Below are 144,179 nucleotides of genomic sequence, written 5' to 3'. Positions count from 1 at the left end.
AGTTCCAGTCCTTCAAAGTTCAAAGTTCCTGGACTTCAGGGTTCTGTTGTGTCTTTGAGTCTTGGGAAAGGACTTTAGGATGACATAGCACATATCAATACATAAAATAATTTTACAAGAATCAGTCCTTTGTCCCCAAACGTTAATTTTCCTTTTTATTTAGCATAGGACATATCCTAGAAACTTAGTAAAGGGCATGCTACAATATTAAGAATTCTATAATTAATGTTGGCCAGGATTTGAATTTAAATCCTTTACTTTTCAGGGTCTAATTAAACTGAGACATTATTGTGAGTGGAATGAGACATTTTCCTGACCAACCGTATATTAATGGTTTAATGGGTAAGGATTTTATGTTAAAAGTTTAAAACATATTTGGAATAATGCGTTTTCCTTTGAAGTTGAGAAGAGTGAAAAGTTATCTTGCCTTAACATAAAAAGAAACCACCTTTGATATAAGAGACCTTATTAGGGCAAATATTATTTTATTTCTTTACAATTCTCAGTAGCTCTAAAATACACTACAAGATTGTAAATATAATTATAGACACTGAAGCAAGATAACCATTGTAGTTTAGTAGCTTTTGGTTCTAAAATACTAATTCATTTTAGATCACATTTTTAGCTGTTCAGTTGAACTCTTTGTGGAATAATGTTAGTATTTGCAGGTAGCTTAACTGTAAAACTGTTGATACAACACAATTGTGCATCCAAGTGCTAAATTTCAGGTTTTACTTGTGCTATAAAAGGTAGTTTAATATATGTTCTAGAAAGTAAGCTATAAGAAGATAATCATCTGTTGATGTTTATAGTGTACTCTACAAAAGAAATAGTGTTTATTTTCTGGCGATCATTTTTCCCCCAGAATTATAAATTATATGCATTAACAGCATTAACACCTTAGCTGTCTGTAGCAACTTTTTCTGGAATAATTCAAATGCTTTTTACATCTATTATATCATTGAATCTTAACATCAGTATTCAAACTCACAAATCAGTGTTAATTGAAAATAGTATTATAAAACTTAAACCTGAAAAAGCAGTGCATAATCTGAAATTTATAAACAATAAAATTATAAAAAAGACAAACCTCCAAAAATGTTCTGCTCCATAAAGGAATATTCTTCAAATTTTACAAAGACTAAAATATTAGTTAAATTATTTAAAACTCAACTGATATTCAATAAAATTATCGGGCATAAATAAAGCAGCCAGAAATGCTATAAAATAAGCCTTCAATTTTGTGTAAAATAAAAGTGTGTTTTCATGCTCATACAAGCTTATAATCTTCCTCTGCCCTACTTCTCAAATCTCAGGAAGAGAGGATCAAATTCTTTTGCTTTTTTTCAGTTTTGTCGAAATAGAAATCATAGATCTTAGGTGAAGGGGACAAGGAAGTGCAGCAGAGGTCAAAGCTAAGGGCCAAGGGGACTGAAAAGAAAGCTGAATTCATTTTCTTGAACGCGACTGCTCTCTGGAGTTGGCTTATCAACGTCTTGTGTTGTAGTCGTAGTATAACTGTCACTCAGAACTATAATCATCCTGCAAATAGAAAACTAGCCTGTTAATTTTAGGAAGAGTGTAATTGTCGCAAAGCCCTCAGAGTAAGGCCCAGTGACCAAAAGGAATGGAGGAGTGCTCAGAGACATTTAATTGAAGATTGAACTTGGATAAGTTACTTTTGTTGCCACCAGCAAATCCGGGAGTTGGAGCTTTTGAAACTTACTGTGTTTGGTTTCAGTAGCACAGGAGTTAAGTTTTCTTCCAGCTTGCCCTAGGCTCTTCTTAAGAGCTGGGAAAGCAGTTCTGCCAATTCCCAAGTAAGTTTATTCAAGACAACATAAGGCAGAGCTCAAATTCTTCTGTTGAGAACTTATCACTACTCAAACCATAAGGAAATCTAAAGGCTGCCAAAATGCTTCTCTGATGCTCTCCCCCACCAGGAGAGAGATAAAAATGAAAGATTTACAGAGCAAACTACAGTGTATGGAATACCCCCCTCCCCACCACACACACATAAATTTTTAAAAACCCTACCACTTTGTCTTATTTGCATGAACACAAATCGCTTTCAAGTTAATGCCAGAGAAAAAGGCAACATTCCCTGTGATGACTTGCTGAAAAGCTCACTGTATTTGTTTGATAATGGATTTTAGTTCATTGTCATGTACTTCACTCTTCATCAGCAGGAGCACTTCAGGGTAAAGAAACAGGCTTTTACCACACTGGAACAAAAGCTATATAAGAAAAAAAATCCTGAGCAGATGGAATATTATTTGCATTTGCACAAATAGTGCTTTTTAGCACAATTCATATTTCTCCATTGTGAGCTAAAGTAAGCCAGATGTGTCTACAGCATGCCGCAGACACAGAATCGGCTTTTTGTTTGTCAGACTCAGAGGTCCCAACCTTATGATATCTTTGTACTTGTATATCCATTAGTTTTATTTCAGTTACTTATCAGGAGGGAAAAGAAGGAAATGGCACTATGTATTTAAGAGGACCATTGCAGAGATGGCCAGATTAACTATTTTTTATTTTTGTGAATGAAGATCAAATAGGTTTTAGTTATCTGAATGTCCATCTACAGGTCTAGATGATGATGTCAAATTAAAAAGCAGAATGTAAGTTCAATGAAGTTCAGTTCTCTCTGATTACATTAAATAATCCTTTACATATTTTTCTTAAGTGTCTCATGGAATGTAGATCAACAATTATTTGATGTGATAGAATTAAAATAGAATTTTAGGTCTGAAAGGGGTCTTTTACATTATCTTGTGCAATGCCCTCATTTTACAAATCAGGAAACTGAGGCTCTGGAACTGAACTGGCTTACAGGGTGTGGTACCAGCAGGATTGGCACCTGGTCTCCTGCCCTTGAATCCAATCCTCTATATCTGTGTCAGCATTAAAAAAACTTAGGCTCCAAGCTCAAAAAGTTTTGATAATGTAGGCTTGAAAAGTAAGTTAAACTAACAAATGTTTCTTAGCTGTTAGTGTGTGCCATTTGTGTCAGACCTTTCTAAGAGCAGGAAATAATAAAAGCAGCCTCTCCCAAAATTATTTGGGACCCCCTTTTTCCAAAGTACATACCCAGGGTCACTTGTGTAGAATGTCCTTTTGGGCAATGCAGCAGTGGAGCACTACATCTCTACAGGAAAAGACAGTGAACCAATTTAAAAAACAAGAAAAACAGTGGATGACTTCGATTTCTGGTAAAGATAAAGGAATTCTGTTTAATTAAAAACAGTGACATGCATATTTTTTTTAAAGTAGTCTCTATGTCTAATGTGGGGCTTGACCTCACAAACCTGAGATCAAGAGTCACATACTCTACTGACTGAGCCAGCCAGGTGCCCCTAAAACAATGAGTGATTTTTTTTTTTTGACTTTTATTTATTTATTTGAGAGAGAGAGAGCAGGAGAGGAGAGTGAATAGGGAACAAGCTCCTTGCTGACTGCAGAGCCTGACACGGGGCTCAATCCCACAATCATGACCTGAGCTGAAACCAAGAGTCAGATGCTTAATCAGCTGAGCCACCCAGGCATCCCAGTGAGTGATATTAAAGATAGCTAGATACTGTTTTTTTTAAATCAGTTAACAGTCATTTATTTCATTTCTTAAACCTCTGCTTTCCATGTTATTCACATGTTTTATATATAATAGGGTGCTCATCTATCCATGCCAGTAGTGGAATAGTGGCTGCTCTCCATCTATGTTAACCCAGAGACTAGTGGGTAAGCTGAGGGCCATTTTGATTTGGCTTTGAGATGCTCTCATTCATTTGTCCATTTAGTCATTCTATGATATGAAGCCCCTATTCTATATCTATATAGAATCTATATATCTATGCTGGGCATTCAGACTATAGAAGTAAATAAGATAGAGCACTTCTCCTCAAGGAGCTTACAGTCTAGTTAAGGAGAACCAAAAAAAACCCAGCAAACAAATCTAAACAAGTAAACAAATATATCAAGAAAAAAATAGTTATGTAAAATATACATAATATACAATATATAATATATATAATATATATAATATAATATACAATATTCTGTATCAAATCTTATAGCATACTTTCTGATCTCATGATATACAATAAGTGCTTATACTAGGATGCCATGAAAGCAAATGAAAACAAACCAAGAGATCAAGGAAAGCCTTCTGCAGAAAGGTCTCCGTGAAGATCTGCAGAAAAACCACATGTCAGCTATTGCTAGGCACGGTGGGAAAGGGAGAAAGAAAAGGCATTCTAGGGACTAGAATGCATAGAGACCAAGAGGTTGGTGAGAACATGGCATGTTCTGGTGCTATGTTTCCATGTGCTGGGGCATAGAATAGGACAAAGAGATTAGAAGATAGATTAGAAGATTAGAAGATAAAGGGCTGGAGAAGTGAGTAGATACAAAAAGATGAAGTAGATGCACAAACATGAACTGTGTTAAGAATTTGAATCTTTATCCACTTAACAGTGAGTATAAGCAGTCTCTGAAGGATTTTACTTTGTCAGATTTTTTCTTCAGGATAACTCTGCTTATTGTATGGACTGTGGGGCGGGGGGCCAGGGTGAGAGTGCAAAGACAGGTTAAGGGCTGTGAAATCGTTCCGGACAAAGATGGTGGAGAACTGAACACAGTAGTGGTGGTGATGACAAGAGGCAGGCAGTTTGAAGAATATCAGGAGGCAACATATGCTTTTCTTAGTGATGGATGATCAGTGCGGACTGAGAAGAAAGAAGACTCTAGATGACTCACATGGTTGGCACATTCACATTCATAGGCTGTTTTACTTAGTTATATTTGGTTTAGGTTTTCTCTCTAACCATCTGACAGCAAAGGAGAAAAAGTGCCTTTCCTGAGATCTGAAATGATACAGAGTCACAGGGATGTAGAAAAAATATGTGTTTTTTTCCCTTCCTAAAAGCTGAAGTTAAAGAGTTTTGGGATACCTGGGTACCTCAGTTGGTTAAACATCTATCTTTGGCTCAGGTCCTGATCCCAGGGTCCTGTAATGGAGTCCTGTGTATACCTCCTTGCTCAGCAGAGAGCCTGCTTCTCCCTCTGCCCCTCCCTCGCTTTCTCTTCCCCTGCTCATGCTCTCTCTCTGACAAATAAATAAAATCTTAAAAAAAAAAAAGGACAGAATTTTTCTCATTATAAAAATAGAAATATTTGTATCCTACTAACTTTATAACAGAGGCACTTTAATTCAGGAAAGTGCATAATCTACAAAAGTAGAAGAAAATATTCTGTAATCTCTCACTCAGAAATAGTTACTATTTATTTTTATTTTTTAAAGATTTTTATTTTTTAAAAGATTTTATTTATTTATCTGAGGGAGAGAGTGAGAAAGCATGGGAAGGAGGGAACCGTAGAGGGAGAAACCGATTCCCCACTGAGCAGGGAGCCAGATGTGAGATTTGAGCTGAAGGCAGATAGATACTCAATGGACTGAACCACCCAGGCACCCAGTAGTTACTGTTTTAACATCCAGCTGTTTCTAACTATGAGTGCTTATTATCTGAATTCAGGACTGAATTTTGATAGCATGGAATATTTTTGTATCTCCTTCTAATCTTTTTTACATATACATTTTACAGAACTGGTTTCAATAATGTATCTGTAATTGTGTCCTGATTTTTTAAAACATTTCGTTGCATACATTTGCCCTATTTATCATATAATCTTTAAAAATGGGCTTATACTGACTGGACAGTAATCCACTATACTATAAGTTATGGAACCATTTCTCTTTTGAAAAACTTTATTTTTGTTCTTTCACCATACAACTGTAGCAGTGAACATTTTTAAATACAGTATTAGCTTTTGTTTCTGCAGGATCAATTTCTAGAAGTGGAATTACTAAATCCGAAGTTAATTCACATCTTGAGATCCCTTTAATAGATAATGCCAAATTGACCTGATACTTGATATCAATATATTGAGTTTTCCCTGTGTTCCTGGAAAACTGTGTTTGAATGTTTCCAGAAGGCAGAAAAATTTCAGAAAATGTCTTTAAATCAGGAATACATAACAGATATTTGAGTTAAAGGAAAATGTGACCATTTGTTTTGTTACTTATTTGGAAAGGGACAGTAGATATACCTGCCATAATAAACGAGTGCTTAGTGTCTCTCACACCAACTGAACATACAGTATATATCATAGCCCACAAAGGAGGGGACAGTGAAAGCAATCTGGTATGAAATGAAATCATTTTGTTACATAGTCAGTGGAGAATAAATTGGAAAATGCATGATCAAACGTTAGACTTACATACTTCCATCAAGAAAAGAAAGTTCTTTGTCTTCCTCCCCCTTTCGCAGAGATGTTTCATCAAGACCCACTCCTTAACTGATCCCTTTTCCAAAATCTTGTGCAGATAGCTCTCTCTCTTCTCTGCTCTTCCTTCAGTGCCACCATTCCACTGCTAAATTATAATTTTCAAAGTGTTAAAAATACGAGGCTCATACTTTCATACAAATGACTCTCATACAAATAAGTGAACACATAGCAAAAATTTTATTCAGCTCCAGGGCTCCTGAGTGGCTCAGTTGGTTAAGCATCTGCCTTTGGCTCAGGTCATGATCTCAGGGTCCAGGGATAGATACTGCATTGGGCTCCTGGCTCAGTAGAGTCTGCTTCTCCCTCTCACTTTGCCCCTCCCTGCCCCTGCTCACTCTCTCTCTTGCTCTCAAATAAATCAATCTTAAAAAAAATTTTATTCAGCTCACTAATAGAAGGACTGTCATTGACATAATTATGATGATATTGAGGGAGAATTTTAAAAAGCAGAGATATGTACAGTAGTTAGGAATGCCAAAATGAATGTACCAGTAGCTGGAAAGCTGGTTAGTATTCTTTAGGGCAAGAAAATGGTATGTTTGAGATTATCTTTTCTACAGGGCAAAAGTCAGTTATATCTACTGGACAAAATTTATTTGCATTGTTATTAACAAAAATAATTTGCATTACTCTTCATTTTTTTTTTTTAACAAGCAAACTTCCACCTCTACAGAGTTGTGAAACAGTTTATAGAAAGTCAATCAGAGGTACTATGCATTGCTACAAAATCAGATAAATCCTGGAAGGTCCTAGGAAGACATTTAATAATTGCTTATGCCCCTTTCGATGTCTTGGATGTTTTTTCCCAACACAATTAAGGCCTTCCCTTCTGGTTATATACATTTAAATTTTTTTTCCTATTGTTAAAAATAAACCTGTCCTTCTACTTGTTTCACTTTAAAATTTCCTCCACATTTCTTTATTTCCCTTTATCAGTCAACTCTTGGAAAAGTTGTCTGGACTTTCTACCTTCAAAACCCCCATCTCATTTACATAACAGTCACTGTAATCTCCTTTGAAACTCAACATTTCAGTAGAATTGCTATTACAAAGATCATCCAACTCCTATCTGCCCAATCTCATGCCATGGTTTTCTAGAGCATTTGGCACTGTTCACCACTCCATATTTTTGGAAATACTCTGCTCCCTTCTTTCCATGTCCCTGTTCTGTCCTGATTATCCTCTTACTTCTTTGACTTCTTACCTGCTCATGCATGAATTCCACACACATTTCCTGAGTGGCTGTCACGTGCCAGCTACTTTGTCAGAAAACAGAGATACAAAGATGAGTAAGACCCTGGAGAAGTCTGGTAAGTAGAAATAAATTTATAAACAAATACCTACTGTTAGTCTAGTGTTTTCTATGTGCTAGTCCCTGTACCAAAAGCTTTACACATATCTCCTTTATTCTCAAAATAACCTTGCAAGGAAGGTATTTTCCTTTTTTTTTTTTTTTTTAACATAGGAAAAAAATCATGACTTGAAAGAGGTTAGATAATTTGCCAAAGGCTACACAACTAGTGGATCATAGAGTGGAAATTCAACTCCGGTCTTTCTAAATCTGTAGTCTGGGCTCTGGTCCTCAATGCTACAGAATAAAAGTATTATAAGAATTACAATAAGAATATTATTGTACAAAGTCCCAGGGGCTTGGCACAAAGGTTGAAGCATTCAGTTCTATTAGAGGATGAAGAATGGAAGATCCAACAAAACCTTGAAGCAATATTATGATTGTGTCATGTCATTATAGATGAATATACATTCATAAGGTAGACAAAGGGAAAAGAGCACTCCAGAGGGAGGGAGCATGAACAAAGGCCCACTCTTTAAATACTGATGTTTTCACATCTAGCGGGTTCACCTTCTGCCATCTTTTATTTCTCACTTTACCGGCCGTCTGTGAACAATTTCATCTACTTCAGAGGCTGTAAACACTGCTATAGCTTTATTTGTCTCAAGCCTATATATTTATTGTGATCTTCTTATGGATCACCAGAATTATATTGTTACTCACTGGATGGCTCTATTTGGCTATTCAACAAGCACTTTAAATGAAACATGATTTGTTCCCTTCCAGCCAGATTTTCCTCCTATACCTATATTTAGATTAACCTGATTTCATAATCTTAGATTTCTTATGTTTCCTCAACATTTAAAATTCTTTGAAAAAAAAATCACTAAGAACTATTATTTCTCTTCCTTAAATATCTCTTGATTCTATCTTTTCCTCCTATCCAGGCTGCTGTAAGCCTTATTTCAGGCTTTTATTATTTCATTGAGAATATAGCCTTCTAATGGAACAAAAGCAATGTGGCATATATATAGTAAAGTGGAAAAAATAAAGGCTTTGGAGTTGAACAAATCTTTATTTTTTTAAAAAGATTTTATTTATTTATTTGACAAAGACACAGTGAGAGAAGACATAAGCAGGGGGAGTGGAAGAGGGAGAAGCAGGCTGAGTCCCTCTGAGCAGGGAGCCTGATGCGAGGCTCCATCCCAGGACTCTGGGATCATGACCTGAGCTGAAGGCAGACACTTAATGACTAAGCCACCCAGGTGCCCCTGAACAAATCTTTAGAATACAATTTCCAACTCTCAATAACTAAATAAAATTATAGAACTTATTTGAGTCATGATTTTCTCCCTCTATAAAAGTGGGGAATCATAATATCTGCTTTTCAGGGTTATTGTAAAGGTTTAATATGATAATGCCTATAAAGCAACCAGCACCATGTCTGGTACATAATAGCTATTTAGTAAATGGCTGGTATCTTCTGTATTTGGTTGTCGAGTGAAATAAATGCAATTAAAAGACACACACATGAAGAATACTGACACATGTAAGTGGGAATTTCAAGATACTGCCAATCCAGGGATGGCACAACATTGACAGAGGTGTCTTTTTCCTTTTACCTGCATACTTCTAATGTATTGACATCTATTTTACACAGACTCCTTGTAATGGCCAGATGGCTGCTGGGAATGCTCAGTCTATATCCTTAGACTGTATTGACTGGAATCCATGTGTTAAACCTCAATAAAGGACCCAAATTTGGCCCTGCTTGAGTTACATGCTTACCCACAAACCAGTCATGGCCCAGGAAATACAGCATTAACATTGACCCAGCCTTATGGTTCTGTGGGACATGGTGATTGACAGTGCCACAAAGACAAGTGGAGAAGTTCTCCCCAGGAAATGAATGCCTTCAGGCAAAAACATGTCCACCATGCCTCTCCTACCCACTCTCCTTGTCTCCAGCATTTCTATCTAGTATATCCTCTATGATATAAGTGAATTATTTTTCTAAAATGTAGAGTGTATTATGTGACTCTGAAAACCTTAAAAACCCTGTACCTTACTTAGAGAACATAGCACCAGCTTCTTTATAGGGCTTCAAATACGCACACTATCTGACTCCAACCAATCTTCCATTCTTTCCCGCTGTGTACCAACAATACCATCCATTTCCTCAGCATACACTGAATTTTCCCTTTTCTCTTCCTTTTTCCCCCTTGGGCCTTTGCTGAAACTGTTATGCTTAAAATTACCCTTTTCTCCATGTTAGCTTGGAGGTTGGCCAATCTATCTTAATAACTGCAATGGAATTCATTCTTTTGGTTTACCTGAAACTCCTCTTCCTAAAAGAATTTGCTTCTCTCCCATTGCAATGATGTGCTTCTGAAAGACATGCCAAACACAGTAGTGTTTGTGCCCCAATTTTGTAGTAGTGCCCCAATTTTGCCTACATGACCCAGGCCAGGCAAATCATGCTTGTGGCCACAGTGATTGATCCAAGGATAAGCAAGTAACTGAAGCTGGGCCAGGTGGAGTCCTTCTTAGAATGAAAGGTTGGCAAGACAGATATTCTTTCCTTGTGAATCATTAATTTGGAATGATATTTAGCCCAAAGCTGCCAGTGATTATGTCCCCGATGACTCAAGTAAGAGAGGTGGAGAGACTAAAAGTTGTGGTGTTCAAGTCCTTGTTTTAATAGTGCCAGCTCATAGTTGCTTTTTTTTTTTTTTTCTTTCTTTCCCTTAAACTACTTTGACTTGAGAGTCTGTTACTTGAAAGAAGTAGTTTTCTAGGTTTAGCTTAAAAATTTCTTCCTCTGGGGAGTCTGTTTAGACCATACCATTACAGACCTGTCTTATGCAATTACTGTCTGCTTTTAAGAAGATATAGTTCAGTATTTACCTATCCCACTATGGTCTTTCATTCAGTAACATTGACCAAGTGTTACCATGTTTCTGTCTGGGCTAGATTGAGACCTTAACTCCTACCCCACTTAGCACAGGGCCTGGTACACAGCAGAATTAAAACAAATGTTTATTAAATTGAATTGCCAAAGGTTATTGAAAGAAGGGTGTTCTTCCTGCTGTGCCTGATAACATATAGTTCTCTCTCCATTTCAAGCTCTGTAATAGAATTACAAATAATCTAAAATATTTCACTAAAAATGTACTTTTTGAAAAAAATATGTGAACTAGAGAACATGAGCTACACTATAAGCAGAAAAAGGTTAAGTTTTCAAATAACGAACTCAAGCCATTTCAATGTCTTACCTCTAAATAGCAGGTACAAATTGGTTTATTTGCATTTTCTTGGTTAATTACACATTTTCGAATGATCTTTCCATGTGGAAGTCATTGATAACAGGATCTAATTCCAGAGACCAAAGTGCCATTAGTTTCATTGAATTGAAGCATTTTCAGAGGTTGGAGTCAAAGCCTGGGAATTAGAAATCGTGGGTTTTAATTACATCTTGGTCACAGATTGGTTGTTTTCTTGGAAGCACAAAACCTCAAAGAATTCAAGTGTATGTAAAATGAAGATGAGAATCTTTGCCTCCTTCAACATCAGACTTTTATGTCATTTAATGAAATATTACCTAGAAACACCTTTGAATTCCTAGGATGGTATGGATTACTTGAATAGAATGGCTATTTAGCATCATGAATGAATAGGTAAATTAAGGTCTTTGGTCCAGTGGAAAGCAAAGTCTAGTTGTTTGTGAAGGAAGCACAGAAATAGAGAAGGGAAAGATGTTGGCCTGGATTGGGTGCCTGCTATACACTAACTGGATATTGGGGAGGGCTCTTTACTTATCTTTAATCCTTAGAAAATTTTTAGGAGGTAAGCAGAGAATACATTGTACCCATACTGAAACTGAACCTCCTATACCCTAAGTAATTTTCTTTAGGGTCACACAAACAACAACAGGATGATGGTCTGTGTGTTGTTTTTCATAGAATTATGATGTAAAAGGGCTATGCCGTCGGTCTGGCAAACTAAGCTATTTAGCTATAACAATAAAAACTAGGTATCCATTTTGGGTATCTTTTTAAAAGTAGTGCTATACATTTTATTCTAATTGTTGTCAGCAATAATTTGAACTTCAGAGTGTTTTTGTTCTATCAGAGTGATTCATAAATTTAAAAAGTTAGCCCGTGAGTTTGTCTCTGGATAGGACTGTAGGAATGCTGTGGGCAATTATTCTCAAACTCTAGATTAGGCATTATATTGAATTGTGGAGCAGGTAGAAAAAAACAACCCTGGATCTTTTCCATGTGGACTCTGAAGAGAGTGTGTTTGTATGCATGTGTGCATGTGTATGTGTGTGTGTTTATACTCTCCTCTCTGAAATAGGAAGACAGTGAGTGATCCAGGAATGACAGGTTTCCTGTGAGAAGACTAAAACCAATCCTGTGGAGATGCACGAGGGTGGGAAACCCTATGAAATCTAGTTTCTCTTTAGGGTAACCCAGAGTCCCTAAATTCACTTTATAGTTGCAGACATTTCTAACTAGGCTTCAGAACTGACCTGCTCTTCATATAACCCATTTGGCAGAGACATTACCTGGTCCTGACAGGTTCTCTTCTCTCATCTCAGAGAAGGTTGAGTCAAAACAGCTAACGGAGGTGAGGAGACAGCATTCTGGGTAAACATGTGAAGCAGCTAAAGTGAGAATCCTTTGGCAACAAGCCAAAAACCATACCATTAAGGAGGCTGCACCCCTTTCAACCACCAGATAAGGCCGGATAATACCTTCATGTTTCACTTGGCCAGTTCATAATGTGGCACTCGAAAAGAAGCAAGTCTGTCAAGCTTGTGTCTGCATTATCTGATTTTCCCCACACTGCCCTTGCCGTCCCCCATTGTGTCAGAAGTGCATTACTTGTTGGAGCAGTGAGGCTCAACCAACGTGGAGAGTGGGGCTGGGAGGATTAGGGTGAAGAGCAGTGAGGCTCAACTAATGTGGGGAGTGGGGAGAGGCAGGGAGATGTACAACAACACAAGCTCTGCTTTGACTCACACGACCAAATCCAGTTGAGAAGCCGGTTCAGATTTTGGTGTAACAACTCTATTGGCAAAAGACAGCAAGAATTTTCCCAAAGCTGTTTCTTTTGAATTCAGATAAAATGGTGTTAGAAGGATGGGAATGCCACTCCCTTAATTTGTTTTATTCAAAAGAAGTTTAAGTGTGTGTCTGTGTGTGTACCTGTGTGTGCACTCATTCATTATTCCCCACATGGATACATGGAAGAAGTCTCTTTTGGAAAAGGCCCTAGTGTGCTATGAGATAAAGCTATTTTGCTAATATTTTTCTTGTCCGTAAGACACAGAATTTAACCTAATATTCCTTTCCCATAGAAACTGGCAGTAGTCAATATAGCATTGGTGTCAGATGAGGATTATGACCTATGAGGGTCCACATTTTGATTCAAGACTGTATGTATATGTATGCAAAAGCAAACAGTCTGTGGCATAATAAAAATAATCAGGCTGACAATGGATTCTGAATAGTTCATAAAAATGGTTCATTATTAACTAATATAGGCCTAGTAATCACATTGATTTTTAAAACTGGCCTTAGAAAACTACAGGGGTCATTTAAAATATTGACAGTTTTAGTAAGTTTAGATATTTCTCATCATACATGATTCCTTGCTTTTTTTCATCTCCCCACTAAAGAAAAATTTAAATTCTTCAGGTGGGAATACCACTTAGAAAGTACATGGTATCTTTTAGTAGAGAACTTCAAATATACTTTTTAATGACATTAAACAGTACTAAACAGTAATAATAAAAACAGCTACCATTTATTGCATGACGATTATGTGCCTGATAGAGTGGTATTTAACACACATTATCTTAATTAATTCTCCCAAGAGCCCTAGATTCTTCATGCTATAGTATACCCATTTTACTGAGAGGAAAATAAAGCCTGGAGAGTTTAAGGTTACATAGCTAAAATGGGGTGGATTGGGGTGCCTGGGTGACTCAGTGGGTTAAAGCCTCTGCCTTCTGCTCAGGTAATGACCCCAGGGTCCTGGGATCGAGCCCCGCATCGGGCTCTCTGCTCGGTGGGGACCTTGCTTCCTCCTCTCTCTCTGCCTGCCTCTCTGCCTACTTGTGATCTCTGTCTGTCAAATAAATAAATAAAATCTTTAAAAAAAATAAAATAAAATGGGGTGGATTTAGGGATGGAACCTATAGAGGCCTGATCCCTGGAACCTGGTTCTTAACCATTACTCTATCCTAGAATCACAAATACCTTCAGCATAACCGGGGAATATAGCAAGAGGAGTTAAATGGCTTCTCATGTTGAGTGAATTTTTCTAAATTAATAAATTAGGAGTTGTTCGCTAGCTCACATAAAAGCTTCATTAAAGCAAAACAAGTTATCCTCCTTGCTTGCTAGCCAGTAAAGGATGGACTAGGGAGACTAGATTTCCAATTAAAAATTTTTTTAAGCATGGTTGTTCATGTAAACTGTATAATATAAGCACCGTTTTGCTGTTAAAAAAACCCCAGAGATCTATTAGATTCTCTTTAGGATTTATTTATTTATTTACTTATTTATAGTGTGAGAGAGTGAGAGAGAACGAGTGAGTATGCACATGCAAGCAGGGGAGGGGATGCAGGAGGAATTGAGGCTAAGGAGGAGAGAGTCTTAAGCAGGTTCCACATCCAGTGGAGCCCAATGCAGGGCTCCATGTCATGACCCTGAGATCATGACTTGAGCTGAAATTAAGAGTCAGATGCTTAACCCACTGAGCCACCCAGGTGCCCCCAAATTGCTCTCAAATTAAGAATTGCTAATTAGAAAAGAAACATACTTCCATTGTAAAAAAAAAAGAAACAAAGTAAGAAAAATACAAATATATTCAAGAATAAAAATTACCCATTCATGGGGCGCCTGGGTGGCTCAGTGGGTTAAGCCGCTGCCTTCGGCTCAGGTCATGATCCCAGGTCCTGGGTTCTAGCCCCACATCGGGCTTTCTGCTCAGCAGGGAGCCTGCTTCCTCCTCTCTCTCTGCCTGCCTCTCTGCTTACTTGTGATTTCTCTCTGTCAAATAAATAAATAAAATCTTTAAAAAAAAAATTACCCATTCATAACATAGAGGCCACTGTTTATATTTGTTATTCTTATTATATTCTTCTAGTCTGTTTTTTGTGTCCATATATAAATTTAAAAAAATATAAATAGATCTACCATGATGTTATTTTATTACTGTCTTCTCTTCCAACATATTAATATATGATTCTGCAGCCACAGCCCCCTTTACATCTTATAAATTGTGAAACTTTGGAAAACTTGCTTAATATCTGAGTGCCCCAACTTGCTTTTCTGTAAAAAAGAGATATTAGTCCATTATAGTGTTGGCATAAAGGTTCGTTTTTAATATATGGAAAGTGCTTAGAGCAGTACCTGGCACATAGCAAGTACCATATAAGTGATTGCTAAATGAAGAAATAAATACTGGAGCAAAGGATATGCATTTTTCTTTAAGGATTCTGATATGTAGTACCAATTTACCTTCCAGAAGGATTCTACTAATGTATAGTCCTAATAGCAGGATGTAAGTGGAGGACCCATTTTCCTGCCTCCATGGCAGAGTGTTTAAAAGTATGGGAGACCAGGCTACCTTATCTCAAATTCTAGTTTATCACCCAGTAGCTGTGATATCTTGGGATATCTTAGGCCATACTAAGCTTCATTTTCATTTTCTGTAAAATGGAATGATAATTAATATCTACCTCACAGGCATATTGTGAGGCTATGATGAGATAATTTAAATAAAGCGCTTAGTATAGTGCCTAGCATAGAAAAAGAGATCCAGAAATCTATGTATGCAGTCTCTCCATTTATAAGGATGAGAAAAATTAGGACCAGAAACTATATCATCCACAGCTGAGGCACTAAGGTAATAAGTCAAAATGGCACAGAAAATCTAGTGCAAAAGGATGTATCTGGTTCTAGGTGATACATTTTTTGTTCATGGTGGACCAGTATAAATATCTTTTAAGACATATTTTCAGGATGTCTTCCTGTGACTAGTGCTCGGCATTTATTAGTTAGTGACATGGACAGTGAGGCCAGAAAGTATGCTCATTAAACCTGCTAGTGTGAGGGCAGGAGGGAGTGAACTTTATCTTGAGACGAAGAACCAAAAAGACAAGATTCTACTAGGAAAAGTGATAGATGGCTACTTTAAAAGCAAAATCAGTCGCCCGACTACCAAACAGGGAATGAGTGATTATGCTCAAACTAGGCCACAAAAATTGTATTAGCCAGTCTGTGCAAAAATACTTATGATGAATATAATTCTACAGCTTAAATTAACCTGGGATACTTGAGTAGATAAACTGAGGATGGGGTGGTAGCTTGCTCTTTTTGGGCACTGCTGGTCAGCTTTCTATAAATCACAAGGTGGACTGGGTTCCCTAATTAGAGATTGTCTTGCAGAGGATAGGATGTCATCAGAGGAGACCTACAGTACAAATGGCTGGAAAGGTAGAAGAACCTAGCATTATTTACTCTGAGGAATTTAAGTCAGACAATTTTGTTATTCTTTCAAGTACAGGCAAGACTCTCTCAGAGAGGAAAGTGTACAATTAGTTATTTATTTCCAGTGAGCATAGAACTATAGGAAGTGGATTTCAAACTGCAGCATGAAAGATTTAAGTGTGAATGATTGAGAAAAATTTATTAGTAGTATGAATTATAAAACATTGCAAGTGATTACCAACAAAGCTATGTAATCTCTTCAGAATTATTTAAAATAGAACATTTTTTTGGTATTGGTTTTAAATTATTTTAGTGGGTATTAACTGAAGGCAAGAGAATAGGCTGGGTAGACTCTCAAGGTTTCTTTCTATGATTTGATGATAAAAAAGACTTGATCCTATAAAGATTGCTCTGGCTTCTTTTCTATTGCAGCTACCCAAGGAACAGCTGTTGCCTTGACAACAAGGAACATTCTTAGGTTCCTCATATGCTAATAGGAAAACGGCCAATTTTCTTGTTCATAAAAGAAAACTGTTGGTTAATGTGTGCATCTCTCTCTCTGCCTTTTTCTCCTACCATTACTAGCCACCCTTACATGAACCTCAGTGAGAGGTAGAGTTAAAAGAAAGAGTCGGTAGAATAGTTTGTATTTTCAGAAATCCTCACTGAAACTTAAGAAACTCATTCACAAAAGAGTTTGGAATAAGATAACGACATGGGAATGACAAATCAGCATTCAGTGTTCAGAGAGGAAAAACAATGGGTAGCATAAAACTCTTGATCCACAGTAGAGTACAGGCAGATACACTGAACAGATTCCAAGAGGAAAGACTGAGTGTATCTTCACAGCTGTCTCAACACTGATGACATCTGTCAGACAGTTTCAAACAAGCACTTCCAACTATCTAGGTACACGGACTAAACGGAGTAGATTGTATGTGAATACTAATATGGAACATAGCAGAAGAATAGCAATTACTTCCATCTCCAATTCACTAGAGTAATAGGCAACAATTAGTTCTCCCAGGGCAAAAACCTTTGCTACCTGAAATATAGCCAAGTGCAGGCTAAGAAACAAATTGACAGCTGATAAAAAGTATTTTGAGTGAACTTATACATTATATGGAGAGCTATAGCTCATTGAATAAGAGAAAGCCACCTCTCTGCAGTGTCTCTTAAAGACTTAACTATAAAAAAGCCAAGTTTCTTAGCCTAGTGGAGGGGCGCTTTTTCCATATTGCAGCATGGAAGGTGCAAGCTGCAGCCCCATACCGGCTTTGTTTTTAATGCTGTGCTCTCGTGTATGCTGTGTACAGCATCAAGACAAATACACAATTCCCTGTATCTTACCCGACCTTTTTCTATGTAGGAGTTATATGGTAGGTATATATATATTTTTTGTTTGTTTGTTTATTGTTGCCACTACTTCCCTTTACCTCCCAAGGATTTTGGGGGGGAGTATTGTTATTTAAAAGTATTTTTCCTGCTCATTGTAAAGATATTAGAAAGTTTAGAAAAGAACGAAGAAGGAAATGAAAGAATCTTTGTATTATTTTGAAGAGCAATACTGGATGCAAAGAAGCCCATTACCAATCCATCACTAGTATTTCCTCTACTAACTACCAGGACCGTGTACGACACAGGATCTCTACCTCCTGTCTCTGTCTTTCTGTGTCCATCATGGACCCTGGAGAATAAGAACGCGTTGATGATGTACACAAACATGCAGGTACCTGTAGTTGTTACTATGTACTCTGATGACAGGGAGATTGTCAAGCATGTGGGAGGTACCTGTAGTTGTTACTATGTACTCTGATGACAGCGAGATTGTCAAGCACGTGGGAGAATATGTAAGGTTTAGAAATTAGGCGAAAAACATTTACACTTTGATGGAATAATTTTAAGGAGGTTTTGAAAAGTTTGCTATTTGTGGCACAGTACTGCTGGCAGATGCTAGAGCTAGCTTTTCTCATCCCAAGCCCACTGGTCCCTGGTATTTCCGACAGGATGAGAACATTTTCATGGTTAGTCCTACCCCCAAACAGTCACAAAGCCTGACGGTCTGCCTCTTTTCTCTTTTGCTATTTCAGATCCTCATTACTGATCTCTTTTCCATTTATCTCTCCCAAACAAAATTATTTGATGTATCCCTATTATCCACAAGAAAATATTTTTGTGGCCTTGTACCTTTCAACTTTCCCTGCCTCAACTCATGTTCCTCTCTTAGGCAAATGGTACACTACAAAAGTCACTCCAATCCCCGCTCAGCAGTGTTGAACTACTTGTAATTCCTCATTTCCCTTCACCTCCCAGTTTCAAGATTTTCCACAACTTTTTTCCTCATCTTTTCACCAGGAACCTTTGTAGCCACATCTTTGAAGTTACAGGTAAGGCCCTATTCCAGTGGGGGTGACTCATCTGTCCCCAAATCCCTCCCACCTGAAGACATTCTTTCCCTGAAGAGTCCTGATAACTTTGCCAAATTGTGCACACTTGATCTGCTTTAGTTAATTTAATGAAAGTTCTGAAAGGCAACATCCTACTCTGTTCTATTCACTGATACATGTCCCTATCACTTACTACAGGGAGCACGTCACACATTAGGTGCTCAAAGACTATACAATGAATGAATGAATGAATGAATGAATGTTTACTGTGTATCTAATGCTTGGAAACCAGGGTTAAATAAGCTAGATACTCTCTGACTTATATTGTTTACTGTATCATAGGGGATGTGGAGAAGTAAAAAGTTTAAGTGCCACAATAGTGAATAGATAGGCTCAGTCTTTACTTTTTAGAATTAAAAAGTTTAAGTGCCACATAGTGCCCCATGATGGTGGGGAAGCATGAATAGGTCAAGGAAGGTTGACACTAGCTGGACAAATTTGTAAAGAGTGCCCAGGCAGAAGAAACACATGCCAAGTCTTGAAGTGAGGGAGATCTTTTTTTTTTTTTTAAGATTTATTTATTTATTTATTTATTTGACACAGAGAGAGAGAGAGAGATCACAAGTAGGCAGAGAAGCAGGCAGAGAGAGAGAGGAGGAAGCAGGCTCCCTGCTGAGCACCATCTCAGGACCCTGAGATCATGACCCGAGCCTAAGGCAGAGGCTTTAACCCACTGAGCCACCCAGGTGCCCCGAAGTGAGAGAGATCTTGAAGAAAAGTAAACAGATTCATTTGAGCTAGAATTCCCAGTGTGAGGTGAGGGAAAGTGAGAGATCAGACTGGGGAGGAAGCAGGACAAGTTCATGAGGGCCTTATAAACCATGCTAAGGAAGCCACCGAGAGCCAAGGAGGAGTCCTTATTGGGAGGGATGATGTACTGAGATTTGAAGTTTAGAAGAATCATTTTGTCTGTGGTGTGGAGACAGTTTTATAGAGATCAATTATGAAGGCAGTTACCAGTTCAGAGGCAGCTTCTCTATTTAAGGGTTGGTTTCTCTACTTAATGGTAAACTTTTTGAGGGAAAGATAATCCTTTTTCAAATTTGTGACTTGAAGACTAGGTCAGTCTTTTAATAAAAGTGATGTGTCTTTTATGAATGAAGAATTCTCCTTATGTCCATTATCATACCTCAGAAAGGCAAAAAACAAGCCACTTCCTTTAAGAAGTTGTGTCCCTTGTGGCTCATGTAATCATTGAATCAATGTTATTGCTTCCAGGTAAACTAGGTACAAAGGAGATTTTGTGGCACCCCAACCTGACCTTGTTCTCAGTAGGTATGTAAGTTGATTTATATTACCTTACCTTATCAATATTATAATTGACTATTTTTTTCTGTCTTTTTCATTAAGATGTCATTCTTGGATTAAGATCATGGCTTTTTCACATTGTATAGCCTACCTAGGAGTAGCCAATTCAATTTTGCCTCTGTGAGTTTTTTCAAGGACTGGTCAAAAAATTAATGAAAACATGAATGAAAGAAAGCATAAATGACAAAATAGTCATCGGAAAGGTTACTTTTGACTTTTCTGTATTGTATTAGAATCTGGTCCTTAAAGTGATCTAATTCACTGAATAAAACCATTTTATTAAGCCTTTGGTCAGCAGATTATTAATACCTATATTATGTATAGAACTCCTCTAAAATTAGTGACTACAGCTTTCATTTTTCTTTGGATACAATGAAAAGAGTAAAAAAAATTAAAGAATGTAAAAGCACATTATAAAATCACATCACAGTTAACTAAATCAAAATTTAATACAATAAACTAGTACGGTACTGAAAATGTTCTAATTCTTAAATTAGTAGTTGATGTCCCCTTATTCTTGGTTTATAATATAATGATTTCAAAGCATTTTGAATCTGTGAGCGAATAGCATTACAATTTGCATGGTAAAGGAGACAAAAAATAACATACCTTCTGACTCAGATTATATGCCCAGTTTAGTTCTTGTGTTTATAATACATAAATAACATAAATTAACTGTTTGTAGGTTGCTGGCTGATATGGATTATTTGTGTTGATACCTAAACAGAATCTCTACTTTTATAAAGCTTTCAGTTTTTGATGATGCACAAAGAAACAGTTTGTATGGTTAAGCCTAATAGCTGATTTAACGATAAACTTTATCTTTACAAATAAATGAAACAAGATGGGATCAGGAGGGAGGCAAACCATAAGAGACTCTTAATCTCACAAAACAAACTGAGGGTTGGTGAGGGGAGGTGGGTAGGGAGAGGGTGGTCGGGTTATGGACATTGGGGAAGGTATGTGCTATGGTGAGTGCTGTGAAGTGTGTAAACCTGGTGATTCACAGACCTGTACCCCTGGGGCTAATAATACATTATATGTTAATAAAAAAATAAATGAATGAACTTTATCTTTATAAAAATTTATATACCTAAGTTTTTTGCCATGTTATCTTCTTAAATGGTAGATCTATCCATTACATTCTTAATTTAAAATTTCATTATTATTATCATTGTTATGGCTGCTTCATAATAATAGCAACTAGCAATACTTAGAAGAATAGGAGGGATTCTGATTTTGCATCTGGATGTTTTTAATGGGCTGATACAGAATTCTGTGTGACACTAAATATTTTGTCATGTTAGAGTGAGAATGAGCTGAGGAAAAAGAAAAGTGTTATTTGGTCCACTGCTATTTGGGGTGGGGGGAGTGGTGGTTTCTCCTTAAGTACATTTTTAATGCTACACCCAGAGATTTGGCTCAGATGTCAGGAATAATGAGCTTCATTATAATAGTAAACCTTGATGAGAGTTCTGGCTAAAAAAGAAAGAGAAAAGATTTAAAAAAAAAAGAAAGAAAAAAAAGTGCATTTGTGGTACTTTACATATACAGACATGTAGCACCATCTACTGGATTAGAGTAAATGAGTAAAATCTGTAAAATATGGATTTCCACTAGCAAAAGTATGAACCCGTGAATATCAGAGCTTCTTATAGTATTGATTTAGTCAATTCTTTGGTTTTGAGCTTTGTTTTTCTGGTAGATGAGAATACTTTGATATAAAGGACCTTCTTTTCCCCTTTGTCCTTGCAAGTAAGAAATAGTCACAGACAATTGTTAGCAATGATTTAAAGTTACCCATCTACAGCAATTGATTTTACACCTGCACACACACACACACACACACACACACAAATATCCTCTGAGTACCCAACTTAATAATATTATTTTACAAGTTAGAGGTTGCCGTGGGCAAAATAAGTTTTGTGAACATATATTTCCTAGAAAAGGATATTAGAAAGTCTATAATTAGGTCTTTTTTCTACTGTTTGTCTATAGTAGAAAATGTTTTATTTAACTATAGTTATGGGCTCCTGTTACCAGGGGAAGTAAATCCTTAGGAATAATCTATTCATTAATTTTGTAAGTATTAAGTGATTACTGTGACATTACAGAAACAATGATAAAAACATTAAAAAAAAGGAACAATGATTTCAAAAATAGTGCATAATATTGGGAGTGATGTAAATGTTCCTTTGTAAAGACTTATATCCATCTTTTTCATTAACAGGGTCCAACAGAGCATCCAAGTGTCTGATACAGTCCTTGTGAAATGTGTAAGTCTGTAAGATATTATAGATACTGGTCAGTATATTCACCACTAAAAACACATTTTGTATAGGTAAGGAAATTAAAGAACAGGACAGTTTGAGACTCCTCTGACATTTTTCTGATAAGACTGTTATGTCAATATCCAGGTCATTATCTATTTCATAATAAATGGATTTCCTCAGGTGGGAGTGAGTAGCTAAGTAGTAGTATAGAAGCATTGTTGCTTAAGTGCATGTTGTGGCCACAGGCAGTCTTGGAAGTTTATTCTGAGTTTATATGTAAATGCTCTGAATCTGAATCATATGCAATGATTTAAGAATGAATTGCATAAAAGAAAATCTGAGAAAATGGGGACATTTACCATTTTTCTAGATAGGAAGACAATAAAAGTTTCAGTTTTTCTGAAATTATTATGTATATTCAGAGAGATTTCAGTGAAATTCCTAGGATTCTGAGTCCTCCTCTTTTTTTGGAAAGGGAGATGGAGAACTTGACAACTTGATTTGAAGGAAGTTGTTGAGGATAGACAAGAATAATTGTGATAGTGGTGCTAGCTGGTGTGTTTGGCCCTACCATATTAAGAAACTGTGGTACTTTTATAGAGGTAGATAAATACATCATTGAAATACCATATATCCAGGAACATATCTTTGTATATATGAGAATTTGTTTTTAAGAAGGATACATTTCAAATCAGAAAGCAAGATATTTATTAGATAAATGGTGCTGAGAAAATTGCTATTTGTTTTGAAAAAGAACTATGAATCTACTTACTCTGATACACAAACATGAATTTTGTGTGCATTAAATTTTAATATATAATTCTTCTTAAAGATTTCTTTCATTCATTCAATCATTCATTCATTCATTCATTTAGAGAGTGCGAGTAAGGGGGAGGGACAGAGGGAAAGAGAATCCCAGGCAGACTCTACCCTGACCACAGAGCCTGATGCAGAGCTCAATTCCAGGAAGGCAAGATCACGACCTGAGCTGAAATCAAGAGTTGGATGCCCAGCTGACTAGGCCACCCAGGCACCCCTTCATATATAATTCTAAGAATAATAGAAAAACTTGTGTTCATCATTTTTAGGGTCTTCTGGAAAAGGCTCTCCTTAGTGTGGTTTTAAAAAAAAGTTATCGATAAAGACTGATAGATTTAATTACAAACATTTAAACTCCTCTTTTTATTAATATATTGATTCTTTCAGCAGATTTTTATTGAGCACTACCAAGTATAGTTATTTTTCTAGTTTCTGAATATAGGGTGAACAAAATGTATCTGGTTCCTACTGCCATGCATATTGTAATCTAATGGCAAAGATTAAAAATAAAAAAGTAAACAAGCAAATAAAAACATTAACTGCCAATTGTGGTGAGTTGTCTGAATGAAATTACTAAATGTGAAAAGGTTGCTTTAACAAAGAATAACAAGAAAGAGCTATCTTGGGTTAAATGGGCAAGGAAGATCTCTATAAGGAGGTTATATAAAAACTGAAGACTATGGAACCCTGAAGAATACTATAGAACCTAGTCATGGGAGGCAAAATGTTCCAGGCAGAAGGATCAACATATATGGAGCCCCCAAGGCTGGAAGACACCTCCGTTTTACGAGGCTCTAACAAAACAATTTTAAAAAGCCAGAGTAGCTGAAACATAGTGAATGAGAGGAAAGATGGCAAGAAATGAGGTTGGAAAAATAGGCAGGGACAAGATCACATAGGACTTTGTAGATAGGTTAAGGAGTTTGGATTTAATTCTAAGTAAATCGAAAAGGTTGGGCATGTTTTTATAAAACTGAACATATACACCTTACCCTATGGTCAGCAGTTATATCCCTTGGTATTTATCTAGGAGAAATAAAAATACATGTCCTTCAAAAGACTTGTACTGAGAGTATATGTTAATAATTATGGAACTAGTTTAAATGTATATTGAGGTTGAAGAAATAAGTAAATGGGTGATGAATAGTGGGAGCAGGGTTTCTTACTGTCGGAAGGGAAGTTTCAAATAAAGGCAGGCTAGAATGAACTCTGTGGCACTAGATTGGAGGCAGAGACATCGGTAGGTACTAATGTTTAGTTTATATAGGTAGATGGATACAAAGACAATTAAAGATATGTATGAATTCTTGGGTTAATGTACATACATATGTTATCTAATTCTGTCTGCTGAGAGGGCCCAGAAATAATGACAACCCCATAGCAGCAAACATACGTAGAGCCCAGAACTTGGTTTCTAAATACCATTCTCCACCAAAAGGAACCAGGCCTCCTTGGAGAAATGGCTAATTCTTAGGCTGGTTAAGGAAAAATACAAGATGATCCTGGGGTGTTTCTCAGTGCCAGAAAGTAAGGCATTGCTCAAAGAGATGAAGGCATGTCAAAGAGACAGGGGCCAATGGCTAAAGCTGGAGCAAATTGAGCAACAAAACAGCGTAGTTTGGAATCCGAAGTATGAAGTATATATCAGTCCATAGTGCTATAAATTAATAATTGAATAAATAAATGGGGAAGAGATAATCTTACTATGAAAAATTTTCAAATAGTGTATGTAGGTACTCTCCTTTTAGGAGGTAAGGTGTAATCTCCCTCCTTGAAGACAGGCTGAATATTAAATCAGAGTCTGGAAAGGAAAATAGTAGCTTTAAAATGGGGTAAGATAGGGGTACCTGGGTGGCTTAGTAAGTTAAGCATCTGCCTTTGGTTCAAGTCATGATCCTAGGGACCTGGGATTGAGCCCCACAATGGGCTCTCCGCTTGGCGGAAAGCCTGCTCCTCCTTCCTCTGCCTGCCCCTCCCCATGCTTGTGTGCTCTCCATCTCTCTCTCTGTCAAGTGAATAAATAAAATCTTTAAAAAAATAAAGGGTAAGATAAAGGGGACCAAGAGAATGCTTATCTTTTTTATTTTTAAAGATTTATTTATTTGACAGAGATCATAAGCAGGCAGAGAGGCAAACAGAGAGAGAGGGGGAAGCAGGCTCCCCGCCGAGCAGAGAGCCCGATGTGGGGCGAGAATGCTTATCTTGATTAGCACTGAGTAATATATAGAATTGTTGAATCATTACATTGTATACCTGAAACTAATATAACACTGTATGCTAATTATACTTCCATTTAAAAAAAAAAAAGGAAAAAAAATGGAAAAACCTGGCAAATGCTACCTTAACAAAATGATCAAGATTAAAATCACCAGTGATGTGATGAGAACATGTACTCCCTGATATGATGTGATGAGAAGAGCCCTTTGTGGGTTTCTTTCCTAAAACCCATAACTGTGGCCTCATCATGAGAAAACCATCAGATAGAACAAGTCAGTATCATTCTACAAAACACCTGACCAGTACTTCTTAGTTCTGTCCAGGTCATGAAAAACAAGAAAAAACTGAGAACTTGTCACAGACCCGGAGAGACTAAGGAGACATGACAACAAAATGCAATGTGTTATGCTGGATTGGATTCTGAAATAGAAAAAGAACATTGAGGAAAGGACTGGATATGTTAACTACCTATAAATTAAATAAATTTAAATAAAAATTCATAAACTATATAAAAAAAGGACTGGAAAATCTGGACTTTAGTTCATAGTCATGTATCAATATTGGCTTCTCTGTTTTGTGAAATGTACTGCAGTAATGTGTAATAACATTGGAGGAAAGCAACTGGATGAGGAATATATGGGAACTCTCTGTAACTTTTCTGTAAATCAAAAATTAAAAAATAAAAATGGTATTTTAAAAAGGCTTATACAAGTATGTTTATAATAGCTTTATTCATAATTTCCTCAAACTGAAAGCAGTCCAGGTGTTCATTACTAGGAGGATGGCTAAATGAAGTGTGTTATATTATGTAAGGGAATACTACTTAGCAATGAAAAGAAATAAGCCATTGATACCACAGTATGGATGAATATCAAAAAATATTATGCTGAGTGAACAAAAGCCTGACATTGAAAAGTACATACTTGTATGAGTCTGGATCCAATCAGAAGGGAGAAACCACATAGTAATTTAATAGGGAAAGCCTAATATCAAGGATTATTAACTATAACAGAGGATTGAAGTACCAAGGGGTTGGCAGTTAAGAGGTAAACAACTCTAAAGAATATAGAAATAGGACATATAAGGAGCAGTCATCCTTAATGCTGAGAGATTGTCCAAGGAAGAGGCCCTGTCAAGGCTCGCGGAATGGCAAAGAAGTCATTGTGGTGCTGGTTGAACTTGTTGGAAATCTGTTCTCTTGTGGTGCTGGGGAATCTGTTAGTGGGAAGATGTCTCATTAGAGGCACTCTGCTGCAAAACTGCCCAAGTTGGGGTGGGGGAGGTGCCAGGGGAAGCTGCTGTTCGCTGCAGGAGCCTGGAACTGAGGAAGCCCCCCCACCCCCCCCTGCCCCCGCACTGCAGAAACCTGATGGTAGTAGGCAGACTGCCTTGAGGCAGGAACTAGATACTGGAGAAGCTTCGAGAGTCTGCCAGGTGAGAACACTGGAACCAGGAAGAAAAAACTACCTTCTTCCTCCTGCAGTGCTCTTCTGTACCCTGATAAAGCTTGATTTTGTGTCAATGGTCAAAGGAGAAATACTCAAAGAGCCCCTATCTATTTTTAAAAAGCAGGCAAAATGGGTAAATTTGGAGCTGAAAGGCAATAAATTAGAAAATATAGTACCTTTAGCACAATATACTACCTTTTCATTTATTTGAAGTTTTAAAAGAGAGGAAAAAACTTACAGTAGTGAAAACATCAGGATGGTAGTTTGCCTGTGGGGGTTGGAGAAGGTGAGAGCCAGGATTGGCTAGAAAGAGGCAAGTGGGAACTTTTTGGAGAAGTGGTAATGTTCTATGTCTTGAGAGTTTAAGTTAACCAGATGTATGCATATGTTAAAACACAAGTTTTGTTTATTTCTTTGTATATAAATTTTACCTATATGCAAAAGTAAACAAGTGTGGTGAAGTATTTAGGGGGAGAGTATATGGATTCTTGCAGTTTACTTTGAAATGCATCGACACAGATTGATGAATGGATAGGCAAGTGATAACAAGAATAATAAAAAATTAGTGGTAGAATTTAGGAAACATCTAGATCAAGGGGCTCTTGGTGCTCACTGTAAAATTACTTCAACTTTTGTGTATGTGGAAAATATTTCAAATGAGTTGTTCAAAATAAATAACTGTTGAGGGAGAATGGATTTGGGGGGAATAAGAGTGGAAGTGGGGAGATTGTTGAGGACACAGCTGCATTAGTGCAGTGAGAAATGTTGATAGTCCAAATTAGAGTGGTGGTAGGTAGAATGGAGATGGAGAGAGGTAGAATCAATGTAGACTTGGGGGAAGAAGTGATATGGCATAGTGATGTATTGGAAGTGGAAGGTAGAGAAAAGGAAGGAATCAGTAATGACAGCTGGGATTTGATTTTGTACAGCTGGATATATGGCTTTAGTTCTACTGTGCTAGGAAAGACTGAGAAAGAGGTTTGGAGTATGTGTGGGAGGAAAAAGAATTCTGTCTTGCCCCTGTGTATTAGATTTGAGGCAACTCATCTAGGACACATTTCAGTGGAATTGTCACGTAGGCAGTTGGATATATGTTTGGTGTAGAAGAGAGATCTGGGATACAGAAATACTAAGGGGAGTTGTTAAAGAAGTCCATGGTATTTTAGCCATGAAAATGGATATGATCCCCTAGGAAGCAAGTGTAAGAAGAGTAGAGAGGCAAGCTTTGGGTCTTGAGAAATACCGATATAAGAAGCCAAACAGGACAAAATAAAGCAACAAATGAGATTGAGAAAGTTACTGGGAAACTGATAGGCATAAAAAACCATGAGAAAAAAAGAGGGAAGGAATAGCTGAGTTGAATTCAGCCCATGGATCTGGCGAGCTGATGCTAAACTTCCCATGGGAACATGAAGCATACTAATAGCAAGAAGAGCAGTTTCTGATGTGGTATGGCAAAATATACCAAAAACAAAGTTTTAAAAACCCCAAGAAACAGATTGGGAGAAAAATACTGTTCATACACACATGTCACACACAGGCATGCACAAAGAACACTGTCCATAAAATAGAAAGCACTATTATAATTCAGAAAGAAGAGACAACATAATAGTATGGATGGGCAAAGGATATACTATATTAATTTTTATTTTTTTAAATTCCAATTTAATTAATGTACAGTGTTATATTAGTTTCAGGTATACAATATAGTGATTCACCAATTCTGAACATTACTCAGTGCTCATGGTAAGTGTACTCTTCATTCTCTTGACCTCTTTCACCCATCTCCCACCCACTTCCCCTCTGGTAACCACCTGTTTGTTCTCTGTAGTTAAGAGTCTTTTTTTATTTGTTTCTTTTTTCTTTGTTCATTTGTTTCTTAAATTCCACATATGAGTGAAAACATATGGTCTTTGTCTTAGGATATGATAAATTCTTAGGAGAAGAAATATGATGCTCAGTCTCTTAAAATTGTCAATAAACAAGATACCATATTTTTCTCTTGAGGTTGTAAAATAATCACTTCAGGGCGCCTGGGTGGCTCAGTGGGTTAAAGCCTCTGCCTTCAGCTCGGGTCGTGATCCCAGGGTCCTGGGATCGAGTCCCGCATCGGGCTCTCTGCTCAGCAGGGAGCCTGCTTCCTCCTCTCTCTCTGCCTGCCTCTCTGCCTACTTGCGATCTCTGTCAAATAAATAAATAAAATCTTAAAAAAAAATAATCACTTCATAACATACAGAGCATGCAAGGCTACTGCCGTATTCTGTTGGTATGTAAAGACGTTTTCAAAGGATTTAGTAGTAACTATCAAAATAAAATTGCTTTTAGATGTTTTCCATTAATTTTACTTCTAAAAATAAGTCATGCAGAAACACATATGTATGCAAGGTTATCTCTTACTCACCAAATCAAAAACACCACTGATTGAAATATGTATCCCAATTTTAGAGACATTCAGATATGAAAATAAGTATACCCCACACTTAATGAAATACAGTATTATAAAGATGTTCATTGTAGCATTGCTTAAAAAGTTGAAATTGATGGATAATACTGAATTTAAGCTGCCATTAAGAGACCAAAGATCTAATGTACTGATATGGAAACATGGTCACTATTGTCAAGTGATAAAGTAAATCTTCAAAGGAATATTTTTATTGTGATTCTATTTCTATGGGAAAAAATAATATATCTATGTAAATGTAGCTTTACTTAAAAAAATACTGGTAGGACACATGCCAAACAGTGGCAACCTCTTGGGAATGAGATTAGTGTGGAGGTGAAAGATAGCTTTTCCTTTATACGTACATGTATTTTTCTTTTTCTTTTTTTTTTTAACAAATAATCACATTATTTTTGCAAAACCATAAATCTCCTCATATTTTGGCCTGAAAATTTCATGTGGATGAAGTTATCTTCTTGGGAATGAGGTAGCAAAAGGGTAACATCTACCTTAGCATTTTGGGATTAAATTGAGTATTTCATGGTCAGCAACAAGGCTTGTAAAACTTTAGGTTTTGTTTCCAAGTCTAGATCTGAATAAAATCAAGTAGATTATAATAGTGGGATTATAAAAGTGGGAACTGGGTGATAGGGAATGCTGTGGTGATGAAGTAGAGAAGCAGGAATATCGTTTTAAGGCAGAAATGTAGAATTAGGAGAATGTATGGACATTTTGTACAGAATTCAACATTGTATAATTTTCATCCTGAAATTCAAGAAATAGAATCCATGAGGGGGGAAATGGGACTTTTTGCATGGATTTGTCTGTCAGACTTCTTACGTGCTTGGGGCCTACAGAAGAAGTACACAGCAAAGACAGCTGCAGTCATGTACTTGGCAGCTCCTGCTAACACTGAGAGCGGTGGATCAACAGATTGGCACAGGCTAACGCAGCTGCCTCAGTATTCACATTAGTAATGGGGATGAGGAATTAGAAAAGAATGTTTAAAGCATACGTACAGAACAAACTAATTTTAGGAAGCACTATTGCTATGACAAATCTCTAGTATAAATAACTATATGCCATCTTAATATGTGCTGAATACTAACATTTTCATTAGTAGGGATGACTATACTATTATAAAATTAAAGATAATCTTTTATAAGGTTATTTAAACTCTAAATTTCCATTATTCCACACAGGTTGAAATCCCCCCTACTAGCTGCCTTTCTCTTCCACCATCCTGGGAATTTAGGCATTGCAGAAGTGAGAAATAAAATGCTGTGCTAATTCTACTACCTATAGAAGATATTTCTAAGAATGGTGTATATGTGAGTAAGTACAGTGTTGTTTACAGTGAATGATGTTTACCATACTGTGCTGCATTTAATATATTCCATAAGGCACACATATAAAAATTCTTCCTAAAAATGATAGTTGTATATATAGATAAGCACAGTATTTCAGTGAAGGAATGTGTTCATTACACTTTAATGCATGGAATATACTATGTATGGTCAAACGCATAAAAGTTGTTTCTAAGAATAATGAAATTTTATTGCATCCGAGTAATGTCATTCAGTGAAATAATATATGCCCCATATGCTGCATTTAATACATCTGTAAAGTATGCCATGTGTATAAAATGTTTCTAAAGAGAGAAGATAAAAGGTAAATGCTTTTAAAAATACAAAAAGCTAATTCTAGTCTTTTAGACTGGAGAAATAGTCCATATTTAAATATATGGGAAACCATGTAAACATGAGGAAACAAAACTATAAGATTTCAAAAATATAGTAATAAACCAATGGTAAAAAGACACTTGCAGGACAACTGAAGAAATATAAACACGAAATGGTTATTAAATGATATTCAAGAATTTTGATATTGTTAATTTTGATAGATGTGATAATTATACTGTATTTGTTAGAAAACATTGAATGTTAGGGGTGCCTGGGTGGCTCAGTGGGTTAAGCCTCCGCCTTCGGCTCAGGTCATGATCCCAGGGTCCTGGCATCGAGCCCCGCATCGGGCTCTCTGCTCTGTAGGGAGCCTGCTTCCTCCTCTCTCTCTCTCTGCCTGCCTCTCTGCCTACTTGTGATCTCTATCTGTCAAATAAATAAATAAAATCTTTAAAAAAATTTGAATGTTAAACATTAGTGATGCATGGTCAAGTAGTTAGGGATGAAATGTCATGATGTTTGAGATTTTAAAATGCTTCAGCAAAAAATATAAAGTGAATGTGGCAAAATATGTTAAATCAAGATAATGAGTATGTGGGCATTCATTATACCCTGCTCTATTCTTTTTTCCCGCCTGTCGCCCCCCCTTACTTTTTTATATTTAAACATTTTATAATAAGAAGTATAACAACATAATGGTAAAATAAAATTCAAAAGGGCGAAAAAGGCGACAGTTACTTATTGGATAAGCAAAATTAATTTAAGCTCCTGATGCCGTAGTAGAGGTATTTCAGCCAAGAACATCTCTCATTGCAGACAGCATAGTTTGTAGTAGATCTCCATCCTGGTTTAGGTCCTGCTGATTTTAATCGCTTCACCTTAGCCTCAGTTTTTTTAATCTGGAAAATGAAAGGATTAGATTAGTTGATTGTTTTATTCTTTCCATTTCTGAGATGCTGTAGAACAGAGGCTGTAAACTCAAATGTTTACCAGTGCCAAGCTGGTAATTCAAATTACTGAATTGGGGAAGTGCTTGCCAGTCTAATGGGGGCGCCCCTTCAGCGGAATAATGCCTTCATGATAATGTGGGCTCTGTTTCCTTTTTCGAGATTAGGAAGAAATGAAGGGGCACCTGGGTGGCTCAGTCGTTAAGCGTCTGCCTTCAGCTCAGGTCATGATCCTGGAGTACTGGGATCTAGTCCCACGTCCGCTCCCTGCTTGACAGGGAGTCCGCTTCTCCTGCTGACTTCTCTCCTCACATGCTCTCACTCTCTCATTCTCTCTCTCAAATAATAAAGGGGGGAAAAAGAAGAAGAAGAAGTCCGGTTTATTGTTTTCCTCAGCAATTCTCTGCTTGCGATCCGGCAGTTGCGTAGCGCAACGCCATTCCCGTACCCTGTGTAGCCTAGAGACTACAGGCGCCACCGACTTTACACCCTCCGGGAGTGCCTGGGGAGAGGACCCCAGGCCGCAGTTGGAGGGAGAGTTAGGCTGGCGCCTGGTAACCCAGCGAACCTCTGGAGTAAGGTGCTTCGCTTCCCCGGGAGCTCAAAAAGAAAAAGCGGCTCAAGATCTAGGGACCCAGCTCTCCACCGGAAGTTTTGCCTTGTGGTTTGAGCACTTCCTGTTTGGTAACTAAGGGCGCGGGACGGTTGCTAGGGCTGCGGCGGTGATTACCTGGGAGCTTTGCTGGTGTCGGGGACCTCCTGGCGTGCTGCTCCTCGGCTGTACGGGAAGACGGATCTTTCTAACACAGCCTGTCGGAGGTCCCCTATCGGCTTGCCACCATGAGTAGCGAATTCTTGGCGGAGCTGCACTGGGACAATGGGTTTGCTATCCCTGTGGCAAATGAGGAGAACAAGATACTGGAAGATCAGGTAAGGATCAGGTGAAGAAGGCGGGATAAAAGGGGGAAGTTTTCTGGTTGGCAGGAATACCCCAACTCTTTTATTCCTCCCATCTTCTTCCCCAGTTTCATCTTTTCACTGCCTGACTCTCAGCCACATCATCTTTCTCTCTCACCTGCCCGCCCTTTTCGGAACTTGCTAAACTTACAAAATGTAAATTGATAGAATAATTGATATTCAGGACTATAAAGCCTAAGTCGTTACGTTCTCCTCTCCTGCTCCGTGTACGCACTTCCCGCCTCCTGGGCAGGAGAGGAAAGGCTGGTCCCCAAGTCCACTTTTTCCTTCCTCAGAATTAAGCACGTCTTGCAAAGGGACTTCTGAGGTTTTTGCAGCAACAGTTTGTTGACGGATGTTTATAAACAAAACACATTCTGGTTGACATTTCTTTTTGAGTTTCTGCCTATAACGTTGGAAGTTGAAAGTGACTCGGAGAAATGTTTTCAAGAGGAGCGTCTAGTAAGAATGTAAAATGTACAATTTGCAGCTTTTCAAACTGAGAATGTTGTCACAGAGTGATATAAAATATTTTACGTTGTAAGGAATATTTTATGCCAGCTTGCAACCAATGCATAATAATTGTTAAAGATAAATTGCATCCAGGGACACCTGGGTGGCTCAGTCAATTAAGCATCTGCCTTCAGCCCAGGTCATGACCCCCCGGGTCCTGGGATTTTGTCCCCCATGGGGCTCCTTGCTCAAGTGCTCATCGGGGAGCCTGCTTCTCCCTCTACCTGCCATTCCCCCTGCTTGTGTGTTCTCTCTCCCCCTCTCTCTCTGGCAAATAAATAAATAAAATCTTTTTTAAAAAAAATTGCAGCCAGCTCACAAAACTTTTAAAAACCTTTAACAGTCAGCTTAAAGTTCCATCACATGGCAATGTGTTGTGTAGAAGAGGGTCCAAGAAGAACAGATGATGTTTATGTTAGTTTATAGAATGGAAGAGGTTTTTTTTCCTCTGAAAAATGAAAATGAAAATCCTTCACTGTTTTTGAAGATTTTTTTTTCAAAATATTCTGACTTTTTTACTCATGTCTAACTTAGTTGGCTGCAGTTTTTTGTTTGTTTTAATGAAGAACAACATTAGGGAATATAACAGATTTAGCACTGAGTACTGAAGAGTAATAATATAAGAAGTATCCAGCCATGGGTTCAGATCTTAATTACTAGCCTGTTCAGATCTTAATTACTAGCCTTAATTACTAGCCTGTTTCTTCATCTGTAAACTGGAAATAAATGTTTCACAGAATTGTAATACAGTTCTAAGGACATTAATGTACATTAAACTTTCAGATATTAGTTTTTGGTATTATTACCATAATATTTGTCTCATATGATTTTATATACACAGTAATTACATTAGCTATTTTAAAAATATCACAGAGAAATAGAAGAAGAGTGAGGGTCATAATTGCTTCACCTGAATAAACAATGACATTAAAAAAGCAACTCTGGTAAGTTTAAGCCATTCACATATAACAGAAGTGTATAAAATAAAAAATGGAGTATTCCCTCTTTAAAATACCTACTGATGACTATAGAAGTGTCACTATTAAGACATTAAACATTCTAGATATCGCGGTCTATAGATACATGGATTGAAAAGACAAACAGAAGTATTGTAAGAATGGAATCCTACTATGTGTACTGTTTTTAACATAACAATTTTTATTTAATAAAAGTATTAATGTAATTTTACTTGTTTTAAGAGACAAAAATAAAGGGATTGTTGAATTTTAGGTATATATTACTTGATTACAACAAATAGTAATTGGTAAAAAGTTTTCTTAACATTAGGAAAAGCTATATAAGAAAATAAATGAAATGGTTAAATTACTGTTTGAAAAAATGCTTTGCTTCATTTGTTGACAGTAAGGGTTGACTCCCTGATTTTCATTTCTCATTTTTAATATGAGAGTTTTATGAGAAATTTACCATTTCATTTCATTTCTCATTTTTAAAACAAAGAAATTAGCTCTCACACTTCTTTCCATGATCTTTTATCCCATTAAAAAATAGCTGTTTTATTATTTTTATATTATCAAGGTTTATTTTTTCATTCTGCTCAATGTCCTTAATTTACTACAAGTATTTAGTCTTAGTGTAATATGTAAACTGATTTGATGATCCTTAATGCAGCCAGTTTTATTCAGTTTACCTCTTCATGCATTTTTCACTTTAATTCATCTTTTGACTGGTTAGGTTCTATCTTCAAATAGTTGTTTCAAGAAGGGTCTGTAGTACTGTGCTTTTGATTCCTTGCATCCTTGGTTGCCAGTTGATTTCTTGCATTGACTGTTTTAAGTTTATATTCTTTAAATCATAGTATCAGATATTTTTTCTCCCTCTACTCCTTCCTTCTAGAGTACTATGTTTTGTAATATGGACTATTTTTTCATGGGCCTATTTTCCAACTGTTAACTTGAGAATTTCCTGTATTCCTTTACTGGGTTGACGCTCTATTTCCTTCTTTCTTGGGTTATTTCCTTTTTTTTTTTTTTTTTTTTAAATGAAATGCTTTCTTTTATTTCCCTGAGAAGGGTGTATAGGAGGAAAACTCTGAATCTGAAGATGTTTTTTATTTAATCTCACATTTGATGGTTTTGGCTAGATAGAATATTCTAGGTTAAAAATATTTTTTTGCACAGAATTTGGAAAGTGTTATCTTCCAGTAGCGATGTTGGTTGAGTAATCTGATATTAGAATGATTCCCATTCCTTCATAGTTTACAATTTTAATCTCTGGAAACTTTTAGGGTTTTGTTTCATTTTTACATCATAGTTTTTATTTTGGCAACTCTGTCAACCATATTTTTAATTTTCAGGTTATTTACTGGTTGTTTTTTTGTAGTATGTGGTCTTGTTTTCAAAGTACAATATCATTTACAGTCTGGCTGAGTGTGTGTGTGTGTGTGTATGTGTGCATGTTTGTGTGTTTAATTCTTCTTTGTGCCTTGAATTATGTTTCCTCTGGGATCTTTTTGTTTATCTTGATATCCCTCACGTGATATAAGTTTTCAATAAATATCTGGTGGTCCTTGCATGACCTTTTATATTTAGAAACAAAAAATATTGCCTGGGAATTCTGTAGGAAAGTAATTATCAGCTTGTGGAGAGTGAATTGTTATGCTTTCATTTAAAAAGCAGATGCTTTTGCTCTGGGTTCATTATGCAATCATAAAAGTTAAAACTGATGAAGAAAAAAGTCATAAAGCTGTATGCACCAAACAACATAATAACTAAGTACATAAAAGTAAAAGATGTTATAAATACAAGTAGACTTTGACAAAAAAATAGTAGGATACTTCAATATTGACCTCCTCAGAATTGGACAATTCTAATAGGTAAAAATAAGGATATAAAGTTATGAATAATACAATAAAAATGAAAACAGAGAGCATTATATCCCTTAAATAAGCACTTTATTTTTTAAAAAAGATTTTATTCATTTATTTATTTGACAGAGGGAAACACAGCAAGAGAAGGAACACAAGCAGTGGGAGTGGGTGAGGGAGAAGCAGGCTTCCTGTTGAGCAAGGAACCTGATGTGGGGCTCCATCCCAGGACCCTGGGATCATGACCTGAGCTAAAGGCAGACGCTTACTGACTGAGCCACCCAGGCACCCCAAATAAATACTTTAAAGAATATGTCAGTAAAACATTTACAACGGTGGATCATTTACTATACCAGGACAAAATCCTTAATACATTAAAAGTGAATGATAAACCTTAAAGACATTATACGAAGTGAAATAAGGTGGACGTAAAATACTGTGTGGTTCCACTTATGTGACATACCTAGAGTAATCAAATTCAAAAAGATAACAAGTAGAATGACGATTTCCAGGGGTTGGGGGGAGGGGGAATAAAGAGTTAGGGTTTAATGGGCAAAGAGTTTCAGTTTGGGAAGGTGAAAATTTTCAGGTGGGTGGTGGCAGTGTTTGCACAACAAATGAATGTACTTAATGCCACTCTTAAGGCACACTGAAAAACAGTTAAAATGATAAAAAGTAGGTTATGAGTATTTTACCACAATTAAAGAAATGAGTGACAGGAATTTTTTTTAAAGATTTTATTTGAGAGAGAGAGAATGAGAGAGTGAGCATGAGTGGGGGAAGGTTAGAGGGAGAAACAGACTCCCTGCTGAGCAGGGAGCCCAGTGCAATGTGGGACTTGATCTTGGGCCTCCAGGATCAGACCTGAGCTGAAGGCAGTCACATAACCAACTGAGCCACCCAGATGCCTGAGTGGTAGGAATTTTATAGGCCACATCCTCTAATCATAAGCCAGCAGCATTTGTAATAAATAATTTTAAAAATTATCCTCCATTGTTATGGACTGATTCTCCCCCACTTCATATATTGAAGCCCTAATCTCCAATGTAATGTTATTTGGAGTGGGGTCTTTGGGAGGTAATTAGGCTTAGATGAGGTCATAAGAATGTGGCTCCCATGATGCGATTAGTATCTTTATATGAAGCAGAAGAGAGACCAGAACACACTCTGTCTCCACCATTTGAGTATGCAGCTAGAAGGCACTGTCTATAAGTCAGGAAGAGAGATTTCAACAGAACCAAATTGGCTAGCTATCACCTCAGTCCTGGACTTCCCAGCCCCCAGAACTGTGAGAAATAAATTTCTGATCTTTAAGCCACTCAGTCTATGGTATTTTATCATGGCAGCCTGAGCTGACTAAGACACACATCTTAAATCATTAGGCCAATTTCTCAGATATATATTCCTGGATAGCACTTCTATTATAGAGAAATTGATAGGGAAAAGTCAGCTTTTAGAAAACAATAAAAAGAGTGATTAACACCTATGTTCATTAGAAATAGGAAAAATCTTACTGAGAGAAAATTTACAGGATTAAATGACTTTGTTTTTATTTTATTTTTAAAAAAGATTTTATTTATTTATTTGACAGAGAGAGAGAGCGGGCACAAGTAGACAGAGCAGCAAGCAGAGGCAGATGGAGAAGCAGACTCTCCACTGAACAGGGAGCCCGATGTGGGGCTCAATCCCAGGATCGAGCCGATAAATGCCTTCATTTTTAAATCAGTGCCTTAGTTGGCTTGGATTGCTATAACAAAATACCATAGACTGAGTCACTTAAAAAACAGACATTTATTTTTCAAGGTTCTGAAAGACTAGAAGTTGAGATCAGGATCGCAGTGTGGTTGGGGTCTAGTGAGAGCCCTCTTCTTGGTTTGCACATAACTGCCTTTTCACTTTGTTCACATGGCAGAGAGAAAGGAAGCTCTCTGGTCTTTCGCTTCTTATAAGGACATTAATTCCATCATGAGGGTCCTACCTTCAGGTCCTAATTTAAACCTATTTACCTCTCAAAGGCCCACCTCCAGATACCATCACATGTGGGTAAAGACCTCAACATATGAAGTTGTGGGTGACATAAACATTTAGTCCATAGTAATTGATGTGACAAAAAGTAAGTAAATAAAGGACTGCTCTAAATAAATTTTAAAAAGAACAACAGGGTTGCCTGGGTGGTTCAGTGGCTTAAGCCTCTGCCTTCAGCTCAGGTCATAATCTCAGGGACCTGGGATCGAGCCTCACATCAGGCTCTGCTCAATAGGGAGCCTGCTTCCCCCTCTTTCTGCCTACCTCTCTGTGCTACTTGTGATCTCTCTATCTCTGTCAAATAAATAAAATCTTAAAAACAACAACAAAGTAGAATTAAAAGTAAAACAAATTAATGAAATAAAAAATAAAAAATACATTTAATATTACTTAGTATGTTCAATAAAATACAGGATATAACATAGAATACGTTAGTATTTATTTTCTTTCTTCCTTATTTAAAAATTCAAATATTGTCATTTGTACTTTAGTGGGTTTTGTTGTATACCTCCTGGGTTGTAGCCCCAACTTTGGGAACCGCAGATCAAGAGTATAGGAAAGGATATTTTTGTTTTGTTGAGCTTTTATATTGCTTTGAGGGTTGATATATTCTAATTGTCCTGAGAATTTATCTTGTAATTAAAGTTTTTTTTTTGTTGGTTTGTTATGCATTTGCATTGTTTTGTTTCTACTCAGTGTTCTAATTCAATGACACATAAAATACATTAAGAAATAGAGTCTGGGGCGCATGGGGGGCTCAGTGGGTTAAGCCTCTGCCTTAGGCTCAGGACATGGTCTCAGGGTCCTGGGATTGAGCCCCACATTGGGCTCTCTGCTCAGTGGGGAGCCTGGTTCCCCTTCTCTTTCTGCCTGCCTACTTGTGATCTCTCTCTCTGTCAAATAAATAAAATCTTAAAAAAAAAATGAAATAGGGTTTAAGGACATGAGAGTTAATTGTTCTGTTCTATCTGGCTTGCCCTAAATCTGTTGGTTTTGCGTAGGAGTTCAGGAGGAGCTATTATACCTGGTGTCCCACTACTTTTCAAATTTATGGTTCATGTTTTGTGTTATTGTTATGTCTGTTATTATGCTCTTGTTTTTCTAGAGATCTTGCGGTTTAATTACAGAATAAAATCTCATTTTTTTCCTTTAAGTACTGCTGTGTGAAAATTGCATCTTAGCAATGGTCCCTGAGAGATTTCTGAGAAATCTGAGAGATTTCTATTGTCTTAATATAATGCTAATTTTCCCATAGTAATCTCTAAATTACTGCACATATTATTTACAGTTGTCAAAGCTTCAAGAGGAAAGGTCGAGCTTGCAAGACCAGCTACGTGACTATGAAGATCGAATTAATGCTATGACTTCTCACTTGAAAAACGTTAAGCAAGAGTTTTCATTTACACAGGTACAATTATCCCAACATAATGTTGATTGTGCCATGTGTAGTCATGGAACATTTCACGTTGCATTTATACCTGTGATTTTATTTTAGGGATCTAAGAGGAAACTCTAGCATAGCTAAACTGTTGTCAACATAACCTTGAACCTGAAAGTAGGTAGGAAAAAAAGGCATTGAGGAACTCACTGATGCTACCAAGTTCAGGAATAACTAATTTATTTGAAAGAAGAAATCATTCAAACAGTATAATGTAATATTTAGGCACCAGATTATATGAGAAGGGTTTAGTGATCAGTGATTTTAAGCCAAAATAGACCTAATATAACATGTGATAGAATTTCCACCTCCTTTTCACTTTTTCAGTGGAACCCACTGGGCCATTTTGAGTGGAGGCAAATAGTTCACACACTTCAGTAGCCCTTAGGGCACCCCACAGTATTTTAGGATTTTGCGATAATGGAAGAGTTAAGTTGTATTTAGGGTATTATTTAAGATAACCAGCGAAAGTATAATCCATTTTAGAAATATTATTACAATAATAAACTTAAAACTTAAGATGATTAGTTAAGTAAGCTTCTGTTTTATGGATAGTCTGTTCATGTGTAGAACATCATTCCCTGATGATGCCCAGCAAATCAGCTCAGCAAATCAGCACTGATGAGTTTACTAACTTCCATTTCAAGCTATTTTTTAAAAAATGCATTCTACCTTTCTTTGAAAGATATGTAATTCTTTAAATTGAACAAAGATGCTTTTAATACCAATTTATAATTAATACAGATAAGTAACCATTTTATTGTGTATAAGTCTTATTAGGAAACTACAAATTTAATGAACTTTTAAAAACAACACTTCAAATTTTTGAATCCTAATACGATTGAGTAATTAAACTGGAACATCTTTTCTTAAAGTTATTAAATCACTGAGTTGGGGATTTGAAAGTCAGAGACTCTCTGTAGGTATACTTCATTATAGTCAAACCTTAATTAAATCAGATAATAGACACGAAAGACAATAAACTTCCTATAGCACTAACAGCTCTAATAATGAAAAATAATACTGATGGTGATAACTTCAAAGCACTCCAAACTCAACAGTCAACAAATACTATTTTGTTAAGTAAAACAACACAAAGGCATTGATGGTTTATTAATATGTTCTGGGAAATATTTATAACCATCAGTGTTTACATAGTCATTTATAAATTATCTATTAATTAGAATATGTAATCAGTCTATGGAAACATCCCATTTCCCAAGTATTTTTAAGTCTTACCATTATAAACTTTGGTTTTCTTCAATTTCCCTAGACCAACATAATATCTGAAAATTAGTGACAACAATATTTTCTCCTAGGTCATTCCATGAACTGACTTTGTTAGAGCTAGTACACAACACAAACTACATTGAATCATAAAGTCTAACATTATTTAGGTTTCAGAGAAGTGGAATTAATAATACTTAATCTAAGTATTTTGTGTGAACTTTTCTGGGGGGCTAATGGATTATTATAAATATTCTATAATTAAAAATTAAAAATCTTTCTATCTTGCAAATTATTTTGTAGTCTCTTTGTAAAGCTAGGGAGCATGAGATTGAAAGTGAAGAGCATTTTAAGATCATTGCTGAAAGAGAACTGGGACGAGTGAAGGATGAAATCCAACGACTGGAAAATGAAATGGCTTCAATACGGGAAAAGAAAAGTGATAAGGAAGTGTGTATTGTAATGTTACTTAAAATTTTGTGCTATTGTTCTTTCTTCCCTTACCAATCAAACACTGATTTTTTTTTCTGTATGGTAAAGGCATTCTTTAGTTTCCCGACATTTACTTACATTGTTTTTTGGACAATGAAAGGCATGCGGCATTGTCATTTGAATGAAATAATAGAATGTTATATTTATTTTCCCACTATTCATTTACCAAATAGTCATTGAGCCACCATGTGCAGAGTACCATACTGGCTGTCTATTGTGTGATACTAGGCATAATTTATTCATAAGTATCATATGTTACTAGGTATAATTCATTCATATATTTTTAAAAGGCCACATTAAAAATTATTTTTTAATATCGAGTTTCATTTTTCATTTCAAATTTTTACCTTTTATATTAATTTATTAGCCTGTAACTCTAACAATAAACTACTGTAACCTCTTTTTCTCTTTTCCTTTGTTTTAGTTGCCTGATTTGGGAGATCTATCCAAATTCAATTCTCAAAAAACAAAACAAAACAAAACAAATTCAATTACCTTTACATGTGCATATACATGTAGAAATGTACATGTGTATGCATATGTACACATATACATACATATTTTATTATATTAATTTGTATTTATTTGCATATTGATCTCTTTTCTTTTATGACTATAGATTTGTTAAATGAATACATTTCCAGAAATTTTTTTTATTAGTTTTAGAGGTAGAATTTAGTGATTCATCAGTTGCATATAACACCCAGGACTCATTACATCAAGTGCTCTCCTTAATGTCCATCGTCCAATTATCCTTTCCCTCTACCCACCTCCCCTCCAGCAAACTTAGTTTGTTTCCTAGAGTTCAGTGTCTCTTATGGTTTGCCTCACTCTCAGTTTTCATCTTATTTTATTTTTCCTTCCCATCTCCTATGTTCATCTGTTTTGTTTCTTAAATTCCTCGTATGAGTGAAATCATATGGTATTTGTCTTTCTCTGACTGACTGATTCATTTACGGAAATATTTTTATCTTCTTAACAACTATATTTATTTCAATTAGAAGTATCCAAAATTTCCATAGAAAACGTCTCTTAGAGGCAAGAATCTGATTGGAAATGGAACTGAAGGGGACTTGACTTGGGCTTGAGTTAGCATATCAAGCACATTATTTTTACTAAGATCATATATCCACATGGGGTGGATTTGGCGGAGTGACTAATATTAGAGATTGCTCTGGGAGACTTTCCCTAAAGCCTTCTTAAGCCGTCTTTGACTCAACTACTATTCTCAATTTTGTATAATCATTTCCCCTCTATTTTACAACTGAAGAATTAAATACAAGTATGATAGTTATATAATAAGATGTGCATTATGTGTATCTGGAAGTTGGGAAAGGGACAGGATTACTTCTTCCTTTTTAATATATTCTGTAATATATAATATTATGTTTTAGTTTAGTTTGTGTAGTAAATAATATTTTGTAATCTCTCCCTGCCCCCTTTATTTGGAAATTAGAACAACATATTTAAAACTACTCAAAAATTGGATGGTTTGAAATGTCAGATGAACTGGGACCAGCAAGCATTGGAAGCCTGGTTAGAAGAATCAGCTCATAAAGATAGTGATGCCCTCACTCTTCAGAAGTATGCACAACAAGATGATAATAAAATTAGGGTGAGAAATTATAAACTGTAATCTTACGTTTTCTCTAAAACTGTAGTATGTGAACCTTTTTACCTAAATTAGGTTTGTAATTTGAATGCCATAGTTCTTAAACTTTTTTGGGTCAGAGACTCCTTTGACAGTCTCATAAAGCCAAGGATCTTCTCTTTAGAAAAGTGACTATACTCAAATACTCATAAAATTTTGCTGAAAGTTTTATAGATCCTCTGAAATCCTCTACCCATTTAGGGATCCACAGACTCCAGCTTAAGAATACTGATTGAGAAGAGTTTTCAAAAGCATTTTGAAATGAAAACATCTCAGAGAAGAAAGTTTTATATTAGAATTATGGATAAATAATTTAACTTTTTTTGTCTAAATAATAGTTTGAATGTAATATACAGTGTTTGCTGATTTGAGGCTATAGTATTATTTAATATATTATTAAAACATTACTTAAAATCTACTTGTAATTCAATGTGTTATATGTTAATATTATGAAACATGCTATTTTCTAATAGATTTAATACCAAATACATTATTTCAAATAATTTTAAATGGCAAATTATTGTTTATTTTTTCTAACTTTAAAAAGTATTAAAAGTCTTTTTAGAAATAATTGAGTTTTCATTGTGCCCTTTGGGGTGAAAAGACAATGTATAGTTGTTTTAGATAGCAAATAAGTATGTATCTATAATATAATAGTACTTAATGTGAGATATACTAATAGCTTTTAAGTTAAATGATAATTATGAATATTTTTATATGCAACTACATTATAGGCATTGACCCTGCAATTAGAAAAACTGACTTTGGAATGTCATCAGAGAAGAAAGGTACTTGACAACGAACTTACAGAGACTCTAAGTGCACAGGTTAGTTTATTTCTAATTAAGAAACAAGATAATTAAGAAATATTTTATTTCTTAATTGTTGAAGGGATATATGCTAAAGCACTTAAATTCACAAAAATGTTATTTGCTCTCTGACAGTTAGAATTGGATAAAGCGGCACAAGATTTTCGGAAGATTCATAATGAAAGACAAGAACTCATTAAACAGTGGGAGAACACAATAGAGCAGATGCAGAAGAGAGATCGAGACATTGATAACGGTGCCTTGGTAAAATAGTTGTTCGGTCCTTGCAATGTTCAACTGTGTTATTCTCTTTTGTATTTAACTTATTCATTTCAAATGTAACTCACATTATTTAAAAATCACTTTTGTAGTAGGGTTCAATAGTTCTGGTAAATGTTTTTCAAAGCTGACTCCACTTAGATATGTGATTTTATGAAGATTATTTACTTATGGCATTATAATTCTGAAGACTAGATCCTGCCCCTTTGAAATGTGAAACAAGAGAAAGTCAGTGGATAATTTTAGAGCAGTAAATCAATGCTCTGACTTACACATGGTTGTCCAAGTTGCTTTGGATTTAATATATGTGCTATTTGGAGTAATCACTGGTATAGAGAAATGAATCCCATGGTTGGCCAAGAAACAAAAAGGGAGAGTCAGGAAAGAAACGTAGACTGTGATAGAGTTTCACTTTTGAAACTGAGGCACCCATAGTAGGAAAGAAGCTTGGAAGCAAAGGAGTACCACACTGATTAAACACAGACTTAGTGTTATCTTTTGCTAGTTTCAGAGGTAACATCTTAAGTAAGTTAAGTATATATTGTATTATATTATACTTAAGTATATATATATAGAATGTTAATTGTTATAATTGTGTAACATTGTTTAAAATGTGAATGTTGAAGTAGGTATTAAAGTATCTGTTTAAGTGGTAGTAAAGTAAATATAAGGCAGAAAGTTCTAGAATGATCATTTTACATTTATAAACTTAAGATGTTTTGACTTGTCTTTGGTTGAATGAACACTATATGTACAACCAAAGACAGGTCAAAACATCTTAAGTAAGTTAAGTATATATTATAATATATATTATATATATATATATGTGTGTGTATATATATATATATATATATATAATGCTACATTATAATGTGTTGATTTTTTTTAAAGATTTTATTTATTTATTTGACAGAGATCACAAGTAGGCAGAGAGGCAGGCAGAGAGAGAGAGGCGGAAGCAGGCTCCCCACTGAGCAGAGAGCCCGATGCGGGCCTCGATCCCAGGACCCTGAGATCATGACCTGAGCCGAAGGCAGAGGCTTAACCCACTGAGCCACCCAGGTGCCCTAGAGTGTTGATTGTTACAGAGAAAATGTGGAATTAAATAAATTTACAATACCTTTTTTAAACACTATTACACATATTTTTATTTTTTATAGATTGTGTTGTCTAGAAAATTCAGCAGTCTAAATGTTGCTTCTTTTATTTTTTAAATTTAATTTTATTTTTTCAGTGTTCCAAGATTCATTGTTTATGCACTACACCAGTGCTTCATGCAATACGTGCCCTCCTTAATACCCATCACTGGGCTCACTCATTTCCCCCCACCCCCCTCCCTTCCAAAACCCTCAGTTTGTTTCTCAATGCTTTTTTAAATGTAATGCTTTTCAGGGGCGCCTGGGTGGCTCAATCAGTTAAGCTTCTGCCTTCAGTTCAGGTCATGATCTCAGGGGCCTGGGATCAAGCGCCAAGTTGGACTCCCTGCTCAGTGGGGAGCCTGCTTTTCCCTTTCCCTCTGACCTTTGCCCTATTCTACTCCCCCAATGCCATACCCCATTCCCCATTTCTTCTCCCTCTGCCCTACCCCACTCCCCTGCTCATGCTCTCTTTCTACAAATAAATAAAATTTTTTAAAAAATGTAGTACATTACAGACATATATATCCATTTAATATGCCAATATGTACAGTATTACACGCAGCATTTTTTTTTAAAGATTTTATTTATTTATTTGACATAGAGAGAGAGAGCAGCAGCAGCAGAGGGAGAGGGAGAAGTAGACTCCCCACTGAGCAGGGAGCCCTATAGGGAACTCAGTCCCAGGACCCCAGGATCATGACCCCAGCTGAAGGCAGATGCTTAACTGACTGAGCGGCCGCGGTGCCCTACAGGCAGCATTCCTAAAAGTTACTAATTTTAGAACATAACACCCTCCCTCAACCCAATTTTCTGGGATTAAATGTTTGGTAGGACCTCATTTTGGAATTACATTTTAGGGTAAATTTTCCTTCTTCCTCCAATTCCTTTAACATGTTGCCATCAACATCACGTGTAAAAACCATCTGAGCTTTTTATTCTTCAGCTCTAGAATCTTCTTTGTTCTTAAAAATTGAACCTCTTAAACATGGCAATTAAGAAAATTGAATTTTTTCACAATTGGACCCTAATTCTATCTTTCCAGCCTCATTCCTTTCATATGTACCCACCTCTTCCTAATACATCCCCATTCCATCCCTGCCCTCCCTACACTTTAACTACATTATCTATGCATCTCCATTTATCTTTTTAGGCTTAACTTAAAAGAAGCTTCTTAAGTAATGCCTTTTAATAATTCCTCGTTGGTAGACTTCATCATCTCTTTTTCCCATGGTGCTTTGTCCATGTCTCAGTTACTACCTTGTATATTCTATTTATTTTGTATCTCCAGGACCAGCAAAACCCCTCAGTGAAGACATTCTTATTGAAACAAATAACTAAAATATTATTCTCAAAAGATGAAAAAAAAAAAACTGGTCCTGTGAAATATTATTATAATAAAATAATTGAAATTCAACTTTCTATGTAAAACTATTCAACAGTGTTATATTTTTAGAATATCACCTTTTGTTTATGAAAACTTGACATTTTTCTCTTCTCTTTAGCAAAGTACCAGTTAAGAAAACAAGATCTTTAAAAAAAAATGACCTTATAGATACTGATGTGTAACTGTGTAACATATTAATACTTTGTTTTTATTCATATAAAAATAGACTTTTTTTTTTTTTTTTAAGTATGCCAGTGTGGAGCATAATGCAGGACTCAAACTCAAGATCTTGAGCTGAGATCAAGAGTTGCATGCTTAATTAACTGGGCCACCCAGGTGCCCCCAAAGTAGGCTCTCTTTAAAGAAAATACTGTCTTAAGAAGTTTTGATAAAATGCTGAATATAGAAAAATAAAAACTAAATTCCTTTTTGTTTTGTTCATTGTATTAAACATATATTTAACATATTTTTAAACCTTAGGCATTAACGAGGATAAAGCAGGAAATACGAGAAAAAGAAAATTTGGTTAAAGAAAAGATCAAGTTTTTGGAAAGTGAGATTGGGAATAACACAGAATATGAGAAAAGAATTTCTGTTGCTGATCGTAAACTTTTAAAATGTAGAATGGAGTATCAGCGTCATGAAACAAACAGAAGTCAGCTGAAAGATGAGGTATGTCAACTAAAAAGACTGGCTTGTGTATTTATGAAAAATTACTACAAAAATAAGCATAAAAGCTCTCTTTTGATTAAGGAACTGTCTTCTAGTTTCTTTTTCTTATGTCCCTTCATGTTGTGGAATTTTAGGGTACTGAATTTTAGCCCTGCTTGGTGAAGGCAAGAGGGGTGCCAGGCATATCACAGGTGGTGTGAAGGGATTGGAAATTGGAATATTGTAGAGCATTTCATTGTACAAGTTGTTACACTTTTTATTTCTTTTTTTTTTTTTTAAAGATTTTATTTATTTATTTGACAGACAGAGATCACAAGCGGGCAGAGAGAGAGGAAGGGAAGCAGGCTCCCCGATGAGCTGAGAGCCTGATGTGGGGCCTGATCCCAGGACCCTGGGATCATGACCTGAGCTGAAGGCAGAGGCTTTAACCCACTGAGCCACCCAGGCGCCCCTACACTTTTTATTTCTGATAAAGAAGGAAAGATTTTTTTTCTGTCCAAGAAGAGTAATTACATATGATTCTAAAGAAGTAAAATAAGCATATTTCTTGCCTAAATTAAATGTCACTGATAATAGTTTATTCTTAAAATTTTTTAAGTTTAAATCAATTGTATTAAAAAATGTCGGGATTCATTCACTCATAATTTGTTTATTGAGATGTAATTCACATATAATAATTCACCCTTTTAAAGTATATAATTCGGGGGAGGAGTCAAGATGGCGGAGAATTAGCAGGCTGAGACGACATCAGGTAGCAGAGATCAGCTAGATAGCTTAGCAAACCATTCTGAACACCTACAAACCCAACAGGAGATCGAAGAGAAGAAGAGCAGCAATTCTAGAAACAGAAAATCGACCACTTTCTGAAAGATAGGACCAGTGGAGAAGTGAATCCGCGGGGGGAGGGGCTGGCTCCCTGCAAGCAGCGGAGCAACAGAGCACAAAATCAGAACTTTTAAAAGTCTGCTCCACTGAGGGACATCGCTCCAGAGGCTAAACCGGGGTGAAGCCCGTGTGGAGACAGTGTGGCCTCAGGTCCCGCGGGGTCACAGAAGGATTGGGGGTGTCTGAGTGTTGCAGAGCTCACAGGTATTAGAGCGGGGAACCCGGCTACAGAGACTGAGCCGAGGAGTGAGCTCTCAATTTGGGGTTACCTTGAACCATAATCTGTGGTACAGGCCACTGCTCTGTGAGTGGGGTCCCCACAAGATCCAGGGAGACCCCTCCTGGAAGAGCCCAGGGATCTGCAGGGTTCGGAGACTCCAGGCAGAGGTGTGTGCCAGAGATGGAGATGCTTGGTCACAGGCTAGGTGAGCTCGGAGCACAGCTGGAGGCCAGGGGTATGGGAGTGATTGAGCGCTTTTCTCTAAGGGCACACTGAGGAGTGGGGCCCTGAGCTCTTGGCTCCTCTGGGGCGGAGATTGGGAGTTTGCCATTTTCATTCCTGTCCTCCGGAACTGTACGCAAAGCATTCAGGGAACAAAAGTTCCCGAAAGCGAACCTTAGCGGATTACTTAGCCTGGCCCTTGGTAAGGGCGATGCAATTCTGCCTCTGGCAAAGACACTTGAGAATCGCTACAACAGGCCCCTCCCCCAGAAGATCAACAAGAAATTCAACCAAGACCAAGTTCACTTACCAAGGAGAACAGCGGAATTCCAGAGGAGGAGAAAGCAAAGCATGGAATTCATGGCTTTCTCCCTATGATTCTTTAGTCTTGCAAAGTTAATTAATTTTTTTGTTTAATTTTTTTTTCTTCTGCTTAATTTTTTTTAACTTTTATCCTTTCCTCTTTAAACATTTTTTAACTAGTTTATCTTAACAATACTTTTCATAAAAAATGATCTTTTTTGAACCTTCATTATTATAGTCATATTTTATCCTTCATTGTATATAACTTTATTTTTTGTATACACATAGGATTTTTTCTTCTAAAAAATTTGGGATACAACTTCTTCTAATAGATCAAAATACACCCTAAATCTAGCACTGGGCTTGTCTCTAGCCCGAGCAATTTCTCTACACTTTCTTTTTCTTTATTCTCCCAACCAACTTATCTTATCAACTCCTTTGTTAGAAATTAAAAAAATTTTTTTTTCATCTTTATAGTCATATTCCATCCCCTCATTGTGTTTACCCTTATATATGTTTTTCATTTTTTAAAATTTTGAGAGGTAGTTTCTTCTAAGAGACCAAAATACTTCCCAAATTACGTGGGTGACCCTGTTCTAGACCCTGTTCTAAAATTTGGGGAGGTGGTTTCTTTTAAGAGACCAAAATACTCCCGAAGTTAAGTGGGTGACCCTGTTCTAGTCACCAGTCTAATATATATATATATATATATATATATATATATATATATATATATATATACATATATATGTATATATATATATATATTTTTTTAAATTTGTTTTCTTTTTTAAAATTTTTTTTTTTCTGAACTTCTTTTTACCTCCTTTCTTCCCCCCATGATTTGGGGTCTCTTCTGATTTGGTTAAAGCACATTTTCCTGGGGTCTTTGCCACCCTTTTAGTATTTTATTTGCTCCTTCATATATTCTTATCTGGAGAAAATGACAAGGTGGAAAAACTCACCACACACACAAAAAAAAAAAGAGTAAGAGGCAGTACTGAAGGCTAGAGACCTAATCAATATGGACATTGGTAATATGTCAGATCTAGATTTCAGAATGATGATTTTCAAGGTTCTAGCTGGGTTCGAAAAAGGCATGTAAGATATAAGAGAAACCCTGTCTGGAGAAATAAAAGCCCATTCTGGAGAAGTAAAAGAACTAAAATCTAACCAAGTTGAAATAAAAAAAGCTATTAATGAGGTGCAATAAAAAAATGGAGGCTCTTACTGCTAGGATAAATGAGGCAGAACAGAGAATTAGTGATATAGAAGACCAAATAACAGAGAACAAAGAAGCTGAGCAAAAGAGAGACAAACAACTACTGGACCACGAGGGGAGTATTTGAGAGATAAGTGATACCATAATACGAAACAACATTAGAATAATTGGGATACCAGAAGAAGAAAAAAGAGAGAGTGGAGCAGAAGGTATATTGGAAAGAATTATTGCAGAGAATTTCCCTAATATGGCAAAGGGAACAAGCATCAAAATCCAGGAGGTGCAGAGAACCCCCACTCAAAATCAGTAAGAATAGGTCCACACACCATCATCTAATAGTAAAATTTACAAGTCTTAGCGACAAAGAGAAAATCCTGAAAGCAGCCCGGGAAAAGAAGTCTGTAACATACAATGGTAAATATATTAGATTGGCAGCGGAGTTATCCACAGAGACCTGGCAGGCCAAGAAGAACTGGCATGATATATTCAGAGCACTAAACGAGAAAAACATCCAGCCAAGAATACTATATCCAGCTAGGCTGTCATTGAAAATAGAAGGAGAGATAAAACGCTTCCTGGACAAACAAAAACTGAAAGAATTTGCAAACACCAAACAGCTCTCCAGGAAATATTGAAAGGGGTCCTCTAAGCAAAGAGCGACCCTAAAAGTAGTAGATCAGAAAGGAACAGACACAATATACAGTAACAGTCACTTTATAGGCAATACAATGGCACTAAATTCATATCTCTCAATAGTTACCCTGAATGTAAATGGGCTAAATGCCCCAATCAAAAGACACAGAGTATCAGAATGGATTAAAAAAAACAAAACCCATCAATATGCTGCCTACAAGAAACTCATTTTAGACCCAAAGACACCTCCAGATTTAAAGTGAGGGGGTGGAAAACAATTTACCATGCTAATGGACATCAAAAGGAAGATGGGGTGGCAATCCTTATATCAGATCAATTAGATTTTAAGCCAAAGACTATAATAAGAGTGGAGGAAGGACACTATATCATACTCAAAGGGTCTGTCCAACAAGAAGATCTAAAAATTTTAAATATCTATGCCCTTAACGTGGGAGCAGCCAACCATATAAACCAATTAATAACAAAATCAAAGAAACACATCGACAGTAATACAATAATAATAGAGGACTTTAACACTCCCCTCATTGAAATGGACAGATCATCCAAGCAAAAGATCAACAAGGAAATAAAGGCCTTAAATGACACACTGGACCAGATGGATATCACAGATATATTCAGAACATTCCCTCCCAAAGCAACAGAATACACATTCTTCTCTAGTGCACATGGAACATTCTCCAGAATAGATCACATCCTGGGTCACAAATCAGGTCTCAACCGGTATCAAAAGATTGGGATCATTCCCTGCATATTTTCAGACCACAATGCTCTGAAGCTAGAACTCAATCACAAGAGGAAATTTGGAAAGGACCCAGATACATGGAGGCTAAAGAGCATCCTTCGGAAGAATGAATGGGTCAACCAGGAAATTAAAGAAGAATTGAAAAAATTCGTGAAAACAAATGATAATGAAAACGCCAACAGTTCAAAATCTGTGGAACACAGCAAAGGCAGTCCTGAGAGGAATATATATAGCGATAGAATCCTTTCTCAAAAAACAAGAAAGGTCTCAGGTACACAACCTAACCCTACACCTAAAGGAGCTGGAGAACAAACAACAAAGAAAGCCTAAATCCAGCAGAAGAAGAGAAATCATAAAGATCAGAACAGAAATCATTGAAATAGAAACAAACAAAAAAAAAAACAATAGAACAAATCAATGAAACTAGGAGCTGCTTCTTTGAAAGAATTAATAAGATCAATAAACCCCTGGCCAGACTTATCAAAAAGAAAAGAGAAAGACCCAAATAAATAGAATCATGAATGAAAGAGGAGAGATCACAACCAACACCAAAGAAATACAAACAATTACAAGAACACATTATGAGCAACTCTACACCAACAAATTTGACAATCTGGAAGAAATGGATGCATTCCTAGAGACATGTAAACTGCCACAACTGAACCAAGAAGAAATAGAAAACCCGAACAGACCCATAACCAGTAAGGAGATTGAAACAGTCATCAAAAATCTCCAAACAAACAAAAGCCCAGGGCCAGATGGCTTCCCAGGGGAATTCTACCAAACATTTAAAGAAGAATTAATTCCTATTCTGAAACTGTTCCAAAAAAAATAGAAATGGAAGGAAAACTTCCAAACTAATTTTATGAGGCCAGCATCAGCTTGATCCCAAAACCAGACAAGGATCCCATCAAAAAAGAGAATTACAGACCAATAATATCCTGGAACACAGATGCAAAAATTCTCACCAAAATACTAGCCAATAGGATCCAACAGTACATTAAAAGGATTATTCACCATGACCAAGTGGGATTTATTCTAGGGCTGCAAGGTTGGTTCAACATCCGCAAATCAATCAATGTGATACAAGACATTAATAAAAGAAAGAACAAGAACCATATGATATTCTCAATAGATGCTGAAAAAGCATTTGACAAAGTACAGCATCCCTTCCTGATCAAAACTCTTCAAAGTGTAAGGATAGAGGGCACATACCTCAATATTATCAAAGCCATCTATGAAAACCCACTGCAAATATCATTCTCAATGGAGAAAAACTGAGAGCTTTTCCGCTAAGGTCAGGAACACGGCAGGGATGTCCACTATCACCACTGCTATTCAACATTGTATAGAAGTCCTAGCCTCAGCAATCGGACAACAAAAAGAAGCTAAAGACATCCAAAGCGGCAAAGAAGAAGTCAAACTCTCACTCTTTGCGGATGATATGATACTATATATGGAAAACCCAAAAGACTCCACTCCACAACTGCTAGAACTTGTACAGGAATTCAGTAAAGTGTCAGGATATAAAATCAATCTACAGAAATCAGTAGCATTTCTATACACCAGCAGCAAGACAGAAGAAAGAGAAATTTAGGAGTTGATCCCATTTACAATTGCACCCAAAACCATAAGATACCTAGGAATAAACCTAACCAAAGAGACTAAGAATCTATACACAGAAAACTATAAAGTACTCATGAAAGAAATTGAGGAAGACACAAAGAAATGGAAAAATGTTCCATGCTCATGGATTGGAAGAAAAAATATTGTGAAAATGTCTATGCTACCTAAAGCAATCTATACATTTAATACAATCCCTATCAAAATCCTATCCATTTTTTTTCAAAGAAATGGAACAAATAATCCTAAAATATATATGGAACCAGAAAAGACCTCAAATGGCCAGAGGAATGTTGAAAAAGAAACCCAAAGTTGGTGGCATCATAATTCCAGACTTCAAGCTCTATTACAAAGCTGTGATCATCAAGACAGCATGGTACTGGCACAAAAACAGACACATAGATCAGTGGAACAGAATAGAGAGCCCAGAAATCGACCCTCAACTCTATGGTCAACTAATCTTCAACAAAGCAGGAAAGAATGTCCAATGGAAAAAAGACAGCCTCTTCAACAAATTGTATTGGGAAAATTGGACAGCCACATGCAGAAAAATGAAACTGGACCATTTCCTTACACCACACACGAAAATAGACTCAAAATGGATTAAGGACCTCAGTGTGAGACAGGAATCCATCAAAATCCTTGAGGAGAACACAGGCAGCAACCTCTTCAACCTCAGCTGCAGCAACTTCTTCCTAGGAATATTGCCAAAGGCAAGGCAAGCAAGGGCAAAAATGAACTATTGCGACTTCATCAAGATGAAGTCTTGCACAGCAAGGAAACAGTTAACAAAACCAAAAGACAACTGACAGAATGGGAGAAGATATTTGCAAACAACATATCAGATAAAGGGCTAGTATCCAAAATCTATAAAGAGCTTAGCAAACTCAACACCCAAAGGACAAATAATCCAATCAAGAAGTGGGCAGAGGACATGAACAGACATTTCTGCAAAGAAGACATCCAGATGGCCAACAGACACATGAAAAAGTGCTCCACATCACTCGGCATCAGGGAAATACAAATCAAAACCACAATGAGGGGCGCCTGGGTGCCTCAGTGGGTTAAGCCTCTGCCTTCAGCTCAGGTCATGATCCCAGGGTCCTGGAATTGAGCCCCGCATCGGGCTCTCTGCTCCGCAGGAAGCCTGTCTCCACCTCTCTCTCTGCCTGCCTCTCTGCCTACTTGTGATCTGTCTGTCAAATAAATAAATATATAAATCTTAAAAAAAAAAAACCCACAATGAGATATCACCTCACACCAGTCAGAATGGCTAAGATTAACAAGCCAGGAAATGACAGATGCTGGCAAGGATGTGGAGAAAGGGTAAGCCTCCTACACTGTTGGTGGGAAAGCAAGCTGGTGCAACCACTCTGGAAAACAGCATGGAGGTTCCTCAAAAAGTTGAAAACAGGGCTAACCTACGACCCAGCAATTGCACTACTGGATATTTACCCTAAAGATACAAACGTAGTGATCTGAAGGGGCTCGTGCACCTGAATGTTTATAGTAGCAATGTCCACAGTAGCCAAACTATGGAAAGAATCTAGATGTCCATCAACAGATGAATGGATAAAGAAGATGTGGTATATATATACAATGGAATACTATGCAGCCATCAAAAGAAATGAAATCTTGCCATTTTCGATGACATGGATGGAACTAGAGGGTATTATGCTTAGCAAAATAAGTCAATCAGAGAAAGACAACTATCACATGATCTCTCTGATATGATGAAGTGGATGTGCAACGTGGGGGGTTTGGGGGGGTTAGAAAAGAATAAATGAAACAAGATGGGATTGGGAGGGAGACAAACCATCAGAGACTCTTAATGTCACAAAACAAACTGAGGTTGGCCAGGGGGTAGGGAGAGGGTGATGGGGTTATGGCATTGGGGAGGGCATGTGCTATGGTGAGTGCTGTGAAGTGTGTAAACCTGGCTATTCCTAGACCTGTACCTCTGGAGTAGTAATACATTATGTTTATAAAAAAATAAAAAATATTAAAAATTAAAATATATAATTCACTGGTTTTTATTATTACATAGAATATGCAACCATCACCACTATCTAATTTTAGACTATCTTTGTCTTTCCAAAAAAAAAAAAAACACTTACCCATTAAAAATCATTCTACTGGGGCGCCTGGGTGGCTCAGTGGGTTGAGCCGCTGCCTTCGGCTCAGGTCATGATCCCAGGTCCTGGTCAAGCCCTGCGTCGGGCTTTCTGCTCAGCAGGGAGCCTGCTTCCTCCTCTCTCTCTGCCTGCCTCTCTGCCTACTTGTGATTTCTCTCTGTCAAATAAATAAATAAAATCTTAAAAAAAAAAATCATTCTACTTCCCTCCTCCTGCCCAGCCCTGGCAACTGCTAATATACTTTCTGTCTCTATGGATTTGCCTATTTTGGACATTTCATATAAATTCTTCTATTTACATGATGTTTTCAAGGTTTATCCATGTTGTAGCATGCATCAGTACTTCATTTCTTTCCTCTAAATTTTAAAATTGAGATGAAGTAGGGGCAGCTGGGTGGTTCAGTCAGTTAAACGTCTGCCTTCAGCTCAGATCATGATCCCAGAGTATTGGGATCGAACCCTGCATTGAGCTCCCTGCTCAGTGGGGAATCTGCTTCTCCCTTGCCCTTCTGCCTGCTCATGTTCTTTCTTTCTCACTCTGTCTCCCAAATAAATCAATAAAATCTTTTTAAAATTTTGAGATAAAGTACACATAGCATACAGTTTACCATCTGAATCATTTTCAAGCATACAGTTCAGTGGGATTAAATACATTCCTAGTGTTATGCAACCATCACCACCATTAATCTCTGTAACTCTTTTCTTCTTGTAAAACTGAAACCACATACTAATTAAACTGTAACTCCCCATTCTACCCCTTCTCCCAGCTCCTAGTAACTACCATTCTACTTTCTCTATGAGACTACTCTAAGTACTTCATATGAATGAAATCAGACAGTATTTATCTTTTTGACTGGCTTATTTCACTTTTTTCACTTAGCATAATGTTCTCAAGGTTTATCTATGTTGTTGCAGATGTCAAATTTTTGTTACTTTTTAAGGCTGAATACTATTCCATTATATGTATATATAAAATATATATGTATATATATATGTATATATATATACATATATATATATATCACGTTTTGCTTCTCTGTTTATCTGTCAGTGGACACTTGGGTTGCTGCCATGTTTTAGCTATTGTGAATAATGCTGCTATGAACATGGTGTACAATTATCTCAGAATTCCTGGATGATAATTATGGTAATTATGTTTTTAATTTTTTGAGGGACCAACATACTATTTTTTGGAGAGGCTGTACCATTTTATATTTTCACCAAGAGTGCACAAACATTCGTTTCTTCACATTATCACTTTTACTTGTTCTTTTCTTTTTTTGGTAGGAGCCATTCTCATGGAAGGGTGTGAGGTGGTATTTCATTATGGTTTTGATTTGCATTTCCCTAAGGATTGATGCTGTTGAGCATTTTTTTAAATGAGTTTATTGGCTATTAGTATATCTTCTTTGGAGAAATGCTATTTGAGTCCTTTGCTCATTTTTTGGATCAGTTTGGTTTGTTTTTTTTTGTTTTTGTTTTTGTTTTTTGGTGGTGCTGGTGGTGGTGAGTTTTAGAAATTATCTATATATTCTAGATATTAATCCCTTATCAGGTATATGATTTGCAAGTGTTTTCTACATTTTTGTACTGCCTTTTAACTATGTTGATACTGTCTTTTGATGCACAGAAGTTTTAAATTTTGATGAAGTCCAGTGTGTCTTTTTTTCTTTTGTTGCCTATCATATCCAAGAAATCATTGCCAAAATCCAATACTGTGATGCTTTTGCTCTATGTACCTTTAATACATCTATGTAAAGTCTGTAATTTGCCAGTATCATGCAATAAGCCATTCAGAATATAATATCAAATAAAAAAGAAAAGCTGTTAATATGTTTTACAGCAAATGGCCACTGTATTTATGGTTGTGATGTAGGTTAAAAACTAACATGTTCAGGATAGAACTTCTCAAAAATGAAATTAATTTATAAGATGTAGAATAAAAATTTAATTTCTGTCTGTTAACTAATGAATAGCTGGATTCTTTAAAAGCCACTGTGAATAGAAGTTCCAGTGATTTAGAAGCTATAAGGAGAAATATTTCCAAAGTAAAGAAGGACATTCATGAAGAAACAGCAAGGTAAGAAAAAAGATATTTATATATGTTTACAGTTCTTGACTACTTCTATTTTTTAAAGATTTTATTTATTTATTGGAGAGAAAGAGAGAGAACAAGTGGAGGGAGGAACAGAGGGAGAGGGACAAGATGCAGGGCTCAATCTCATGACCCTCACATCACAGCTGGATCTGAAATCAAGAGTTGGACATTAAATGACTGAATCACCCAGGCACCCCAGTTCTTGACTACCTCTAGAAAAATTATTAAATATTTAAGCTCTTGTTAATAATTGTAAACTGATAGCTGCTAAATGATTAAACTTGAAAAAAAGTTTTTTCTGGGTTTTTCTTTGTAAAGGCTTAGGAACAATATTTTTATGATCTATTAAATATATGTTTAATAAATATATAAGGTTTACAGAAAGGTAACAAAAAGGTAATGAATAGGTTTATGGCAAAAGAAACCTTCACGTTATAACGAAGAAATCTTAGGATAAACTGTTTCTTGTTTGTATTACTTTTTAGACATGTTTTCTGTCTTTCCTCATAAACTCTCTCTAGGTTACAGAAAATTAAAAATCATAATCAGATTGTGAGAAAAAAATTAAAGCAGATAACTGAGAAAACAATGTCTGTAGAAGAGAAAGCTACCAATTTGGAAGATATGCTAAGGGAGGAGGAAAAAAATGTAAAGGTAAAGTTTAGTTTTAGTTCTTAACAGTCAGGGTGAATCTTGCAACAGTGAATTAGACTCTTGCAATCAGGGAGTAGGAGGTCTTTGAAGAGGCTCTGCTTTCTGGTGTGATTACATTTGTAATCAGAATTTGAGTTGTTGGACCCCTCTTTGTGTGTGGCTTCCAAGGATATTTCTGGCCTTTTATCTTAAAGCTTCTCTTTCTCCTTTTGCTTCACTTTTGACATTTGACGTGGATGTCTTCTTTGACAAGTAGCCCTCTACCTGTAATCTTGTGCCTTCCCAATGCCTGGTGTGTCTCTGCTTGCCATTCATATATATGCTCTTATATTGCGAAGGTACCTTGAAAAATGCCCATATTTTAAAATTGATTTCTATCCTGACTGTTGGTTTTCTTTTTTTTTTTTTTTCTTCTTTCCTTTCTTTGTGATCAAATTTCCCCAATGGTCTACATTCCTTCCCTGTATTTCTTTATCATTTGTTATCTCTGATGGTCTGGCACCATTTATAGGTAAATGGACTCTTAAGTGTTCTACTCTATTAACTCTGTTGGAATGTCTTTGGCATCTTGGTAACATTTAGGCCGATTTTTGAGGATCTGGAAAAGGTTGGTTCATCACTTCCTCTTTGAAAACTTTGAAGTGACTTCTGTGATCTGACACTATTTATACTACTTCTTGCTTTTACTCTTTTTCTGAGTAATATCATGGCAATATCCTCCATTTGGTAAATATCAAGTATGGTTTCGCTTATATTTGGATGGAATCAAGCTTCTTCGGTGTGCTGTTCAATGTTTAAAATCCCTGAATAATGAAGTCATGACTTGAGTGGTATATGAGTATAAATCACATTATTTTTAAAAAGTTGGTTTTTTTCCCCTAAGGCATGAAATAGGACAGTATTAGAACTTATTAGAAATCTATAAAGACTGAAATCCAGGGGCGCCTGGGTGGCTCAGTGGGTTAAAGCCTCTGCCTTCGGCTCAGGTCATGATCCCAGGGTGCTGGGATCGAGCCCCACATCAGGCTCTCTGCTCAGCAGGGAGCCTGTTTCCTCCTCTCTCTCTCTGCCTGCCTCTCTGCCTGCCTGTGATCTCTGTCTGTCAAATAAATAAGTAAAATCTTAAAAAAAAAAAGATTAAAAAAAAAGAGACTGAAATCCATATAAAGTAGACCTTTTTTTTTTTTTTTTTAAAGATTTTATTTATTTATTTGACAGACAGAGGTCACAGGCAGGCAGAGAGGCAGGAGAGAGAGGAAGGGAAGCAGGCTCGCTGCTGAGCAGAGAGCCCAATGCAGGGCTCGATCCCAGGACCCTGGGATCATGACCTGAGCCGAAGGCAGAGGCTTTAACCCACTGAGCCACCCAGGCGCCCCTAAAGTAGACCTTTTGATGATGACATTAAAAACTGGTGACATTTTTGAAGGAATTAGCTTAATTAGAAAAAATGGGATTGGAAGCATGTGTGCTACAGTTTATTATGGCAGCATGTATAGCAGCATTTTATTCATAATCTTGGTTTTTGTAGCTGTTGGTTTTTGTTTGGAAAAATCCTAACCTATATGTTTTGGAAGTGTACTGTGTTATACCACCAAGCACTGACTTTAAAACTGCCAGACAATCTTTAAGAAGGTCTTAAAACAAATGAAAATTGTCTATTATATAAAAAAGCATTCTTAAGATTATATTCTGTTTTTTAATTTGTCAAAATTTAAATCTGCCAGTCACAGATTTTTTTTTCATATTGAGGTTCATTGGTTGCCAAAAGGAAATATGCTTATCTGGGTGTAAGAACACAGAGGGAAATTATTTCAACATTTAAAATGATAACTTTCAACAGATCTTGCTTGGCATGGGAGTAGTCTAGAACACATGGTCATGAAACCTTGAGGTCAAGACAGATCTGCCTCTTAAGAAATGAGGAGTGGGAATGGGGGACTGGTTTCTGTTTCCTGGAAGGCTGCACATGTAGGGAGGCCAACTGGAGCTTTCAAGGTGTGAATAAAGGGTAGTGCCAGTAGCATGTTGGGGCCAGCACTTCCCAGCTCAAAACAAATGATAGTTGAATTTCCTGGAATTTTGCAAGTCAGCTGCTAACATAGCTACTGTTAAAAATTAAGTTATATAGACTTATAATTAAATATATAACATTCAAAATGAAGTAAAATAAGTACTCAACACTCATCACTTCAAAATTATTTTACTAGATTTTACTATTATCTATTTATGTTCTTAAGATTACTTACATTTATTATATCTGTATAGTGGAAATGCTATGTAATGGCTTGCTACTGCCTATCTCTTCCCATCTCTGCATTTAATGGAATCATGTTAGTGGCTTGAAATTGGCCATAGTGGGAATATTTATACAATGAAAAATCAGCTTCTTCCCCCTAACCTCCCATCCTTTGGAAAGCTGGTGGATAAACATTTACCTGCTCACCCCTGGATAGTGCCCAGAAGAAGGTGGGAGATTGCATGATATGATTTCTTTCCTGTAACAACCTCAGGACTTCAGCAAATTCTGTGAACTTGAAAGTTGTGTGTCTCTGGTATATTTTACTTTCTAAGGAAACCAGTGGAATGGCTAAGTTCTAAGGTCAGGGTGACATGGTACAGAATTGAGATGACAGATCAAGGTACTGGAATAGAGTAGACTATAAGAAATGTTGGAGATTTGTTGAAACTGTGGGAAGGGCATTCTTATATTCTTAAAGGCTAAAATGTTGGGGGGGGGGTTAATTTATGACCCCCGAAATTATAATGTTCATAAAATAAAACATTTTAAGCTACTATAATTTCATTGATCACTATTATTCTTATCACCAGGAAGTGGAAGTTCAGTTGAACATAGTGAAAGAGGTACTATTTAAGAAAGTTCAGGAATTACAAACTGAGACAATGAAAGAAAAAGCTGTTGTATCAGAAATCGAAGGAACTCGGTCCTCTCTAAAGCACCTCAACCATCAGTTACATAAACTGGATTTTGAAACCTTGAAGCAGCAAGAAATTATGTACAGTCAGGTAGATGTTAATCTTATGAATGTCTTCCATATTGATTTGTTATAGTTGTGATGGTTAAGATACCACAGTGTCCTGAAAAAGCAAAGATTTTTAAAGCATTCTTGGAGGGATAGACAAATATTGAAATGGGATATCACGTTTGGTCAGTAGTAAGGTAAGGGAGCCTTAAAAGCTATTTTTTTTCTTTATCTGAAATGAACAGGTGAGAGGATAGACTACTCTAGTGAGAGACAACCATGCTTTAGAGGAACCTGGGGCAATTGGGCCTGGAGTAAAACAAAACAAGGAGTGGGATATCTGAAACCTGGAAAAACTGTATCTTGAGTCTTAGTCATGCAAACATGGGCTTCCCTACCCCTGCCTATAAACTAATAGTTTAAAAGCACTTTGGAAGTTTTCACTTATATGTTCCATTTATATATTCTGTCTCATGTTAATTCTTTAATATCATTCCTCTCTACATCTCAATTTCCTTATCTAATGCAGTATTAGTTTCTCAAAATTACAGATGCTGAAGTATTCTTTTAAAAATAATTCATTGGAAGTTCACCATATTTGAGCCATCCATGGCTAACAATTTATGACTTTTTTTTGTATCCCTTAGAAAATGGGCCCTCAAAAATCCATGTCCGTATAAATCCAGTGGTTTTACTGAGGTTTCATCCTAGTAGTATGGTGAATATCCTCCTAGCTGACTTCTTATATTTTCAGAAGATTACTTACTTTTATGTCATTATCATGCACTAGATCGTTGAGGAATGGTTTGCTATTTCTTTGCTTAGAGCTAAGAAGGATTTTATACTATAAATTACTGATGAATTAAAGTGACTTTAGTAAATGAAGATACTTAAGACTAAACTTTAAGAAAGTGTTTATTGTGTTTTTACATTTATAGAAATGGTTTTAACTGTTTATTTCTCATTATCTGTTTTTAAAAAAATGCAACAGGATTTTTACATTCAACAAGTGGAACGCCGAATGTCACGGTTAAAAGGAGAAATTAATTCAGAAGAAAAACAAGCCCTTGAAACAAAAATTGTTGAACTTAAAAAGATGTTGGAAGAGAAAAAATCTACATTTGGCCTTTTGGAAACACAGATCAAGAAACTTCATGTAACTTAGCCAAAATACTTTTGATGTTTCAAATATCCCAGTCATTAGTTATTCTGTTTTAAGTCAACATGGTCCTAAGACCATGTTTGGATAGGATGATTGCCAAGCTACTTGCATATATAACAAATGTATGAACTAATGTTCATGTTTCTATACTGACTACGAGAATATAACATTACCATTGATTATACATTTACTATATGTTAAATATATTATATGCTTTTAGTATTTATCTCATTTAATCTTTATCAGTGTCTTGTGAGGGAGATATTAATACTCGTGTCACAAATTAAGTAACTTGTCCATGGTTACACATGTAACCAAGCTGTACACAGCTAGTACATGGAGTGCTAGGATTTGATGCTTAGCCCACTGGACTTCAAAATACTCTTAAATAGTACATGGTTTAAAACATTGATGAATTTCATTTTTCTATTATGTTTTTGCCAGAATATCTTGATTGCCCTTTATCTTTGAAATGACCTTTGTGGGTCATCTATTGTTATTCATATTTTTACTTGGTTACAATTTTTTGAATGGTTCTATTTTGTTAATAAGATAAAAATGTTCTTCATCTTTCGGTATATTACTGTTTATAGTCATATAAAGCCTATGTTAGGGGAGCCTATGTAATATAAATCGTATTGTAAAGTTTAACTGAGAGTAAGTAAATGAGCTCACGTACCTGAATGGAATAACCCCAAAAGATGGGAATGTCATTTACAGTTTGAAAGGCTTGTGATCGGTGTCCTCTAGTGGTTATAAGAAGGATTGCCCTGAATTCCTTCAGGACTGCAAAGGTGAAAGGAAGTTCTTACTTTTTAAAATAATTTTTTTTTTAAATTTTAAGATGATAAAATTTTGGTTTGGAGTAGTTTGTGGCCTGATGAAATGTTTAAAAACTGTTTCCTTAACTTCGTGGAAAAGAAGACGTATTTTGGAATAAAAAACAAGTGGTTGTGAATATAAAGTTTATTTCAGTACTTCTATTTCAACTTTTCTGAGACCCAGTTAACTGAGCCCTAGTTAACTCATCTATTAAATGAAAGAAAATATTTGGTATTATTTTAGGGTATTTGGGAGAATTAGAAGCAATGTGTATCTTAACACAGTGCTTTTAGGAGGTATTCGATAAATGGTATTGTTTTAATTACATAGAATATGATAAGAATATGAATGCTGCTGAATGATAGGAGGGTGACATTTGCATGCAAGCACATTTCTTGACTCTGGTGTGAATGGTATCTGTTTTGCTGTGTAGGAATAGTTCTAGTGTTCTGCCTTTTAACTACTCAGGCTCTATCCATTATACAGCCGTATAGTACTTACTGCCTCTCCCAACTTGGTTTTAATAGAGAGATAAATAAATTACAAGAAATGCAAGTGAAGTTTTTAAGATATTAAAGCTAGTTAACCTTCTAATGAAGGTCTGCTCTTCTCAGTAGTACCATGAGATTGTGAAGTCATTCTGCATTACCTCTTCCATGCTATTCCATTTCATATTTTGAATAATAGAAACTAATTCCTTCTGGTTGAAAATCACCTTAAGTTAAAATTTTTTTCATTCTAAAAGTCAATTTTATGAAATCACTTTTTTATGTGTGATTTTATGAAATCATACACACACAAAAATTCCTCTTCTTACGGTCTTGATGCAATGCAATTCTCTTCATACCTAAGAGAAATACAGGCAATGAGAGAGGCATAGTTGGGAGGCAGAGAGAAAGAGAGAGTAAAAGACAGAGGGAGAGAGAGAACAGAACTACGTCTTGAAACTAGAAAGTTTTTGCTTTAGGTACCCAGAGGGGATTATGAGCGTAAACCTTGTTCCTAGGTCTGGGTGAGTAGGGAGATGTAGGCTGTTATAAAGCTAGGAACCTGGTATCTGATGGATATGTGTGACACACTTACACATCTGATGGAATTAGAACTTTTCTAGCATTTTTCTCTCTAGCAATACATAACTATACATGTAATTAAGTAATAATAAAAATTCATGGCACTTCTGTGTGTCAAACACTGTTGTCGACACTCTTTGACAGTAACATCTCTAATCCTCATAGCAGCCCAGGCAGGTAGGTACTGTCATCTCCATTTTAGAAATGAGGAAACTAAGGAAGAGTAGGTTGCCCACCAGGGTCAGATAACTCATGTGTAATTAAGGCCATCTGATTCTAGAACTTGTACTGGGAACCAAAACCCTATGCTTTTTTAGACTGAAGGTTTTTGCCTTCTGTGACTTGGGTTCAATCAAATAAGGAACTTCAAAAGGTGAGCTGTATACTGAACTGATGCTTGGCTTCCTCTTCATATTTCTCCCCATAAATGGCAATCACCCAATAATTTAGGTTGAACTATACATAATATTTTGCAGAATTATTGAACCAAAACCAAATCCAAAAAATCAATAGGTGATAAAAAGGAATATGTTTCTATGTGAATATCTACGTGTTGTTATATTAGAAACATTAGAGCATGAAGTGTGAGATTTAAAAATCCAATTATTATAAATATTCAATGGAACATAATTTAATGTAAGATATGTTTATTTAATGTTATTTTAAAATATATATTTATGTACCTCTTTTCCCTTTTTATAGAATGATCTTTACTTTATCAAGAAGTCAAATAGTAAAAATTGTGATGAAAAACAGTTCCTCATGACCAAAATAAATGAACTAAACCTTTTCAATGACAGATCAGAGAAAGAACTTAATAAAACCAGAGCTTTGAAACAGGTGCAGTAAATCGTATGTGTATGTAATATTAAAAAACACATTTTAATGCTAATTATAGAAAATTTAAAAAATATACCAAACTATAAAGATGAAAATAACTCACTATAATCACTGTATACAAGATAAAGTGTTATAGTATTTCCTTCTAGTCTTTTGAAGAAAATTGACTTTATATATATTATTTAAAAATTTTTTAATATATTATCTATTTCCATGTATGTCAGCAAACGTTAAATATTAAACATTAAGTATTCTTTAAAAATTATTTTTAAAGTCCTCCTACAGTTTATTGCATGCGAATTTCCATAACATATTTAACCATATCTTGTTTTTTGGATATGTGTTTTTGGATGTGTGTTTATTTCCATTGTGTGGTTATTCTAAGTGGTACTATCAGGTGGACCTGACTGGTTCAGTCAGTGGAATGCAACTTGTTCTCAGGGTCATAAGTTTGAGCCCCACTTTGCGTATGGAGCCCACTTAAAGAAAATATAGTACTACCATATAGTATGCATATATGTCGTTGTATAATTGTTCAATGAGTTACGAGAAATTTCTAACTGTGTTATTACGGTTCAAAAAGAATGAATATTTTCAGTGTCTTAAAACTATTTTTTTAAAAAAAGATTTCATTTTATTTTAGAACGAGAGAGTGCACGCATGAACAAGGGGAGGGGCAGAGGGAGAGAGAGAGATTTCCCAAGCAGACTCCACACTGAGTGGGAAGCTCCACACAGGGCTTGATCTCATGACCCTGAAATCATGACCCAAGCCGAAACCAAGAGTTGGGCACTCAACTGATTGAGCCACCCAGGTGCCCCCAGACTAATTTTTAAGCCAAACTGTCTTCTAGAGGGTTCATCTAATAGTCCCACAGCAGTGTGTGAGCATTCTATTTTACTCACCATCAGTAAGCGTGGATATTATAATTCATAAAAGTGTTGTCAATTTGATGAGCAAACATGGTATTTCATTGTATTAGTCTATATTTTTTAAGTTGGTGACAACGTGATGTTTAAACATAAAATTTAAAATATTTATGTTTAAATAAAAATGTTTAGGTGTGGCTGGGTGGCTTAGTGGGTTAAGTGTTAACTTAGTGGGTTAAGTGTTAACTTTTGGTTTCAGCTCAGGTCATGATCTCAGAGTTGTGGGATGTGGACTCTGTAATGAGCATGGAGCCTACTTGGGATTCTCTCTCTCCCTCTCCCTCTGTGTCCCCCTTCCCTCCCCCCCCAACTTCTGTGTGCTCTCTTCCTCTCAAAAAAAATGTACGTTATATTCCATGATCTTTCTTTTTTGGATTTCTAGTTTATTATCTTGGCCCATATTTCTATTAGAAGGTTTATATTTTTTAATTGCTTTGCAAAAGACCTTCATATGTAAAAATATTAACTGTCATATTATCAATATTTTTTCCATTTATCTTTAAATTTTTATTCAGATTTTTGACATTAAAAACCTTTTTTAACATCAATTACTTTTTCCCTAAAAAATTTTTATACTTAGAAACTTCTTTGTCATACTAAAAATCAAACAAATGTTTAATATTTCAGTAACTGCATTGGTATTATCTCTTACAGTAAATTTTTCATTAATCTGGAATTTCTTTTTAGTACATTTGAGATGTAGGGACCTAATCTTTTCTCCAACTAAAAAGCTTTGTTTTGAAATAATAAAGTCTTATGTTCTGGAGTGTTTGTTTCTGGGCTTTCTATTCTGAAAAGTGATTTATTTGTGTACTCTTCTGTCAGTATTCTATCCATGACTGAATTGTTTAGAATAGAAATTTATTTACATGTTATTTTGTGAGATTTAGTTTAGAATATAAAAATTTTCATCCATAGGAATATATATATATTTCCTGGATTGTAAGATTTTGGGAATCTTCCTTTTTTTTTTTTTTTTTTTAGTAAAACTTAAATTTCAAATTGAATTATAATAAGACTTGGAATAAATCCTTTTCTTAAAAATGAAGAAAAACCAAGAGTTATCACTGAGAGCAATCTAAATTTAATCCTAGTTATCGTTATCACTGAGAGCAATCTAAATTTAATCCTAGTTATCTTGGTCAGTGGTCAAATTAGAAAAAGTTGTATTTTCAAGTTTGACTTTTGTGGCAATAAAAGAAAGCATTTTGGTCTGTGTATAACAGTAATAATTTAAGTATCTGACAATTTTGTTATGTTGATAGGATTTGATGATAGAAGATAATCTTTTAAAACTTGAGGTTAAACGTACTCGAGAAATGCTTCACAGTAAGGCAGAAGAAGTACTTTCTCTGGAAAAAAGAAAACAGCAGTTACACACAGCTATGGAAGAACGAATCGAAGAAATTAAGGTTCACAAAACAATGCTTGCATCACAAATAAGATATGTTGATCAAGAACGGCAGAACATAAGGTATTTTGTGCTTTAAAATACTGCTAAAATTTTTTTGAAAATGTAATTGATGTCAGAAGAACTGACTGGATGATCATCTTTTTCTTATTTGGAAAGGCTTTTATTTTATTTTATTATTATTTTTTAAAGGTTTTATTTATTTATTTAACAGACAGAGATCACCAGCAGGCAGAGAGGCAGGCAGAGAGAGAGGAGGAAGCAGGCTCCCTGCCAAGCAGAGAGCCTGACTCAGGGCTCAATCCTAGGACCCTGAGATCATGACCTGAGCTGAAGGCAGAGACCTAACCCACTGAGCCACCCAGGCGCCCTGAAAAGGCTTTTAATATATTGGACACATTTTAATAAAAAACCTATGTTTTTTCCTCACTCTTTCCTTTGGGTAGCTTCTAATTCTCTAGATTATCCCTTTTGCAATGAGATCACTAATTTCCTTGTTTGATTTTCAAGTATGTTTTGTGGTGAGAGTTCAATAACATGCTTTTCCTTATGGCTGCATTTATTAAAACAATTTTTCCCTAGAGGTTTTGCATATCTTTTATAAAAAATTTATTCCTGACTGCATGCTTTTTATATGATTAAATTAATTAAGTAATTAATTTATTATTTATTTGACAGAGAGAAAGCATGAGTAGGGGGAGGACAGGGGGCAGAGAGAGAGAGAATCTTAAACAGGCTCCATGCTCAACGTGGAGCATGATGTGGGGTTCTATCTCAGGACCCTGAGATAATGGTCTGAGCCAAAATCAAGAATCAGATGCTCAATCGCCTGAGCCATGCAGGCACTCCTACATGCTACTTTTTAAAATGTTTCTGTAAATGTTATTTCCTTTTAAATTGTTTCATTTTTGGTTTGTTGCTAGCATTATAGAAATACAGTTAATTTCTATGTATTAAGAATCCAGCAACTTTGCTTAAACTGTTATTAATTCTGACAGTTGATCTGTAGATTCTAATTTCTAGGTATTTCATTCACATTCATTGCAAATAACAGTTTTGTGTCTCTCTTTTCAATCTTTATAACTTTTCTTTCTTTTGCTTCACTGTCCTTATTGTCTGACCTCCAGGTCAGTGCCAACTGGCAATGGTGATTGTAGGTCCCCTGGTCTTGGACCTGATCTGGAAGGGAATCATTTTATCACTAATATGAATTATAGACTTTTTTGAGATAATTTTTAAATATCAAGGGAGTGCCCATCTATTTTCATTCTTTGCTAAGTTTTGTTTTAGTTCATTTCATCAGGAATGGATATTGACTTTTGTTATATGCTTTTTCTGTATTCATTGATATGATGTAGCTCCTTCCGTCTGTTAGTATAGTTAAATATAGTGATTGATTTTTCAAGGTTAAAATAACATTATAATCCAGGAATAAACAAAACTTCTCTGTCACATATTACGTTTTCTATAATTCTAGATTTTGTTTTGGTGATATTTGTATATATTTGTCACATCTGTGGTTATAATTCTCCTTTCTGTGTTGTTGTCAAGTTATCAGGTAATTAAGGTTATGTCAGCTTTCATAGAATGATTCTGTGTGTTTTTTATTTTTCTATAGTCTGGGTAAGTTTGTAAAAGAGTAGAATTATATCTTTCTTGAATTTTCAAAGATCTTACTAGTAAAGCCATTGGATGCCTGGACTTTTTTTTTTTATTTTTATTTTTTAAAGATTTTATTTATTTATTTGACAGAGAGAAATCACAAGTAGGCAGAGAGGCAGGCAGAGAGAGAGGAGGAAGCAGGCTCCCTGCTAAGCAGAAAGCCCAATGTGGGGCTCGAACCCAGGATCTGGGATCATGACCTGAGCCGAAGGCAGCGGCTTAACCCACTGAGCCACCCAGGCGCCCCGACCTGGACTTTTTTGAAGATTTTCAACTACTGGTTCAATTTATTGATTGGTTATAGAACAACATAGATTTTGTATTTCTTCTTCAGTAAGTTTTAGTAAATTATATTTTTACCTAGGAAAAAATTTCCATTTCATCTAAATTTTGAGTTATTGCCATAAAATTGTTTATGATACCATTTTATTATTTGTTTAATAGCTGCAGTGTTTGTAGCCTTTCATTCCTGATATTATTTGTGACTTCTCTTTTTTAGGTGGGACAAGTCTTGCAGTGGTTAATGAATTTTATTATTCCTTGAAAAGAAACAATGCTTGTTCATTTTTTTCTATTGTGAATCCATTCTCTATTTTATTATTATTTTTTAAAGATTCTATTTATTTATTTTAGAGAGAGAGAGAAAGCATGAGTCAGGGAGGAGCAGAAAGGGAGGGAGAGGGATGAAGAAAGAATCTCAAGTAGGCCTCAAGTCAAGCCCAGAGCCTCATGCAGGGCTTGATCTCACGGCCCTGAGATCCTGACCTAAACTGAAACCAAGAGTTGGATGCTTAACTGACTGAGCCACCCAGGTCACCACTTTTCTATTTTATTAATTGCTGCTCTCACATCTATTATTTTTTCCTTCTATTTTTGTGGGTTTATTTTGATGTGCTTAACTTTTTGAGATAGACGCTTAGCTAATTGTAAATTTCAACTTTGTGAATTTTTTATTAATTATTTTTATTAACATATAATGTATTATTTGCCCCAGGGGTACAGGTCTGTGAATTATCAGGTTTACACACTTCACAGCACTCACCATAACACATACCCTCCCCAATGTCCATAACCCAACCACCCTCTCCATACACCCCTTTCCCCCAGCAACCCTCAGTTTGTTTTGTGAGATTAAGAGTCTGTTATGGTTTATCTCCTTCCTGATCCCATCTTGTTTCATTTTTTCCTTCCCTACCCCCCAACCCCCCCAACTCTGCCTCTCAAATTCCTCATATCAGAGAGATCATATGATAATTGTCTTTTTCTGATGGACTTATTTTGTTCAGCATAATACCCTCTAGTTCCATCCACATCATTGCAAATGGCAAGATTTCATTTCTTTTGATGGCTGCATAGTATTCCATTGTGTGTGTGTGTGTGTGTGTGTGTGTGTGTGTGTGTATATATGCCACTTCTTTATCCATTCATCTGTTAATGGACATCTTTCCATATAGATTCTTTCCATAGTTTGGCTATTGTGGACATTCCTGCTAGAAACATTTGGGTGCACATGCCCCTTCGGATCACTACATTTGTATCTTTAGGGTAAATACCCAGTAGTTCAATTGCTGCATTGTAGGGTAGCTCTATTTTCAACTTTTTGAGGAATCTCCATACTGTTTTCCAGAAAGGCTGCACCAGCTTGCATTCCCACCAACAGTGTAGGAGGCTTCCCCTTTTTCCGCATCCTCACCAACATCTGTTGTTTCCTGACTTGTTAACTTTCGCCATTCTGACTGGTGCGAGGTGGTATCTCATTGTGGTTTTAATTTGTATTTCCCTGATGCCGAGTGATGCGGAGCATTTTTTCATGTGTCTGTTGACCCATCTGGATGTCTTCTTTGCAGAAATGTTTGTTCATGTCCTCTGCCCATTTCTTGATTGGATTATATGTCCTTTGGGTGTTGAGTTTGGTAGTCCTTTATAGATTTTGGATACTAGCCCTTTATCTGATATGCTGTTTGCATATATCTTCTCCCATTCTGTCAGTTGTCTTTTGGTTTTGTTGGCTGTTTCCTTTGCTGTGCAAAAGCTTTTGATCTTGATGAATCCCAGTAGTTCATTTTTGCCCTTCTCTTGCTTTTGGCAATGTTTCTAGGAAGAAAAAGTTGCTGCGGTGGAGGCTGAAGAGGCTGTTGCCTGTATTCTCCTCAAGGATTTTGATGGATTCCTGTCTCAATTGAGGTCTTTAATCCATTTGAGTCTATTTTCGTGTGTGGTGTAAGGAAATGGTCCAGTTCATTCTTCTGCATGTGGCTGTCCAATTTTTCCAACACCATTTGTTGAGGAGACTCTTTTATCCATTGGATATTTCCTTCCTGCTTTGTCAAAGATTAGTTGACCATAGAGTTGAGGGTCGATTTCTGGGCTCTCTATTCTGTTCCACTGATCTATGTGTCTGTTTTTGTGCCAGTACCATACTGTCTTGATGATCACAGCTTTGTAATAGAGCTTGAAGTCTGGAATTGTGATGCCACCAACTTTGGGTTTCTTTTTCAACATTCCTCTGGCTATTTAGGGTCTTTTCTGGTTCCATATAAATTTTAGGATTATTTGTTCCATTTTGTTGAAAAAGTTGATTGTATTTTGATAGTGATTGCAATCAATATGTAGATTGCTTTAGGTAGCATAGATATTTTCACAATATTTGTTCTTCCAGTCCATGAGCATGGAATGCTTTTCCATTTCTTTGTGTCTTCCTCAATTTTTTTCATGAGTACTTTATAGTTTTCTGAGTACAGATTCTTTGCTTCTTTGGTTAGGTTTATTCCTAGGTATCTTATGGTTTTGGGGCAATTGTAAATGGGATCAACTCCTTAATTTGTCTTTCTTCTGTCTTGCTGTTGGTGTACAGAAATGCAACTGATTTCTGTGGATTGATTTTATATCCTGACACTTTACTGAATTCCTGTATAAGTTTTAGCAGTTTTGGAGTGTTTTGGGTTTTCCACACAAAGTATCATATCATCTGCAGAGAGTGAGAGTTAAATTTCAACTTCGAAGGTTAAACATTAGTTTAGCAGTGTCTTACACAATTTTCTATAAGGGTTAAGTAGTAAGTATTACAGGTTTTGTGGGTCATGTGGTCTCTGTTGCAACAACCCAACTTTGCCATTGTAGAGCAGAAGCAGCCATAGATAGTATGGAAATAAATGAGCATGCCTGTATTCCAATAAAACTTTACAGACACTGAAATTTGAATTTCATAGAATTTTTATTTTTCATTAAATATAATGTTCCTCTTGATTTTTTCTTTAATTATACATTTAAAAAATGTAAATGGCATTTTTTTCCTCATGGGCTGTACAAAAACAGGTAACAGGCAGGATGATATGTTGACCCCAGATTTGTATCACTGAGTAGTAATATTGCATTGCATACATCTACCCCAATTTGTGTATACATTTATTGTTTCTGGGTTTTAACTATTATAGATAAAGCTGTTCTGAACATATATGTGCTTGGTATGAGCATATGCTTTCTTTTCTCTTGGATAAATACCTAGAAGTGGATTATATGATAGGTATTCTTTTTGTCTTTTCTGTCTTTCTTTGGTTTTACTAATTTTGTTTTTCCCTTCTTTCCTCTTTTATTGTTTGGAATATATGCATTCTAATTTTTATTTTTTTGTTGGTTATTTTTTTTTTTTAAGATTTTATTTATTTATTTGACAGAGAGAGCTCACGAGTAGGCAGAGAGGTAGGCAAAGAGAAAGGGGGAAGCAGGCTCCCTGCTGAGCAGAGAGCCCAATCCAGGACTCGATCCCAGGACCCTGAGATCATGACCTGAGCTGAAGGCAGTGGCTTAACCCACTGAGCCACCCAGGCACCCTTTGTTGGTTATTCTTAAATTCAAGAGAAACTTCAACCTTCCTATTTCTCTGTGAATACTGAGGATTAATTAGCTTACGATTTTTTTTCCCTTCATAAAAGAGATAAGACTTCTAGCATCTTTTACTTAATCCTTCTTTCCTGTGTTGTTGAAACCACCAATTATAGTTTCAGGTTGTTATTTTTTGTTTTTAATATTATGTTTCTGTTTTTAAAGAACTCCTTTCTTGTAACTTGCATAAACTATACAGTCAATTGCCAGCAATAATTCCACCTCGCTATATGTTTTACTTGTTTTTGGTTTAATACTGTTTTGAGTATCTTTGTCATCTTATTTTCTTCGATTCCCATTTCATTTTTCTGGAGTATGTTTTGACTTTTTTTTCCAGAATTGATGTTTTCTGAAATTTTTGAGTTCTTGCATGTTTAAAGCATACTTACTCTGTTCATATTTGAATTACAGTTGGACTTTTAAAGCATTGTTTCATATTCTTTTAGATGACAGTGTTTTTATGAGACGTCTGACTCAGACTAATTCATTTTGTTTTGTAAGGAACTTGTTTTTTTTTTTTTTATTTCTGTCTGAAAAGCTTTGGAACACTTTTTTTATCCTTCGGGTTTCAGAATTTCTCTATGTGTCTGGGTGGGTTTGGTTTTTGTTTTTTTTTTTTTTGGCTTTCATTTTTATTGTTTGAACCTTGGTGAACTCTCAATTATTTCATCAAGTTTTTCTTTAGGTCAGGGAAATATTTTTCTATTAGTTCTTTAATTTTTTTTCTCACACCACTCTCTGTGTTCTGCATTTGTTGCTTATTTTTAGTGGTTGTTGGTCTGTCTTCCAGATTTCTTAACTTTACTCTCATTTTAAAATTTCTGTTCTTTTTATTCCCCTTTTTAAGATATTCTTATTCTTTCCCTCCCTAGTCTTTTTCTCTTGGCCTACTCTCCATTCTCTGTTCCCCTTTCTCTCTTTCTCTAGATCATTGATTAATCTTTCTTACTTACTACTGTTAAGTTGAGACGGGGGAACTATTTGCAAGGATTCTTGTTCCTTCACTGGTCATTTCTTTTTAAAGCAGTCCATTCTTGTTTATGGATAGTTTCGAATCAATATCCTCTCATCTTTTAGAGATACTGGAATACTTTGGAAGTTCTCTTCTATCCCATGCATTATTTTTGTTTCTCTTAGTGTATGTCCTGTGTTTGCTGATTTTGTTCTTTTCATTCATGCTGTTAACTTTCCAAAATGTCTGATAGTCCTTGGCTTTCTGTTATATTTAATAACAAATGTTTAATTAATAATCATGGTGATTGATATAGCAGCTGGTATGGGTTTCTTCTGCAGTTAGATAGATCTTTTTCCCCAGTTGGTCTCTCCTCTAAATGGGAGGTCTGCTTTTGGGCACTGGGCTAATTTTGCCCTTAATGACCAAAGTAGTTTGTCCCTTAAGGAGTTTATTTTGGGTGATAAAGACTATTTACTTCATGGGTGGAACTTTGGTTTTTATTAATCTCCACTGTTGTGGGGGCCTGGAATTACATCATGCTCTTTTTTACTTTTTTCTTCAGAGCCGACAAACAATGCTGGGAACTCTGCTAATTTGGCGGCTTATCATTGGAGCATAAATAATTCCTGCCAACATTTCTATAAACTTTGAGGGGTTGAGGAGAGTGGCCTAGATTTTCTGTAGACAATCCTTTCATTACTTATCTTAATAATAGCCTAAGAGATCACTCTTCATCTTTTTATTTCTTATTTTTGGATTTGAATTTTCTCCAGACTTCTTTGATAAAACGTGGCTCTTATTTCTGCATTAATAATTTTCTGTTTTTATCTCTATCCTCCCACTCCCTCCATCAATCAAATCCCATTTGTTTCCCATTTTTTTTCATGAGTTCATGGCAAAATTGTGTCTTTCTCTTTCCCAGAACTGTGGCAGGTTTTTTTTTTTTTTCCTCCTTTTATTCTTTTCCATTTTTGGAAGGAGAAGAGATGTAGTAGTGCTCAGTTGACCATCTTAGGCTGGAATCCAACAGGTCTTGTCTTTTACAATCATATAAAAGTTGACTAAATATTTTGTGATGATACAACAGTAATACTTAAAAATAAGCAAAGCCATAACTTCTGTTTCTTAATGTGTTTTACCACCAAATTTTCTTTAGGAGTAGGAAAACTGGTAGGTTGAAGATTTCTTCTCACCATACTTGGGTAGTACACTTTCATAAGATTGTAGTAGGCAAATGAGTTTTTTAAAAGTTCATAAAATATGAATCTGCCAGAATAAAAGGAAAAAATCAGCAGAGTAAAAAAAGTCTAAATCTTGGGAGGCACTTCTTTATAGTTTCTCATATTTCTGTGTGTCTTGCAAGGAAATGTACTAACATTCCTGTTCTGGACTATCTTGTTAAAAATTTTTGTAAAAAACCACAAAACATAAAATATACTAAACATTATTAAGTGTACAGTTCAGTAATATTATTAAGTATATACACATTGTAGTGCAATAGATCTCCAGAACTCTTTCATTTTCTGAAACTGAAACTCCATACCTTCTAAACATTAATCATTTCCTCCTTCCCCTAGCTTTTTTTTACTACCATTTTTTTTTTCCTGTCTGTATGAATTTGACTGCTTTAGATACTTCATGTAAATGGAATCATGCAGTATTTGTCTTTTGTGACTGATTTATTCCATTTAGCATAATGTCCTCAGGTTCATCCATGAGGCAGGTGATGCAATTTCCTTTTAAGGCTGAATAATATTCCATTGCATGTATATACCACATTTAGTGTATCATTCATCTGTCCATGAATATTTGGGTTGCTTCACCTCTTGGCTGTTATAAATAATGCTGCTATGAACACTGTGGTGCAGAGATTTCTTCAGGTACCTACTTCTGATTTTTTTGGCTTTGTAACTGGAAGTGTGATTGCTGTATCATATGGTAGTTTTATTTGGAATTTTTTGAGGAACTGCAATACTGTTTTCCATAGTGGTTGCATCGTTTTATAGTTCTACCAATAGTGCACAAGGGTTCAAATTTCTCCACATTATTGTCAGTACTTTTCTTTTTAAGATTTACTTATATTTTTATTTAGAGATCAAGAGAGTACACTAGTAGTGGGAGGGGCAGAGGAGGAGGTAGAGAATCTCAGACTCCCCACTGAGAGCCCCCAGGACTCTGAGATCATGAGCTGAGTTGAAATCAAGAATGGGCAGCTTAACCAACTGAGCCACGGAGGCACCCTGCCAATACTTTCCTTTTTTTCTCTTCTTTTTGTTTTCTTTTTTTTTCCTTAGCTACCCAAAGACTGTGAGGTAATAACATATTGTGGTTTTAGTTTGCATTAAACTATCTTTTAAAAGATGTTTAGATAGTAAATAGCCTTACAAGTTAGAGGCGGTATCTTCTTGCTGGAGTAAAGATTGGTTGTATTTGCTTAGTTCCTATTACAAGATATTTGGACTATGTAAGCTTGAGGTTCCTCAGCTCTGGTATAAACCTTCATTGTATACAACACCCACTTGAGCTCCTCCTCACTTGCATGGGACTTTGGAGCTCTGCAAGCAGGAGGCGCATGCTACTTGGTGTACCATGAATGGCAAAGTCCTTTTTCTCTGACCTAGGAATCTTGTGTCTTCTGCCAACATCCATGAAACTATGGCAGCCTAACTTCTTAGCTTTCAAATAGGGTGAAACCTGAGATGCTTCCCACTAATTAGAAAATTGAAAAGTGAGAACATATTTAACCTGTTTGACTTCGTTATTTTATTTTAGAGATTTTATTTACTTATTTGACAGAGATTACAAGTAGGCAGAGAGACAGGCAGAGAGAGAGGAGGGGAAGCAGGCTCCCTGCCCAGCAGAGAGCCCAATGCAGGGCTCGATGAAGGTCTTGATCCCAAGTTTCTGGGATTGTGACCTGAGCGGAAGTCAGAGGCTTTAACCCACCGAGTCACCCAGGCGCGTCTAACTTCAGTATTAATGAAAATATCTTATATAAGAAAATAGCCCTTTAAAAGAGAGTATGTTATTTGTTTTTCAGTGTTTTCTTTTTCTTTCCATGTTAGTGCTGAGTTTCATGAGAGGCTAAGTAAAATTGATAAGCTGAAGAACAGATATGAAATTCTTACTGTTGTTATGCTGCCTCCTGAAGAAGAGGAGAAAACACAGGCCTATTATGTGATAAAGGTAATCTTAATTGATTTCATAGTTGTGAAGTATCTTTGTCTGTAGTCTGTAAACCAAATGGCTTGCTGTTGTTGTTGTTGTTGTTTTGCCTTGCAACTTTAAATTTCATAGCAGTTTTGTAGCTATTGCACTTGATTAGGGCCATAAAACATTAGTTGTTAAATGGAGGTACTGAAGCTATTATTTTTTAAAGATTTATTTATTTGAATGAGAGTGCAGGTGTGCTCAACAGCGCATTAGTAGGGGGAGGGGCAGAGGGAGAGGGAGAGAATCTCAGGCAGACTCTACTGAGTGCAGAGCTGACACTGGCTTGATCTCACAGCCCTGAGGTCATGACCTGATCCAAACCAAGAGTCAGAGGCTTAACTGACTGAACCACTCAGGCGCCCCCTGAAGCCATATATATATTATATATATAAATATAAATATAAATTTATAAATATATAAATAAATCATATATATGATTTATTTATTTGCTTTAGAGGGGTGGGCAGAGGGGGAGGGATAGAGAATCTCAAGCAGACTCCATGCTCGGTGCAGAGCCTGACATGGGGCTCAATCTCATAACCCTGAGATCATGACCTGAGCCAAAACCAAGAGTTGGATGCTTTACTGCCTGTGCCACCCAGGCACCCTGAAGTTATTATTTTTATATACCTCAAGTCCATAACGTCAAAGAAAGGTCTGGACTGGACTGCTCTTTGATCTTTTTTTGGGGGGAGGGCTATCATTTGTGTCATGTCATTTCCCTCCATTTATTCAAGATTCATAATCTGTTTTGCCCTGCAACCTACTGTCACTTTCATATCTTTACTATTCATGTGTTTATTTATGTGTTAACCTGTATAACATCTCAGGCTCAAGGCCTTATGTCACTATAGCCATCCACTCATATGGCTACATCCTAGACCATATCATCACCTGGAGCTGTACCACCTTTGAAATCTTACTCTCTAACTTACTAGTGCAGCTCTGGTATGGCAGATGTCCAGAGAGGAAGAGACCTGTTCTTTGTCTTCATATGGGATGGGAGAGAGACAGGTCAGGTGGTGAATGTGCTGTCTTCTGGTGTTTGAGATTTGTCTGCCATTTCATGGTTATCTTTACCTAGTAACCCATAAGGGGAAATAGAGAAGTGATCAAGAACTGGATGCATTTCCCTTCCTGAGTATTGCCATACTCATTTTTCCCATGTAGAAACTGAACAGGTGTAATTTCCTTTACACAGAGTTCTGGGAACTTAAAACACCAGAAAGGAGTGGAAGTTTTAATTTTAATTCATTTTTCCTCTATCATACACTGATGGGAGTAGAAAGATCTCCCAATTCACACCCTTAGGGGGATGGCCCTTTTAGACAGATGTTCCCTTTCCTTTGACTTGTACAAGTCAAACTTGTACAAGTTTCCTACTTTACCCCTCTTTGAGTGTGTCCCAACACACACACTGAGTGTGATATGCCTGCCACTTTGCCTCAGGAAATTCCACCTAACTTACATGAGAAACGAATCCCAGTTCTCAAACCGTTCTTGTAACTCATCAGTCTGTAGTACCTCAGGCTTCGACCTGATACTAACAAGAATTTCCTCCTCTCAGATTTTAAAGGTTGAGGGGTGAAAGGTGGGTTCTAGCTTGTTCAGTGTTGGGAAGAATATATATATTACAATTCCACTTAAGTTTCTCTTTCAACAAGGTCTGTGATTTTACCTAAAAGCTCTGGTGTTAGAGTGCCTTTGTCCATATCTTGGTTCTATCACTGACCAAGTAGGTAACTTTAAGTTACTTAATCATTTTGGGGGCTTAGTTTCCTCACTTGCAAAATGAGGATATTATTACTTTTGTTGTGAGAAGTAAATATGTGAAGAAATACACATAAACCCTTAAGCCGTGTCTGGAATGATATGAGCCCTCAAAATGTTAGCTGTCATTATTGTTATTGCTGTGATGATGATGATTGATGATGATGCATCCACTTCTCAGGAAAACAGGCAAATTTTATGACGAAGTGTGTGTTTCTTCTGTTCACAGCAAAGTTGCTGGAAAAAGTCAGCATAAGGCATATGTAAGATGAACCAAGGCAATCAGTTTCCTTCCCAATTTCCTAATGCCACTCTTCACTTTCCATCCTTTCTAGGGTCTGCAGCTTGCCACATTATTCCATTTCACATTGTACAGCATATTTATTTGTTAATTTATTTTTATACAGCTTTATATATTTATTTATTTATTAAGATTTTATTTATCTGACAGAGACACAGTGAGAGAGGGAACACAAGCGGGGGAGTGGGAGAGGGAAAAGCAGACTCCCTGTTGAGCAGAGAGCCCGATGCGGTGCTCCATCCCAGGACTCTGGGATCATGACCTGAGCCAATGGCAGACGCCTAACAACTGAACCACCCAGGCGCCCCAATATACAGCATATTTAAATGTTTTACTCTTAATACTTCACATGTGCCAGATGTGTGAAAATGAAACTTTATTTGTAGCTAGACTCAATGTGTCTTATTTGGTCTTCATAAGGATACAGTCCAATTCTGATCACAATTTAGTGAAACTATTAGAAAATGAAATTACTAGAAAATGTTTTAAAATGCTGACAGAAAGGTATAAAAATTTGTTTCTAATATAAGCTTTCAAATCTAGGATAAAAGGTATACATTTTATAATCTGATTTAGAACCAGATAGAATCATAAGAGTTTTTAGAAGTTTAAGGTATATATGGAATTAGATCAAGAAATATATATAAATGTATCTAAGAAATTTTTTTGTTAACTCTTTTTTTATTATGTACTATTTACTGTAAAAATGTGTTAATATATTTTGAAGTATAATAAATACCAGTGAAAATGTTAAGAGATAAAGAATTACCAAAAAACTGTCCAAATGGCCACATTCTGATGTGTATTAAATATACATTCTTGGGATTGGATAAAATTAACAAATGAAATTATTTAATTTTGATTAAAAATGGGTTTTGGCACTTTTGGCATGTTATCTCTGTCAACATTTAATTGTGGAAGTCCTTTAGAACTTTTTTGATACAACTCTAGAGAGTTTAGCCCAGTGACATTTAAGCTGAAAAAAGTCACTTGAGTATGCCCACTACTGAGAATTTTTGGTTTTCAACAATTTTTAGACTGCATTTTTTCCCAGTCACATTTATCAATTATTTTTCTCTAATTTTTAAACATGTTTTAAATGTGGCAAAATACACATAAAATTGGTCATTTATCAATTTTTAAGTGTACAGTTCTGTGGTATGAAGTATGTGCAACTAATACCAACCTCCATCTCCAGAACTTTTTCATCTTCCAAAACTGAAACACTCTTCCCATTAAACAGAGACCCCATTTTTCCCTCTCCTCAACCCCAGGCAACCATCATGCTACTTTCCGTCTGTGAATTTCACTATTATAGGCACCTCATGTGAGTGGAATCATGCAGTGTTCTCCTTTGAAAATATAGAGTGCTTCACAAATTTGCATGTTATTATTGTGCAGGTGTCACGCTAATTTTATTTTTTCCAATTTTAGTATGTGTAACTGAAGTGAGTACTCCAATTTTAATATTATTTAACTGTTCAAAAATGTTGAAATCCTAGTTCTAATAACAATATAACTGTGTTGGAAATAATATGCATTTACTTTTCTACATGAACCTTGCTCACTTCTTATATTCCTAAGACTTAAAATGAGAAAGTGTTCTAAGCCTCTTTCAGGCCAGAAACATGCATTCTCCTTATTAAATAGATCTAGTTTGAAGCCACGTCCCAGTTAACCCTATCTCTTTCCAGTAAAGTTTAGATCTGCTTAGCTTTCTGGTAATTTTTGTTGGAAAGTTTCAATGTAAGCTTTGGTTAGCTGGTACACTTCTATCAGTTTATATCCTGTGTACTCGGTTTTGAAGATCTTGGGGATTTAGTCTTCTACTCTAAATCAAGTGCAAGAAATGAATGCTTAATGCTGCATGTAGGCCCCAAGGTAAATTGGTATTGTTGGGAGTAAACTATTTCCTGCCCTGGAAGCAGACATTCTCTCCCACGATAATTTTGTGCAGTCACTTCTATTCTGTATTTCACAGGCCGCTCAAGAAAAAGAAGAACTTCAAAGGGAAGGTGACAGTTTGGACGCTAAGATCAACAAAGCTGAAAAAGAAATCTATGCTTTAGAAAACACCTTGCAAGTGCTGAGAAACTGCAACAACAATTACAAACAATCTTTTAAAAAAGTCACTCCATCCAGTATGTAGGAGTTTTTAAAATTTTTTTATGAATGTGGCAATTAAAGGATAGTTAATTATTTATAAAGAGGAACATTGTGAGAATGGAAAACAAAAATGTGCCATGATTGAGTCAGAAAAATCACCTCCCCCCTCCCTTTAAAACAAGGGCTAAGTTGTTATTTCCATTATTAGTTTAGCAGTATTACATATCCCTTCTCTGGGAATTAATTTCAAATGTGAAGAAAATGGCGGCCTATTGGCTGCTGTGTGTTGACAAAAGAATGGCTATTACATTACATGCTCATACTGTTTTTCAACAAGGAGATATAAGGATTTTAACCTATAACAAAGATGTTGTAAGTTTAATATATGTAAGACTTGAAGCTTGCTTTCTACATAACATGTTAAAAATTTAAAGAGTTCTCTAATTTTAGGTGATGAGTATGAACAAAAAATCCAACTAGAAGAACAAAAAAGAGCTATTGATGAAAAATACAGATATAAACAAAGACAAATCAGGGAACTACAGGAAGATATCCAGGTAAATTCTACGGGCTTTAGAAATAAGCCCTTAGTAAAAGTTAACTATCATTATGTCTACTGTCTTGTTATCGTGTACAAAGAAGATAATTTTTAAAAGTAGATAGTAAAAGTTTCATTTTAATTAAAATGAGAAAAAAATAAGTGACCAAACTATTAAATAAATTAGTTAAAATCACAGTATTAAGCATAGGATGGACAGCAGATAATGACTGGTTAATTAGATGATGAATCATAGCCAGCTAATTATGATATATCTACTAACTTATTTAATGAACTTTTATTTCATTTAATTCCTTAAAGATTACCTTAAAGATTCCCCCTTAAATAAAATTTGAAAGATAAAAATAGTCTAGTAGAAAGTAGTTACTAAACTACATCATTGAAAGAGAAAACAATGTGCTTGGTAAGCAAGCTCTATATAAAAATTAAAAAATTTTTTCCTAATATTTGAAGGAACCAATGGTACGAATTTTGAATCTTTGAAAATTGCATGCTTTTAATAGCCATTGTTTGACTTATTTTCCCCCAAGTACCGAAAAAGTACTTTCTAGTGGAATTCTATATAAAACTTAATCCAAAGACCTTTATACTTATTATCTACCAATATAATGTATTTATATACGAAAGTAAATGAATTAAAATTAAATGAATACTTGAAAAATGGCAAGTTGTATGTTACTGATTCTAACCAATAAGTATGTTAACACTTTATTTTCTCCAGAGCATGGAAAATACTTTAGAAGTTATAGAACATTTAACAAATAGTGCCAAAGAAAAATTATCAGAGAAGCAGGCTTATTCATCTCAACTAAATAGAGAAACTGAGGAGCAGAAGCCAAAATTAGAAAGAGTAACTAAACAGGTATTGCTGTCTTTTTAAAAACTAACCTGTCATATTTATATATTTTGGAGTTCCAAATCCTCCTTCATCCATTAAAAAATATTAAGTTCTTGGAAATAGTTTTAAATAATAATTGACTACTATTGACTAACAACAGTGTGCAAAACTCACCAAGGAAATCCGACTTCTGAAAGACACAAAAGATGAAACACTAGAAGAACAAGACATTAGACTTCGTGAAGTAAAACATTTCCACAAGATCATTGATGAAATGCTAGTTGATGTCATGGAAGAAAATGCTGAGATCCGTATTATCCTTCAAACATACTTTCAACAGGTAATAATAGTACTTTCTAGCTAAAATATTTTCTAAACATTTAATGAAATAAATATTGGCACTTATCATAAAGTGAAGTCTAATTAAAAATAATTCTTTCGAAAATGCAGTGGTACTAATGATCGCTATTGAATATTATTCCAGAATGGTTTAGAACTACCTACAGCTGGTCCAAAAGGCAGTCGCCAGAGTTCTAGATCTCCTTCACAGACTTCACTGTTATCAACAAGGTAAGTCTAAGTTTAAAAATCATCTCGTTAACTCTATCCTATACAAATACCACCACAGCCACTGGATCTGCCAGTGCTCTTCTTACCCTTACCCACCTTTCTGTTAGTATCATGTATGCAGATAACAGCCAGCAGAGCAAGACTCTTTCCTTCTGGTTTCTGTCTGCTGTCACAGGTTCTGTGAAAACCTGGAGTGTTTTGTGACTTCTAGCTATTTCAGTAGGATACAGCAGGGTAAAATTTTGGAGGTTACATCTTGCATGGTTAACCCTGAGTATGGGGAGAATTTTTTTTTTTAAGATTTTATTTATTTATTTGAAAGGCGGGGGGAGCATGAGCAGGGTGAGGGGCAGAGAGAGAGGGACAAGCAGGGACAAGCAGGGACAAGCTCCTCACTCCCTGCTGAGTGGGGAGCCCTATGTGGGATGTGGGGCTCAATCTAGGGACTCCAGGATCATGACCCGCGCTGAAGGCAGCTGCTTAACTGATTGAGCCACCCAGGCACCTCTGGAGAGAATTTTTTAAACCATAAAAAGGCAACTTAGATGTACAGACATATGGAGTATGATTTTTATGATTAAAACCACATTATTGAAGTTTTTAAGTAGTCAGAATTTTATTTCATTTTTGCTGCTTGGCTAGAAAGGAAATTATTCTTTATTTCTACAGTTTATATTTACCCAGAATTCTATCAGGTAGATTGATGTTTAATCAACTCTTGTGCTTTGCTGACAAAATAATAATGATCCTAATTTTAAAATTCCCAACCTCCTATGTTTAAAATTCCCAACCTCCTATGTTTAGTAGCCATTTACTTTTCACTTGTCCACAGAGAGCTTTCAGAATATAAAAGGGATATCCCTAAAAGATAGTATTAAAGTAGAACTCTCTCTATATAAACATGGTAAGCAATCACCTGATCATCACTGTATTTCCATATTTTTAAATCTTAGCATTTCAGAATTGTATAGCTAGTTATGTTTTACAAATGACCCCACGACTTTATCCTGTCAATAGGTCTCATTTTCTCATCTTTAGCTTAGATTACATAACCTATTATTATAGTCACTCTTGCCAGCACCCAAATTCCCATGGCCTATTTATGCTTAATGATTTTTACAAAACCTTTTTAATGTTTAATGATTCCACCTCTAAACTGATTATAGCTGAAAATTTTTTTCATAAACATTTGTTGAACTAGTTTGAAGCTCTATGTTCATTACTTTTTCTTTTGAACTAATTTTTTGACATTAATGGTTATGCTTTCAAAATTTACTAGTATTACTAGTATATATTTTTCGATCTAATTCCTTGTGGGATTATGGTATCTTTTGCCATTAGTGAGGGGGTCTTTAGTAATACAGATTTTGAATTAAATTTAAAATAATGCTTTTTCTTTTCCTGTAGGTCATCGAGAAGTACCACAAGTACTGCCTCTCAGACTTCAATTAAAGTATTAGAGCTGAACTTCCCTGCCTCCTCTTCAGTGACTGGCAACATTTCTAGGCCACCAAGTGCAACCAGTAGCTCCAATAATGATAAAAACAAAAAGGGCAGCAAATAAACATTTCAACCTCTTTTGTATAAGTTGTAAACACAAAAGCAAAAATCTTACTGTTAAGATCGTGAATTCCACCCTACGTTTTTGGGTGCTGTGTAGTGATGAGAGGCCCACTGAGATCGTGTTAGAAATATGCAATAACTAGATGAAAGTTTACTTAGTGGAAAATGTGAAACAGTTAAAAAAGTCAAGCAATTTAGGTTCATATAAGACAAAGAAATGCTTAATTTCCTTAGCCTTTGCCATACTGTTTTCTTCACAGAAAAGGAAAGCAGTAATCGCAGATTCTTTAACAAGGCTACATGTTTTATAAGCAGAGAAAATGATGTTTTTCACTGTTATTTTGATGTTTGTTAGATTAGAAAACACTTTGCTTCAGTTATTTCACGCTAGCCATGAAACAACTTCAGTTCTAATGTGACACAGTGTTTCTGGAAATTTCTGAAGATTTGCTGTCCTGTGAATAGTTTATAATACTAAAATTCTCATTTACCCTAGAAAACCCTATAATTAGGTTTGCTTTAGTCAGAGAAACAGGTTTCTTGGGCTTTTGGGGGAGAAGTCATTTTGTTTCTTCTTTTGGTAGGATTCTAAAGTTTTTAACCCCAAAATAGCATTTATTCCCTCCCCCAAAAAAACAATAGGAAAGAGCACTGCATATTAATAAAAATGCAGCTTAAATTTCTAGGAATTACTTAACTCTGATCTTGAAAGAAGTCAAACACATTATTTTGTTAAGATACAGCCAAGCATAAAGAGTAAGAATGTACTTTCAACCTTTCTTCCCCAAGACATTCTTGTAGTAGACAAAGAACTTGGTGTGATTTGATTTGCAACAGGAATCCCATAAATTTACAGTGGAGGTAGACCACCAGATTTAGAATGTTACTTCATTTAATATACTATAAAACATGAGCCCAATATTTTCAACTCTTGGAGAGTGTGGAGTATGATTATAAAACTGGCTTTTAAATAAATCCTTAGCTATATATACTTAGAAAATATATACTTAACTATTTCTCCTTCAACCCTCGAAAGAATTTGTCACAACAGTTGTTAATTATTTAAAAGTGTCATTTACAGTTCCTTCTGAAAGGCAGAAGTTGCAGTAAACCTGTTTTTCCTGATTGTTATTTAAGTATCTTATTGTTTTTAGAAATAGCCAGCAAATGCTATAGCCAAATCCAATGAGTAAGATAAATAATATTTTTGTAAAATATGGTTCTAAATGTGTAAGATTTATAAGATCGAAAAACTGATTAATTTTATGGTCATTTTGTGTGTTTGCTCAAGTTCTTATTCTCTCTGCCCTGTATTACTTTGTAAATTACTTGGAACTTGCAATTCAATATTAAACACTGTTTTACGGAGGCAGGGATTGTCTTACTAGCTCTATGACCTTGGCAAAGTTGCTTCTCTATGCTTTTTTCCTTATTTGTCATACTGAGACAGTAAGAATTACCTACACAAGTTTACTGAAATGATCAAATACATACAAAATGTACAGGTCCTGGCATAAGAACTGCACAGTAACTTCTACTACTGAGTCATCACCCAAAGGCTAGCACAGTATTTGTGAAATGGTTCTTTTGGTTCTGGGCCAGCATACAAGTCTATTTAACACTCAAACAAACAGTTCCAACCTTGTATGTGTAATAATGGTAAACTTGGTGACACAGGGATCAAACCCATTATCTCCAAATGTGGAGTTATCTTAACATCCACCTATTATGTTAGAAAATTATTTGTGGGAGTCCAGACACAGTCTGGGTGTGTACAAACTATAGACATAATGATAAGAAAAAAACTGCTAAAGATAATTACTAACAATTCTTGGTAAGTCAGTCCTCCCTATTCTTTTGCTATGATGGGTTTCCTGAACACATCCTTAGAAACTGGCTTGTATACTTTGAAGTTTAGTTATGTTTCAGGAAAGAAACTCTGGGGAAGATGGAATTCCTAAATTCGGGCAGGCCTGTATTAGGTACTATTCTAGTTGTCTGGTATATGAATGTAACATTAAGCCACAAAGACACCTTAGAAAATTATAGTGCTGATTGATAGTGATGCTCAGAGATTTTAGTAAATGTGTACGTAAAATACTGAAGATGTACTAGCAATTCCTAAAGGTCAAAGACCATGTTGAGATACTGTTCACTCTTTACAAAAACCACTATATGTAGGACTATGTAGGAATGATACAGGAGCTATTAATACAGAAAGAACCAGGGACTCTTTTAAGAAGAGTTTCTTGTACAAAGATGAGTGAATGACTTTTCTACCGCTATTACCCATAGTTTTTGACCAGTTTCTCTGTTCCACTGTAAAACAAACTTTAGTTTTCCATTAGGCTGCCAATGCTTAAGTCTGAAGTCCACAAACAGGACACAACTGGTTAGCATGACTTAAAGAGGTAGCATTAAAGGCCTCTTGTCAATTATACTAGAATTTGAAATTGGAAAGATTCTAAAGACCATTATAAATCAACAACCACGACTCCCATCTCTATCTCTAAATCTCTGTTTTCAAATTTGGGAGGACTTTTCATAATCTTTTTCAGCTCTAGTTGCTGGAATTTGAGTAAAACCAGGCTTTTTTGGCCTTGTCATTTTATCCAGACCCTAAAAAAGGAGGTATCAAGGGAAGTGTCAGGAAAGAGGTATTAAGAAAAGAGGAAATGCAAGCCAGCCGTAGGCTAATTATAAACATGCCCAGTGCCTTCCCAACTGGACATACGCAATACTAGGACAGTTTCCCAATTTTCTTTCCCTTAGGGGAAAACCAGATTTATAGTGTTTCTCTTGCCACTGCTGTTTTTGATGAAAGGATTCTTTTTTTATTCTGATCTAATCTTGCCTGGTATACACCCCTAAGTCTTGCCAATATTTAAAGTTAAGAAATTTCTTAGGGCTATACTGCTAACAATAAGGTTTAAAAAGAGAGAGAAAAGCAAAATGAGCCCCTATTCAACTTTCATGGCTTTATTCCTAAAGTACTTAAGCTGGCACAAAAATCATTTTTAATTAAATCAAGCTCTAGAGGTCAATTAGGCAAGACAGGTAATCTGTATATAATCTTGGAAGTTATACAAAAAGTTTGATATTTAAATAAATGATCAATAATAAAATGGTACTTAAGGAACAAATACTGTGTATCTCTTTCAAAAGCTGAGGGAAAAGAAAATTTAACAGAAAAGACAATGAAATAATTTTTGAAGAAAACAATCCAAGTGTTCAATGAACAAATTTAATTTTTTCTCAAGCAGCAGGATAAGGTGGACCCAAGGAATTCTCATACACTATAATACAGAGAGGAAGCAATACTTTGAGAATTATTTTTAGGTGAAGTTTAAATCATTACAGTAAGAAATATATGGAAACATACACATGAAAAGCCTAAAAAATCAAGCTGTGAGGAGACCCACAACTGAAACAAATATACTTTGAGAATAGCTAAAAAGCATCTGCTTTCTGCAGTCTCTACAAATAGCTTTAGGAGCAGAGATTCTTCTAGACTAGAAGACCCAAAACTTTCATTAACAGCCTTTGTGTAATGGTGCTGAATCCCCTGGCATATTAATTTTTTGGCTTATTTCCTTTTTCTTTCTCAAATGCAGCTATCTGATTAAATATATTGAGTAAATTTTGAGGTAAATTTTTTTTAATTCCACTTTCTGACTGCTCTTTTCTATTTAGTCCATCTGCTTCTGGAACCTCTGTTTTAATGTCCTCCTCATAACTACCCTCTATTTCATATTCTCCTTGATTTTTATTTAATGGATATCTTTGCTCATGTCTACTGAAATCACGTGATCCAGAATAAGAGTATTTTTTATATTTTTCAACTGACTTACAAGAGTAGTCTGAGCTTGCTGGTGAAGTGGAATGCCTCACGGAACCTGGCTCCCACCTTCTATAGTGCTCCTTTCTTCCCTCTGTATCTTTTTCAAATCTTCTATAACCATAAGTTTTCACTTTGTCCTCTGAATTCCTGTAAAAGGAATCTGAATAATCTCTTTTACTGGAAAAATGTTTTTCTGATTTATATGGTTTTTCAGTTTTGCTACTACTTGCCTGAGTATAAAAATCTCTTGGATCTTCAGACCTACCTCCAAAATCATCCGGTATTTCAACTGAAGATGAAGAGAGAGGGCATCTATCTTTCTCTTTTACCTGTTTCTTTTGATATGGTAACCTGTCCTGCTTTTCCAGTAGTTTTTCCACTTCTTGTTTTTGGTTAAGAAAAGATGCTAAAGTATTGGCTGGAACTGGGAAGCACTCATCTTTCCTACTCTGATCTATCTGACTTGAGGAGGCCTTAGCTAAATGCCTTTTGGAACTTCGAGAAGACTCTGAACGGTTCCTCTTATGCTTCTTATGCCTTTTGTGACCAGAAGAGGAAGAGGATGATGATGAAGAATCAGATTCATCAGCAGAAGAAACACTTGAAGAGGAAGAAGTTGATTTTCTTCTTTTCTTCTTTAGCCTAAAAAACAGAGTTAACCCATCAAGTATGTTAAGTACAAAAATGTTTCTCGATTATACATAAAGATTCTAGTTCTACTTTGTTCTCTTTAAAGGTTTCATAAAAGCTGTGGCTTTAGATAAGCGATTACTGTAAATCTCAGTTACTACAATATCCAATTTTACTATCAGGCATGACTTTTGGGAAAAAATACTGTGTAGACAACTGTCATTGAAAGCAGATCATTATTTTTGAAGACACAGTCACATTTCCAACATTTTCAAAAAAATTTAAGTCCATCTGAATGTATGAAGGAGAGAAATGAAGTTTTATATCTGCTACCTCTAATAAATAGTTTCTCCACCTCAGCACTATTGACATTTTCACCTGAATAATTCTTTGTTAGGAAGGCAGGGTGATGGTGGAGGCAGGGGTATCACTGTAGGATGTTTAGCAGCATCCCTGACCTCTACCCACTAGATGTTAGTACTACTTCACCAGTTATGATGACCAAAAATGTCCCCGGGGGAACAAAGGCACCCCCAGTTGAGAACCACTGCTCAGTTCTAAAACACTTCTCCCTAAAATACAGATAATTAAAATAATCTATTATATATTTTAAGATTTCTTTTTTTTTTTTTGGCAGAATTTTACCTTTAGATTCCACTTTGCTTGCTTTCTTTTATAGAAAAATTTGTGGTACACATACTTACGATGTATCACTGGTTCTAAGTCAATACCTTTTTTTTTTACTTACTTTAACCTCCGTATGGCACTTTGGTTCAACTCAGCTGCTTTAAGTTAAAAAAATACTAAATATTATAGTTTACCTTTTCTCCTCTTTTAAGAGCTTACGCAACTTTTCTGCACTTGTTTCTATTTTCTTTGTTTTCTGTTTTTCTTCCTTTTCAGCTTGTTTTTCTCTTAATTCCAAAGATTTCTTTTAGAACCCAGATATCGGAAAAAACCACACGTTAAAAATAGCAGAATATATAAAACCCAGTTTCCAAAAGACCCCCCCCCCACCAGAAACCAAATGGGGTACACCCAAATCACCATATATCCAGCATTAAGTATTTTTAACATGTAAAAATTAATCATACAAGTGTTTGGCATTAATCATTGGAATAGCCAGAACAGCATTGAGGACCATATTGCAGTTGGTATTCCATGAAAAAAGGGGAAGCCATTGCATTGGTACCCATGACCCAGAGTGCAAGAAAGGGAAAAAATAAAATAAATAATAAAATACATGAAAAATTATTTTTTTAAAAAATTGAAAAATTTAAACAGGATGCAAATTTATAAAATAAAATTCAAATAAATTCCATTAAGGTGAATTGAGGGAGGAACCACCATGTTCAAATACAAACCATTTAAAAAATAGCACAGCCCAGTTGGATGCATGATTACATAAGAAATCATTTTCCAGTTTGAGGATGGGGATGAGCAGCACCAGATGTCACAGACACAGCAGCAATGGTCCAATTCAGAAGAAAATGCATGAGAAAACATCATCATCAGTATTACAGGAAAAGGCAGTTTAAAATAATTCTCAAAGAGATATTTATAATTAGCTCAATTACAGCAACAACACTGAATTTGTAACTACTAGGAAAGCTTATTACGAGGACAGTTCGGAAAACCACATACCACATGCAGGCAGTAGGAATTTCTCATAGGGCTATTTTTACTTTTGGGTACCAACTACAAAGAACTATGAAGTACTGTCAAACCCAAGTAGAAGTTGTATCTAAAAAGACAGTTTTCATAATATCTTGACTAAGTAATCTAGAATAGTATTCCCTATAAGAAAGTTAAATTTGGGTAACAATTTCAAATATCACTAAATTTCTAAGAGGAAATAAAGAATCACCTGCATATATTTATGAAGCTTCTGCAAAGCATCCTCTGCATCTTTAAAAGTCTCATCCAAAGCCAAAGCTTTCTTATAGTAACTTTCAGCATTTAAAAACTTGTCTTCTTCTTCTAACCTAAATTTGAAACAAAGATTTTCCTTTTCATAAAAATAATAAAAAAAAAATCCTCAAATATGCATATAGGTCAGAAGCTTATACGAGAGATCTTATTAGAGAAAAGCCATGTTTAGTAACATTTTCCAAATTTAGCAGTACCTAAATCATGTACTTCTTACTGCTATTTGTTTGGTAAAAAGACCCCATAAAATAAAAAATCTAAACTCACAGATACAGAGAACAGACTGGTGGTTGTGTGGGGTTGGGAGGGTGCTGGCGAAATGTCTGAAGGTGGTCAATATGTACAATTTTCAGTTAAAAGATAAATAAGTCCTAGGGATGTAATGTATAGCATGGTGACTTTGGATAGTAATACTATATTACATATTTGAATATTGCTAAGAGTATATCTTAAAAGTTCTCACAAGAAAAAAAATTGTTAACTATATGTGATGAGAGATGTTAACCAAATGTTTTGGTAATTATTTTGCAATATATACATGCAGCAAATCATCATTGTACATCTGAATCTAATATGTTATATGCCAATTATATCTCAATTAAAAAAAAGTAGCAATTCATTACTGGTAACTAAAGCCATATTGTATGTAAGCTTTGGGATTTCAGTATGATACATGAAAACACAATTAGCTAATGTCTTCTCTAAATTTAGTCTAATCTTGAGCTTTAGCACAGAATTACATAGGTTGGTTTTCCTAGTAGTTTATGAAGAATTTTCCTTTCTGCAGAAAAATTTTCCAGGAAAATTCACTGATGAAGTTGGAAATACCAACACATACATGTTATATCACAACTAGCTGGCAGAAAGAATTATTAGATGAAACTCATATGTCTCTGCTATGAAAAATCAGAATTAGGAAGTGTATACAGAGCAGAAAAGAATTTGGAAAAATATTTTCAGTTTTTTAACAGTAGGAAAAAGAAAAAAAAAAAAAACCCAAAACAAAAAACCCAACCCCACAAAAATCCAATGGCTTCAACACGATCACTTTTGTAGCAGACTGGATATGGGCAGAAAGGGATCAGCTGAAGGCTATTAACATTTCTGGCTTGGATAACATACAGATCATGTTGCTATCCACTGAGCCAGAAGAAACCAGTATGTGGGTAATAAGACAGCCATATTTTAGCAACTGTCTACCTAGTGAGAAAGTAAAAAGCTGCTACAGTCACTTGGGTCTAAAGTTAAAGTTGAATTAAAAACAAATATTGCAAAACTCCTTAATGTGGAATTCTGGAATGATCGTACAAACTGGAATAATTAGGCAAATTCAAGAAACAGAAAGAAGATAATTCTATTTAAAAAAATCAGCTACAAAAAGATACTATTGTTATAAATTCTCAATTATTAAAGCAGACTTACTAAAATTATTTATATTGGAATATTGTTTCTTCACAATATTTTAGGAATTAGACTAGCCTGCTAGTCATTAAATATTTATAACACAACTACTATGCCAGGTATTTTGCCAGCATATCAGAATAGTAACATAAATTGCAGAGTTTGTTCTTAATGATTTGCTCTTCCATTTAATCTGAATTTGTGGATTTTACTGCATAGAGCAGAGCAAACAGCAAACATAAGAGCAAAATAGCCAAAATTAACTGTAGAATTCTCAATTCATATTTCTGGCATTATACTACCAGAATGAGAAATGAATTAGAAATCAAATTCCTACTAAAACAAAAACTTTTAATTTTATTTTAATTTTGTTTATTTAACATATAATGTATTATTTGTTTCAGGGGTACAGGTCTGTGATTCATCAGTCCTACACAATTCACAATGCTCACCACAGCACATACCCTCTCCAATGTCCATCACCCAGCCACTCCATCCCTCCTACCCCGCCCTCCACTCCAGCAACCCTCAGTTTAAAACAAAAACTTCTTCTGTATGTCCAGGAAAAGAGTACTTAATTTCTTGTCCTTTACATTTTTATTTTTACATAATGAGAACAGTTGTTCAGAACAATAAACTTAAGACACTAAAATATCTCCAAACTCCAATCATAAAGAACCTCAGTAATAAGGAAAAAAAAGACTAAAAAGCTTAAAGAGGACTATATTTAAAAAACATTTTAAACCAAAATTGAAACTAAGGGTGTTCTGAATTAAGTGACTTAAAGATGCTATTTCCTTATGTTAAGTACAAGATTTTATTTATAGTAGTTGGATGAACATTAGAGCTCTACTTAATTTTAAACAAAATCTGTTACTTACTGCCCTCCTCTTTCTACAAGTGTCTGGCAGAGGTATTTTCTTGCATTCCTATGAGTTGGACAGTTTTCCAATGCAAGCTCAAAATCTTCTATTGCTTTGTTGAGACTTCCTTTTGTTGCATATCTAGAGATAGGAAATAAATTAGGAGAATTTATCTTGTGAGCTACTCATAAATCTTGTACACATTTATCAATATTCCTTAAAAGCCATGATTCACTTACAATGCTCCACGAGCTACCAAAGCTTCCACATTTTGTTTGTCTATTTCCAGAGCCTTATTGTATTCATTCATAGCATCTACATGGCGTCCAACCTTAAAATAATCAACTCCAATCTTCACACTAAAAGGATATTTGTAAAGCATCACACACATTTCTCAGAATATCCAAACATAATGTTAGCATGAATAAATTTTTATAACAAATCTAATGTGGTTAATATTTAGTCTTCAATACTCTCAATATACCTAGGAAGTATCCTGCCTTTGGATAATTTCATTAACAAATATTTATGAAATCAATATAACAATATACTAATTCCTTTTTTTTTTTTTAATTTGACACAGAGAGAGAGATCACAAGCAGGCAGACAGAGGGAGAGAAGCAGGATCCCCGCTGAGCAGAGAGCCCGATGCGGGGCTGGATACCAGGACCCTGAGATCGTGACCTGAGCTGAAGGCAGAGGCTTTAACCCACTGAGCCACCCAGGTGCCCCACAATATACTAATTCCTTTTGAAAAACATGGAAAATGTTGGTTAAGTCTGTTAAATTTATAACATAACACCATTTACACCTATAAAAAAGTTAATGTCAAAAGGCATCATTTCAATTCATTTATAAACAAATTTGGTCTTAATAAGTACTTAAAAATTACTGCCTTTTAGACTAGATAATGCAATTGTTGAAAAACAAAGTTTTCATACCATTTTAAAGCCCAAGATGCAGACTGTTTCTTCCTTAATGAAGAAGCAAAATCTTCTTCAGAGAAGTTTTTGCTATTCAAAGAAAATAAAAGTCAAACGATACATTTCTTTTTTTTGGTAATACCTCATAGATAAAAATTCAACACTGCAAAAGTAAATCCCAGGCAAGAAATTTATATTCCATCCACAAAACAGTATTTTTTTTCAAATTTTTATTTAAATTCTAATTAGTTAACGTAGCGTGGAATACTGGTTTCAGGAGTAGAATTCTGTGATTCATCACTTCCATATAATACACAACACTCAACACAAGTACCCTCCTTAATACCCATCACTCATTTAGGCCATCTCCTCCTAACTTCCCCTCCATCAACCCTCAGTTTTTCTTTATTATTAAGAGTCCCTTATGGTTTACTTCCCTCTCATACAAAACAATATTCTTAAATTCTCAGGAATGACATTCAACAGTATTTTTAACATAAATATATAAACATTCTTATAAACTTTGTTCGTCTTTCTCAATACATGTAATCACAACAGACTCCATTCCAGAAGGAAATTGGGATCACCTGGTTCATTCACTCTTTGGCATATTGCTGCCACCAGGCTTAAAAGAGTCAAATATGTCTCTGAGTTATATAGATTTTGAGCTCAGCACCATTTACCTTACCACTTAATAATAACTAATATACTATACCTTTGCAAGCCTCTCATTAAAGATGGTGGATTAGATTCATCTATTCCTAGTTTTCCTAGAAGGAATTCAACTACTCCTGGATTAACAAATCCCAAGGAACTCTGCATGATATTTTCATAGGATTCCAAAGAATTGCTATTTAGTTCAACACTTCTCCTAAAACAACAAAACACACGCAACAAAAATATAAAAATGACAAACATAATTAGTATGTCCCATTTCTATAAAAGAAACAAATACTCATATCATTTTTATACATGAAGGTATGGAAATATTATTTCGGCTTCTTAAGGATTATAAAAATAAAATGAGCATATTGAAATGAAATGAAATAAGAGAAATTAATTTTCAGAAATTGGACATAATGTGCTATTTTTTAATCAAGAACTGTTTTGTAATTAATTTCTTTAAATAATGTAGATAGGTTACCTGTAGTATAAAGGAAGCTCTTCAGAACTAATTACACCCAATTTAATACCAGACAGATGTGGTGGAAGAGATGAGCTATACAGAGACACTGCAAGCTTTTCATGGTATCTGTCAATATCTTTGATTCCAGCTTAAAAAAATAAGGAAACTAAGCTGATTAACAAGAAAATGCAAACTAACATAAAAATACATAAATCTTTCCAAACACTACTCTCATTAGACAGATTTTCAAAATTAATATAAACAAAAATCTGACAAGTTAATATGATGAAAATGATCACCTCGAATAATGTCACCAGTTTGGTAATATGATAAAGGATCCCCATGGTTACTGTGAGAAGGTACATCTCTTAATGGACAGAGAGCCTGCAAGGAGAAGTATTTTAAAATGCCAGACATTCCATTCTTTGGTAAGAAGTATCATTTTTTACCCTAGTTGTTCAGTACAATCAGCTAATAGTTGACAAGAATGTTAAAAAAAACACTAGCACTCTAAAATCTAAATTTAAATACGGATTTTAATTATAAGCAATGCCTGTGCCCAAACACAGTAAAACAAGTTTTCTGGTTCAGTTTAAAAACTAAAATCTCATGAAATTTGCAATTAGTTTCAGGAATCAAATAGAAATATGGATTATGAAACAAGAGGATATTTTATACTTGTTAAAGAAAAAAGTAAAACTGTCCAGAAAGTAGAATTCCAATTAAAACTAAATGTGAATTCTCCAAAGTTTATGTCTGTTATCCAGTCTATTCTGCTTTTTCTACCTGGATCATCTGCCTTGACAGACAGCAAATTATCAAATCTTTTAAATTAACACACTATTTCAAATTCAAGACAATTCATCTTGGGCAAAGTATCCTTATAATGTATGTGTACAAATAATTTACATTTAACTACTGTAAATATAAAAATAAGAAATTTGTTCCCAAATTATCCACATGTAGGTGTCTAATTCCAAATACTAAATAAGTACGAACACGTTCGGCTAGAAGAAATAAGCCTGGAATACCAACCACTCTCACCATATCCACTGATATCTCTGAGCATTTAAAGAAGGACCTTCTCCCTGCCAACCAAAGGAACCAAATAAACCTCCAAAAACCAGAAATAGAGGAGGAAACTAGATAATCGTTACCATTTTTTAAAAAGGAAAACGTACTTTTTCTCCAATTAATATTTATTTATTTTTTTAAGATTTATTTATTTATTTATTTATTTGACAGACAGATTACAAGTAGGCAGAGAGGCAGGCAGAGGGAGAGAGAGAGGAGAAAGCAGGCTCCCTGCTGAGCAGAGAGCCGGGATGCGGGGCTCGATCCCAGGACTCTGGGATCATGACCTGAGCTGAAGGCAGAGGCTTTAACCCACTGAGCCACCCAGGCGCTCCTAATATTTATTTTTCAAAACCGTGTCAGCATGGTACACCCAAGCACAAGTGGATGCAAAGACATAATTCTTGCATTGACAGGACTCTTAACAAAAACAGAAGCAATCAAATAACTGAAAAGTAACTTACTGTGATTTCTAAGTGAGATATATCTCTTATGACGCCACTGCCTAAACAAATCAACACCATGAAAAACCCAAATTCCCGAATGGAACTTATTCTTCCAATCACTATATCACCACGCTCAATATCTCGGAAAAAGAGCTCTCTCCGGTCCATACTAGGTATCTCCATGAACTGCTCTAAAGGTGGCATGACTGCATAACCATCTGAAAAAAAAAAAACAAAAAACAAAAACCAGGAAAATTACTAACAAGAGCATTGTACTTTGCTTCATCCCAGGTGCAGTGAAATATCCCAAACCGCAATCAAAATGTTTTAACAAAACTCACCTTCGTTGTCTTCATTGACTTCGGAAGTTGCAGGTGCATTCGATTTCCAGGAAAGTGCAAAAAGCAAATCCGCTTTTTTGGAAATGAATTTTTGTATTTCAATGTTGTCAACTCTCTTCTCTTTTCTTAAAAGGAAACAAAATTTATGAAAACTGGTTTATGGGCAAAACCTTTCAGTACATCCAGGCTTATGTTCATGGTTTTCATCGCCCAATCGGGTCCATCCTAAGCTCCGGACCTTACATCCTCGAAGAAAAAGTTTTAATCAGGGATTCCCTCATTCGCCAGCCTGTAGGCGGAGGGCGAGGAAAGTTACAAAGTAACTCCTGAAGCTCCAGATAATGAAGCCCAAGGGATTCTGGCTAAAGATTCCGCGCCTCTGCTAGGCAGTACCAAAGAAAAAAGTTCAGCCCACTTCCCCCCTTTCCCTCACATCCAGAGAGCGGACCCTTCTCCAACCCGCCCTCTGCACCAGCTCCGCAAATCCTCACGTGCTCGCGGCCGCGGCTCTGCTAGTCCTCGACTCAGTCACCCGGCTGCGGCAGTGGGGCCCCGACCTGCGTCCCCTCCCCGGTCTCGCAGCGGCGCCGCCGTCCCATTACCTGCCCTGTAACTGCTGCTGGAGCGCCGGTCCCCGGGCAGACTCGGCAGCCGACCCCAGGAGGCTCCGGAAGTGCGGATTGTCCTGCTGTTCGCTGCGGAGCAGGGAGAGCAGTGACGGCCCGTGGTAGTTCAGTGACTGACGCAGAAGGTCCCGGTCCATGGTTAGAAATTGCTGGACCCAACGACAGGTGGACTGCTAGCACCCCCACTCCGTACCCACTACTTCAGCCTGGTGGTCCCGGAGGCTGAGGAACGAGCCTGCAAGCCGCCGGAAGCACACATCACGGACGCTTACACAGTTGTCTCCCGGAAGTGTTCCGGGACCGCCCCAAGCGGCGGCACAGAGAAGCTGCGCGGAGAAGCTCCGCCTCGGTCTCGCGAAATGGAGCGAGACTACGGAAGCCGGAAGCACTGGGCGAAGCATTTCCTGAGTTAAGGGCTGCGTACAACTCCGAGGTAGTGATGTGTGAGAAGTTTTGTTTTTTAAAATTTCTGTCGTGTTATTATTATTACGTAGAGACGGCCTGGGCTTTAATCTAGGCTAAGTAATAATTCATCCACGTATTTACTGGGGCGCTTTTAAGTTCCATTACCAGCGTGAGAACCCCAAACGAGTTACAAAGTTCCTTCAGAGTACTCGCTGGTTAAGTCACTGCCTGCATCTCAGACATAACCACATAAAAATGACTGCTGTGGGAGAGTTTTTGGTAATCTAAGCCCAGAAGAAAGGAAGGACACTAACATTTATTAAGCACCGGAATTGTGTTCTCCATCCATACTTCATAAATTGTAGTGATTTTTAGAGTTAGCTTAAAATCAGAATGGCTTTAATGTCTAGACATATGCATATATGCATCCTTTTTTATTTTAGTTTGTGGCTTCTAAAAACGCAGTGCCTATAAGATATACAGTGTAGTGTTGTATACATTAAAGTCAATAAACTGTATGGATAATTCAAGTGATTTACAAAGGTAATTGTGATTTAGGCTCCACCTCCTCCCCCTCTCCTTCCCCTCCCCCGTTATTAACTTGAGAACCTAATTACCTTAATTGATTTTACTCCCCCTTTAGAGGTTAAGGAAACAGGCCTGAGAGTCTCAATAAATTGCTCAATGTCATCCACCAGGTAAACGTTACAGTTAGGGTTCCAACCTCGGTCTTTAAAGATTTATTTATTTATTTATTTGACAGACAGAGATCACAAGTAGGTAGAGAGGCAGGCAGAGAGAGAGGAGGAAGCAGGCTCCCTGCTGAGCAGAGAGCCCGATGCAGGGCTTGATTCCAGGACCCTGGGATCATGACCTGAGCCAAAGGCAGAGGCTTTAACCCACTGAGCCACCCAGATGCCCCTCCAACCTTGGTCTTAATAGATCTTCACAGACGCAGTTGCTGGAAAGAGTAAGAGGATATTTATCATATACAAGGCCTAACTTTCTCTGATTTTGAGATAATATGACTTTGTTTTATTTCACTATATTAAAATCTATACCACTTAAATATGTATAGTTTAGTACAGTCCTCTTGAACAAAAGTAAATAGTAGCAGTTACTCTGCCTCCTCTCCAGCTATGTGTTTTCACTGTTTCATCACCTGGATAGAAGACCCAGTCCAGAATACAGTGTATTCTTTCACACTATTTTGTGAAAAATCCAGACAAATAGTTTACGGAGACTTGAGAAGATGCAATGAAGAAAGATGCAAGTTTAAAAAACAATACATTTCAAGCCACTATGAGCACATCAGGAAAGTTTACTTAATGGTACAGTCTGATTTGTGTTAAGCTACAGCTCTAGAGAATGGCTGATATTAGGAAAGAAGGTACTGTCACTGAAAGCTAACCACAGAAATGAACTGTGTAGATATTCCGGTAAGTTACGTTATTTTCGTTAGAGTTGATCTGTTACTAAGGATCTAATTATCTCTGGAGGGATTGAGAAGCCCAGCATCTGAGAATCAGATGCCAGACAGTGGCACTTAGCCTGAGAGGGCCAACTTGTGAAGCCATTCTTGAGTAGAATATTCCTTCATCACTATAGGATTTATCTATTGTTTTTCCTAATTTTAACAGCAGAGTAAACAACCACTCCATGTCTTGAATATCTAAAATTGCCGTGGTATGGGCATGGAAAGAGGAGAAAGTAACTGCTTTTAGAGGGTAAGCAGTGTTCTTCAAGAGTGAAATTTGTCAAATGCTTGCTGTGTACATAGTAGTGATGGGGGGAAAAATCTACAAAATTTCAAGCAGGCATAATCAAGACTCAAGCTGGGTCCTGTCTTTGGTTGGTGCTGGCCTTGAATGGGGCCAGCAGTAGTTAAGTGCCAGAGGCAACCTTATTCTTCACTTTCCAAATACTACTTCCACAGCATGGGGTTAGGCCTTTTTCAGTTACGGATGGACTTGAGCTAATTTTCTGCTGGGATAGATATCCTTTGACTTTGTTGGGGACTGAGCACTGGATCGTTGACATAGGACTGGAGGGAGTGAGGAGAGGATGTGAGGGGGATTAGTTTTGCATTTCATTTTGGAGAAACTTGTCCCACATGCAGGATTTCTCAAGGCGGACATAGAAAACACTTTTCTTTCACTTCTTTCTTTAATTTTTTGTTTACTGACCTTTAAAAGATTCTCTTAAAAAATATATTTTGATTAGTTTTCCAGATTAAGGGTATGAATAATCAAGCAACTATATGGGAAGGAAGTGAGGGTAAGGCATTCAAGACAGTCAGATCTTTGGTGTCTGATCCTGGGCCTATTTTAATGTGGTGTCAAATTGCATTTTTAAATAAACACATATGTATGTCTTTTAACATACTCTCTAGGCCTTGAAGATATAAAGATGAAAACAACTCCTGATTTTTAAGTGGTGCACAGTCCAATAAAGGATTAGACATAAGAAGAAATGGGGAATATGGTAAGTACTATTGTTGTGGACACCTACTAGTTGTCTGCTTAGATCCCTTATTTTTCTGGGAGATGAGGTACTGGGAGTTGATGGGGGTAAGAGAGGAGAGGGGGAGGAGGAGCTGGGAGCAATATAATTAGAGAGGTAGAGATGTGAAAAAGAAAGATGTGTTCTGGAAACAGCAAGTGTGAAATTCGGGTAGGTAGAGATATTTTAGTTACAGGCATTTTAATTATGTGTATCATTTCAGGTAGGCTATATATTGGTGGGAAGAGACCCTTGTTTCTTTTGTGTGAGAATATACACACACAGGCTAAATGCCTGACTTCTATAGCAAAGAACATAAAATCTTAGCCAGAGCAAGGTAGTCACAAAAAGCAAAGGCAAAAGCAGCATATCTTAAAGTAGCTTTTCTTGGATCCCCCAAGTTTCCCAAAATAACATGCAGAGCTTCTAGTGAGATAATATGTAAAAGATGAGGTCTATCTGGATCTCAGAAACTTGTTTATTGCCACATGGGAAGGACTTACACAAATAACCTGTGACTACATACAAAATATGTAGACAGGTTTTTTCCTAGTTCTTAATTCTGATGTAAACAATATCAAAAAGCCTCATCCTCACCTGGAGTTAAGGATGAGGTGTTTGTATCAGGGAAGTGTGGGTGGACCCAGATAAGACCATAAAGGTATGTTAATAATCCTCCCTTTAGCTTTTCAGCAATTTTCCCCCCAATTTTTTTCTTAAAAAAAATCCCCTTTTTTATTGTTTCTTAAGCCAAATTGAGTAAATTTATGGTTTGGAATGAAAGGAATCTTGAGTATACTAGGAAGCCACCAACTAGTAGCTTCTGCTGTTTCTACTGCCATTTAAAAAATTAAAAAACAGATATGGAAGGGTTAAGAATTTGTTCAAAAACTAACTTTAGAATCCACATTATCTTACTGGGTATCTAGTACTCTTTTTACCATGCCATACCATCGAGGGTCAGCTGAAACCATGCTCTTTAAGAATGTAGTTTGTAAATATACATGTATGGAATGTATTTTATTTTAAAAATATCTATTATTATGTTAACTTCTAAAGATAGACTTGAACCTTTTTTTTCCCTATTATGGGGCCACTTAGTTTCATTCATAGGCACACAGTGCAAGAGGCATCTTTGCTTCCATAGAAGGTAGTAGCTTTGTTCTATTCAGAGTTATATTTAGAGTCACCCTGGGTTAATTCAGGGAAGAAGGAGGAATACTAAATGGAAAATATGGCTAGATCAGCCAAAAATTCATCCTCATTATTAGAGAAATAATTCAGACTTGTTCTGATAAAGGTTCATTCATGCAGAAGTCTTTGAAAGGATTATACCACCTTTTCTTCTTATTTTTCATATCACAGATTAACACATCCCTTTAAGAAAAACATTGTCAAATATTTATCCACATGAGGGTGCTGTAAGATCGTTGTGGGTATCAAGTTTTCTATCCTTTACCAGAAAACCTACTGCCAATTAAACAAAGATTCAGGGGTAAGGTATTAGGACCTACTGTGTAGAGTCATTTTAAGATAGTTAGAAGATAGAAGTTAGAAGATAGAAGATAACACCTTCTCCATATTTTAGTTGTTGGTAAATGTTTTGATGAGGTTATTATTTTAATGTAAGTTAGCTCAGATCTCATGATCTAGGATTGATTAGCTCAGTAATTTTGAATTTTTTTAAGAGGAAAGATAATCACTAATTTTATTTACAGTTTAGGCCAGTTAGCTCTGAACAGACCCAGGGGTGAATATTGCACAACCCCGCATGGGATGAGGGTGTTGGGGTTGTTGCATTTACATCATAATCCATGTATAACATATGTGGCACTCCCAGAGATGTGCAATGCTAGACCATACACAGTGGCCATCTGCAGTGCTGTTCTCAGCCAGCCATTTTTTTTTTTCCATGTTTGTCTTTGTTTACAAAAAAGACAGAATAGGATGAGGATATTTCAGAACAAATCCATCTTAATCATTGGGGAGGAAAAACAGTTAAAAAGATGTGTATGATACATGGAGTAGGTCAGTGTGCTTATCTCCAGGTATTTTGTCCAGAAAGCTTAAAAAATACAAACACACACATTTCTTAGATTCTTTTTGTGGCAGTTTCTCAGAATACTACGCCAGCAGGGTACATGTCACGATTATAATCAAGAAAAATTGGCAATTTGATGCTAAATAAATATATTTTTTGTCAATACATTTTGGGTTGACTTGATACTCATTTTTAATGCAATTTGGACATTTCTCTAAAAAAGAGTAATTGATTGCCTTTTAACTTTTAAATAGTAACTGCTTTTTAATTTTATTGGTGGCAGCACCAAAGGAGAATTTTAAGACTAGAAATATATTACTGTTTTAGTATATTGCCCTATCCTTAATGGAATCCATTGGAAGATTAAGCATGTCTGGGTTAAGATTAAACTTTGATCCTATGCACCTTGTTTATTTATTTAATTATTTATTTAATTATCTATTTATTTTTTATTAACATAATTTGTTTCAGGGGTGCAGGTCTGTGATTCATCATTCTTATGCAATTCACAGTGCTTACCATAGCACATACCTTCCCCAAACTCCATCACCCAGCCACCCCTGGGCTCCCTCTCACCACCCTCCACTCAAGCAACTCTCAGTTTGTTTCCTGAGATTAAGAGTCTCTTATGCTTTGTCTCCCTCTCTGATTTTGTCGTTTCATTTTTTCTTCTCTTTATTTATGATCCTCTGCCTTGTTTCTCAAATTCCACATTATCAGAGAGATCATATGATAATTGTCTTTCTTATATCAACTATTTTGCTTAATATAATACCCTCTAGTTCTATCCACGTTGTTGCAAATGGCAAGATTTCATTTTTGATGGCTATATAATATTCCATTGTATATATTTACCACATCTTCTTTATCCATTCACTTATTGATAGATATCTAGGCTCTTTCCAAAGTTTGGCTATTGTGGTCATTACTGCTATAAACATCAGAGTGCACATGCCCCTTTAGATCACTACCTTTGTATATTTGGGGTAAATACCCAGTAGTGCAATTGCTGGGTCCTAGGATACCTCTATTTTCAACTTTTTGAGGAACCTCCATACTGTTTACCAGAGTAGCTGCACCAGCTTGCGTTCTCACCGGCAGTGTAGGAGGATTCCTCTATCTCTACATCTGCACCAGCATCTGTCCTTTCCTGACTTATTAATTTTAGCCATTCTGACTGATGGAAAGCAGTATCTCATTGAGGTTTCGATTTGTATTTCCCTGATGCCAAGTGATGTTGAGCATTTTTTCATGTGTTGGCCATTTGGATGTCTTCTTTGCAGAAACGTCTGTTCATGTCTTCTCCCTATATCTTGATTGGATTATGTTCTTTGGGTGTTGAGTTTGATAATTTCTTTATAGATTTTGGATACTAGCCTTTATCTGATATGTCATTTACAAATATCTTCTCCCATTCTGTTAGTTGTCTTTTGGTTTTGTTGACTGTTTCCTTTACTGTGCAAAAGCTTTTAATCTTGATGAAGTCCCAATAGTTCATTTTTGCCTTTGCTTCCACTGTCTTTGACAATGTGTCTAGGAAGAAGTTGCTGTGGCTGAGGTCAAAGAGGTTGCTGCCTGTGTTCTCCTCAAGGATTTTGATGGCTTCCTGTCTCACACTGAGGTTTTTCATCCATTTCAAGTCTATTTTTATGTGTAGTGTAAGGAAATGGTCCAGTTTCATTCTTCTGCATATAGCTATCCAATTTTCCAAACACCATTTGTTGAAGAGACTGTCTTTTTTCCATTCACATTCTTTCCTGCTTTATTGAAGATTAGTTGACCATAGAGTTGAGGGTCCATTTCAGGGCTCTCTCTATTGTTCCATTGATCTATGTGTCTGTTTTTGTGCCAGTACTGTAGTGTCTTGATGATTACAGCTTTGTAATAGTGCTTGAAGTCTAGAATTATGATGCCACCAACTTTGATTTTTTTTTCAACATTCCTCTAGCTATTCGGGGTGTTTTCTGGTTCAATTTAAATTTTAGGATTGATTATTTATCCCATTTCTTTGAAAAAAGTTGATGGTATTTTGATAGGGATTGCAATCAATGTGTAGATTGCTTTAGGTAGCAGACATTTTCACAATATTTGTTCTTCCAATTCATGAGCATGGAATGTTTTTCCATTTCTTTGTGTCTTCCTCAATTTCTTTCCAAGTACTTTATCATTTTCTGAGTACATATTCCTTGCCTTTTTGGTTAGGTTTATTCCTATGTATCTCATGGTTTTGGGTGCAATTGTAAATGGGATCAACTCCTTAATTTCTCTTTGTTCTGCCAATTCAGATGGTATATAGAAATGTCACTGATTTCTGTGCATTGATTTTATATCCTGACACTTTACTGAATTCCAGTATGAGTTCTAGCAGTTTTGGAGTGGAGTCTTTGGGTTTTCCACATAAAGTAGCATATCATCTGCAAAGAGTGAGAGTTTGACTTCTTTGCTGATTTGGATGCCTTTTATTTCTTTTTGTTGTTTGATTGCTGAGGCTAGGACTTCTAGTACTATGTGTATAGCAGTGGTGACAGTGGACATCCCTTCTGTGTTCCTGACCTTAGAGGAAAGCTCTCAGTTTTTCCCCATTGAGAATGATATTTGCTGTGGGTTTTTCATAGATGGCTTTGATGATATTGAGGTATGTACTCTCTATCCCTACACTTTGCAGAGTTTTGATCAGGAAAGGATGCTGTACTTTATCAAATGCTTTTTCAGCATCTATTGAGAGTATCATTTGGTTCTTGTTCTTTCTTTTATTAATGTATTGTATCACATTGATTCATTTGCGGATGTTGAACCAACCTTGCAGCCCTGGAATAAATCCTACTTGGTCATGGTGAATAATCCTTTTAATGTACTGTTAGATCCCATTAGCAAGTATTTTGGTGAGAATTTTTGTTCATCAAGGATATTGGTCTGTTATTCTGTTTGGTAGGGTCTTTATCCTGTTTTGGGATCAAGGTGGTGCTGTCCTCATAAAAAGAGTTGGAAAGTTTTCCTTCCATTTCTATTTTTTGGAACAGTTTCAGGAAAATAGGTATTAACTTTTCTTTAAATGTTTGGTAGAATTCCCCTGGGAAGCCATCTGGTCCTGGGCTCTTGCTTGTTGGGAGATTTTTGATGACTGCTTCAATCTCTTTACTGGTTTTGCATCTTTTCAGTTTTCTATTTCATCTTGGTTCAATTTTTTTAGTTTATACTTCTCTAGGAATGCACCCATTTCTTCCAGATTATCTAATTTGCTGACATATAGCTGCTCATAATATGTTCTTATAATTGTATATTTCTTTAGCGTTGGTTGTGATCTCTCCTCTTTTATTCATGATTTTATTTATTTGGGGATTTCTCTTTTCTTTTTGATAAGTCTGGCCAGGGTTTTATCAATCTTATTAATTCTTTCTAAGAACTAGCTCCTAGTTTCATTGATCTGTTCTAATGTTCTTTTGGTTTCTATTTCATTGATTTCTGCTTTGATCTTTATTATTTCTGTTTTCCTGCTGTGTTTAAGCTTTATTTGCTATTCTTTCTCTAGCTCCTTTAGGTGTATGGTTAGGTTGTGATTTGAGACCTTTCCTGTTTCTTAAGAAAGTCTTGTATTGCATATTATACTTCGCTCTTAGGACTGCCTTTGTTGTATCTCAAAGATTTTGAACAGTTGTATTTTCATTTTTGTTTGTTTCCTGGAATTTTTAAAATTCTTTTTAAATTTCCTGGTTGACCCATTCATTCTTTAGAAGGATGCTCTTTAGCCTCCATGTATTTGAGTTCTTTTCTATTGTAACTGAGTTATAGTTTCAAAGAATTATGGTCTGAAAATATGCAGGGAATGATCCCAATTTTTGATACTGGTTGAGACCAACTGATCTATTCTGGAGAATGTTCCATGTGTATTAGAGAAGAATGTGTATTCTGTTGCTTTGGGCTTGAATGTTCTGAATATATCTGTGAAGTCCAGCTGGTCCAGTGTGTCATTTAAAGCCCTTATTTCCTTGTTGATCTTTTGCTTAGATGATCTGTCCATTTTGGTGAGGGGGGGTATTAAAGTCCCCTAGTATTATTGTATTATTGTCAATGTGTTTCTTTGATTTTGTTATAATAGGCTTATATATGGCTGTTCCCATGTTAGGGGCATAAATATTTACAATTGTTAGATGTTTTTGTTGTATAGACCCTTTAAATATGATACAGTGCCTTTCCTCATCTCTTATTATAGTGTTTGGTTTAAAATCTAATTTTTCTCATCTAAGGATGGCCACCCCTGCTTTCTTTTGATGTCCATTAGCATGGAAAATGGTTTTCTGCCTTCTCACTTTAAATCTGGAGGTATCTTTGGGTCTAAAATGAGTCTCTTGGAGATAGTATATCTTTGGGTCTTGCTTTTTTAATCCAATCTGATACTCTGTATCTTTGATTAGGGCATTTAGCCCATTTACTCTCAGGGTAACTATAGAAAGTTATGAATTCAGTGCCATTGTATTTCCTGTAAGGTGACTGTTACTGTATTTTGTCTCTGTTCCTTTCTGGTATATGTTACTTTTAGGCTCTCTTTGCTTAGAGGACTCCTTTCAATATTTCTTGTAGGGCTGGTTTGGTGATCACAAATTCTTTTAGTGTTTCTTTGTCCTATAAGCTTTTTCTCTCTCCTATTTTCAATGACAGCCTAGCTGGATATAGTATTCTTGGCTGCATATTTTTCTCATTTAGTGCCCTGAATATATCATGCCAGTCTTTTCTGGCTAGGTCTGCTGAGAGTAATATTTCTACTGTTGTTGGTTACAGACCTCTTGTCCCAAGCTGCTTTCAGGATTTTCTCTTTGTCTCTGAGATTTGAGAGTTTTACTGTTAGATGTTTGGGTGTTGACCCATTTTTACTGAGTTTGAAGGGGGTTTTCTGTGCCTCCTGGATTTTGATGCTTATTCCCTTCGCCAAATTAGGGAGATTCTCTGCTATAATTCACGTCAATATACCTTCTGCCCCCCTCTCTCTTTCTTCTTCTTCTGGGATCACAATTATTCTAGTATTGTTTCACTTTATGGTATCACTTATCTCTTCAAATCTCCCCTGGTGTTCCTGTAGTTGTTTATCTCTCTTTTTCTCAGCTTCTTTATTCTCTGTCATTTGGTCTTCTATATCACTAATTCTCTCTTTTACCTCATTTATTCTAGCAGTTACAGCCTCCATTTTTTATTGCACCTCATTAATAGCCTTTTTTATTTCAACTGTTAGATTTTATTTCTCCAGAAGGGGATCCTCTAGTATCTTCTATGCTTTTTTCAAGCCCAGCTAGTACCTTCATAATCATCATTCTAAATACTAGTTCTGACATCTTACTAATGTCCATATTGATTAGGTCCATGTCAGTCCATGTTGTCTCATTTTTTTTTTTTTTTGAGGTGAGTTTTTCTGTTTTGTCATTTTGTCCAGAGAAGAATAGATGAATGAGAGAACAAAATGCTAAAAGGTAGCAATGACCCCAGAAAAATATACACTAAACAAATCAGAAGAGATCCGAAACCAGGGGGAAAAGGAAAAAAAAAAAAAAAAAGGAAAAAAGAACATGCTCAGGCTGGTGAATAGAACAGAGCCACACACTAGATTTTGGGTGTATTTTGGTCTATTAAAGAAACTGCCTCCCAAAATTTTAAAGAAAGTAAAACTTAAATATATACATAAAAATTTGGGTAAATATGATGAAGGGATGGAATATGACTGTAAAATGAAAATTTAAAAAGACTTAAAAAAAGGGAATTGACAAGACAAGAAATTGGTTGAAAAAAAAATTTTTTTAAAAAGGAGAATGTGATCAGGCAGGAGTCTAAAACAAAGCTATACACTAGATTTAGGGTATACTTCAGTCTGTTAGAAGAAACTGTATCCCAAAATTATAAAGAAAGAAAAACTTATATATGTACAAAAAATAAGGTTAAATACAATGAAGGATAGAATATGACTGTAAAAATGGAAATTAAGGGGCACCTGAGTGGCTCAGTGGGTTAAGCCTCTGCCTTCAGCTCAGGTCATGATCTCAGGGTTCTGGGATCGAGCCCCGCATCGGGCTCTCTGCTCGGCGGGAAGCCTGCTTCTCCTTCTCTCTCTCTTCCTGCCTTTCTACCTACTTGTGATCTCTCTCTCTCTGTCAAATAAATAAAATCTTAAAAAAAAAATGGAAATTAAAAAAGATTTTTAAAAAGGAATTGGTAAGATGTTGGTTGAAAAAGGAAAGAGGGAAAAAAAGAAATAGAAAAAGGAAAAATAAAGAAAATTTTAAAAATTAACTTCAAAAGATAAAAGAATTATGGGAAAAAAGCCATAAATTCTGTGTGCTATATTCCCCTAAAGCTGGAGTTTTGCAGTTCTCATTGATTAGTAAATTTAGTCGTGGCTGGATGTTCTTGCTGATATTCTGAGGGAGGGACATGTTGCACTGACTCTCAGATGTCTTTGCCCCAGGTGGAATTGCACCATCCTTGCTGGGGAACAGGCTAAGTAACCTGCTTGGGTTTGCTCTTGGTAGCTTTTTTTCCCTGAAAGCTTTCCGTGCAGCTTTAGAGGACGGGAATGAAAATGGCGGCCTCCCAATCTCTGGAGCTCTGGGCCCCACTCCTCAGTGCGCCATCAGAGAAAAGCAGTCAGTCACTCCTGTCTCTCTAGTCTCTGGCTGTACTCCGTGCTCACCTGGCCTGTGACTGAACTTTTCTATCTCTGGCGCATGACCCCATTTGAAGTCTCCAAACCCAGCAGATTCCCATGATGGGTTCCTGTGCTGCTCCTCCTGGGAGAAGAAGGGGAGTTTCCCCGGATCTGCTGCTTATTGTGTCCCTACTTGAAGACAAATGGCCCTACAGTGCTGAGAATCATGGTTTATGGCAACCCTGAGCTGTGAGCCCACTCTTTGGCTCCATCTTTGTAGCTGGCTTCCCTGCTCTGACTCCTGGGACATATGCCACACTCAGGCACCCACAGTATTTCTGTGAGGATTCCCCTTGCCCCCGTCTTAGCCACTGGAGTGATGTCCCTTAACAGAGCAAACTTTTTTTTTTTCCCAGTGTTCCAAGATTCATTGTTTATGTACCACACCCAGTGCTCTATGCAATACATTCCCTCCTTAATAGCCACAACCAGGCTTACCTATTCCCCCTCCCATTTCCCCTCCAAAATTCTCAGTTTGTTTCCCAGAGTCCACAGCCTCTCATGCTTTGTCTCCTCCTCTGATTTTCCCCAGTTCACTTCTCCTTTCCTTCTCCTAATGTCCTCCATGTTATTCCTTATGCCCCACAAGTAAGTGCAACCATATGATAATTGACTCTCTCTGCTTGACTTATTTCACTCAGCATAATCTCCTCTAGTCCCATCCTTGTTGATACAAAAGTTGGGTATTCATCCTTTCTGATGGAGGTGTAATACTCCATTGTATATATTGACCATATCTTTATCCATTTGTCTGTTGAAGGGCATCTCGGCTCTTTCCACAGTTTGGCGATTGTGACCATTGCTGCTATGAACAGAAGATGGCCCTTCTGTTTACTACATCTGTATCTTTGGGGTAAATACCCAATGGTGCAGTTGCAGGGTCATAGGGTAGTTCTATTTTTAATTTCTTTTTTCTTTTTTTTTTTTTAAGACTCCATCTATTTATTTGACAGAGAGAGAGACCACAAGTAAGCAGAAGGACAGGCAGAGAGAGGGGGGGGGAAGCAGGCTCCCTGCTGAGCAGAGTGCCTGACATGGGGCTCGATCCCAGGACCCTGAGATCATAACCTGAGCTGAAGGCAGAGGCTTAACCCACTGAGCCACCCAGGCACCCCCTATTTTTAATTTCTTAAGGAATCTCTACACTGTTTTCCAAAATGGCTACACCAACTTGCATTCCCACCAACAGTGTAAGAGTGTTCCCTTTCTCCACATCCTCTCCAACACATGTTGTTTACTGTCTTGTTAATTTTGGCCATTCTAACTGGTGTAAGGAGGTATCTCAATGTAGTTTTGAGTTGAATCTCCCTGATGGCTAATGATGATGAACATTTTTTCATGTGTCTGTTAGCCCTTTGTATGTCCTTTGGAGAAGTGTCTGTTCATGTCTTCTGCCCATTTTTGGACGTGATTATTTTGTGTGGGTTGAGTTTGAGGAGTTCTTTATAGATCTTGGATATCAGCCCTTTGTCTGTAGTGTTATTTGTGAATATCTTCTCCCATTCCATGGGTTGCCTCTTTGTTTTGTTGACTGTTTCCTTTGCTGGGTAGAAGCTTTTTATCTTGATGAAGTCCCAAAAGTTCATTTTCGCTTTTGTTTCCTTTGCCTTTGGAGACATGTCTTGAACAAAGTTGCTGTGGCCGATGTCAAAGAGGTTACTGCCTATATTCTCCTCTAGGATTTTGATGGATTCCTGTCTCACATTGAGGTCTTTCATTCATTTCGAGTTTATCTTTGTGTATGGTGTAAGAGAATGTTCAGGTTTCATTCTTCTATACATAGCTGTCCAATTTTCCCAGCACCATTTATTGAAGAGACTGTCTTTTTTCCACTGGATATTTTTTCCTGCTTTGTTGAAGATTATTTGACCATAGAGTTGTGGGTCCATATCTGGACTCTCTACTCAGCAGAGCAGAGATCTAAAATAATCTCCCAAGGCTCTTGCCACCTTTAAAACTAAGAGGTTGGACACAGCGAACTTTAAGATTTAACCCTTTTATGTTCTCTATTTATAATAAAAACAAACGAAGTGCTAAAATTTCATGTCTCTCTTTAAGCCACTATGCATCTTTTTCTATGAAATCAGTATGCGATTTTTTCCCTATTGCATTGCATTGCTGTTAAGTGTGAGTTCCTACTGTGGACGGTCTCTTTAAATGAATGAGTTTCTCTTGTTCCAGTTGGTTGTGGTTAGAAAAGAGACCAGCAGTATTAAATCACCATATTGTATACCTGTTAACTATACTGGAATTAAAATAAAAATCTGTAGATAGATTTGTAGATATTTAGATAGATAGATGTCACAGAGAGAATTTGGCTGGTTAGTCTCACGTAGTCTCAGTGTGACAGTTCCATGATGTAATCCATGCATTCGGCATCCTATTTTTCAAGAGTAGAAATTCAAAGTAGATTTAGCAAACTGGTAGGCACTAACCAAACTAGATAGATACTGATTTAGAAACCATATTGATGATATTTTAATGGTAAAATATAGATGTCATGTGGACCAGAAGCTCATATCGAACACAATATATTCTCCCTTGAGAAGCCAACTGCAGTTGGTTTATTTGTAAGTGTGGAATCAGAGCAAAAGCAGTCTATTGGGTGATGTTAATGACTAATTCCTTCACACTGTGTAATCTGGTACATTTATTTCCTCTATATGAGTATTTCCATTAGGGCTATCAGATACTCTGTGCACATAGGCACCCCAATCCCTCTCACTCTCCCTTTCTTCCTCTCTCTCTCTTTTTAAAAGATTTTATTTATTTATTTTTGACAGAGAGAAAGAATGAGAGAGAGAGAGAGAGAGCATGAGAGGAGAGAGGTCAGTGGGAGAAGCAGACTCCCTGTCAAGCAAGGAGCCCGATGTGGGACTCGATCCCAGGACTCTAGAATCATGACCTGAGCTGAAGGCAATCACTTAACCAACTGAGCCACCCAGGTACCCTCTTTTTCTTTCTTTATTAGCAGTTATATTCTCCATATACATATAACTGCTGCTTTTGAAGGAGTTTTCATTTTACTTTCTTAAAATGGAAGCCCAGTATACAAAACAGATAACTGTAGAACTACCTTTGTTGAAACAGTGACAGAGAGATAGTGAGAACTCAACCTATTAATCCCCTCTACCCGCACCCCCACCATGTATGTACTAAATGATGTCTAGAGAGATACCTTTAAGGACTATCTCAGCCTTGTTAACATTACTTCTTCAGGTGGAGTTCAATATCATTGATTATGTTTCAGCTTAAATTATTATCATATTCTGGTCCTTCTTCTGTACGTCTATACTGTATCACTCTGGAACTGAATATTTCTCAAACTCTCCAGGCATACACTATTTTATCCTTTGCTTGTAGCCACTTCCACAGATGGTGATTCTTGTGCATTATGCTTGGTCCTTCCAGGTTTCACTTTCTCAGAAGCTAATTGGTTTCCAAGTTCAGGAGGGCTCTGTTCTTGCCCTAATAAATTCACTATGAATCCCTTTATGATATGGTCTCTGCCTATGTATCCTACCCTATTTTCAACCCTCTCTATAAATCATTAGGCCCTGACCACATAGATTTTCTTTCTTTTTTCTTTCAACCACGTAGATTTTCTGATATTTTCCAAATACTCCAATTTTTCCCCCACTTTAAAGCTTCTGTACTTGCTATTTTCTGAAATGCTCTTCCCTCACTTTTTAAAATTTTCTTTTTATTTTCAGATCTCAGCTCAAAGATAGCCTCTTTATCATAGCACTCTTTTTTTTCCATCAAAACAGTTATCATATTTTATTTCCTTATTATCTGTATTCCCCACTAAGATCCATGAAGGCAGGGCCTTACCTGTCTTCTTCATGCCTCCAGACTCAATAACTTACTCAGTGCCAGCATATATCAAGTACTAAATAAATATGTTTGAATAAATCAATGACAATGTACAAATGTGTGTATATAGATATCACATGCAGAGTAAAAGATACGTCATAGTGTGTCATATATGTCTCTGTTTTTTTCTTCTCCTAGTTTGCATTTGATTTTTGTCTTTTACCTTTTGTTAATTGTTAATTTCATTGTGTCTCTAAAAGTAGTTTTTCTGGTTTTCTGGTGTTCTGTGTATACAGGACTAATATCTGTATCTTTGTTGTATTAGGCAGGGTTCTCCAGAGAAACAGAACCAGGAGCATGTGTGTATATGTATAGAAAGATTTATTTTAAGGAATTGGCTCATGTGATTATGAAGGCTGGCAAGTCCAAAATCTGCAGTGTGGGGTCATGGTTTGGAAATCCAGGAAGGGCTAATGCTGCAGTTTAAGCCTGTAGACCACCATGTGGGAGACCAAAGAAGAGCCATTGTTAAAGTTCAAGTCTGCAGGCTATCTGCTGGCCAAACTTGGCAGGCTGAATTCTTTTTTGCTCAAGAGAGGTCAGTCTCTTGTTCTGTTCAGGCTTTCACCTGACTGGGTGAGGCCCACCCACATAATGGAGGCCCTTCTGCCTTACTCAAAATCCATCAATTTCAATGTTAATCTTATCCTAAAATACCCTCACAGAAACATTCAGAATAATGTTTGGCCACATAACCAGGCACCATGGCCCACCCAAGTTGGTGCAAAATCAACCATTGCTGTCATGTTGTACTTCAATGTCTGTCATTTTAAGACAGTGAGGTTTATTTGGAGTAATACAATCTCTTGATGGTGAAGCAGCTGGAGACCATATTATATGAAGAATAGCTGAAAGAACTGGAAATGTTTAGAAATTCTCCATTGATCAATATACCAGGTTCTACTCTTGTTCATACTTAGTGTCTTCCTGAGTTGAATTATCACTTCTTACCAATATCAGAATTGTAATATGGATTATAAACATTTCATTGTCTTTTGGCTTGAAATTAATTTCAGTTAAGGGCCTTTACCAACAGAATTTCTAATCCTGTAATGCTTTTATTTTGCTATTTCTAAGATCTAGAACTTAAGGAGATTTCTTATCCACTGCAGTGACTTCTGCAAGATAACTTCCATGTTAGCTGAGTAAAAAATTTTCTACCATTTTGCATGAGTCGTTGACTCCAGTTCACTTCCTTTTTTGGGCTATAAAACATCACTCCCAATTGTAGCAGCCCAGGGTGTTGCTGTTAACCATATGAAACCCATTTCTGTGGCTACATTTTAACCTTTTCCTAATAATAATAAACAAAACCAAACACTGTGATGTTAGGAAAGTTTTCTTGGTTTTGTTTTTGTTGTTATTTTTCTATGACACTTAGACCTTTCATTAGCTGGTGATCCAGAATTTATTGTATTCATTTTCATTGGTATCATGTTCCCTAGCATGAATATGAGAGTCATAATTCATTCATTCACCTAATATTTATTGAATATCTACTTGTTCCAAGCAGTTCTAGGTGCTGGGAATTCAGTGATGAACAAGTCATAGAAACATCCCAATTGAAAAAAGGTAACATGAATGGTTATTGCTGATTATCACTAATTCTGTATCTGTGGACTTAGATATGGAAAAAAGTGGATTATTTTTATAGCTTTTATCAGTTTCACAGTATAAGAGAACTAATATCTTTGTTACAATTTGAAGATTTGGAGGAGAATAAAATTCACAATAGTATAGTATAATTTCACAGTAACAAATACCATTGCATTGATCATCTCCGTGTAATTAAAATATTTCCAAGCTTTTGTCTTTGGCTTTTACTTCTGGCCCAATTAAGGAAAACTCATTTCCTGACCTATATAACAAAAGAGTTTCTGTAAGACCCTTGGAATTAGTGGCATAAAAACTGAATTAGTGATATTTTTTACCATTTACTATAAATTTATTTTATAGAATATCTGAATTAACATAATCCCCTTTCTCAGTTTTCATGGAGAGAGAGTAGAATTGTGAGCAAGTGTTCTTATGATAGGTTGTATTATAAATGATTAAACAAAAATATATTTTATGCAAAAATACTGAATGGATTGATATCATATTGCTGCTGAAATTCTCTGGGCAATCTCAATATTTATAAACCTATTTACCTATTTATCTTTTTCAAACATTGACACCTTACCTCTTCTCAGAACTCTGAAACTTTTTGACATGCTTTTCTAGTTAGGCGGAATACACTCTCTCAGTTTTCCTAAAACTATCATAAGTTTTCATTTCAGTTTCTCTTAAGACTTTTGCTAGACCCATGTTCACCTAGGGCATGTGACACTTCTTCTCTAGGGCTAGTCTTACTCCATCATATTGCAACTCTTGGCAGGAACCAGGAACCAGGAACTTAGATGTTCCTCACTTGAACCTCTATTTGCTATCTTCTAGTGCATAATATTTTATTTTCCCCAAGTCATGCAGTAAGGAGACACCAGCTCCTTAATCTGTCATTGACTGCAGGCTCCTATGTTATTGAAGTGTGAGACTCCTTAGTTTTATTAGAAAGGAGGAGAATTTAATCCTTCCTTTGTTTTCCAGGAAGTTGCTTTTCCTTTGTTCTCCAGGAAGTCACGTTTACTTCTAATCTTTTCCCTTCCAGTAAATTCTCTTCTGTCTTATTTTGTGGATGAATCTTCTAGTCCTGTTTTCTACATCAGCTATCTGGATTATAGTCATTATAGTAGCAAAAATATTAACTATAAATATAGTTTTTAAATCTATGGAAGTTGGAAATAAGGTGTGACAATATGATTTATGAATTATTATTTGATTTTTTTTCTGGCCCAAATGATTAAGTGGTGATCCTCTCCTCAGTTGAACACCTGCATAGAAGGATACCCATTATTTTAGGAATTGCCAATAATATTACAAATGGAAAAAATCAAAAGCCTTAACTTTTGCTTGTAGCTATGACTGGTACCAGACTAACCCATTTGTTACAAACAACAACAACAACAAAAACCCTGGACAAAATATATGAAATAACTGTTTTCAGACTATGTCTGAGAGTGTCTGAGAGACGGAAGTTAAGTTGGTTTAGTCCTACAATTGCCCAGTGTTCTGGCTGGAGGCATTTACTAGACAGCAATACAGAGAGGTAGAACCAGAAAGAGCATGGCAGCTTCACTGAGCAGAGGAGACAGAAAACAGTTTATGGGTCTTTTTTTTTTTTTTTTTTTAGATTTTATTCATTTATTTGTCAGAGAGAGAGGGAGAGAGAGCGAGCACAGGCAGAATGGCAGGCAGAGGCAGAGGGAGAAGCAGGCTCCCTGCCGAGCAAGGAGCCCAATGTGGGACTCGATCCCAGGAAGCTGGGATCATGACCTGAGCCGAAGGCAGCTGCTTAACCAACTGAGCCACCCAGGCGTCCCCAGTTTATGGGTCTTAAACAGTGGGGATTTATGGGGTAGAAGGCCAAAGAGGAGTGAGCTAAGCAGGGAAAGAACCCTGGAAATTCACGTAGATGTCCCTTTGAGTATTTGATTGAATGCTAAGCTGTATGTATATAGGATAAGACCTCACAGGGCCAGAGAAACAGCAACTACAGGGAAACTGTAAGCTGGGCAACCATCAGAGTTTCACAGGTTTGGGGATGTTTGAATTCTGACCAACTAGGGTGGACAGGCCTGTTGACAATCAGAATTAAATAGAGATCCTAAAAAGGCTATACTTTTAGTTTTAGTTCTGAGGGCTGAAACTAGTCATAAAGTCTGTTTTAGAGCCACCCTAACAAAGCTGAAAAGAAACTTCAATATGATTGAGTTAATTTCCAAGTAAATTAATAGCCTGCCAGAATAATACTCAGCTCTCTTTAATGAAACTTTGTACTCACTCAGCAATAACTTTCACTATGTCCAACATCCATAAAAAATCATTAGACATGCAAAGAAGCATGAAAATGTGACCCATAGCTGGGTTAAGAAAATCTATCAGTAGAAACAGAAATGACTGAGATGATGGAATTAATAGATAAGGACTTTTAAAGCAGCTATTATAAATATGCACAAAGATTTAGAGTGGAAATGAAGGGAGAGGCAAGAAAGGAGCTTTAGAAATTTTTGTGTAAATTTCTGCCTTGGAATGAATTTTGGAACAACCATAGGAAGAGAGAGGTGATAGATCCCTTCTTCCCATCTTTGTCTGATGGGTTTATTCTCTGTGAATCACCCTTTCTCTCTGGGACTCTGGTAGGCTTGCTGAGGTTCACCACACATAGTAACTGGAGAGTAATTGTATGGCAGAGCAAGTGCCTGCTGACAACCCTCGTCTAACAGGTGTATGAAAAGCAGTGAGCAGTTCTCTGTTTTGACAGAAGAGAAAGGTGAGAAATGAGGACTCAGCAGACTCTCAGTAGGTTTACCAGTCTCTCAGCCAGTGAGAAGACCCTTCAGGAAGATGGAGAGAGATCAAGAGGATGCTGCCACATCTCAGATTATCGATATAGTGGGGAAACTTGATCTTCAAGGATACCAGCTTCAAAAATGAGACCAGTTAAAATCCAAAGTGGATAATCGTCCTCCTACCTGGATGTTATAGTGGCATTATTTAAGTCTCCCAGCCCAACACCAACCAGGGAGGAGAAAGAGGACAAAGGGAAAGCAATCTTAAATAGTACAGTATCCCCCTGGTCCCTCATCCATGGTTTCACTTTCTGTAGTTTCAGTTACCATAGTCAACTGCAGTCAGGAATCAGATGATCCTTCCTCATGATGTATGGTCAGAAGGTCAATAGTAGCCTAATGCTAAGTTACACTATCTTTATTATTCATCCCATCATGTAGGCATTTAAAGTCTCATAACATCTCAAGAAAGACAAATACAGTACAATAAGGTATTTTGAAAGAGACAGATCGCATTGCTCAACATCACTCAGCATCAGAGAAATACAGATCAAAACCACAGTGAGATACCACCTCACACCAGTCAGAATGGCTAAAATTAACAAGGCAGGAAATGACAGATGTTGGTGAGGATGCGGTGGAGAAAGGGGAACCCTCCTACACTGTTGGTGGGAATGCAAGCTGGTGCAGCCACTCTGGAAAACAGCATGGAGGTTCCATAAAAAGTTGAAAATAGAGCTACCCTACGACCTGGCAATCGCACTACTGGGTATTTACCCTAAAGATACAAATGTAGTGATCCGAAGGGGCATGTGCCCAGAATGTTTATACCAGCAATGTCCACAATAGCCAAACTATGGAAAGAACCTAGATGTATATATATATGTATATGTATATATATATGTGTATATATATATATATATACACACACACACACACAATTGAATACTATGTAGCCATCAAAAGACATGAAATCTTGCCATTTGCAATGATGTGGATGGAACTAGAGGGTATTATGCTAAACAAAATAAGTCAATCAGAGAAAGACAATTATCATATAATCTCTCTGATATGAGGAATTTGAGAGGCAGAGCAGAGGGTTGCGGAGGATAGGAAGGGAAAAAATGAAACAAGATGGGATTGAGAAGGAGACAAACCATAAGAGACTCTTAATCTTGGGAAATAAACTGAGGGTTGCTGGTGGGGTGGGGAGGGAGGGATAGGGTGGCTGGGTGATGGGAGGGTATGTACTATGGTGAGTGCTGTGAAATGTGTAAGCCTGCTGATTCACAGACCTGTACCCCTGGGGCAAATAATACATTATATGTTCATAAAAAAAAGAGATCACATTAATAAAACTTTTATAATAATATATTATTAAATTGTTCTATTTTATTATCAGTTATTATTGTTACTCTTACTGTGCCTAATTTATACATTAAACTTAATCATATATATATATATATGAAGAAACATAGTATATATAGTGTTCAGTACTGTCTACAATTTGAGGCATCCACTGGGGGTCTTGGATGTGTCCCTGCAGATGAGGGGAACTACTGTATTGAGGTTTTCATTTTGGTATGTCTCTGTTTCTTGTTAAACAGGCTAAAAGAAAATGATTTCCTGCTCCCCAGTTGCTTTCCTAAGCATCTAGTTTTAGATTCATTACTGGATAATTTTAGAGATGTGCTCATTCTGTAGAGGAATAAACATGAAGCCAGCCTACCAACCTATGAGAAGCTAATGAACCTTGTGTAGGTAAGCGATTTAAAAACTAATATGTAGGTACAGTATTGAGAGGAAAGGTAAAAAAGTACAGTAGACAGGCTAAAAATAGTCTTCTGTATCACTTTAGAGATGTGGTGATTAAGTACTTGCTTTCTTCTCTTTATCTTATCAGCAAATACACAGCTGCAATAAAAAAAAAACAAAAAACAAAAAAACCTCCACTTACTTAGTCAATGTGATCTGAGCACTGAATCCTGTATCTACCTGGCTAAAGCTTTTTCCCCCCAAAACAGAAAGATGTAAGGAGGGTATACCTCTAGGCTCAGCCTTAATGGTCCCTTGCCACTTGTGTGATAAAATTCACTATGGTCTGCAAGTTTATTTAGTGTCTCTGGTTAAAATATAATAGTTCTATTCATTATCTTATTCTACTGTAATTTCTGTGGGACATAGTTTTTCATTTCTTCAATATTGATTTTAAAATGCTATCTGGTTTTAGGTCACTTGAGCTTTGATTCTCAGTTTCTAAATAATCTGAGCCTTTCCACCTTTAAATTTCTGTGACAGTGTGATAATTTGGGTTTCAAAACCATTTATGTTAGAAAAAAAAAAAACTGATACTTTTTCAGAGAAAGATACCCCAAAGTGTAATTTTATCATTATTAACATCAGATTGACTTATTAATTCATCCTTGTGTACCAGTAGTTTGGGAGGAAAATTGAACTAACAACTGAAACAGAAATGGCTCCTTTTTTTCAGGAATTAACAACCTAAAAAGAATATGCACAGGGCTTATAGATATAGAAAGTTAATATAAATGTTCAGTAGCACAACAAACAAATCAAATTGTTGCATAATAGGGAGTTTTATATGCATACTTATATAGGTATTAACATACATATGTATATGCATATATAAATGTGTCATGGCATCATTGGCATAAAATGTGGAAATGAGAAGAAAGGTGGAAATTGTTACCACATTTTTCTAATGCTACTTTATCAGCCCGAACTAATGGATTCATATATTCCTGAATGTTATGATAATTGAGAGCTGAGAAGCAAACTGGATTGCCACATAGGCCTTAGTGGTTATTTGTTGTCTTTTAGCTGCCTAGTATCCATTTTTCTTAATTCTGGTAACAGTATCCACTCTTCTCCCATTCTCTGTCCTTGGGCTTTGGGTGTCTTATACTGTTGAGTCTAAAGATAGACATATGACTTAGGTCAGTCATCACGTTTTGTTCTTCTAATAAATTTGATTGGCTTAGGAATGGATAGTGACTTGGCCCATGAGGGCCAAATCCTGGAACTCTGATTAAATTAAGAACTTTGTATTTTTTACTATTTTACTATTTTTTCTGGACTTCAATCTTAAACTGTTGTCAGATATTTTGCTTATCAGACTTGCTTATAGACTGAATAAAGTCTACATGGAAGAGAGCAGAGCTGAGAGATGGAAAGATACTGAGCCTCACTCGCATCCTCTGAGATGTTAGAAGAAGCTGGGCCTAAAGATAGAGCTACACCTACAGTTTTCAGATACATAAGTCAATAAATTACCTTCTTTACTTAGACAGGCTTAAGTTAGATTTTCTGTTACCTGCAGTAAAAGAGTACTACATTGGGTATTTTCCATTTGTCCTTCAGATTCACCATGTACTCTTTGCTGTCTGTGCCCTAAGGTACTAACCTAGCTGAACTATATTAAAGAGTTCTTTTGTCCTCTGGCTTCTAGTTATGTTCAGCCAATGGGAATCTCCCTGTAGTGTAAATCCAGGGCATTCTGTAGGGGTCTCCCTGTTAGATCATAGGTTGGCTGATCTGGTTCCTCTTACAAAGGCTATGGATCTTCTCTAGTGCCCCTCTCTTTCCAGGTTTGAGCAGCTGTTCTCTCCCTTCACACCATCAGAGGCAGGGTAGTAATACCTCCTCACAATTGCTACCCATGTGGTAAAGCATTATTTCTAATTGATGTCCCATAACACTTCCCATGCTCTTCTAGTCTACTAAGTTTTCCTCAATTATCTAGTTTGAGTGACCTGTCTCTTCCTGGTAGGACCTGAGTGATATTTATCTTGGTTTTCAAAATAGGTGGAAAATGATCCCAGAGTCCTGGGATCGAGCCCCACATCAGGCTCTCTGCTCAGCAGGAAGCCTTCCTCTCCCTTTCCCTCTGTGCCCAGCTTGTGTCTCTCTCCCTGCCAAATAAATAAATTTAAAAAAAAATTAAAAAATAAGTGGGTAATGTACTAGTTTTAAAAGTCATTATCAGTTCTGACATTTGAATATTTATTTCTTCATAGTGAATGCTTAATTGAGTATCAAGAGTTCAAATTTTTTTAATACACAGAATTTCAGTTAAGTCTTTGGTGAAGAGAAGTTATGTATGTTGTATTTATATTATCAGCTGGGACTTATTTTTAGATTTTGGGTTCCTTTCCAATCTGTTACTCCAGAAACTACCTTTTAATGCAACCATGGTGGAATCCTTCTTCCTTATCTGTGGTGCTGTGTGTAAGCATCACGGTGCTCTCACAAATGTACATTTTCACCTCTCCAGGTTCTAGAAAGAGGATTACTTGAATTTCTGTGAATAAATGAATAAAGAAATAACCTAGAAATGCACACCAAATTAAATGGCAGCAATTTATATGCAAGTAAAACTTCATTTACTCTCAGTGAATTTATATCCTGTGATTAGTTGGTCAAAAATTTCTCTTGTACCATCTACATAAAAAGGGTCTCCTAGGAAAGTTGACAGTATTAACAACATTGCAGATACATGTTAAAAACTTTCCATATACCTTGGAAGGACACAACTATAATATGCTAATTTCAAATTTATTCATTGAAGTAATTTCTGAAGAACTTAATGAAGTATCATGTAATTAGTCTGTATATAAGATTATTTTAACATTATCATTCAAATTTTTACCATAGTTAGCCTTCTCTTTAATTAATCTGAATGATGAGCACTGATAAACATTTTTAGTGATATAGTATCTAAAAAAATGAACTAGCTGAACATATATAAAAGATTAACAATAAGTAGTTACTCAATATTAGCCTGAAGGTATAGACTATATTGAGTAGTCAAGATGAACCAGAATATTATTTATACTTTATGTTGAGAGCACTTTACTAAATTAATCAAGGTACTTTCTCACCTCATGTGGTGTTCTTGGCTCTTCACTTAAAGCATGACTTTCACATTTGGACAGCAGTTTGAGCTAATAATAAGAATATGATTTTTTTAAATCATATCATCTATTGATGGTGATAATGCAACAAAATATTTGAAATTGCTTTGACCTAAGAAAAATATATGTAAACCATAACATTGCTATGCATGTAGCACACTTCCTCTCAATCTCTTTCAACAGTAAAATAGCATAAAAAATATGTGCCAGTCTTCAGAGAAATTGATTAGATTTAAGAAAATATATATTATAGTGATAAGTTACGCAAGTGTTCAGTAATAGAAATTAGTGCTTTGGTGTGCTAGGTAACTTTATTGATTAAAAAGTACAGTAAAGTATGGTTCCTGCTCTTATGAAGAACATAATGTCATCTAAAAAAAGTGAGCTATCAACAGGAGGTGACATTAGAAGCCATGGCATTTCAGAGGACAGGATCACTAATGACTGTTAGATGAAGAAAGAGGCAGTGCATGTGGAATGCCAGCCATGGTTATCTGTAATATGGGCTTTAGTCCTGCCTACATCACGTGCTAGGTGAGTGACCTCGGCTACAAGTTTTGAGAGAAGGGTCTCAAAATAAGAATGATTAGTTATTTGACTGCCCCACAAAATCAATGGGAAGATCTGTCTCATACCCTTAACTTCCCCCCACTAAATTATCTTTGTTTCCCCTTCAGTTTTCTCTGATATGTTTTCTATAATTCCATCTTTAGTCATCTTTTAAATTCTATAATCTCTCCTAAAGAAACTTCCTGGATGTACCAAAGGTCCCCTAAAACTCCACATCTGAATTGATAATCAGACTTATTAGACAGAATGTGTTTAAGATGATAGCAGAGTTTTCCCAGTTGTAGTTTTCACACCTATAACTTACTTAGCAGTAATATGTGGTCATATTTTCTTTTTTTTTATTTTTTATTTTTTATAAACATATAATATATTTTTATCCCCAGTGAAGTGGTCATTTTTTTTTTTTTTTCAAAAAAGTAACACCCCAGCATCAGCTTGTAGGAAAAATTAGAGGGAGAAGGAATGGAGAGTCTAGGCAAAAGATTTTAAGAATCTGTGCTCAGACAGTGGTAGTGAGAATAGAACATAGGGCCAGGTTAAAGAGGTATTTAGGAGAATAGGCAGATCTCCACAACACCCACCCCATGTTTTGGAACATAGGAGTATTGGGATAATCTAATTTTTGGAAGTTTGCTAGGATTCCTTGTGAAACTGTTTTGGCCTTGTGCTTTTTGTGGGCTAGTGTCTTGATAAACTATTTGTATTTGTTCAATTGAATTTAGTTTGTTTGACATTCTGTTTCTACGGGGGTCAATTGTTGGAACGTATATTTCATCTAGGTTTCATAGTTTAAGTGCACAGAGTTGTGCCATACAATGTCTTAGATTTTAACAGATACTTTTATTTTTAACAGTTATTTACTTATTTCTTATTTTGCATATTTTTGCTTCTGTTTTGCTTGATTAATTAGCTAGTGGGTTCTGGATTTTGCTGATTCTTTCCAGAAAACCAGCATTTTTATGTATTTTTAATACTTTTTTTGTTTAAAACTTGTCATTTTTTTCCCATTATTTTATATATTTCCTTCTTTCTGTGTTGTTTCTTTTTAACTGCTCTAAAGTTTATATTACTCTTGAAGAAATGACATTGTTGTGATATTAAATACTATTCAAGAACAAGGAATGTCTATTAATTAAAGTAGATATTTATATTAATTCTTTCATTTTTTGGGTGTGTATAACCATATAAGGCTATGATTTTTCTTACTGGTCTTTGCTTTAACTGCTTTTTTTTTTTAAGTTTTTATTTGTTTATTGATAGACAGAGATCACAAGTAGGCAGAGAGGCAGGCAGAGAGAGGGGGAAGCAGGCTCCCTGCTGAGCAGAGAGCCCGATGTGGGGCTTGATCCCAGGACCCCGGGATCATGACCCAAACTGAAGGCAGAGGCCTCAACCCACTGAGCCACCCAGGCGCCCCTGCTTTAACTGCTTTAACTTTGATTCTGATATATAATGTCTTCATATCCATTATTTTTATAAGTATTTCTGAAATTTCAGTTCTCCTTTGACTCACATTTAATAGATAATGTGAGATAGAAAGGCCTAATTATGTTTTGATTTTGTTATTAATATCTATACTTTTAACATGAGAGAATTATCTTGTATCATTTCTACTTTATGAAGCTCATTGAGATTTTCTTTGGACCATAATATATGGTTTGTCTTCATGAAAGCTTATCTGATCTTGAAAAGAAGATGTATTTTCTATTTTGGGGATGCAAAATCTCAAATATATTCATATAATTTACTTTATTGGTTATGTTGTTCAGGGCCTCTGTATCTTTATTTTGTCCACTTGACCTGTCTTGGACTGAGAATGTATATTAACCTTGTGTATTATTGTGTGTTTCTGGTTATTTCTCCTTGCATTTCTTATAGTATTTGCTTTATAAAGTGATTAAAATGAAATTTGGTACATTAATATTCAAAGCTGTTATATACCGATGGTTTTTTGCATAATGACTTGTCATTTATTGTCTTCTTTAATGCTTAAGGTACTGAGTTCTAGGTTGTGAGATATTAAGATCACAGCTCCTCCTTTTTTGTTTGTTGTTTGCATTCTTTTGGAGTACTTTTGCACATCTGTTTATATTTAAACTTTCAGATTATTTTGTTTGAAGTGTTTCTCTAATATACAGCATAGAGTTGGGGTTTGCTCTATAAGCTGAAATAACTTTTTCTTTTAATATGTTAGTGAAGTCCATTTGAATTTGTTAATGTCATTGGTAAATTTTGGACTCTGTCATCCACATTTGTCATGTTTTCTTTGTCCTTTTTTTATATTGCTTTGGTATTTAAGAAGGTTTATATTCTTTGTTCTTGTGGTTACCTTTACACTAATTGTAATAGTTTTTTTTTAATATAATGCCCTTAGTACTAGTGTTCCTTTCTTAGGCTTCTGTTTAGTTCATGAGTTTCAGATCATATCCTTTCTCCTCAGATGATATCCTATCTCATTTATTGCCCATGTTGGTACATGGACACCTTATAGTTTTGTCTTAATTTTTGATGTAATTTTGTCAGTTCATTATTTTCTTTCTTTCTTTCTTTCTTTCTTTCTTTCTTTCTTTCTTTCTTTCTAATTTTTGATGTAATTTTGTCAGTCTTTTCTTCCTTCCTTCCTCCCCTCCCTTCTCTTCCCTTTCTTCCTCCCTCCCTCCTTTTCTACCTTCCTTCCTTCCTTCAGATTTATTTATTTGAGAGAGAGAACACAAGTGTGAGGGGCAAAGAGAGAGAGAAAATCTCAAGCAGATTCTTCTGTGCAGATTCTTTCTGCCTTCCTTTTATAATTTCTGAAAACTTTGATTTCTTTAATATTTGGATGAGAATATTTGAGGTATAGGGAAGTTTTATGATGAGTTTAGGAATATTACTAATTAATGAAAGAATAGAGATTATGACCCAGGTCTTTTGACTCCAACATATGACCTTCCTGAGCTATACTAAATTCAAAAGGACAGTATTCCAATGAATAATAGAGGCAAAGCTACTGAGAAACTGGATATATAAATGGACAATGGCCAGACCATATATATGAATAGAATTCTGATCCATAATTTGCAGCAACCTATGTAGGAAACTAACCCATTATCTACAATAAGCACCCAAGAAAGACAGCTTGCTATAAATCAGACTTACAGGAAGTCAGGTTGCTGTCTCTGGTAACAATCAAGAAAACCAAAAATAACCTCTATTACAATCTGCCCCAAATGGCCAGGACTTGATTAATAAAAAATAAATAATTTCCTAAATTTTCCCTGTTTCCAGTTTATGACCAAACTAGAGGAGCTAAATATGTACCCATAACCAGTCACATAGGATGTCCCATTTGTAGTTAGATAGCATATGGCTTTCCCATGCCAACAGCCTCCTTTCAAGGCATATGTGAAGCCTTTCCTTTTTTCCACTATAAAACTTTTCCACTCCTCTGTGTTTGAGTGTCTGCCAAAATGCGAGTAATAATGGCTAACTTCTTTGCTATAGCAAGCTTTAAATTAAATAGCCTTTGCTAGTTAATTTGGTTGATCTTCATTTATTTCCACACTGTTTTTACTCAAAATATTTCTTTCAACATAACTCAAATATGACTCTCTGTGTTGGACTACCTTCCTCTTAACCCATTTACAGTGGCCTTATCCTCATTTCTCATTCTCCTCCTAGTGTATTGAACTGCCAACAGAGGTCTAGTCGTTGCTCCCTAATGTCATTTCTAAGACCTGTATCTGCCACTGTCCCCCCATTTCTCATCCAAGCTTCAGATAATCCATTTAGTCTACTTTATCCCCCACTTTTAACATTGGTTACTGGCTTCCAAGACCCATTCCTGTCTTTACCATGTTTCATGGGATGTGTTTACTTTCTGTTTTCAGAGTTATTCAATGAGGAAGCCACTATTTATGTGTGGCTCATAAATACTTGAAATGTAGCGACCAAATTGAGATGTGCTACAAATGTAAAATATACATTAAATCCATAAGATGACAAAAGATAAAAGAATGTAAAATTCTCAATAATTTTTCTGTTAAATTGCAAATTGAAATTTTGGGTTAAACAAAATATAGTTCTAGAAAAATTTTCTACTAGAAAATTTTAAGTTGCATATGTGGTCCACATTTTATTTCTGTTGGCCAGTGCAGATATCACTACTCTTTCTGACTTCCTCATTATCCTAAAATCTAGCTCTCCTGAAGAATATTAATAGCTTCCAAATTTATAAACCTAATTTTTTTTCTTTGTCTCCATTTTCACTGGTCTTTTGTCTTGTGCTTCACACAGCTGAAATTCTCCTGTTCTCCTGTTCTTTTCCTTACCTTAAAGGTCTGGAGCCATATGTTCTGATTGTCTTTCTTCACTCTTTCCCTTCCGATGTTTCATCCATTATATTGCCATAACTATTGCATAAATGAAAGTAAACAAATCACCATCTCCCGGGCTGTCCCTTCTTTTTAGCTGCAGTATTGTATCTGTGGTTGTCTGCTAGACATTTCTATTTGGGCATCTCATCCTGTCATCAATTTGAAAATTTCATTATCTCTTGAAACACATCATTTTGCTTTCAAAATCAGCTCTTTTCTGTTGGTGGCATCATGATTCTCTTATTACCCAGCTTGAAACCTGTGATTTAAGTAGGACTCTTAAATCTCTCCTAAACCTCTCCTATCCTTGAAGTCAGGAAGAACTAAAGGCTCTTCTTTCATAATCAGTTCTTCCTTTGTAATGTCCCTCATATTCATTTTTTTGTCTCTGGTGTCACACAGATGGATATTGCTCACATAGTTGTTGCTTTCTGAACCCAGAGTACTTGTGTATATGGCATGGGTATGAAACACCAAGGGGTGGGGTGGAGAGTGATGATGGCCATTTCCTAGATAATTATTCCAAAGTAACAAAGTATTAAATAGTTAAAAATATTGTCAATGATGCAAAAGCCTTAATGTACATACAGCCTTTTTCACAGCCCCAAAATTAGTCCTATAAAGAACATTTCAGAACATTCTGACGGCAAGATATTTCATAGTCAGTGTCGTTTGAGTAATAAGGCTCATATCTCTTCTTTTCAACTCTTTTAATGTCTATACTGTGCTTTCATTGTGTCTTTTCTGTCTGTATGTCTATGTTTAACTTTTTACCTCCAAATAAAGAATGCTGCCTCTGACTGTGACTATATAAGAACAGTACCTTTTTATTTTTATTTTATTTTTTTTATTAATTTTTTATTTTTTCAGCATAACAGTATTCATTATTTTTGCACCACACCCAGTGCTCCATGCAATCCGTGCCCTCTACAATACCCACCACCTGGTGCCCCTAACCTCCCACCCCCCACCCCTTCAAAATTCTCAGATCGTTTTTCAGAGTCCATAGTCTCTCATGGTTCACCTCCCCTTCCAATTTCCCTCAACTCCCTTCTCCTCTCCATCTCCCCTTGTCCTCCATGCTATTTGTTATGCTCCACAAATAAGTGAAACCATATGATAATTGACTCTCTCTGCTTGACTTATTTCACTCAGCATAATCTCTTCCAGTCCCGTCCATGTTGCTACAAAATTTGGGTATTCATCCTTTCTTTTTTCTTTTTTTTTTTTTTTTACAGCTTTATAAACATATATTTTTATCCCCAGGGGTACAGGTCTGCGAATCGCCAGGTTTACACACTTCACAGCACTCACCATAGCACATACCCTCCCCAATTTCCATAACCCCACCCCCCTCTCCCAACCCCCTCCCCCCATCAACCCTCAGTTTGTTTTGTGAGATTAAGAGTCACTTATGGTTTGTCTCCCTCCCAATCCCATCTTGTTTCATTTACTCTTCTCCTACCCCCTTGACCCCCCATGTTGCATCTCCTCTCCCTCATATCAGGGAGATCATATGATAGTTGTCTTTCTCCGATTGACTTATTTCGCTAAGCATGATACCCTCTAGTTCCATCCACGTCATCGCAAATGGCAAGATTTCATTTCTTTTGATGGCTGCATAGTATTCCATTGTGTATATATACCACATCTTCTTTATCCATTCATCTGTAGATGGACATCTAGGTTCTTTCCATAGTTTGGCTATTGTAGACATTGCTGCTATAAACATTCGGGTGCACGTGCCCCTTCGGATCACTACGTTTGTATCTTTAGGGTAAATACCCAGCAGTGCAATTGCAGGGTCATAGGGTAGTTCTATTTTCAACATTTTGAGGAACCTCCATGCTGTTTTCCAGAGTGGTTGCACCAGCTTGCATTCCCACCAACAGTGTAGGAGGGTTCCCCTTTCTCCGCATCCTCGCCAGCATCTGTCATTTCCTGACTTGTTAATTTTAGCTATTCTGACTGGTGTGAGGTGATATCTCATGGTGGTTTTGATTTGTATTTCCCTGATGCTGAGTGATATGGAGCACTTTTTCATGTGTCTGTTGGCCAAAAGACAGCCTCTTCAATAAATGGTATTGGGAAAATTGGACAGCCACATGCAGAAAAATGAAATTGGATCATTTCCTTACACCACACACGAAAATAGACTCAAAATGGGTGAAGGATCTCAATGTGAGAAAGGAATCCATCAAAATCCTCGAGGAGAACACAGGCAGCAACCTCTTCGACCTCAGCCGCAGCAACATCTTCCTAGGAACATCACCAAAGGCAAGGGAAGCAAGGGCAAAAATGAACTTTGGGGATTTTATCAAGATCAAAAGCTTTTGCACAGCAAAGGAAACAGTGAACAAAACCAAAAGACAACTGACAGAATGAGAGAAGATATTTGCAAATGACATATCAGATAAAGGGCTAGTGTCCAAAATCTATAAAGAACTTAGCAAACTCAACACCCAAAGAACAAATAATCCAATCAAGAAATGGGCAGAGGACATGAACAGACATTTCTGCAAAGTACCTTTTTAAAATCTAGATTTCCCTTGTGAGATAGTTTGTTCATTTTTGAAAGTTCATTTCTATGCTTTTTGGATACGTAAAATTTCTCCATCCTCAGACACTACTCAAAAAGTGGGTATACTATTACACTTGCTTACGGAACACAAAAATCCCTGGGTGGAACGTCTGCTGCATTATCATTTATTTATCTTCTGTTCTGACACAAATAACATACTTGCTCAGTAGACAGTGAAGTCTGCAAGTGAAATATCACTCCAGAACTGGAGTATAGGTTTGCCAACCAGTGACCTGGAACCTATCCATATGCAACAGCACTAGGGCATACATAATACAGAAGTGTATGAGAAAAATAAAAATACATCAGAGTGTCCATTAAATCTATAGCAGACTTGTTTCTAGATCAGCTTTCTGCCCCTACAAGGAAGAAGGAAAGGAAGTCTTATCAATGAAGAAGAACCAAAAGGACTGAGTATAAAGTAGAAGTACTTTCAAAGAGAAAGTTGTAAGGAAGGGTAGGCAGAAAGAAAATGAAGAGAACCAGAGCCTTTGCTGGATCATTGGGTTAAGCAGTGGCCTAGGAATGACAGAATGTTGCTTTTGGGTGTCTTCTCTGGGCAGTCTTTCCTAACTCCCCCGATCTGTGTTGGTGTTCTCACAGTACCCTATGAATAGCTTCTCATAGCCCCCCTCCTCCTGCTTGGAAAGGAAATAAAGCTCTCTTCTAGCCCTCTTGATTATGGAGAAGAGGAACAGTTCAATAAAAGCAAAGGAACCAAGAAGTAAGAGAGAGAGAGAGTGAGCATCAGAGACCAGGCTGCTTTAGAATCAATAAGGGCCGATGCATTCAGAAGCTGACTCAGGCAGAAGTGGGATGGGGGAGGGCTTCAGCTGGAACCAGGTAGGATCTGGATAGATGGTGACAAGAGGAAGACCCCTTTGGGAGATGTTCACTTCTATCAACTAGGCCAAAGATGGAAGGCAAAACAGAGTTTTTCTTTTGTCAGTATTATAATATTTCTCAAAAGAAAGAAAAAAAGGAAAGGAAGGAAGAGCAACAGCAGCTCTCTCCTTTACAAACACTTCCACACTTACAAAAACAGCTTAAGTTTTTTTGAGATAACTAGACATCACAGCTTGACACGATGATCTCTTTTCAAGGACTTGTTACAGTGTAATTTAGCCACCTCTTTCAATTTTACCAAATTGGGTCAATCTGTGTAAAACTTGCAGGTTAAATTCTGAGTACTTATCAGAGTATCAGGGTGGGGTTTGGCAGAACTGTGTCTTTAGATTCTTTGAAAACTTTGTGCAGAGGTTGCTGAAGGAGTTAAGGACATAAAGGGTTACAAGATTCTCTCTATCTGGTGAACTTATTGGTAGTTTTGCAGTTTTCCTCTTATCAAATCAGCAATTCTAATGAGCAGCTTGTGAATGTGCACAATAAATACTCACTAAAGGGCAATTAGAACAAATAACCATAGAGCATTCAATAAAGAGGGAGTTTATACATTTCCCTAAAGTAATTAACATTCCTTTCCCTTGTTTTGTTTAACTTTTGTTTTTACCTAAATTACCTTTGTGTTGCCCTTAGTGAAATAGTTTAAAATAAGAACCGTTGGAATTGGCTCTTTCTTGATTAAGTGCTAGAAATACTGAGGTTAATTAGACCAAAACTATATCCGAGGCTGTTGAGTACAGATCAGTAGTCCTGACATTTTTAAAGGAAGTTTTGCTCATTTTCACATAAGCCTGCTTTTAAGACGTGGAGGTTTGCACCGTCATCCCTGGAGCTCCATTTTGTACTTGCATGTTTGTAAAAACAAAACACACAGAGAGCTAATGACTTGGAAGCATTGTCTTGAGTTGGGAGGATTCTTTCTTTTTCCTGTCTTGCCTTAGAAACAGCTAGTACAGGTTGCATCACCCCAAGTGAAGCTGAGGTGAGGCTTAGCAGGATGAAAGTCTAGTTTTGGGGTAGAGAAGAAGCATGAATTAAATGCCCATCACTCCTAAACCAAAGGGTGTCAACTAACAGATACACATCTCTAGGGTTCACAAAGCATCTCTTGCAAATACAATGGTTCTTAAACCTCTTGACCACTTCCCAATGAAGTAAGAATTTGGAGGTAAAAATAAAGCATTAACCTCCCCCTCTATCCTTCACCCCTCACCCCAGGAGTGAATTTCATATAACTTTTAATAATAGAAGTGTGAATGACTCAGAGCCGTATTTCATGCTGTCTCAAAGAACTGTCAATGCGAAATTATATCCTAAAATACATGAAGTCATTATAAACAGTAGTGTAAACAAATAACCATCAACAAACTGAACTGATAATTTTTTTAAAAAGATTTTATTTATTTATCTTACAGAGCTTATAGTCTACTGGGAATGACAGATTTTAAACTAATTACAATAATAGTAAGTTGTAAGGAATAGAAGTTAAGATTATGATGGCATATAATGTCTGTGAGGTAATTTGGGTCCAAACCATGTAATCTTTGTGAAAGCTAAAAAGGCTAAGAGGTGGGAGAAATTCTAGTACTGGATCAGTTTTAGTTTTTTAATGATTAAAATTGAGTAATGCTTAAAAAATCATTTAGTAGATTACTAATTAGTAATCTTACATGTACATAGCAATATGTTTAGGGCATTTCATGTCATTTATCTAGTCCATAACAACCAAGGAAGGAACTCAAAATTTTGAGTCAGATACCATTAGGAGGATGGAATCTCCCAAAGTACCAAAAACCACAGTTTAAGAACTATCAGCCTAGACCGCGAGTAACCCATTTTTGTATGGCCTATGAGCTAAAGGTGGTTTTTATATTTTTAAATGGTTGAAAAATAAATATACAGAAAATTAATCTTTTGTGATATGTGGGAGTTATATAATATTCAATTTTCAGAGTCCATAATAGTTAATTGGGACACAACTATACTTTTTCATTTACGTGTTGTCCACGGCTGCTTTTGTACTACAAAGGCAGAATTTAGTAACTGAGACCTTATGATGTGCAAAACCTAAAATGTTACCATATGGCCCTTTACAGGAGTAGTTTGCCAGCCCCTGGCCTAGACTGTAACAGTTTGAGTGACCACCCCTATTAGCAGCATCACCAGTCCTCAACTTTACAACTTTTCTCGATAGGACTTAGAAATAAGATCCCCAGAATAATGACCCAAATTCTTCCTGATGGTTTATTTTATGTGTCAACCTGATTGGATCATGAGATGCCACGACATTTGACTAAACATTATTTCTGGGTGTGTTTGTGGGGATGTTTATGGATGAGATTAGAATTTGAATGGTTCAGTGAATGAATCAGTTTGCCCTCTCCAGTGTGGATGGCATCATCTAACCTATTTATTTGTTTTTTTTAGAGAGAGAGAGTGCATGTGCATGAGCAGGAGTTGGGGTGGGGGTGGGGGGTGGGCAGAGGGAAAGGGAGAAAGAGAATCTTAAGCAGGTGGTATACCCAGTGCAAAGCCTGACATAGGGCTCAATCTCACAACCCTGAAGTCATGACCTGAGCTGAAATCAAGAGTCAGATGCTTAACCAGCCAACTGAGCCACCCAGGTGCCCCAGTTTATTGAGAATGGCCTGAATTAACAAAAAGGCAGAGGAAGGGAGAATATGCCCTTTCTGTTGATTACTTGAGCTGGGACATTGATCTTTCATGCCCTTGGACTAAGACTTATACCATTGGCTCCATTGGTTCTTAGACCTTTGGTCTTGAACTGAATTAAACCTCTAGCTGTCTCAGATCTCCAGCTTGCAGATGGTAGTTCATGGGACTTCTCAGCCTCCATAATCACATGAGCATGTCCTTTCTCCCTTCCTCCCACCATCTGTCTCTCTCTGTGTGTGCATGTATACACATGCACACACGCACGCACGCGCGCACACAAACACACACACACAATTGGTTCTGTTTCTCTGGAAACCTTGACTATACATTCTTGTTTACAACTGCCTAATAATGGGTTAATGTATATAGTACAGCCAATACTTTGGTGTTGGTCCAAAGTAAGAGTGACTTAAAAAAAATTTGATATGCTGAATCACAAATGGAACAAATTTGACTGCATGGATTGTTGATTAGTCAGTTTCAGCAAAAATGTATGGTTCTGAATGAAGCAAAGGTTTTGGCAGAGGCATCATCTCAGTGATCTGAATTTTATTAGAGATTTTCCCTGTGACTTTACTCAAGACATCAGGAAGCCTACTCTGAGATTTTGTTTATTTAGGAGACTTGGGTCTTGTTGCTTTCTCATAAACATACTCAGGCCTATGGTCTCTGGCTAGGTGAGCCTGCGTGGTAAGGATCTTTCTGAGATCCCGGACTTTCTCTGAGAGTTGACCTATAAGGAAACCTCCAAATTTTGCTAATTAGAGAGCCCTGTCCTAGATTAACCCTTTGGTTTTACCACCCAATGGGCCATTGTTTCAGCCATCCCCCTTCTTCTTCTGAGCCTTAATTGAACACAAATTGATTTTTGGAACTCTTATACTACAAGAGGGGCAATCATCAGATTTATCCCATAGCGCATTCCTAGAATTTACTTCTTAGATTCTCTGTTGGCAGACCCACTCCCTACACTTTTATTCACTTTCTCTGAGCCTTTTCTTAAGTGATTGCCCCAAACTGAGATTGTCTTTAGGCTGATGGATATTTTAGGCTTGACTTGGTATTTCTTCTTCAGTTTCAAGACCTGCTTTTTCCATGGGCCCAATTCTATCTTCCATCTCTCCAGATCGAGTATTTATTTAGATCTAAAATTTATTATTCTGTTTCATCAGAGAATTGAAGAACATTTAGTCAGGATTCTCCAGAGAAATAGAACCAATAGGATAGGCCTGTGTGTGTGTGTGTATACACATACAAGTATAAATTGAGAAGATAGGATGTGTATGTAATAGGATGTGTGTATACATACATAAATATGTGTGTGTGTGTGCGTGCGTGTGTGTGTGTGTGTGTCTGCAAGAAGGAATTGACTTTTGCAGTGTGGACTAGCAAGCTGAAAACCCAGGAGAGTCAGTGGTGCTGATGAAGTCTGAAGGCAGTCTGCTAGAGAATTCCCTCTTGGTCAGGATGGTTGCTCTTTTTATTCTGTTTAGCCCTTCAGCTAATTGCATGAGGCCCACCCTCGTAAGTAATCTGTTTACTCAAGATTGACCCATTTAAATGTTAATCTCATCCAAAAATACCTCCTAAGTTGACACATTAAAGTAATCATCATATCAACTGTGCCAAACTTCCGGTTTGGTTGGGATATTTGGATACATTTATTAAGTGGCTACTGTTTGTAAGGCATTTTATTTCTATTTGAATCCTATAGCAACCAGGTTAGGCAATACTGCATCATTTTATTAAAAAGAAACTTAAGCTCTGTGAGGTTAAAAAAACATTGTTCAAGAGTACACAGAATGTAAATGGCAGGCCCAAGATTATAAACTTGGGATTTTTTTTAATTAAAAATTTTTAAATTGAAGTATAGTTGGCACTCAATGTTATATTCGTTTCAGATGTACAGTACAGATGTACAGCAGTTGGACAACTCTGTAAGTTATGCTATGCTCAAAACTGTCTGTCTGTCATCATACAACACTATTACAATATCCTTGACCATAATCCTTATGCTGTACCTTTTATTCCCATGATGTATTCATAACTAGAAGCCTGTACCTCTGTATCCCCTTCACCTTCCCTCTGCCAACTACCAGTTTGTTCTTTGTGTTTATGGGTCTGTTTCTGCTTTTGTTCATTCATTCATTTTGTTTTGTAGGTTCCACATATAAGTGCAATCATATGGTATTGGTTTTTCTCTGTCTGACTTATTTCACTTAGCACAATACCCTTTAGTTCCATCCATATTTCTGCAGATGACAAGATCTCATTCTTTTTGTGATTGAGTAATATTCATTCAACATCTTTATCTAGTCATCTATCAGTGGACACTTAGGTTGCTTCCCTACCTTGACTATTGTGATTAATGCTGCAATAAACATAGGGGTGCATATATCCTTTCAAATTGCTGTTGTCATTTTCTTTTGGTAAATACCCAGTAGGAGGGGTTGCTAGATCATGTGATATTTTTATTTTTTAATTTTTTGAAGAACGTATTGTTTTCCATAGTAGCCGCACCAATGTACATTTCCACCAACAGTGCAAGATGTTCTTTTTTCTCCATGTCCTCACCAACACTTGTTATTTCTTGTCTTTTTCATTCTAGCCATTCTGACAAGCATAAAGTGACATCTCATTGTGGATTTGATTTATATTTCCCTGATGATTAGCGATGTTGAGCATCTTTTCATGTGTCTGTTGGCCATCTGGATGTCTTCTTTGGAAAAATATCTATTCAGGTCCTCTGCCAATTTTTAATTGTTTTTTGGTTGTTTTGTTTCTTTGTTTTGGTGTTGAGTTAAAATCAGGCTTGTTGGATTCTAAAGTCTGTGTTTTTTCTATTGTGCTATGGTATCTGAGAGATCAATTTTAGCTTTTGACTTCTTGGTTGGATGATGCCTTATAAGACCAGTAAGTACAACTTACTAACGTGCAAAGCTACAATCTATGCAACTTTGTCAGTTGTATGTTTTTTTGGTACTTAGAGTGGAATATGGCAGATGTCAGGAAGCAACAGGCATCTGCTGTAGCCAGAAATCCACACCCACATAAACATCAGTTGCCTAACTGTTTTCTTTCATATATCCCGGTATTTCTCAGAAGTACACCATCTGCTCAGTGAATAGATACCAGAATATATCTGCAGCAGTTTTTTTCCTTGTTATCTTTCCTCTTATAATGTATTGCTTTGGTTCTTATGCATACTTAATCCAATCTTTATAGAAGTACAAAATGCTGCCAGCTCATCCACTCCAAACGAAGGGGGCATATGTGAGAGGGATTAAACATGAAGAAGCAGAATATGTGGAGACTGAATTCAGCTTCTGGTGCTCAATAGGCCTGGCTTCAGATCCTTGTTCTATCATTTACTATCTCTGGAATTTTAACAACTTATTCCTCTAAGCCTTAATTTCCTTATCTACAAAATGGGGACATTGAAAATAGTGCTTACCTCATAGGGTTTTGGGAAAATTAAAAAGGTAGTATTTGAAACACTTAGCACACTGGATGTTTTTAGTAGGAACTCGATTAATGTTAGATATTATAATTAACATCTTTTTTTTTTTAGATGCATGATTTTCTCCCTCACTGTGAGGCAACTATGGATAATTGCTGTTTCATTTTACCTTATATGGTATGTAGCATTTTAAACATTGCTGTTGTTTATTCAAAAAATATTTAATGTGCATCAAGTATTTTTTTCTGTTTGTTAGAAAATGATGAGCCAAAAAACAAGTCTTAAGATCTCTTGGGACCTAGAGTCTAAAGAGAGAAGGAGACATTAAACAAATAACTATAGAACAAATATACACATAAAATTACAGTGAGGGGAGAATGAAAACAAGGCGGATGGAGACTTTGTGTTAAGAGCGAGAGCGAGGAATTTGACTTTACAAATGACATTTGAATTCTGTTGGATGAGTAGGATCTCACTAAGGGAGGAGAAATAGCAAAGTAAAAAAAAATATTTTAGAGGGACTGATATGTTCATTGCTCCTCCCTTCCCTTCCTTTCTCCTTTCCTCAGTCACTCAAAACTCATGATACTCAAAACTCAAGTAATGTTCACTTGGCATTCATTGTATGGCTCTTCCAGGTATTAAAAGTACTGAAATACTATTTTACTGGTTGGTAAAGAGCTTCTACTACAAACATTTTGAGTGGCCCTATCATCGTCCTCACTGCGTTGGCCCTAGACCTTCCACAGAACCCACCACACTTCCCCTAAATCAGCCACTAAATGGTTGATGCCTGCCACAAAAGGGTCCTCAAAGACCAAAAGGGCTGTAATTCCTCTTTGTGAAGTTCAAGTCTGTTTTACTAGGTCAGTACTGGTATCAAGATGTTGTAAAATATTTTTAATATTATGTCTGGTTAGGATATCAACATTTCAAGTCTCTATTTTGTCATCTGGGAGAGATATGATAAAGTGATCAAATGACCTAAGTCAGTCTTAAGAGTTATATTCTCTTCCTTTGTCTCAATTTGCTTGTAGTTTTTAGTTTATTACCTATAACCTTTGAAGCTGACAGCAGGGAATCTAACTTGTCTTTTGTATGAATTACTAAGTTTCTCACCTTAATTCCTTGGTTCATTGTGATTACAGTTTATATTGGGTTTATTTTAATGACAGAGGCACGGAAACTGTAGTCTATTGTCCAAATAGAATTTAAAATGTGTAGATCTAATCTCAGTAGAAGGTTTGCAGAGGGCACAACTGCATATCTTTCTTAGAGAATTAAATTCACAGTTCTGGTAAGTACATAGAAAAAGATTGTTGCTCTTAATATTATTTTGGATATTGAGAAAGAACCAACTTGTTTCAGCTTCTATGGTTGAACTGAGGAATCAGCCAGTTTAGAAATTTTTAGTTTTATTGTTTCCTGAACATATGAAAGTGAAATTGTAGAATTTGCAGTGGGGTATTTAATGGAAAGAAAATGGGCTGTATCTATTTTATGGTCTTTTAAATCACTGGGTAGTTGTTACTTCCATAGATGTTTAAGTGAGAATTAAAGCTTTTGGGACATGTGAATGGGATCTTCTAAGATACTTTCTTGAACTATCACTAGAAACAAGGGCTTCTTTTTCAGCTTTTGTGTATTAGCTATCTTTGACCTCTTTGATTTCTCATAATGCAGGAAGCTGCAACTTTTCCTTTTAATACATTATGCATGCCACCTAACTATAGGTTTTTAAAAATAAATGATATTATTAATTATTCCAACGTTTCCATCTGAGCTGATAAACATCAGTCTTAGCCAGAAACTTATCATTTGTAATGATAAATAAACAATATTTGGAGCACAAAAGACTGTTGAGCAAGTCACATTAAAAAAAAAAAAAAAAGAATTCTCAGGGCAGTCTAGAAAATTTCCAGAGATTGTCAGGAGCAGAAGCAGGAGGCAGCTTTCATTTCTATATCTTCACATGGCATGGAATTTTAATGCAGTAAATATTTTAGTATTTATTGATAATGAATTAACTCTCACTCAGCAAATATATAACAGTTATATTTTGGTAGGAAAAAAATACAGACCATCATCACAGAAGTTCTAAGACTTCAGGAAGTTTTACTGAGATAGCAAAATGTATAACAAGTACCTGAGGAAGTATACCCATCTCAAAGGAAAAAAAACACAGTGAAAATCTTTTCTGACCATCCTGGGGAAAGGAGGATAGAGGTCAAGAGCAGCACCATAGAGGGCATATAGGAGCATCTACCTGCATTTGGAAAGAAAAGTGCCATTATGGGCAGCAAATCCAAGCAATGTGCCTGAAGATAGATGGGTGGTGAAGTTACCAGTCTATTCAGAATCTGACAGAGTCTGCATGTCAGTCTACTCTACTGATCCTGTGAGTATCACAGTGTTGTAAAATGATGGAGCTTGGAGGATAATTCATTTGTTTTAATATTTATTGAATATTTACTATTATGGCTGGTGCTGCCTAGGCACTGAAGATAAATTAGTTAACAAGACACCCTAGGTCTCTGCCCTCAAAAAGGTTATCATCAGCTAAGTTACAAATGTGATTTGGGGCAATGGCAAATGCTGTGAGGAGAAATGCAGAGGGGGGTATGAAGGGTTGAATTGTTTTAGATAGGGTGGTCAGGTGTTGCTCTTTGTGGAAGATACAGTTAGTCATGGATTTGAATGATGTGAAGATGCTAATCATATAAATGTCTTTGGGAAGAGCATTCCAGGCAAAGGGAAATACCGGTGAATAGGGTCTGGGTAGGAATGAGTTTGCATATTTGAGAAACAGCCAGAAAGTTAGTGAAGTAAGTTGGGGAGGGTGGGGAAAGATGAGATGGGAGAGGTAGTTGGGGCCAGATCATGTGAAGTTAGGCCTTAGTAAGGAGTTTAGATTTCAGAAAGGTTTTAAGTAGAAGGCTCATGTGATCTGTTCCATTTTTAAAAAATGATTACTCACATGTGGAGTTTAGACTGTGAAAGGGTAAATGTAAAAGCAAAGGAGGTCAATTAGGAGATAATTGCAATATTTCAGGTGAGGATGTGGATGAAGATGCATCATGTGAAAAGCAGTAGAGTAGTGAGAAATGGTTAGATTCTGGCTTTGTTTTAATGACGGACCTAAGAGGACTTGCTGATAGGTTTTGGAGTGAAAGGCAAAAATCAAGGATTATTTGATTTTTAACCTGGGGTTAAATGAGTTCACTGAAGTTACAGAATTAATTAATGGCAAAGCTGGAATGCCTCCTTGGATAATTTTCACTGCATTTTTAGATCTCTGTCCTTACGTTAATGTGAATTTCTTAGTTTCTCCTGCCCTCTAAGATTTAATATACCATCAATTAAGCCACTTAACGATTCTTGTATTGTCATTGATTATTAACAGTGGTTACCATACATAAATTGCATTTGGCAGTTTTTGAGTCCTATATGGTCAGAGAAGTATAAACCCACTGGACACTACAATTTTGGTTTGTTTTTAGTAGTGAAAGGCAAGACTCAGAAGTCCAACAAATACAACATTTACTTTAGTAAGAGAGATTTAGTAAGCTATTTGGGAAATATCTCTGATAAGAATATTACTTAATGAAGTCTTGTGTAAGACAGGAAACAGTAAACAAGAAAGCTAAATGTTTTTAACTGGTTCTAATGGTTAAAAGAAAATAGATATAAATTCAAATCCCATCACTGCCACTTATGATCTTGAGCAAGTTATTTAATCTTTCTAACTTTAAATTTTTCTTCTGGAGAATTGGGATGATAATAATACCTAATTCATAACAATTTTGAGATGAGGTACATAAAATATCAGTGTGATACCTGAAATAGCAATGTTAATTATTTGTATCAATATAATACCTTACATATAATAGATTCTTGTAAACATTTATTGAATGAATAAACAAGTGAATAACTTTACTATCACAGGACTTCAGGAATATTTTATCATTTATTATAATTTTACTCAGCTCTTTTTCATAGATTCAACATATCACATTTTTTTTCTTCTGTGAATACATATCGTTTTTCTTAACTTCAGCTCTTTAGTGTCATGCCAGAGAAGTCATAGAATATCATGTTGCTGAGGCCAGGCTTTATTGGCTGTTTGTCAAGGGACTACTCCTTTATTTGGGGACCAAATGGATATGGAGCTACTATACACAAGATTTGGGGTATTTCCTTCTCAAGAGATAGGTTATGAACAAAACAGGAAAGGTAACAAGGACTTGATGTGTTCCTCAGATTTCTTCATCTCTTGCCCTATATATAACAGGATTTTGTCATGCTTTCTATTTTGAAATATTTGTTGGGAGAAAGTGGAATATGCATTTCAGTGCCCCAAATGGGACCAGAAAAGTTACATTTAGATATTGTCACTAACAATCATGTTTGATGTGAAACAGGGAAGCAGATCACCTCAACTCAAATGAATCAATAATGGGACAAAGCTTTATTCATCCTCTTCTCCTACAGTTAGATGTGGGTAGGAATTCATCACTGTTAGGAAATTTGAAACAATAAAAGAAAAGGTGCCTCACAAAAAAGGGCTGAGAAAACACTGAGGGTAATAATTAATTCCTCCTTAATATTGTTTTGATTAGAAGATAAAAAGAATTTTTTTGAAAAACTATACTGACTGATGTCTTTTTGGGAGTTTTGAAATTTTCCTGCACTGCTTTATACAAAAAAAGATTGACTAATTTCTGACCTAAAGAGAAGGGCTCCCTAATCAGTGGCCAAGAAGTTAAGTCAGTGTCCCACTTTTATTTATTTATTACTTTAAAAATTATTAAAGTATAACTAACATATATGGTGAATTTGTTTCAGATGGATAACATATTGATTAAACAATTCTGTACATTACTCAGTGCTCGCCATAATAGGGGCAGTTACTGCCAACATACAATATTATTGACTATATTCTATGTGCTGTAACTTTCATCTCCATGGCTTAATTTATTTTGTAACTGGAACTAAAATTATTTTTATTAACATATAGTGTATTATTTTCACCAGGAGTACAGGACTGTGAACCATCAGGCTTATACATTTCACAGCATGCATCATAACACATACTCTCTCCAATGTCCATAACCCAACCATCCTCTCCCTACCCCCACTCCCCCCAGCAACCCTCAGTTTGTTTCATGAGATTAAGAGTCTCTTATGGTTTGTCTCCCTCCCGATCTCATCTTGTTTCATTTTTCCTTCCCTACACCCCACAACACCCGGCTCTGCCTCTCAAATTCCTCATATCAGAGAGATCATATGATAATTGTCTTTTTCTGATTGACTTACTTTGCTCAGCATAATACCCTCTAGTTCCATCCGCATCGTTGCAAATGGCAAGATTTCTTTTCTTTTGATGGCTGCATAGTATTCCATTGTGTGTGTGTGTGTGTGTGTGTGTGTGTGTGTGTATGTGTATACACACCACATCTTCTTTATCCATTCATTTGTTGATGGACATCTAGATTCTTTCCATAGTTTAGCTATTGTGGACATTGCTGCTATAAACATTCGGGTACACATGCCCCTTTGGATCACTACGTTTGTATCTTTAGGGTAAATATTCAATAGTGCAATTGCTGGGTCATAGGGTAGCTCTATTTTCATTTTTTGAGGAACCTCCATAATGTTTTCCAGAGTGGCTGCACCAGCTTGCATTCCCACCAACAGTGTAGGAGGGTTCCTCTTTCTCCGCATACTGGCCAACATCTGTCTTATCCTGACTTGTTAATTTTAGCCATTCTGCCTGGTGTGAGGTGGTATCTCATTGTGGTTTTGATTTGTATTTCCCTGATGCTGAGTGATGTTGAGCACCTTTTCAGGTGTCTATTGGCAATTTGGATGTATTCTTTGCAGAAATGTCTGTTCATGTCTTCTGCCCACTTCTTGATTGGATTGTTTGTCCTTTGGGTGTTGAGTTTGATAAATTATTTAGAGATTTTGGATACTAGCCCTTTATCTGATATGTCATTTGCAAATATCTTCTCCCATTCTGTCAGTTGTCTTTGGTTTTGTTGACTGTTTCCTTTGCTGTGCAAAAGCTTTTGATATTGATGAGGTCCCAATAGTTCATTTTTGCCCTTGCTTCCCTTGCCTTTGGGATGTTTCTAGGAAGAAGTTGCTGTGGATGAGGTTGAAGAGGTTGCTGCCTGTGTTCTCGTCAAGGATTTTGATGGATTCCTGTCTCACATTGAGGTCTTTCATCCATTTTGAGACTATTTTTGTGTGTAGTATAAGGAAGTGGTCCAGTCATTCTTCTGCATGTGGCTGTCCAGTTTTCCCAACACCATTTGTTGAAGAGACTGTCTCTTTTCCATTCACATTCTTTGCTGCTTTATTGAAGATTAGTTGACCATAGAGTTGAGGGTCAATTTTGGGGCTCTTTCTATTGTTCCATTGATCAATTTGTCTGTTTTTGTGCTAGTACCATAGTGTCTTGATGATTAGAGCTTTGTAATAGAGCTTGAAGTCTGGAATTGTGATGCCACCAACTTTGGCTTTCTTTTTCAACATTCCTTTGGCTATTCGGGGTGTTTTCTGGTTCCATATAAATTTTAGGATTATTTGCCCCATTTCTTTGAAAAAAATTGATGGTATTTTGATAGGGATTACATTCATTGTGTAGATAACTCTAGCTAGCATAGACATTTTCACAATATTTGTTCTTCCAATCCATGAGCATGGATTGTTTTTTCCTTTCTTTGTGTCTTCCTCAATTTCTTTCATGAGTACTTTACAGTTTTCTGAGTACAGATTCTTGGCTTCTTTGGTTACGTTTATTCCAAGGTATCTTATGGTTTTGGGTGCACTTGTAAATGGGATCAACTCCTTAATTTCTCTTTCTTCTGTCTTGCTGTTGGTGTATAGAAATGCCACTGATTTCTGTGCTTTGATTTTATATGCTGAGACTTTACTGAATTCCTGTATGAGTTCTAGCAGTTTTGGAGTGGAGTCTTTTGGGTTTTCTACATAAAGTATCATCATATCATCTGCAAAGAGTGAGAGTTTGACTTCTTCTTTGTGATTTGGATGCCTTTTATTTCTT

General features: G+C 36.2%; 2 protein-coding genes, 1 long non-coding RNA gene and 1 pseudogene across 4 annotated transcripts; 1 reads left to right on the top strand and 3 right to left on the bottom strand.

Moving 5' to 3' along the window:
- Nucleotides 1-32,433: 32,433 nt before the first annotated feature.
- CCDC39 (coiled-coil domain containing 39) lies at nt 32,434-86,290 on the top strand. Its single transcript, XM_047731175.1, has 20 exons — nt 32,434-32,657; nt 39,335-39,454; nt 41,015-41,161; nt 42,660-42,818; nt 43,589-43,681; nt 43,799-43,927; nt 46,946-47,137; nt 57,119-57,222; nt 57,762-57,894; nt 60,724-60,918; nt 61,867-62,031; nt 64,632-64,769; nt 66,964-67,172; nt 76,674-76,794; nt 80,874-81,033; nt 81,449-81,555; nt 82,279-82,419; nt 82,556-82,735; nt 82,880-82,965; nt 84,373-86,290. Exons 1-20 carry the CDS (start codon nt 32,568-32,570, stop codon nt 84,527-84,529), a joined length of 2,826 nt encoding a protein of 941 aa, XP_047587131.1. The 5' UTR covers nt 32,434-32,567; the 3' UTR covers nt 84,530-86,290.
- Nucleotides 35,702-48,530, bottom strand: LOC125100776 (uncharacterized). The gene is made up of 3 exons (XR_007127650.1): nt 48,292-48,530; nt 42,552-42,557; nt 35,702-35,714 (listed from the first exon to the last, which is right to left on the bottom strand). It is a non-coding gene; the product is annotated as an uncharacterized LOC125100776 (long non-coding RNA).
- Nucleotides 80,249-80,348, bottom strand: LOC125089954 (uncharacterized; annotated as a pseudogene).
- Nucleotides 86,291-87,753: 1,463 nt separating the features above from the next.
- On the bottom strand, nt 87,754-98,044 carry TTC14 (tetratricopeptide repeat domain 14). Of its 2 annotated transcripts, XM_047731185.1 has the most exons (12): nt 97,705-98,044; nt 97,103-97,227; nt 96,780-96,979; nt 95,541-95,625; nt 95,260-95,389; nt 94,831-94,986; nt 94,134-94,205; nt 93,432-93,551; nt 93,211-93,333; nt 90,867-90,984; nt 89,821-89,930; nt 87,754-89,011 (listed from the first exon to the last, which is right to left on the bottom strand). In XM_047731185.1, the coding sequence occupies exons 1-12, from the start codon at nt 97,863-97,865 to the stop codon at nt 88,102-88,104; spliced, it is 2,310 nt and encodes a 769-aa protein (XP_047587141.1). In that variant the 5' UTR covers nt 97,866-98,044; the 3' UTR covers nt 87,754-88,101. The 2 variants fall into 2 exon arrangements, 1 of the variants encoding a protein (XP_047587141.1); XR_007127648.1 differs by lacking the exon at nt 87,754-89,011 and having other exon boundaries at nt 89,873-89,930; nt 90,364-90,984.
- Nucleotides 98,045-144,179: the final 46,135 nt, after the last annotated feature.

This window comes from Lutra lutra, chromosome 1 (genome assembly GCF_902655055.1).
Source record: "Lutra lutra chromosome 1, mLutLut1.2, whole genome shotgun sequence".
NCBI lineage: Eukaryota > Metazoa > Chordata > Mammalia > Carnivora > Mustelidae > Lutra > Lutra lutra.
The sequence above is the reverse complement of the archived record's forward strand: the minus strand, read 5'-3'. Positions and strand labels throughout refer to the sequence as shown.

What these genes read in the sequence shown, in the direction of transcription:
- CCDC39 (XM_047731175.1), top strand. Translation starts at nt 32,568, where the DNA reads ATGAGTAGCGAATTCTTGGCGGAGCTGCACTGGGACAATGGGTTTGCT. An exon ending in AGGCCTATTATGTGATAAAG is followed by an intron (nt 76,795 to 80,873) that starts GTAATCTTAATT and finishes TGTATTTCACAG; the next exon opens with GCCGCTCAAGAAAAAGAAGA. An exon ending in AACTACAGGAAGATATCCAG is followed by an intron (nt 81,556 to 82,278) that starts GTAAATTCTACG and finishes TATTTTCTCCAG; the next exon opens with AGCATGGAAAATACTTTAGA.
- TTC14 (XM_047731185.1), bottom strand. Translation starts at nt 97,865, where the DNA reads ATGGACCGGGACCTTCTGCGTCAGTCACTGAACTACCACGGGCCGTCA. An exon ending in TTGGTAGCTCGTGGAGCATT is followed by an intron (nt 93,334 to 93,431) that starts GTAAGTGAATCA and finishes TCCTATCTCTAG; the next exon opens with ATATGCAACAAAAGGAAGTC. An exon ending in CTTGTAGAAAGAGGAGGGCA is followed by an intron (nt 90,985 to 93,210) that starts GTAAGTAACAGA and finishes TTTCAAATTTAG; the next exon opens with GTTAGAAGAAGAAGACAAGT.